Below are 144,179 nucleotides of genomic sequence, written 5' to 3' on the forward strand. Positions count from 1 at the left end.
GTTCAGTACTAAAAACTTTTTTAGAAAATTTGCAAATTAATTATACAGCTTTTTATTCTAATGCCTCTGCAAGGATGTAGAAGCAAGAAAGATGATTTCTGGGGAGAAGCATTAACTGAGCCTGACCTTTCCACCGAAATTGAAATGCCTTATTTTTTAACAGACAACTTTAAATTGACATCTTCCATAGTGTAGCAATGTACCAAAGATTGCATACACATAATTTTAGGTAGCCCACAAGTTTTTTCAGTAGTCAGGTATTTATTTAATGTGAAATTGCTGTTACTCAACCATTTTGTATCTGAAAAATACAAAGGTTGAAATTTCATATGATTTAAGCTATTATCTTATTTTAAAAAAATAAATGTGTTAGTTTCCTCAGGCTACCATAGCAAAATACCACAAATTAGCTGGCTTAAAATAACAAAATGTATTGTCTCACACTTCTGGACACTAGAAATTCGAAATGGTAACAGTAGGGCCGTGATCCCCCACAGGCCAATAGGAAGCCTTTGCTTCTTCCTACCTTCTGGTATTAGCTGGCAATCTTTAGCACCCTTGGTTTGCAGCTGCCCTTGACACCCCATGGTGTTCTCCTAGTCTCCCCATCTTCACATGGCCACCTTCTTCTAAGGGCAAAAGTCATACTGGATTAGTGGCCGACTCTACCCCAGTATCACCTCATCTTAGCTAATGGCATCCACAGTGGCGTTATTCCTAAATAACCCCATCTTCTAAGGGGCTGGGGGTTAGGACTGTAGTTCATGAATTTTGGAGAGACACAATTCAACCCATAACAATAACCAACATATTGCGATTTCAAGGATAAGATCGCATAGGAGGAGGCTAAAACAGGCATTTTGTTTAAACCAAGGTAAAGAAAATTAACAAGGATGGTAGGTGAACACTGCAAAGTTGAAAGCATTGTACAGCACGTGACTGACGTTGGAAGGGTGGTTGATTATAAAACTGGCCACAAATTCTTTCCCTCCCTGTTGCCATGTCCCTACAGAGTGCATCCTTGCAGCGATTCCCATCAAGAGGTAGAGTCTGCTTCTCTACCCCTTGGATCAGACTGGCATTGGGGTTTCCTTTGGCCAACTCAATGTTAGCCGGTATGCCCCAAGCAGAAGCTTGAGAAGTACATGTCCACAGGGGCTCACCCTCTTGCCCAGGCTGCTCTGCTGAAAGATGAGAGACCACAGGAAGTAGGATAAGACACCACTGATGGTCAGCCAGCCCCTAAGCTAATCAGCTGCTAACAGCAGGCACATGACTTGATCCCCAGTCAAGACCGGCCAATCCCCATGTTTTGATCAGCCAAGCCACCCCACTGAACCCAACTCAAATTGCCAACATACAGAATTGTGAGCTAGAAAAATAAATGGTTGCTGTTTGTAAGCTACCACTTAAATGTTGGTCTTCCCTGATGGCTCAGACAGTAAAGAATCTGCCTATATAGCACAGGGGACTTGAGTTCGATCCCTGAGTCAGGAAGATCCCCTGGAGAAGGGAATGGTTACCCACTCCAATATTCTTGCCTGGAGAATTCCACAGACAAAGAAGCCTGGCAGGTTACATGGGTCTCAAAGAGTCAGATACAACTGAGCAACTAACACTAAATATTTTTGTTAATTTTCTGCTTATTTTGACTGGTGATTACAATAGTTTCCCAAATTTTATGTTTTTTTTCCCCCCATCAGAGTTGTTCTTCATTGGTTCAGGGCTGAAACAAACACTGAGATAATTTGAAAGAGGGTAAGGGGGCTGGATGGGAAAGATAACACAGCATAGGTTGAAGTTCATTGACTTTCCTCCCCTTCTCTTACTGGCCTGTGCATTCAATTAAAAAGAACCTTAGCAGCAGAGAGAAAGAAGCCATACCTAACAAGAGCACAACAGATGAATCAGGTCCCCATCAATGGCCCCTGTCTTCCTGCAGGACACTTTCTGGTCAGCTGGCTTCGAAGAGTCAAAGAAGAGGTTTCCAGAAACTGTAACAAGCCACTTTTGGTGACCTAACTTGCAACTTTTTGATCACTCTTTGCAGAATCTTCTCTGGATGGAATGTTGTTTGAGAACAACTCTGAACAGAATTATGGAAAGAGAATTATGTTCTAAACCATGATTGCAGGGACTTTTTCCCCCAAGAAATCCACATCTGCCTGTACTTCTCCCCACTCTGTTTCCTCATTGCAATCAGGGTAATCATTCCAAAATACAAAGCTGACCCCTGTTTTAAAATCTTCCACTGCTTTTCACTACTCTTAGAGTAACAACCAGATTCCCTAATATGGCCTCTATGGCTATATTAGTCTGCTTGGGATGCCATAAGAAAATACTACCGACCGGGTGTAAACAAAAGAACTTTGTTTCCCACCATTCTGGAGGCTGGATGTCTAAGATCAAGGTGCCAACAAGGTCAGTTTCACCTTGGCTTGCAGATAGCTGACGTCTCCATGTGTCTTCACATGGCCTTTCTCTGTGAAAGCACATCCCTGGTGACTCTCTCTTCTTATAAGGGCACCAGTACTACTGGACCAGGGCCCCACCTCTATGGACTCATTTAACCTTAGTTATCTCCCTAAAGGCCCTGTCTCCCAGTACTGTCACACTGGGGGTTAGGGCTTCCAATATAAATTTGAGGGAACACAGTTTAGTCCATAACAATGGCCCAGCTTAGCCTGTTCTCTGCTTACCTCTCCAAACCCTTCACATGCCACTTACCTCCAGCCCCTCTGGTTTTCTCCCTTTTGGACTGCACCAGTCTCAGCAATTGTGATTTGATTTTTATCAAGGTGATGTCTTTCCCTCCTAAGGATGTAAGTGCCAAGAAAGCAGGGAAGAATTATGCCTAGTTCTGCTCAGTGCTTGGCAGAGAGTAGGCACCGGTAAGTTTGCAGAATGAATGGAAAATTTAGCAAAGGCCCTAAGATTTATGGTAACTACACAGGTCAATATAACTGATAGATATGGAAATAATTCCTAACTATTCATGTGTTCACACAATAAACATTTATTCAGAACCTACTGTGTGTTAGATTCTAAGAACACAAAGAATAAATAAGATAGGCAAGATAAGATAGATGATGTTAAACCAATCCATGCTCATGCAGAGTTTTCTAATTGAACCATATTCCCTGTTCCTATTATATTCAATCTTCAATCTACTTTGGCCCAAGTATGATCAGCCACTGAGATTTTTCCAACTATGTGATACTTACTTAGCATTGCTATTTACATTCATTGCACATACATTATTTGAAAATCGTAATGTTAGAAATAAAAATCATTCTACATCATTAAAAGTTTAAAAGGCGATTGTCATGGCTTCAGAGATGTATCCTGATTAGGGTCCCAGGGAAATGACTCTCAATAAATTCTTTATGGTTTTATGGGTAGCTAAAGAGAGAAATTTCAGGTAAGAATTTTAAGATATATAAATAATTGAACGATACATACTAATTTTAAAAATCATTCCCCAGGACTAATGTGACTATTAGATGAGTCACACATTTTTTCATAACATTGTAATACACACCGAATTAAGAGGAAGTAGAAGTGAAGCACATATATCATATCCATAATGCTTCTGAAAGTCCTAAAAACCTTATAAATTTAATAAGGGCAGGATTTAGGGCTTCCCTGGTGGCTCAGACAGTAAAGAATCCGCCTGTAATGCAAGAGACCCAGGTTCAGTTCCTGAGTCGGGAAGATCCCATGGAGCAGGGATTAGCTACCCACTCCAGTATTCTTGCCTGGAGAATTCCATGGACAGAGGAGCCTGGCAGGCCACAGTCTATGGGGTCGCAGAGAGTCAGACATGACTGAGCAACTAACACTTTTTAGGGGATTTTACTGGCCCCAAAACTTGACTTTGTAAATTCGTTTAAATGTGAAAGTCGTAGCAATCAGTCCATGTTTGCCCAAGATCTGCTCTCTGTTAGGTGCCTGACAAACCCTCCCATTATCACAAGGGCAGACATCATCAATACCTTTCCCAGAATGGAACACTTCAGAACAGGAAACTTAACACACAATTAATAAGCAGAAAAAGCTGAGGCTTAAACTCCAGTCAGCCTGAACTCAGAGTCCATTCCCTTTGCATTCTGCCTCAAAGCTATCAAGAATAGTTCTGGCTGACTCCCTTCGTGGAAAATCTGAGGTATAAGTAAGTAAATTAGATAAATTAAAGTAGGTTTTGGTTTCTATTTTGAGACTGGGAACATGATTCCTAAGTGCCTTCTGGAGCTCAAGAGAGAGAAAAGAAAAGTCCTAAGGCCTTTCATCCATCCTCATGAAGCAATCGAATTTCCCTTGTAAGAGCATTTTTAGCTTCGGCGGGAAGTGTTACAAATAGAGTCACACTCAAGACTAGACTTTTCCACCCAGGAGAGCTGGGACTGAGCCCTCTCTGATGTGCTGTTAGGAAGAGTGAGGAGACACTGCAGATCCTTCCCCAGCCTGCAGTCTCCACTAGACAAGAGCCATCCCTTGTGATCAAGCTGTTAACCCCAGGTATCCTCTTTTAAACTGCATAGGACCCTCTCTTGTAGGATAATTGGGTCATTAATATCTTGGCTTATTTGGTTTACTCAAAAGCTGGGAGGCAATCCCCTAGCATCCTTAAAGAAAGTAAACCAAGACAAGCCAGTTCAGGGACTCCTTCCCAGAGGAGGGAGCGGAAGAGTAACCAGCCTTCTCTCCCTTCTTTTAAAAAGTTGTCAGGGCCAAGCTCAGCTATGATATGAACCATCAGCCTCACTTAGCTCCCAGGAAGAACTTTGTGTCTTGATGTTCCCATCTGTAAAATGGGGTGAAGATAGCAACTACCTCATAGGGTGGCTTTGACGTGAAATGATTCAAGCAAGCACTAGACACTGTTTTGAGCACTAATCAGAGTACTGGAAACCGGCTGGGTCCACAAGGATGGTCTATGTGTGTAAGCCTTAGACCCTCTTCTGACCTCAGTGTTTTCATTTGTGAATGAAAAGTAAATTGCTCTACCCTGTATGTGCCTTGCTTTCCTTGATTCATCCACCAATCTTCACTGAGTGCCTACAATGTACCCATTTCTGATCTTCCCTGAGGTTAGGCTTTAAAGGAAGAGATAGACTTTATCAACAGTCAGAGGCAATCATCACACAAACATTTAACTATAACCATTACAAGTGCTTTTGAAGGGAAAGGACTGGACCGATGTGAGCTTAGAAAGGTCTTTCTGAGGAAGCGACATTCAAATTGACTTAAAGACAAGTGAGTTGGGCAGATGAGTTGGGTGAAGAGTGCTCCAGGCAGAGGGAACCCCATGGGTGAAGCAGATTCAAGATAAATCTCAGGACACCTACAGCTTTGCTGCTTCTGAGACCACACAGGTGTTGGCCTCTGCCTTGAACAGAGGCAACTGTGGCCAACTCATGGCGGGCAGACAGCCCTGGGTCACCCCTTAACCCCAGCCACACAACAAGAGGACACATGGATTATGGACTTAGCATTAGAGACCCTGTCCAACATCTTCAGGAACATCTGTTCTTGATGGCCTTAATCCAGCCTGCACAGTCTTAAAGGAGTGCTAGCACCCCAGGACAAATCCTCTCATCTTCCCTTCCCTTTTTCTACTCTGATCTGCTCTTTCCTACTCCTTCTTTGAGTTCTTCTGTTACCTTAGTAGATCAATGTGAATAGCAAATTTTAAGATTTGGAAGAAGTTTAAAAGACCAATAATATCAAATGCTGGAGGGGATTCCAGGAAAAGCAACATCACCAATCACTCAGGGAGTGTGTAACTTAGCGATACTTTTTTGAAAAACAATTTGGCGGCACCTGTAAACATTGTAAGTGCACATGCCTTTGAACTAAGCAATTCTACTTCCAGGAATCATGCTTTAAAAAAATATTTGCTCGCATGCACAAAAGGAGGATGTTAAAAGTTATGTACAGCTATTCATCAGGAATGACAAGGAAAACTGAAAACAAATGTCCATCGGTTGGGGAGCAATAAGTAAATTATGATAGATCCATAAAAGGGCTTCCCTCATAGCTCAGTCGGTAAAAGAATCTGTCCACAGTACAGGAGACCTGGGTTCAATTCCTGGGTCGGGAAGACCCCCTAGAGAAGGAAATGCCAGCCCACTCCAATATTCTTGCCTGGAGAATCCCAAAGACAGAGGAACCTGACAGGCTACAGTCCACAAGGTCACAAGAATCAAACACAACTTAGTGACTAAACCATCACCATATTGCAAAATAGGTTGAAGCCAGTAAAACAAAGAATTAAACCCTAATAATTTATAAGAAGTGTTGTTACATGAAGAGAGTAAGTTGCAGAACACTTAGAACACTGTGTACCCATGGTTATTTTTAAAGAAATGTGCATGTGGAGGTGTGTAGGCATGTAAATACAGAGAAAGGAAATAGAAGGAAGCATCACACCACTGGCAGAGGACATCTCTAGGGAGAGAAGTGGTGATTACGTGGAGGAGAGACAAGTGTTCACGCTCTCCTGGAAGAATCATGGTCAAGTTCATGGTTTCCTTCTATAGGGTCCCTGCTGCTGCTGCTGCTGCTGCTGCTAAGTCACTTCAGTTGTGTCCAACTCTGTGCGACCCCATAGATGGCAGCCCACCAGGCTCCACCATCCCTGGGATTCTCAAGGCAAGATAGGGTCCCTAGAAGAGTCAAATTCACAGAAACAGAAAGTAGATAATGCTTACTAAGGGCTGCAGAGAGGAGGGGAGGGGACTTTAATGGGCACAGGGTTTCTGTCTGGGTCAGCAAAGAAGTTCTAGAGATGGATGGTGGTGAGAGTTACAGAACAATGAGAGTACATACTGTCACAGAACTGTTTACTTAAAAATGGTTAAAACGATAAATTTTATATTATGTATATTTTGCCACAGACTTCCCTGGTAGCTCAGTGGTAAAGAATCTACCTGCAATGCAGGAGACATGGGTTCAGTCCCTGGGTTGGGAAGATCCCTTGTGGGAGGAAATGGCAACCATCTCCAGTGTTCTTGCCTGGAGAATTCCATGGACAGAGGAGCCATGGGGTCGCAGAATCAGACACAACTGAAGCTACTAAAGAGCAACATATTTTGCCATAATTTTTAAAAATTGAATAATACAATTGATGCCATCAGGATTCATTTCCAGTGTGCAACATCTGAAGACAAAAGAAGATTCTTGTTGGAGGAATAGCAGTTAATGCAGGAAGTCACCAAGGGAGGAACGTATCGACCTCCCACTCACCAGACTCTGTCACAGGAATTTTAACAAGGTATTTACAGGCCAAGCTTCAGTCCAAGCTCCCAACCTCAAGACCCTTTGAAATGGACTTCTTAAATGACCCAGCCTTGTAACCTCCCAACGCCAAATGGTGTGACTGAGGGACAGACTCATAACTGTCATTGAAGAAAAAAACAAAAAGAAAACAAAGCAAAGGAAAGAAAGGCCACAGTGGTTTAGCTCAGTTTTCAAATGTTCCTCCTCAGAACCTATAGCGAAATGAGCACTCTAGCCTTTTTTATAGTGTGTGTTCACATTTACGGCGGCTGCTTCCCTTTCTGGGCTGGCTTATTGGAGACAAAGCCCCCAGTGACATGAAGTCATGAGGTGCAAATAAGTCTAGGGTTAAACTACCTTGTGTCCAAACACGTCACATTTGGCATCTGCACATCATTACTGAAGCCCGCTGAGCAGAGCAGAAGGACCACGCTGATTACATCCAGCCAGACCACTTTGCGAAGGAACCAAATAAACACAAACAAACGCTCGTCTCGTAACGTTTCACTGCGCTTCTACAGACATCTGTCAGAATAAAAGAGAGGAGATGTTTATGCTGGTTCAGGAAGTCCAGGTCAAAGGTGGCGGGAGAAAGGCTCCAGTACTTAAGAAGAACCCAGGGCAGGAAGGCAAATGTCACTGATAGAAAGTCCTTCATGGCCACAGGTAACCAAATCTTCTCAGCCTTTGATTTTTACAGGCGGGTGATTTATGAATCACGACAAAACAGAAGGGACATACCTTGAGTTAAATGCCCGTTTAGATGAGGGGATAAAACCCTGGTGTTTACTCTCAGCGCTGTTAATATCTCAAATGAATACTAATCAGAGATGTTTACTGAAAACGAGAACGACGCCATTTTCCGCTGTATCTCGTGTCATCTGAGTGACCTTGCTTTGAGAATGGCAAGGCAGGAATGTATTCAGTCTCCAGGAAATTGTGAATGTCTAAATTAGCAGGCTGGAGCCACCCGAGTGCCTCTTGAAAAATATAGAACTAAGCACGGTGGAAGAAGCAAAAACTAACATTTGGCTGGAAAGGGGGGACGTGGGCTGAACTCTCTTAAAAGCCTAATATTGCTTTCCCAATACAAAAGAGCAGAGTGAAAACTGCATTTTCCAGTGAAAACACAGGTTGATGCAGACCAGGGGCTGAACTCCCCTCAGAACCAGTCAAAGGTGATGGCAGAATCACAGTGCTTAAAGTTGGAGGGGCCTTAGCGTGTCACCTCCCTGCTGCCCAGTCACCACAAGAATGCCGGCCAGCCCTGCTAGAGTTCCGGAGCTCACTTTCTCCAATTGAGGGCCTCCCGCCCCAATAGCCGAGATGAAATCGCTCTCCTTAGAGAGGCTGCCACTGCCCCCAGTCCTGCAGTGAACCAGGACCAAAATCTCCCCCACCCGCTGCCACCCAGGTCCTGCTACTCCTTTTTAAAACAGCTTTTAGTGTCCCTTCTCAAACTCTCCCCCAGGCAGAACATCATCCGGTCCTCGGGTGAAGTGATTTTTCTAAGCACTAGACCCCTGTGCCTCATATCCTGGTCAACACTTCCACCCTTCTTAGCCCAAGAGTTTCTTTGAAGCACAAACTTGAAAAAGCAAATGCCTCCCACATCCCCTTTAATACCACTCTAAGCTGTTAATGATCAATTACCCCTGGGATGTAGGAGAGCCGAGCCCCTACTGCAGACTTTGCAAAGAAAGGCTAAAGCAGAGAAGGAGAGAATAATAAGGTGTTGGGCCAGCAGGGAGAAGCAGTAAGAACAAACACAAATACAAGAAGAGGGAGGGATGGCGAGCACTGTCTGAACCTCCATCACAATTTCACCCAAGGTGAATATGGTTCACAGACACGTGCGCACGCATAAGCACACACACATCACACACTCATTAAGTAGCCCAGACAAGCAGACGAACAGCTCAGTGTACCACCTGGTGTCATCCCTCTGACCATTAATGGAGCCTGCATTTTCTCCATTTTAACAACTTAATCACTTACCCACCATCTCTCTATATGGATTTAGAGACAGTGTTTGAGTAAAGAACTTCAATCTCTTTACAAGCTGCCCAATAAAGATAAGTGGAAGTATCAAAATTCTCTGTGAACTAAGACCTCAGGCTGCAGAGATTCCTCACATATAATACTTTCTGATGGCGATCAGGAGCCAGATGGAATAACCTAATAAAAGTTAAAACCCGGGCTAGGTAGAGCTATAACGCATGTGGTCAAGTGAGCTGTTCTGATATGGAAATTTCTTTTGCAGAACTGAATGGATTCTCTAGGCATTTTCCAGACTTGAATTTCTCTAGCTGATTTTTCAAGCTTTCAACTCTCCATCATCACTCCACTCCCTAACCCCCAAAACCATTCTATAAACCTATAAAATCAGGTAATTTTTCAAGTCTTTTGTATTAAAGTTATTAGGAGAGAATAAAAGCCCTCTTTGGATCATAGATATCAAAACTCAATCATTTATTAAACTTTGTCTATTATAATTAAAATAATAACCATTTTTATTTGCATGCTGATTAGTCCTCTAAATATTAGACAATTTCAACCAGTTTTCTTTCTTTGCACTGAGGTGTACAATGCCCCTTCCTCAAGCAAGTAGAGATAAACAAAGTAAAAGAGGGGGCATTCAAAGGAGAGTAGAAGTAGGGGTATCATTACTTAGCCATCTCCTTTGCTAAGAAAAATGATGGACATGTCTCAGTTGCCTATTAGCTTTAGAAAGTGTGTTTACACAATGACCTTGTATAAAGGTCACACACACACACACTGCAGGGCAAGCAGGGAAGTGTCCATCATTCCCATTTTACACAGAAGAAGACTGAGGGTCAAAGGAGTCAAGGAATTTGTCCCATGTCCTGATGACTCACAGGCCCAAATGCATAGTCCAGCCTGTATTGGGTGCCACCTGTCACTCTTTTGAAGAGCTACTAGAAGACCTGGCTAGCTCCGGTTTTCTTGCAAAATTAGAGACTCTGACCAATTACCCCGGCCGTGTCCTTCTCCTGCCTTTGATCCCTTGCCTACCTAGTGTCAACCTCAACATCATCAATACCTATCAAGAGTATCTGATTATGCTCTCTCAACCCACCTCTTCAGCTAGCCTACGGATGAGCAAGTAACCTGATAAATCAGGTTCAGTGGAACCCAAGACCAAGTACTTTGCCAACATCCACAGTTAGTTAGTGGTGGTACCAGGACTTGAACCCCAAACAGGTATATTCCAGGTCTTATCATAGGCATGGTGAAGTAAACATTCCCAGAAATCCCTGATGACACCACTTGGGAAGTTACATTCCCTGTATACATCACACAAGAGTTGAGAATTATCAGCAGTAAGAAGATTCATGAACTTTACAACTGCTAAGCATGGCTGTCAGAAGGAAAGCTTTTAAAGTTCCCCAGACAGAAGCAGTTTCTCTCTTAGAACACCCTGTCCCAGGGCATGGGGACATCCTTTCCAATTGCTACCAGGTTCCACAGAGCCCTCCAGGTCCTGTCCTTGCCCAAAACAGATCTCAGAACCTCAGTGTGAAGCCAGTGACTGACCCCCTCTCTTCTCATACCTACTACCCTGCCTCCCAGATGATGGATTAAACCTGAAGCCTGTTCATTCCAGCAGGGACAGTTCCAGCATGCCCCTAGACGCTGTTTCTGTCCAAATCCTTCATAATACACGTCTAAGGGAAATCAAGGGCTTCCCTGGTGGCTCAGCAGTAAAGAATCTGCCTGCAATACAGGAGTTGCAGGAGATGAGGGTTCAGTCCCTCGGTCGGGAAGATCCCCTGGAGGAGGGCATGGCACCCCACTCCAGTATTCTTGCCTGGAGAATTCCATGGACAGAGAAGCCTGGCGGGCTACAGTCCATAGGGACACTAAGAGTCTGACACGACTGAAGTGACAGCATGCACAGATGAAAGGCAAATTAAACTTCATCTGATACTTATATCTACACTTTCAACAAAACAGAATATTCTGGATTACTCTATGAAAGCCTCTGATTTAGATTAATGTTTTATGTATACAGATACATGCCAAGCCCTGGTCCATGTCTGCAACTGACAATGATGACAATACCACTCACCACTTCCTGGGCTTTGAGTCTATGCCACACACTGTGGAAATCCCCTTATTAACATTATCTTATTTACTCCTCATTATCCAGATGTACATATATTATTATTCCCATATTAGGTGAGAAAACCAGGGCTTATGGTGATTAAGAAATTTGCCCATGGTTAAATACAGGTCCAGCCAGAATTCAACTCCTGTTTGTCTGATGAGAAGTTCAGGAACTTTTGTTGCAGTATTATTAAGACAGGCCTAGGCAATGAGAAAAGCTCAAAAGCTTAAGACTGGCTGGAAAGAAACACAAATATGTGAGCGCTTATTTCAAACTCCAGACCTACACAGTGATGCTGGATCCTGAACAGACACTACCCACAAGCTCCTTCTCAAAGTACTACTTTCTGTTCTGGGGCCAATTGTGAATACCATATAACCAGACTTTCTCTGTGTATTTTTGGAACTTTCTCAGGCATAACAGGAATGAAAACACTCATCTACCATAGGGGGAAATGGAGATGAAGTGAGGAAGAAACGCTTAGCAAGCAGTGCTGGTATGGACAAAAGAGCAAGGGGGAGCTGAGCCCCTCCTCTCCTGTCTAGGGTGGAGTGGGTCCCATCCCATCTGACTTGGCCATTATCCTGGGATCCTTCGCTAATATTTTTGCCAAAACTTTCATCCTTCTCTCTCTTCTTTCTCCTATCCTCTTTTCTCTCTGACCACCATAATTAATGGATTGGAACAAGATATACATAGATTGGTACCTAGAGTAGGGAGAATAAAATGCATAAAATGCACAGTATCAGGTTACACTGCCTCTTATTCCTTTGCTCCTCCAGTGAATGCCTCTGCTAATCAAATAAGGCTGTTGGGAGCAAACAGAAAATCCAGTGGCCTAGGAATTAGTAGCCCAGGATTCTAATCTTGACCAAGTAGGTGTGTGACCCTGAGCCTCTATTTCTTTGACTATAAAGTAGGAGACCACAGAACCATCTTTCAAGTTTCTTCTCATTTTTGAACCCTCAAATTGCTGTAGCTTGGAAATAGTATTACAAAATAATTAGTGTTGCAAAATAATAATTATATTACTATTATTAATATTGTTATTGTGTGTGTGTGTTCAGTCGCTCAGTTGTGTCCAACTCTTGGCGACCCCATGGACTACAGTCTACCAGGCTTCTCTGTCCATGGAATTTTTCAGGCAAGAAGATTAGAGTGGGCTGCCATTTCCTCCTCCAGGGGATCTTGCCAACCCAGAGATCGAACCTGAATCTCCTGCATCTCCTGCTTTGGCAGGCAGATCCTTTACCACTGTGCCACCTGGGAAGTCCAAAATTCCTACTGGACTTTTTACAATTGCAAAACAGTTATCGGCCTTTTACCAGTTACAAAATAATTGGTCCACTCTCTGATGCGGTAGCTCTTAGATGAGACCCAAAGACTCTTCACTACCCTCTTCCATCTAATTACTCATCCGGTTATAGTTTAATAAATGGTCATTGAAAAATCAGCAGAGATAATCTCGACCTTCCAAAGTGGGTATTTTTTTCCTCTCAATAGCACACTTATCAAACAAATCCAATAACTGCCTAACTTCTGCTTCAAGTAGGAGGGACACACCTCAAGATGATACTCGCTGATTTGAGAAGGGTTTCCAAGCAACAAATGTGAATAATCATTTCCCTTTCGTGTGCTTTGGCTTTACATTATTTCCACACTAATGTTGACTTTGTCAGAGTTCTCAGGCAAAGAGAAGTGAGAAGACAAGAATAAAGTTTAAACGTTAGACGTTTATTTTCTTTTCAATCCATCTTCAAGGTGAACCAGTCTCTTCACAGGAAAGACAGGTCTTCTGGATTTTAGGAGCTTATCACCACTCCTGGGGCAAAGTTACAATCTGTTAACAAAGGACTATTGTAATCAAAGGAATCTAACAGAAAGGTTTCTATTGCCCCTTGCCTGGGAAAGAAAGTTTTTCTTTCCCTAACTAGTTATTAAAGTACTTAGGTTTAAACCTGAGATATTTCAGTGACATCAGAATACAGACCAACCCTGAGCCTTTGTACAAACTGAAATTACTGCTTGAAAATGTTCTGTTAACTTTCAATTTACTTGTATTTTCCTTTATTTTTTTTCATACCTTGCTATATTCTCCTAGTGGCATGTCTCAGTTCAGTTAGCCAGACTTTTTTGGGTTTTTTTTTTTAAGGCACATACGAACAATGATATTCTTTGAACTTCATTGAAAGTAGCTATTTAGAATTTTCGAAATTAGATGGACTGAGCATTTCAGTTCTGTTGAGCGCACGCATCTGATAAGTCTTTGATGTATATCTCTATCGGCTTGTGGTAAGGGCAAAAATTAAAGGCAGGTGGGGGAAAAGCAAGCTGAGCGCCTAAGAAGCAAATCTAGAACATGTTATAACATTGTTATTATTGGCTGGGGTCAGGACTCTGCATCTCCCACCACCACCCCCGCATCAGGAGTTGGGATTTGTTTGGCGACACAGAGGGAGGCCCCTGATTGGATTCATACTGGGCTGACAGTTGGAGAAAAAAAGACTGCTGGAGCTGCTACAAGGCAGGGAAAGAGTGGATCCTGGTGGCCAGATAGGAAAGCTGCAAAGAGAGGGGGCGTGGCTCAGGGCTTCCGAAGGTGGTACTTTCTGGTTTATCCGACCTTAAGAACTTGTACCTTCGGCAAAAGTCGTCATTCTTGGTATTTAAATTAACATCCCATGTTGGGCTTCACCCGTGGCTCAGCGGTAAAGAATCTGCCTGCAATGCAAGAGACACTGCAGGCTCGATATCTGGGTCGGGAAGATCCCCTGGAAAAGGAAATAGCCACCTACCCCAGAATTCTTGCCTAGAAAAACCCCATGGACAGAGGAGCCTGGTGGGTACAGTCCATAGGATCGAAAAGAGTCAGAGACGACTTAATGACTACACAGAACAATAACTAGAAGCCAGAATAACCGTTTCCTTATTATTTAGGAGATGCTCATAAAATTGGATGCCAAGTCTGGAAGGTGACTTTAGAAATTCCAAATGGGATAAAAATCAGATACCAAAACATTAACTGCTTGCTCTGTTCTTGTGTTTGGGTGCTATTTCTTTATCCTTTCCTGAAACTGAGGGTTGGAGAAAAGGAAGGAAAAGATCCCGAGAAAGAGAGGGGAAGCAGGTCAAGACAGCCAACCTTCTTCCTCCTTGCCATCACCAACACCCCAAGAGGCATCAGCACCTGGACTGGCAACCTTGAACTTTCTATTCTCTGTGTATGAAATTCCCCTCATTTTACCCTTTAAATGTATCCACATTTCCTTGTCAGCAGATTTACAGCCCAAACAAAACCTTGTAAGAACTCAAACAGGTTCAGTCCAGGCTCTGAGACTCCAGACACATCTTGGGGGAAAAGGTTTGCATTCTCTGCCAAAGGTACTGTACTTTGGCATACTGGAAAATGATAAGGGCCAGGGGCAGAGGGGTGGGGGGTGGCGGGTGGCGGGGAGCATGTTTCACACATCTCATGCCTGTGCTATTTGCCCACAAACTTTTGGTAGGCACCTGAAAAATAAACCAGAGAGTGTGTGTCAATACCCCGAGCAAGTGCTCCATTCAGCTTTCCAGGGGAAAATGCCTCTTATTTGCTGAGTCTCTCCTATAAAACCATTTCTAGGAAGCATAAGCCAATGCCCCCAGAGCACTGGGGGCTCCCCAGGGGATGGTACGTTGCGAACAGTCCAGGGCACAGTCCTGGGAGATTGGGCTTAATGGGGTGCTTGGCTGTGAACTCCATGAGCTCCAATACCCTCTATTGCCCAGAAACTGGCCATGGAGTCCTCTCTGTGGTGTGAATGCCAAGCTGAGCGCCCCGTGTGGCACCTTGGAGACAGCTCGTGCTCTCTCCAGCTCTGGACTCTGCGCTTTGGACTCCATCTTCATGTTACACTTGGTGGTCACTGCCACTCAGGGAGACACAGAAGCTCACCCGGGTCAGGATGAGAGGTGACACATGCACATCCCTCACTAGAAGGAACTGCACCTTTCTCCTGGTGCTGGTCAGCCCTGGGGAGCCAACTCCTCTTTTGCACCTCCCATATCCTGCCCTTCTGCCCCTTTTCCTCTTCTTTTCTCCCAACGCCTACCATAATGATAACAGCTAACCTTCAATGAATGCTTACCTCGTGCCAGGGACTTTCTGTGGGTTAACTCAATTAACCCTGTTGTGATCCCCCCATTTTAATGAGGAGGAAATTGAGACTGGAGGGTTAACAACTTGCCCAAGATCACAAAGCTAGAAAGTAAGGATTTGAAGGCAGACTTTGAATTGCCTGAACTTATGCCCTGATACCATTAAATTATCCTTCCCCTGTTGTTGAGATATTGATCACATCACGGTTGCCCTTGATATTCATTTAAGGAAGGGCTGAGTAAAAAGGAGGGGGGTGGAGGGAAGTGTTGGTTCACACCATGATAGATTCCTACATACATGGCAACCTTTCCTTAACACCAGACTTCTGGCTGGGTGGTCTGCAGACCATCAGTGTCAAAATCATCTGGGAAGCTTGTTAAAGATTCTTGCTTCTGGGCACTAACCCACACCTGCTCTATCAGATTGCTGAGGCTGGGGCCCCAAAACCTGCAATTTCAGTACACTCTCTAAGTGCTTCTTACACTAATATTAAAGAACCACAAACTTAGAGAACCACAAAATTGCTCTCAAATGATCTGTGGGACAATATCTGTTGGCACTAATGGTGGGGAGGGGGAGTTGAGGGAGAATTGGAAGGATATTCTTCATGTTGGCCCAATGAAGTATAGATATAGTGGCAAAAACCACATTTGAAATAAGATTCATCATCTGTTCCCTGACAAGATATTCTTAGGAAAAGAAAAGAAACACACCCATCCCCCCAGAAATTGAAAGTAGAGGGAAATTCTGTTGTTAACTATGAGGTTACTTAATTTGCTTTCAATCGTCTTTTGTTTTGTTTTGTTTGTTTTGATTTGTTTTTTTCTTCTTGAAAGATTTTGATGTTTTAGCCTGCAGCACCCACATTCCTTACAATTGCCCTGCAATTTCCAAGGAGATCTGGAGCTGGTGGTCCCATAGAAATAATGTCAGGGTTCAAGCCAGGGAGCTGTCCACAAGCTCTCAGCACCCATCAGGACACAGAATGGTGCCATGACCACTGGAGAATCTCCAGGCATGATCTGTCTCCTGGGAAGAGACTGTGTTTAGAAATTACTGTCACAGAAACACAGAGTTTCAGACCTGGAAAGAACTTCAAAGATTATCCAGTGGAGCCCTCCACAGTTACAGACTAGAGACAGCAGGAGATTGGCCAGTACTAAGAACCCAGGCTTCCTCCTACCAGGCCAGGTTCTGGAAAGAACCCACCTGTGTTTCCTGAAGGTCATTGATTTGCATAATCCTTCACAATTGTATCCCCTTTCAGCTTCACCTTTCTAGCCAGGCTACTATTAACATTTTCTTTCAACCAACTCACGTTTTTACTCAAGGTTATTTAAGAAGCAAACTTGGAATCACTACTATAAATGGAAGATCCCAATCCTGCTTGTCTGAACTCACTGAAGCTGAGGGACCAGGGACCAGGACTAAGTGTCCATCCCTTAGATAAGAAGGGGTGTGCTTCTAAATTCTAGCTAGAGACCTTCCCGGGACTGTAAGCCTGGAGCCTGCTCTCTCTTTGTCAAAAGGAAAGATTGGCAAGGGTCAGAGGGCTGGTCAATGGAGAGGCAATCCGATTCAACCGAGGATTCAAAGGAGAACTAGAAGTGGGAAGGGATGGTAATTTGAAATATAACTTGAAATTCACCCTATCTACCACTGTCTCTGGAGGAGACCATGGCAACCCACACCAATATTCTTGCCTGAAGAGTCCCATTGACCGAGGAGCCTGGTGGGCTGCAGTCCACGGGGTCACAAAGTGTCAGACGTGACGGAAGCGACTGAGCAGACACGCAGTGCACCACTCTCTCCAGCCCACCAGGGGGGCCTGTTCTCTGATGAAGGCCATGCTCCACTGTTCTGCTGCCCCGGGCTCTGTTCTCTACTCTTGCCACTTTTCCCCCTTGACTGTTTCTGTCTGTGCTATGTAGAGACACTAGACCCTGTCACAATGGACTTGGCAATGGTCACCCCTTTCCAGCTAAAAGCATTAATGAAGGGGCAGTTTGCTCTTTTCCCTTCCTTGCCTGATGGTGGCTGTCAGGCTCCAAAGCAATGAAATATCCCAGGTGAGAGGTCTTAAATTATTCCTCTGCTAGAACATCTAACATGTCTCTCACCACCTATAAAACAAAGTACAAATCCCTTGATCCAGCACTTAGGGCCCTCTACTGCCTGATCCCAACATACTTTTCACAGAATCAAAGTCCTTGAGAGTTAGGAAGGATTTAGAGTCCTTCCATTTGGATGGACTCTCTAGCCAGCACTCCAGTAAAACCTCAGACTCAACCAGAGATCATGGTTCTCAGCCTAGCTGCTCATTAGATCAACATGGGAACTCTGAAAACTTCCAAAGCCTGCCCTCACCCCTCCAAACCCACTGAATCAGAATCTCTGTAGGTGGAACCAAGGCATCACTAGTTTTTAAAACTCAGACTCAGCTAAGAGAATCACTACTCCTGGGCCACAGCTGTATCCATGGAAACCAAGTTTGAGAATCAGAACTAGTTCAACTTCCATAGTCCAGCAATTAAGAAAGAGAAGCCCCAGGATTTCCCTGGTGGTCCAGTGGTTAGGGCTCCACGCTTCCAATGCAAAGGGCATGGATTTGACCCCTGGTCAGGGAACTAAGTGGAGAAGGCAATGGCACCCCACTCCAGTACTCTTGCCTGGAAAATCCCATGGATGGCGGAGCCTGGTGGGCTGCAGTTCATGGGGTCGCACAGAGTCGGACACGACTGAGTGACTTCACTTTCACTTTTCACTGTCATGCATTGGAGAAGGAAATGGCAACCCACTCCAGTGTTCTTGCCTGGAGAATCCCAGGGACAGGGGAGCCTGGTGGGCTGCCGTCTACGGGGTCGCACAGAGTCAGACACGACTGAAGTGACTTACCAGCAGTAGAAGCAGGGAACTAAGATCCCACATGTTGTGTGGCCAAAAAAAAGAGAGAAAGGAAAAGAGAGAAACAGAAGGCCCAAATTGTTGCATCACAGAACCAGCACCAATGACTAGTTAGTGGCAGAACAGGAAGCAGAATCCATGTCCAAGGCTTCTCCCATGATGCTCTACTGCTTTCTAAACTTTTCTCACCCCGACTTTCATTTACACCTTCTCCTCCAGCTAACCCTCTGTCTGCTGACCCCTAAAGTCATTCTGGTTTGTGTCATGTTGGTGTCGCTGACCCCACCTGGAATAGCTATGCCATTTCTTCCAATTTAACTAAGTCCTGGCTTGGCTTCTTTTTAGAATGTTTCCACTTTCCACTGGAAAGCATAAGCTTTCCAGCCTCTCTCTAGTACACACCGCCTCTCCTTCCTTTCCACCATCACAGTTTAGCATTGAGTTATTCTGTAGTAACATGGAATAGAAACTCCCAGAGGGCAGAGACTATGGTTTATGTTCTTCTCATATCCACACAGCTCACTCAGAGTAAGCACTTGACAAAGCTTCTTCCATTCCCAGAGAGCAAACCTCCAGATTCCTTCAAGTATATACCTTGTTGAAAATCACCTTTTGGGCCCCTTTCAAAAATCTGCTACAAGTGAAAGGAAAAGGGAGGGGGGCGGATTATTTTCTGTATTTCTCCCTTTTTTTCCTACTTCATTAAAAAAAAATAGTCTTGAGGTTTATGTCACTTACAATCAAGTGGCAGTGAACTTGATGCCCATGATACTCAACTTTTCAAGAGACCAGAGTGACATATACATAGACATTGAGCATGTCTTCTTTTGTCTGCTGTCTTTCAGTGAATGCCAATGGCTTTTCAGAATAATAGACAATCCTGGGCTATTGCAGCACCTGCACATATATTGCTAGAAATCACTCAGTCAAGCAGAAAATCCCCATAATACCTCAGGGAATAAAGGGAAATACAAATATGGCAGTTCTCATCATTTACCTCAATTGATGTCTTCAAATCAAAAAGCACCAAAGCTTCCAAACCCCAGAGTTCAGTTTTAAGACTTCTCATTAAGAAAATTCTCTGGTTTCTAATTGGTTTTGTTAGAGCTTTAGTAAATTGTATGGATACTTTTTGTGCAAATAAGTGACCAAGGTGTAAATTATGTTGTTAGTTGTTCCCACTGAAGATTTCAAGCTATAAATGGTACATCATTTTGGAAAATAGTCTAGCAGTTTTTCAAAAGGTCAACCATAGTTACCACATGACCCAGAAAGTCCCCTCAAAGGTATATCACATGCCAACACAGAAACTTGTACATATATGTTCACAGAAGCAGTATTCACAATAGCCAAAAAGTGGAAACAACAATCCACCAATTGATGAATCAATCAATAAAATATGGTATATCCATGCAAAGGAACATTATTCAGTCATGAAAAGGAATGGAGTGCTAACACATGCTACAGTGTGGATGGTCCCTGAAAACACTCTGCTAAGCGAAAGAAGCCAGTCACAAATGACTGCATGGTATATGATCCCATTTCTATGAAACAGGTAAATCTTTAAAGACAGAGACTAGATTAGAAGTTGCCTAGAGCTGAGGGAGAGAAAGAGGTTGAGAAGAAACTGGAAGTGATTGCTAAAGGGTATTAGGGTTTCTTTGTTGAGAGATGAAAATGTTCTAAAAATCAATTGCAATGACAGTTTCACATTGGAATAAACTCAAAACCAATGGACTGAACACTTTAAATGGGTGAATTACAAAGTATGTGAATTATATCTCAATAAAACTGCTGCCTTTTAAAAAGTTTAAAAAGAGAAAATCAAGTGTTCTGATCCCTCTGCATACTTCTTACTAGCTGTGTAGTCTTGAGCAGCTTAACCTCTCTAAGCCTCAGTTTCCTCATCTGTCAAACAGACCTGCATTATTGTAAGGATTAAATAAAATAATCCATATGGAGGATTTAAGCTCTCAATAAATGTTAGGTATATATATTGTCATCTCCTCACTCCTAGCGGAAGAGCATAAATTTGGGATCCTCCTGCCACAAATGCAACTGAATTTTGTGGAGTGGTAGACATAGCATCAGAAAAGGGATTCAGAAATGAGATAAACTCGTCTGGGGAAGATCTGTAGTCCAGCCAGACTCCACTCTCCTTGCCTTCAGTCCCCCACCAACAATGTGAAAAAGGGTTTAAAGGTATTTTTCATTAACAAAGTTAAAAGACAACCTATGGAGTTGGAAAAGATATTTTCAAACTATATATATATAATATATAGTTTGGACTTCCCTGGTGACTCAGACAGTAAAGAATATGCCTGCAATGCGGAAGACCCAAGTTTGATCCCTGGGTCAGGAATATCCCCTGGAGGAGAGCATGGCAACCCATTCCGTATTCTTGTCTGGAGAATCCTGAAGGACAGAGGAGCTTTGTGAGCTACAGTCCATGGGGTCGCAAAGAGTCGGACACAACTGAAGGACTTGGCACACAGCACATATATATGATAAGGGGCTAATATCTATAATATATGAAAAACTTATACAACTCAAGAGCAAAACAACAAGCAACCCAGTTTAAAAATGGGCAGCAGAACTGAATAGACGTTTCTCCAAAGATATATGAAAGGTCAACAAGTACATGAAAACATGCTCAATACCACCAATTACCAGAGAAATGCAAATTAAAACCACAATGAGGTATCATCTCATGACTGTTAGAATGGCTGTCATCAAAAAGACAAGAAATAAGAAATGCTGGCGTGGACGTGGAGAAGAGGGAGCCCTTGTAAACTGGTGCAGCCACTAAGGGAAAAACTGCAAGGAGGGTCCTCAAAAAATTAAAAATAGAACTACCATATACGCAGTAATCCCACTTCTGGAAATATAACCAAAGGAAAGGAAAGCATTAACTAAGAAATATCCCAGCACGTCCATGCTCATGGCAGCATTGTTTACAATAGCCAAGAGATGGAAGCAACCTAAGTGTCCTCAGATAGGTGAATGGACAAATGAATATTATTCAGCCATAAAAAGCAAGGAAATCCCACCATTTGCAAAAATACAGATGGACCTTCAAGGCATTATGTCAAATGAAATAGGCCAGAGAAAGTCAAATACTGTATGATCTCACTTATATGTGGAATCTAAAGTAACAAACAAACAAAAAAAACCCAAACTCACAGGAAAAGAGACAAGTCTTATGATTAGCAGAGGCAGAGGGAGGTGGGAAGGCTAATTGGAGCAAGGTGATAAAAATGTACAAATTTCCAGTTACAATATAAATAAATATTAGGGATGTAATATACAACACAATGAATACAGCTAACACTGCTGTATGATATACAAGAAAGTTGTTAAGAGAGTCCTAAGAAAGAGTTCTAAGGGCTTCCCTTGTGGCTCAGCTGGTAAAGAATCTGCCTGCAATGCAGGAGACCTGGGTTCGATCTCTGAGTAGGGAAGATCCCCTAGAGAAGGGAGAGGCTACCCATTCCAGTATTCTGGCCTGGAGAATTCCATGGACTGTATAGTTCATAGGGTTGCAAAGAATCAGACACGACTGAGTGACTCATGTTCACTTTTCAAGAGTTCTAATAACAAGGAAAACATATTTTCCTTTTTTGACTTTTCTTTTTACTGAAGAAGTGCAAATCTTTTCTTTTATTCATAAGGAGATGGATGTTAGCTGAACCTACTATGGTCATCATTTTACAATATATGTAAATCAAACCATCAGAGTGTCTGCTTTTAACTTATACAGTGATGTATGTTAATTATTTCTCAATAAAACTGGGAGTGGGGAGACATTTTTCCCTCTCTGCATAATTTCCATTTCAGCTGCTGCAAGTGATGATCCAGAACTTCTGGAGGATCCGAAGAGGTAACCAAGAGAACAGTATATTTAATTAAAGCAATGGGTGGAAGGGAAATGAAAGAATGCTTACCTGCCAGGCATACCTCACACATCCTCACAGACTCAGAAAATTCCATTCTGAAGGGCATTGAAGCTATTACTATCTAGAGCAGCCAGCCAGTGAGAAATTATGCTCTGGGTTTCAGCTCAGCCAGCTTTCATTACTGTTGTGAAATAGCACCATATAATTCAACCCAGCTCAAGTCTTACCTCCTCTCTCAAGACTTTCTTGACTATCCCAGTCCCCAGTGATTACTCCCCACCATTGAATTCCTGTAGGATTAATGTGATAACATATGAAATCACCCAGGACTGAGGCCAGCACATTAGCCACTGCTCAAAAACCATCTCCCAGCCATCTTGTAGTACTTATTATTGGCACTGGTCCTGTGGCTCCCAGAAATCTCCACCGTGTGTTATCATTTATCTTTTTATGTAGTCATTTTCCCTCTCCCCAACTCATCTGTAAGCCTAGGAAGGACAGGGATTCAATAGTATATTTCCACTTTTCCCGGCATCATGCATTCCTCTGTAATAAGGTGCTCAGGAAACACTTGTTTATGTGATAATTCCCATCCCATATTCTTTGCAGAATATATCTGTGAATATGTGGGGGAAAGTAATACTGTAATAGTATTCCATGTAAAGGTCTGTTTTGCCATTTAGACCTCCAATCAAAGCTGTATGAATAGATGGAAAAAATTGATTTTTAAAACAGCAGGAGTGGAACAAACTTGTGCTTAGGAGAGGGCAAAATGTACATAAGGAAAGTTTAACACTAACTTAGTAGATCCAACCCTTCCCAAACTCCATCAGGTTACCCTTACGAGTCCAAAGCTGAATCTCTATGGGGTCAGCATAGGAAGTATTATAGGACTATGGACTATAGGAGATAGGTTAGATGTGCTCAGTTGATTCAATTGGGTCCTACTCTTTGTGACCCTGTGGACTGTAGCCTGCCAAGTTTCTCTGTCCATGGGATTCTCCAGGCAAGAATACTGGAGTGGGTTGCCATGCCCTCCTCCAGGGGATCTCCCCCACCCAGGGATCACATCTCCTGCATTGCAGGCAGATTCTTTACTGCTGAGCCATGGGGGAAGCCCAGAGATAGGCTATGGAGTCTGAAAAAAAAGTCTGTTTCTGAGTCCTACCTTGCTCTAGTTAGACATGTTACAGAACAGCTTTGAGCCTCAATTACCTGGACTGGTGCTTGTGGGGTAAAAATCTACATCTTAGTATCATCGTGAAGGGAAAGGGCTCAACATGTGGTAACTATAATTACTACAGGGCTTTAAACAAGAATTTTTGGAGGTTCCAGGATACCCTGCATCCCCAAATTGTTTCTCAGCCACTGACTAGCTGAGTGATCAGGATAAGTTAAAACTTCTTCACCTGTAAAATGGGGAATAATTATTTCTTCCATTTAGAGCCTGTGACAAAGATTACCAGCCATTCATCAGATGTTCCATTTCCTCTGCTTCCTGGGTACTCGGCTAGGCTACATTTGCCAGCCAACCTTAATGTCAAGGATGTCCCTGAGACTCAGTCTTGGTCATTGAAATGGGTACAGGAATAATAAGGTGGAATTTCTAAGCCAGAATCATAACCCTCTTCTTCACACACACACATAACCCTCACACACTCTTCTTCACACTCTGTTTACTCCCTCCCCCCAGGGCTGGCAATGAAAGAAAACCTGGAAGCCCCACATTGTAGAAGGCAGAGCTTCCATTAGCCTGGGTCCTGAGTCTCTGCATGAAGCAGAGGTCCCACCCCCTTCACTCACCCTCAGTTTTTATACCATCGTCCTGGAACCAAACTGGACTATTCTTATAAAGGAAGGATAATCTATTTTAAGTCACTGACATTTGCATAGCAATTATTTGCTATGGCAATTTAATCTCGATACTAACACTTCTCCATGTACACAGGGTTTTGATAAAGACCTTGATGCTGGGAAAGACTGAGGGCAAGAGGAGAAGGGGGCAACAGAGAATGAAATGGTTAAATGGCATCACTGACTCAGTGGACATGAGTTTGAGCAAACTCCAAGAGATGGTGAAGGACAGGAAAGCCTAGCATGCTGCAGTCCATGGAGTCACAAAGAGTTGGACACAGCTGAGCGACCAAACGACAATACAACATAATACTTATAAAACTCCTAAGTCATAATAACTCAGTAATTGTTCATTTCTTTCCATTCATGGGTCTGATACACACCTATAAGAGTTTTCCAGGAATATTTAAGTGTACAGACCAGAGCTAACCCTTAAGTTTATAATCATGTAACATTTTGGGGAGGGTTCTGATCATTTGCATCTTTAAATCCATCTGACCTAGAATGTGATGCTTGCTTTGAAATCTAACTTGAAGCTGAGAAAGACAGAGGTCTGGAACAGAGACCTCACTCAGTGGATGGCAGGCCCTTTCCAGTGGCCCAAAGCAGGTCAAACTTACCTGAATTTAGTGGGAGTTCTATAATCACTCATATGCATCTTGCTTTTCTTACTGTGACCAATTTGAGACTATGTCTAAGCTGTTACAATGGAAATATTTGTTCATAGTTTATGTAAGATTCCATAGAGCTCAACAGCCAGAGAGATAAAAATTTACAATTACAACTCACCCTTTTACTCTAGCAGCTTCTTATCAAAATGTGGAAATAGTTCTTTTAAAATGTAACTCTGATTACAGTCTGCCAGCCAAGTTCCACTCCATGGCCGAGCTTATCCTCCACACGGGCGGGACATAGGTGAAGCAGTGCAGTAGGGTGTCTGGAAGAGGGAGAGGTTGTGAGGGTGGGGCTGAAGGATAGAAGGATGGAGTTAAGAAAAATGGGTGAGAGAGAAGCTAGGGACGAGACCAGCATCACGAACACAGAATGTGACCGTAGAAAGAAGAAAAAGATGGTCAGTGATTCTAGGCAGAAAAAATGAAACAGACTTGGAGAAAACAGCATATTAATCGTTATATTTAATGGGAAAATAATCTTAAATTATTAATATCTCAGAGGTGGGGGCTAGGGCCAAGAGTTTGTTTGGTGCATAACCAAGATGGGCTTCCCTGCCACGTCTCCTGCTCTGGAAACACTTGGGCTGCTGTGGCCTGTGACAGGCAGTGGTCAGAGAAGCACATGAACACATGAGTGGCTCTGGCCAGAGTGGCACCCAGTCATGTGAGCAACACCAGACAGCCTAACAGTCTGGTGTCACTTCAGGCTGATATTCTTTAAAGTCTTGTATCTATTTAGTGGAGTAGAGCAAACACTGGAAGATGTTTTATTCTCCAAGTTCCACTGGGGACGCTGTCTGCTTCTCTGGTCCCTTATAATGACCTGTTAACTGGGCCGCTATTTCTACTGTGTCTGGTGACGTCTTACCACCCTGAGCAATCGCCCAGTGGGCCTGTCCCCTCTTAGAGCTCTTCAGAGTGATATTCTCTTTGAGGTAATGCCAGGAAGCAAACACAAACCACGCACACCCCCTCATTTTAACTCAGCAGTCCTCTTTCCTACCTGGAAATGCTTCTCCTTTCAGGACGAAGAGCCCATCACATCACTTTCTGACTGATTCTTCCGCTCAACCAAGTGCGGACTCGCACCCCACAATTCTCATGACTCACTTGGAGAAAGGAGGAGTAATGATGCTGAGAGAAGGCAAATCTGCATGACTGGGGGAGAACTATTTCCAACCAAAGTGTCTATTCAATTAAAATTCAATCCCATGAGAACAGTGGAGCAATTCAATATTGAACTGAGGAAATGACAAGAAAACATCTCCCTGATGAGACAAGCTGTTTCTGGGAGCTTGCTTCAGCTCAACTGTTATTTTTATTCCATTTCTACTCTTCCGCCTTCCTGCTGAAATTTTCTCTCTCAGATATCATAGATGTGTATGTGTGTGCATACACACACGTGCACAGGAGAGAGTATTTGTAGTTTGCAAAACTGAACCTCCAAGAGGCTATTTCAAGATTTCATTTTCCTGGACTGTGCAAACCATGAATTCATATGACAGTGTTTCCAAATTATGCTAAGAGAAGGAGAAAACTATATACATAGTTTAGGTAATTACATCTGATCAGAAAAACTGAAATTGTACAAAATCATTGTAGAGAAAAGCATTTTTGAGACAGAACACAAAGACACAAAACATAGAAAGAAACAACTTGAATTTAGAAAACTCATCATGTCTGGGCCTCTTCTGCAATTTATAATAGTTTGAGTCACTCTGTGCAATTCTTCAGTATTGCAAAACTAAATGGGACTGAAAATATACATATAATTAATACAATTTAATTCTTTACCCTTCCTCTCCCTCAAAAAAATAAATAAATTACCTGATCTTCAAAACATGTCTGTGTCTAACTTCATTAAGGGTTGTATTTGTGTTTTCTTTGGGTGGAAGGCTGATGGTTTAGTCCAAGCTGTCACTTGAAATCTAAGGGTTAAAAGGTCTCCATTTATTTATCTTGGGTGCTCATATTAACCAGTTAAATGGTTGAATAGCAGTCAATGACTGAGAAAAACAGATATTTGAGAAGTAAAATATTTGGTACTTGAAAATTTACAGAAGTTCTTTGGTGGAGTTGATTATTCACTAATTATTGACTAAGCATATGAAGTTGTATATTTTCCTACCTTTGCAAATAATAAATCATTTGGAGTTCCACACATCACTCTAAATGATTGGTACAAATTGCTCTACAGAACCATCCAAAACAGACGACAAGGAGTTTTTCTTTTCTAAACACTGACATTTTAGAGACTCTGACACATGACCCAACTACACACACACACACACACACACACACACACACACATAAAACTGGCATTGATGGTGGTAAGTTGTGGCAATTCTACAGATGAGAGAGGAACTTCCTACAGTTGAATGAGACCAGAATCCACTCTTTAAAAGCAAATTCACCAACTGCCCTCCCAGCATGGTCACCATCCCAGGCCCCTCACAGCTGTCAGTCATACCACCCGTCTCTCAAGCAAGATATCAATCATCACCAGCCCCTCTCTGGCCTTCAGCCACTATACATGATCTGTGAAGAAGCCCCAACATCTCTACTCAGCCTCTCAATTCACCCTTTCTCCTCCACAGGGAAGAATTTTTTTGAAATCTCATGACCCCAATTGAGGCTGAGTGAGGTTAAGTTAATGCTGCTAGGACATCTCGCCCAGTAGCACCACCCTAACCCCAGCCTTCCCTCCCTCCAACAGGCTTCTCTTCTGCCCTTGAGGACACTTCTATGTCAACAGGATTTGCTCTGGGGATAAATGAGAGGGAACATGGCCTTTGCCGACACCTTGACTTTTTTACTTCTGGCTTCCAGAATTGAGAGAATAAATTCTGTTGTTCTAAGCCACTCCGTCTGTGGTAGTCAGTTACAGCAGCCAAAAGGAAGCTAATACAAGGGCAGAGAATTACCCAGATAATCAAAAGCTTGCCTAAAGCAAGTAACTGAGGCCATAATCAGCCTGAAAGCCTAAATTATCTCCATCTTTCTCTAGATTCTCTCCTTTTCTTTGGATCTCTATAGGGATATGTAATAGCCCCTCTGCAATTAATAACAGTGACAATCATTATTTTTATCTTTTTGTGTTGTTTTAGTCATTAAGTCATGTCCAACTCTTTGTGACCTATGGACTGTAGCCAGCCAAGCTCCGCTATTCATGGAATTTCCCAGGTAAGAATACCAGAGTGGGTTGCCGTTTCCTTCTCCAGGGGATCTTCCCAACCCAGGGACCAAGGCTGCATTTCCTGCGCTGGCAGACAGATTCTCTAACACTGAGCCACCAGGGTAGCCCTTTTACCATTTTATCCACTATTTATTAGGTGCCAAGCTCTGCCCACTTCCGTTGGTGGTCTCATTCTGTTTCCTACCATGCATACCAGTCTCCATCATTATCAATCCTATTTCTGAAGATATTCAAGTCAGTTCAGTCTCTCAGTTGTGTCCAACTCTTTGCGACCCCATGAACTGCAGCACGCCAGGCCTCCCTGTCCATCACCAACTCCCAGAGTCCACCCAAACCCATGTCCATTGAGTCGGTGATACCATCCTACCATCTCATCCTCTGTCGTCCCCTTCTCCTGCCCCCAGTCTTTCCCAGCATCAGGGTCTTTTCCAATGAGTCAGCTCTTTGCATCAGGTGGCCAAAGTATTGGAGTTTCAGCTTCAGCATCAGTCCTTCCAATGAACACCCAGGACTGATCTCCTTCAGGATGGACTGGTTGGATCTCCTTGCAGTCCAAGGGACTCTCAAGAGTCTTCTCCAACACCTCAGTTCAAAAGCATCAATTGTTCTGCACTCAGCTTTCTTTATAGTCCAACTCTCACATTCGTACATGAAGACATTAACTCATAACAAAGATCACCTGAAAATACGTTTCAGTTTATTCTTCTAGACATTTATACAACCCTTTCCACTGGCAGCATCCAACCAATACAAACCTACTTTTCTATTTATTTGTCACCTCAGTACAACTGAGGGCTCCTAAAGGTCTCTTAAGCTGCATCTTTCTATCGGAGTCTCTGCTCTTGCCTTTGGGACCCACGAAGGAAACAGGGGCCTCCCCTCCAAGGACAGCCCAGCCTCGGAAGCACTTGCTGTTTGGATTCCTGCAATCACCTCCTTTTCTACAACCTCTCTGCAAAAACTATCAGGGGAGGCATCTGATGAAGAAAGCCCCTTCCATCCCTGTTTCCTCTCTGGCCGTGTCTGCAGATGACACTGTTGTGACAGGAAATTTCAAACAGATACCCCTCGACCCTCGGTGCCCCCGAGGTAACTGAGCACAGGTCAGCACGTGGCTGCTTCCCGTGGGCAGAGCCAAAGGCCAGGCTTTTTCCTTGGTGGCTTCGGCTGCTACAGCTGCAATCAATTAGGGGCAAATTCTTTTCAAAGAAAGCTTTTGTTTTGTTATTCTTTTTGCTGCTCTTATCATGCCTGCAGACAGGCAGGAGGGAAATGCAAATTTTGTAAAGTGTCAGGTAAGCAAACAAAATACATATTATGATTAACTGACAAGAAGAGAATGCAGCGGTGGTATCTAGGAATGTCCAGGAGGAAGCTCAAGGTAGGAATCTCTACTCCACCACAAATACTTGCTGAGATCTCCAGAGCCTGACTTCAAAACAGAATTTCTCCCCAACTCTTCCTTCCCAACTTTTATTAAAAGAACTATCAGGCAGATCAAATACATCTCCAGACTTTGGCTAATGCCCTGGGGAGGGGGAAAAATCACTCCTAGCTGAGAACCACTGATCCGGTGAGTACAGTGAATGCCCAAGGTGACAATGCCATTTGGGGCCCCCGATTGAGGTTGAGTGTGAAGCCCTGTCACTGCTTTTCAGGTGGACTCTGAAGCCACTCTACCTTCTTTTTCCATTTTGGCTTCTCCTTGGGTGAAAGATACAACTGGATTGAGAACAAGACAAAGCTGTAATGAACCAGGCTTGGTTTATAACAAAATTTCAGAACTGGTACAATTGAAGGAGTCTGCTACCTTCCAAGTAATCATTTTGGGAGATGAAAGACCTCTTCCCTCGATGCCAGAACTTGATTCCAAATGTCTTGGCACTTCTCTTTGGAGAATACCTTCAGAGTCCACATGAAAAGCCGTGACAGTGCTTCATGCTCAACCTCAACTGGGGCCCCAAACGGCACTGTCACCTTGGCCATTCACTGTACTCACCAGATCAGTGGTTCTCAGCTGGGGGTGATTTTACCCCCTCCCCAGGGACACTAGCAAAAGTTTAGAGACATATTTGATTGTACTCTTGGGGTAGGAATATACCAAGGGAATATTTCATGCAAAGATGGGCAGAAAAAAAGGACAGAAAGGGTATGGACTTAACAGAAGCAGAAGATATTAAGAAGAGCTGGCAAGAACACACAGAAGAACTATACAAAAAAAAGATCTTCATGACCCAGATAACCACAATGGTGTGATCACCCACCTAGAGCCAGACATCCTGGAATGGGAAGTTGAGTGGGCTTGGGAAGCATCTATGAACAAAGCTAGTGGAGCTAATGGAATTCCAGTCAAGCTATTCCAAATCCTAAAAGATGATGCCATGAAAATGCTGCACTCACTATGTCAGCAAATTTGGAAAACTCAGCAGTGGCCACAGGACTGGAAAAGGTCAGTTTTCATTCCAATCCCAAAGAAAGGCAATGCCAAAGAATGTTAAAACTACTGCACAATTACACTCATCTCACTTGCTAGCAAAGTAATGCTCAAATTTCTTCTAGCCAGGTTTCAGCAGTACGTGCACCAAGAAATTTTAGGTGCTCAAGCTGAATTTAGAAAAGGCAGAGGAACCAGAGATCAAATTGCCAGCATCAGTTGGATCATCAAAAAAGCAAGAGAGTTCCAGAAAAACATCTACTTCTGCTTTATTGACTATGCCAAAGCCTTTGACTGTATAGATCACAACAAAATGTGGAAAATTCTTAAAGAGATGGGATACCAGATCACCTTACCTGCCTCCTGAGAAATCTGTATGCAGGTCAAGAAGCAACAGTTAGAATCAGACATGGAACAACTCTTTGCGACCCCAAATTTGTTCCAAATTGGGAAAGGAATATGTCAAGGCTGTATACTGTCACCCTGCTCTTTTAACTTATATGAAGAGTACATCATGCAAAATGCCAGGCTGGATGAAGCACAAGCTGGAATCAAGGTTGCCAGGAAAAATATCAGTAACCTCAGATACACAGATGACACCACCCTTATGGCAGAAAGTGAAGAAGAACTAAAGAGCCTCTTGATGAAGGTGAACGAGGATAGTGAAAAAGTTGGCTTAGAACTCAACATTCAGAAAACTAAGATCATGGCATCTGGTCCCGTCACTTCATGGCAAATAGATGGGGAAACAGTAGAAACAGTGAGAGACATTTTGCAGGGCTCCAAAATCACTGCAGATGGTCACTGCAGCCATGAAATTAAAAGATGCTTGCTCCTTGGAAGAAAAGCTATGACCAACCTAGACAGCATATTAAGAAGCAGAGACATTACTTTGCCAACAAAGGTTGGTCTAGTCAAGGCTGTGGTTTTTCCAGTAGTCATGTATGGATGTGAGAGTTGAACTATAAACTATAAACTATAAAGCTGAGCATCAAAGAATTGATGCTTTTGAACTGTGGTGTTGGAGAAGACTCTCGAGTGTCCCTTGGACAGCAAGGAGATCCAAACAGTCTATCCTGAAGGAAATCAGTCCTGAATATTCATTGGAACGACTGATGCTGAAGCTGAAACTCCAATACTTTGGCTACCTGATTTGAAGAACTAACACTGGAAAAGACCCTGATGCTGGGAAAGACTGAAGGCAGGAGGAGAAGGGGACGACAGAGGATGAGATGGTAGGAAGGCATCACCGACTCGATGGACATGAGTTTGAGCAAGCTTCAGGGTTGCCGGTGAACAGGGAAGCCTGGAGTACTGCAGTCCATGGGGTTGCAAAGAGTCAGACACCACTGAGCGACTGAACTGAACTGAACTTGGGGGAGGGAAGACGCTATTGCCATCCTGTGGCTAGGAGCCAGGGATGCTACTAAACATTGCACAATGCATAGGGTGGCCCCCCACAGCAAAAAATTATCCAGCCAAAAATGTCAACAGCACCACCGTTGAGAAGCCCACACCTGACTAAGCCCTGAGTGACTTCAGAATGCCAAAGGACCCCTTGGAAAATTGATTTATTATTTGAGAGAATATCCTGAGCCTTTTGATGGTAATTTTAACAGTTAACAGCATTTTTTAAATTGAAAAATTGATAGTTGATTATGGGCTTCCCTAGTGGCTCAGATGGTAAAGAATCTGCCTGCAGTGACAGAGACCTGGATTCTGTCGCTGGGTCAGGAAGTTCCCCTGGAGAAGGGAATGACAACCCATTCTCTTGACTGGAGAATTCCATGGACAGAGGAGCCTGGCAGGCTACAGTCCATGGGGTCACAAATAGCTGGACATGACTGAGAAACTAACATTAACACATAGTTGATTTGCAAAATCATGTTAATAGCACTGACTTACATTCCCACTACAGTGTAGGAGGGTTCCTTTTTCTTCACACCTTCTCCAGCATTTCTTATTTGTAGACTTTTTAATGGTGGGGCCATTCTGACTGGTGTGAGGTCATACCTCATTGTACTCTTGGTTTGCATTTCCCTTATAATTAGTGATGTTGAACATGTTTTCATGTGCCTATTGGTCATCTGTATGTCCTCTCTGGAGAAATGTCTATTTAGGTCTTCTGCTCATTTCTCAATTGGACTGTTTGTTTTTTGTTGGCATAAGCTGTTTGCACATTTTGGAAATTAGGCCCTTGTCAGTCACACCATTTGCAAATATTTCCTCCCATTCCATAGGTTGTCTTTTCACTTTGTTTATGGTTTCCTTTGCTGTGCCAGCATTTTGAAAGAAGCAACGTAATAAAAAAAAGATTCAGTTTCCTCAAAGGAGAATTTTGAAGGACCACTCATTTTCTCTCTCGATCACTCTCTTGGTTACCAAAAAAAGTCTCACCTACTCAAAGATATCCTCCCAAGATGCTTCAATTATTATCTCCCAGGCTGGAAGTTTGTATATTCCTTTCTTTTTCAAGCTGCTAAATCTTTTCTCAAAATGAAATTGTTGCTATGTGGAAACCAATTAAAAAAAAATTATAGAGCTTCTCTGCTTGCAGAAAGGGAAGAAAGGAGGGGTTGAAAATTTCCTTGTTCAGGGCTGGCCTTAACCAGGACCTCTTCTCCCTAACCTATCCACCCCCCTGAACTCTACATGTGTTATTTTGAAAACCACAGTCCAGTAGCTGAGCTGTGAAAAGTGCAGGACTACACGGACCAGGAGACCTTGCATGTTTGTATGCTCACTTCATGACAACATAATCTGATCCTTTGACCTCAAAATATATTCCCTTGGAAATGTTTCTGCCATGTCAATTTATCTACTAAGTTCTGAGAACAACAGCATTGATTGTCTTTTCTTAATGACTTCTAACTAATTAGAAACTCACTTATGTGAATAACACAGAAGTATAATATATAAGCAGTGGAAATAACCACAAAGCAGGTGATTTTATTTTTTAAATCTATCATGTCAGCATGCCTTAGGCACTCCTGTGCCCTCCTGACACCCGCCGTCAATGTGCTGAAAATAATGCCATGCTTATAAAGCAAAATTAGAAACTTTTATTCTAATTTGCCATTTGGAGCCTAGGAAATATGATGGCTTAAGGCCAAGACTGCATTCTACACTCTTAATTGTATGGGATGCTCATATTTCTTCCAAAGAGTCAAAAGCTACATCAGCTGAAATGATGTATCTAAAATGGTAAAAAGTGTTTGGATTAAAATCCCAAAACATCAATAAAGAAATGCATAGAGAAAATCATTCTCAAATAGACCAGAGGCCATCTGGACTGAGCCCCAGCCAGCTTGGAAGTTCTCAAAAATGCTATTTTCCATTACAGACAGAAAGTCCCAACCTCTTGTTATTCATGCTCTTCTGCTGTCCCCTCCCACATTTGACCAGGGCTTGATCTTTTTGACCAGCAGCATATGGCAGAAGTAATGATTTGTCAATTCTGAAGAAGCTAGCTGCTATGTTTTGAGCTGCCCGATGGAAAGGCCCACAAAGAAGGGGACTGAAGAAGCCTCCAGTCAACAGCCAGTGAGGAAGTGAGAGCCTCAGCCTAGGGACCTGCAAGAGCTGAGGCTTTCCAACAACCATGGGAATGACGTTGGGAATGAAGACCATCCTTCAGTCAAGTCTTCAGTTAAGGCTACAGCCCAGACAATAGCTTGAGAGCCCATGAGATACCCTGAACCAAAACCACACAAGCAAGCCACTTCTGAATGAATACCCTTCAGAAATAATAAATATTTACATTTACTATTATTGGTGTGAGATAAATATTTTTTTATTTTCAGTTGCTAAGTTTACAGTTAATTTGCTATGCAGCAATAGATTGCTTTAACCATATCCTCAGACCCAAGAGGGGTTGAATCATAAAAAATGGGGTTCATAAGATATCTGATGCTAAAGCTGCAATTCTTTGGTCACCTGATTCAAAGAGCCAGCTCATCAGAAAAGACCTTAATGATCAGAAAGATTGAAGGCAAAAGGAGAAGGGGGAGACAGAGGACGAAATGATTGGATGGCATCAACTCAATGGACATGAGTTTGAGCAAACTCCAGGAGATAGTGGAGGACAGGAGAGCCTGGTGTGCTGCAGTTCAGGGGTCACAAAGAGTCAGACACAACTTAGCAACTGAACAATAACAAGAAGAAGAAATCTGAAGATTAAATCAAAGGAATTAAAATGATTAGGGAACTCCAACTCTGAGCATAAATCAGAGGGCAGAAGTCTAGCTGAGATTCCAGTATCATCACAGAAAGGGATGAAGAAGGCAGGAAGAGAAAGTGACTGCAAAAACTTCCTAAGCTTCTAGAATCAGCTTGTTATTTTTATCATGTATTTCCATGAAGCAATCAACACATGAAACAAAAAGGGTCTGTGGACTTTTCACTGAGACAACATAACGGACGGAACTGAGAAAATGGACTTCTACATCTTAGCCAAGTTTTGAGGAGTGGAAGAACCCCAAGACCAGGGAGCAGACTGAGGTTCTGAGACCTCACGAGTGACTGAAACGGAGAAAGTACAGACAGGGTATGGGTGTGAAATGGAGGCTTAGAGCTTAACTCGCTAAACCATTCCTTTTAAAAAGCATTGAATGAGCATTAACATATTCTAGAGAGTGTGCTATGGATGGTAATAACTATAGCATGATACATTGGATGCCATGGGACCCTAGAAAGAGACATCATAAATCATAATGGAGGGGGAAGATCAGGAAAGACTCTCTGGAACAACTGGAATTTGATATGAGTTTTGATGAACTAGTTAACTACCAGAGCACTAGGAGAAAAGCATCCTTGGGAAACGTATCAGGTATAAGGCACAAAAATGCCCAACATTGTGATATCCTCAGAGACCTGCAGAGATTATAGTATACTTGGAGGGAAGAATATATCCAGAAGGGCTGTATAAGAGGAGGATAGATAACTAGGGCAAAAATCATGAAGGAATTCATGAATTAAAGTATTAAGCTTTAACCTGGAAACTAAAACATACGGCTAACCACTGAAAAGTTTTAAACATGTATACATTCTATTCAATCAATAAACATTAATAGAGCATCCATTCTAGACAAGGCATTGTGCTAGAACAGAGCTACAAGATATGTCACTGGACGAGACTAATGTACCTACTCTTGTTGCTTGCATTAATCAGAAGAGAAACGGGTGTTAAAGACTTAGTGTTTTAGGTAGATCCCTGCAGCAGTTGTGGGGGATGGAGAGTCATGGGAGGGGCAAGGAGGATGAAGAGCTTCCCAGATACCTCTGCAAAAATATTCTCATAGTCTGTCCTCCCCACTGGTCTCACCCTGCCTCCAATTGTCAAAAACACACTTATGAAAATTGCATTTGTAGGATAGCAGTTATGTATGCCCCAAGCAAGGATTTTCCAAACCTATCCTTTTAAGAGGCTTTTGAAGAAAAGGTGAGAAGGACTTACTAAATGTCAGAATTGAGAAAGACCCAGGAAATCATCTACTCCAAGCGATGATGCTATAAACATGGAAACTGAGGCCAGACAGGGAAAAGAACGGAGCCCTCTCTAAGATCTCAAGGCTGGCTGAGTCTCTCAGGTTCCATTCCAGCGCTTTTTCCACTGCATCTCACTAATGCCATCATCCTTTGACTGCTATGCTTCAGTAGCCTGCCAGATCAGCATGAAAAAAAAAAAAGCCCAGAGCATGACAGTGATTTTAGCCTCAGTGAAACAGCGATGGCTTCATTCGGCAGCTATCCAGGTCGCTGCTAAGGCTATTTTCCTCTACTCAATTAGACAGAGCACTGGGGGAAGATCAGCCTGAGAAATTCTCTGGGGTCCCATCTGTTAATTGAAGCCACTGTCAGATTTTCCATAGCATGACGAATGATCAAAGATTTCTTCTCCCTTTCTTTATCACCCTCTTATTTCAAGGCAACATTAGGCCAAATTACAAGTAAGAAATGGTACAATCTATTTTAAAATGGAAATAAAACAGTCAAAAGGGAACAAATAGGTCTAATCACTTAGATAGTTTCAAAGTTTGATGCCAAGGAGCATCCATTTTTCAAAGGGGAAGAGGATCTCATTTTGGATAATTCTATCAACTTGTGTGAGCTCCATGTTGGCCTCGTCCCTTTTAGCCATGTTTCAATCACCTGCTGTTTAATGGAGGTACAGTCGCTGAGGTCCTCTGAGCACTGGATGCATCAGTGACCAGTAAATTAACAGCCTGTGTCTATATTGACACTCGTGTTCTCAACTTAATGCTTAATTTATTTAATGAACAGCTTCTGTCTTCATTAAGAGGGTCAAAAGTGTATTGGATGGGGCAATATGATAAAGACTGAAGGCAGGAGGAGAAGAGATGACAGAGGATGAGATGGTTGGATGGCATCACCGACTCGATGGACATGAGTTTGAGCAAGCTCTGGGAGTTGGTGATGCACAGGGAAGCCTGGTGTGCTACAGTCTTTGGGGTCGCAAAGAGTTGGGCATGACTGAGCGACTGAACTGAGCTGAACTATGATAAATAGGTGGTGGGTTTTCTCCCCCTGTTCCTAGGGTCAGTTGTTTGCATTTCATTCATTTCACATACATTTATTTTTCAGTATGTGAGTGCCGGACTCCAGGATAGGTCTAAGGCTGCCAGCCGGAAGGCTTTCCCTCTACCCTAAAAAAGCTCAAGGTCAGTGGGTAAGTCAAAGAAATCAGTTCACAGTTACACAACAATGAGATGAGTGTCTTGAGACTCTGAGAGTTGAATGAAGACAGCTGAATAAAGTGGGGGCCATTAGGTCGAGGACAGAAACATCCACCCATGTATGTGTCTAAATATCTGCTGATGGTTGATAGGCATTAGTCAGCCCTATATAATGAGGCAGAAAAGAAAGTCTATCCAACAAGGAAAGAATCGAGAATTGCCCATTCCAAACAAGATGGGCAATGAAAATTCTATTTAACATAGAACTAACGGTCATTTCTGGTGAGATATTCCAAGCACTAAAATCAAACAGGTTACTTCCTCTTGGGCTTCCTCCTTTGTACTGATGGAGTATTCTCTTAGCCTCTCACAGCACTGTTGCTTTCTGCCCTTCACCATAGCTATCTGCAGATATGTCCATGTCCCCTACTTCATAGTAAGTTCTTGACAATTCTGGGTCCCTGGTGTCTAAATCACGGACTGGTTATGCTGATTTCTCAATTACTGATAGTTGAATGGAAATAAAATTCAAAAATGGGGGGGGGGTGTGTTTCTTGTTAGGGACTCCCCTTCTCCCTCACTGAAGACCACAAGTGTACAGAGAATTGGTTAACAGTGCAGATCCTGGAGCCTGGCCATCTTTGTTTGGATCCTGGCCGACACGTAACATATAACCTTGGGACAAGTTAATGCACGCTCTGCACCAGTTCTCATCTATAAAATGAGAACAGAAATAATACTTCCTAGCATTGTTGTGAGGTCTAAATGCATTCAGTATATAGAAAAGAATTTAGAAAAACAACTGAGAGTGAGGGAATTCTGCCAAATTTGTTCTTTTCAGGGGTAAAAATGTCCTAGGAAAACTGCTCCCTATTATACGTGGATTTACCATTTCCAGAATACTGCCCACTTTGGGGTCTAAGTCACATGGTAGCTGAGTCTGAGCCTCATGCTTCTAAAGTTTTTCCCTTAACTTTTCTGTATTAAAGGGAAATACTAGGAAAGACTAAGCACTTGTTATATGTCAGTGGTTCATATATTTAAAAAATAGAAATTAAAGGAAAACTGTAAGCCTCAATAATATTGTGAGTCTCTCATAAGACTACTCTTTACACGTTTTTAGAACAGAAGTATTGCATGGAGGACACTGTGGAAGTAGAAACCATATATTTTTATCTTTGACATCACATCACCTAATACAGTATCAGACACATAGCAGCTACTCAGTAAATGCTTCATCAATGAACAGCTCATTTTGTTTTGGCTCATATGTTTTATACTGTTCCTTGAAATAAATGAAGCTATGAATCATATCGATACATATACACACATGCATGTGTGTGTGCGTGTGTATGCATGTATGTGTGTGTAATTCCTTTCCATTTTATAGAAGTCCGTATGAAAATAAAGAAAAAGACTCAAAAGGGACCATAATTGAGGCTGTAGACAGAGCTGTAGGCCCAAATTCATCTAAAAAAGAAAGCAACTTTCCAGGGATGTTTTTGCCCCTGGGTAAGACAAAGGGTTGCATATTTTATTTTCTACCTTCCTGCAAGGATTTGAGAACCCAAACCTGTGAATTGTGTGCCTGACATTTATACTATTTCTAGCCCAACTGACATTGGAAATTCCAAATAAAATGCATCAAGAAGCAGATGTCCCAATCCCATGTACAATGGGGACATAATAGCCCCAGGACAAAGATCAAGTGACAGCCTTACACCAGACTTACCCTCCCTTATGACCAAAACAGTTTCTGTCTTCTTTACATCTTTGCTTGGAGACACAGAAGATTCCTCTCCCATTCTCTCCTGGAGCCCCTGTTGGTGGGGAAGCAGAAATTATCTGAGATCATTAAATTAGTCCAGATACTTTTCACTTTGGCTCAACTTCCCTTTTTCCTTCTAGGTGTTACATTTGGTAGTTCAGTTGAGTTCAGCTCAGTCGCTCAGTTGTGTCCGACTCTTTGCGACCCCATGAATCACAGCATGCCAGGCCTCCCTGTCCATCACCAACTCCCAGAGTTCACTCAAACTCACGTCCATCGAGTCAGTGATGCCATCCAGCCATCTCATCCTCTGTCATCCCCTTCTCCTCCTACCCCCAATCCCTCCCAGCATCAGAGTCTTTTCCAATAAGTCAACTCTTCGCATGAGGTGGCCAAAGGACTGGAGTTTCAGCTTTAGCATCATTCCTTCCAAAGAACACCCAGGACTGATCTCCTTTAGAATGGACTGGTTGGATCTCCCTGCAGTCCAAGGGACTCTCAAGAGTCTTCTCCAACACCACAGTTCAAAAGCATCAATTCTTCAGCGCTCAGCTTTCTTCACAGTCCAACTCTCACATCCATACATGACCACTGGAAAAACCATAGCCTTGACTAGACGGACCTTTGTTGGCAAAGTAATGTCTCTGCTTTTGAATATGCTATGTAACCCAGGTACTAAACAAGGCTATTAGGTTTTTTAAAGCTTGACTCCTAGGTGGCGCTAGTGGTAAAAATTCGCCTGTCACTGCAGGAGACATAAGAGACACGGGTACAATCCCTAGGTTGGGAAGCACCCCTAGGATAGGAAATAGCAACCCACTCCAGTATTCTCATCTGGAAAATTCCATAGACAGAGGAGCCTGGTGGACTACAGTCCATAGGGCCATGAAGAGTCAGACACAACTGAGTAAACACCCACATATGTATGCCTATTTGGTCAAGTAGGTTCCCAAGTTATGTTGACTTGGGAGGGAAATTTTTGGAAAGACTTCTAAGTGGTAGAATATTACGTGTAGTTTAACCCGTGATGAACACAAGATTTTAATATGCTTAAAGAACAATCATTTACAATTTCCTCACTCTTGCTAAATTTGTAGAAATAAGAAAGGATTTTAGCAAGAAGCTAAAGAGAAAAGTTTAATTTATGCTTTTTTAGTTGACCAGAAAGGCTAGCCTTTTGTCTAGATTATGATAGAGAGTACTACCTCTCTTGAAAAAGCAATAAAGAGAAAGGAGTGTTCATAATAGTGGTTCTATAAGAAATAGAAAATAGGAAATAAAGCCTTTTGCAAGTTTAATATCAAGACCATGTTTTAGCTTGGTTGTGCTAAAGAACACATGAAAAATGTATATGAGATCTCTGTTTTTATTTTCTGTGAAATAATTTTTCTTTACTTTGTATTGAATTTTTAAAATAACTAAATCATATTTTATCCAATGTTTTAGCTCAGAAACTCGTGCTTATGTCATCAGTGAAAGCCCTGTTACACAAGGCTGATCAGAACATATATAGCTCTACTGCCACCTGGTGCCAGCATATGGAAATTGCAGGAGCAGATCTTTCAACCCAAAATTCCTCTAAGACTTGAAATTTGCATAACAAAGACAGTTTTGTAATTTCACAAAGAATACAACTTTGGCACCAATGCAAATGAGTAAATGCAATTACTAACAGAATTAACAAAAGCATAAAGGGGACAACATTTTCCAGTCTTGATAAAATTACCAATAAAAAATTGCAATACAAGTTCACCTCATTGGTGTTTGATTAGCAGTTTGTAAAATTTTGTGCCTTTTTTTTTTTTTTTCTCCTTTGGCAGAACTATTCCAGAGATTTGAACAATTCCATAAATAGTGGTTCAGACAACTGCATACTTGTACAAATGCTCTAAGAAAAGACCCAAAATAAGAATGACTCATACAAAATAAAATGGTGGGAGGTTTCCAAGTCCTTAATTTTTTAGAGGAACAGGGGGTAGGGGTAATTATCTAGACAGACAAGGGCTGGCATGGCTGCTCCACATTATCAGGTTGTTGATGAGCCCCATGGTCCAGGGGAGTTGTCCTGCTATCATATCGTTATTCTCCCTTGCAACAGTATGTAAATAAGACAAAGTCATTCCCATTAAGGGCTTGATCTAGAAGTTGTACCCATTTCTTCTACTTGCTTCCTATTTTAGTCACAGGGTCACAACTAAAGATTGCCTGGGAAAGATAGTCTTTAAGTAGGTGAGCATGTATCCAACTAAAATTCTAAGACTGTAATTCCATTACAAAGATGAAAGGAAAATTGGCAGGCTCCACAATACTTTGATTCCCTCCTATAATCTACTCTAGATACTTTTAAATATGCATTGCTTTGAAGAAAGACTAGGATACCTTTCCAAAACAAAGAGAGCTAAGGGGACGTGACAACTAAAGGAATATTTGATTTGGGGGAGGGGTTATTCTGCCCTAAAAGACATTATTAGGACAACTGGCAAAATCTGAGTGAGGTTTATAGAACTGTGTTAATATTAACTTTCTGATTTTGATAACTGTTCTCTGGCTATGTAAAGGAATTTCCTCATTTTTATGAAACACACACTGAAGAGTTTATAGGCAAAGAGGTGTCATGTCTGCAACTTCATCTTAAATAGTCAAGAAGTGAGAGAGGCAGAGAGATATAAAAACAAAAACAGAAAATGTTAACATTGGGGGAATCTACATGAAAGACATTTGTACTAGTCTTGCAATTTTGCTATAGGTCTGAAATTATGCAAAAAAATTAAAAGTTAAAAACAGTATGACTTTAATTCTGGCTCAAATTAATTCATCAGATTCTTTTAAATGTGGTTTATTTACAGTTTAGCTATTAGGTAACCCCTTGGTCAAACTCAAGTTTCAGAAAATTTAGTACTCTTAATTTTCATATTTGGTTTAGTTCAAGCCTACTCCCCCTTACTGCGTGCGCGGGCACGCGCACACACACACACTTTAAAATAAACAAAGCTAAAATGGAGAAATTATTTGCAGCATTATTACAAATGGTGAGTAGAGGCCACATCCGTGCAGCTTCCCATCCTGTGTAACCAGGGATGCAGAGAAGCCAGCAGGGAGGCTTCTTGGCCCAGGAGCAGGTGCAAAGACTGCCCCAGCTTCTTTCTCTGCCAGAGCTGAGGGAGAACACAGATTCCCGCCCATTTGTGCTCAGGCTCACATCACCGTGACTCTACCATTCTGTGAATTTCCATTTGGAGAATGCCTCAAGTCCTCCGAGATCTTAAATCAAATGCACTGTCAGCCAAGGCTTTCTGCCTTATCCTTGTCAGAGCAGACAAAGCCATGTTGGTGCCCAGCTGTCCCTGAGCAAGACTCCAGGCTCCAGTGTTGCAGAAAGCCAATCTCTCCATGGAGACACTCTCCAAATAGTAGTAACTCCAAGACTTTAAGTTCCACAGTCCTCCTAGAGAAATGCTTCTTCCATCGGATCTATCACAAAGAGTTTACCCTGCAGAATCCTGCTCTTTCTCTAGTGGAGGGAGCTAGCCACCTCCAGGCTGGGGCACAGAACTTGATTCAAGTAGGATTGCATCTCATTCTGGAGTCCCAGCATCAGCAAGGACTGGTCCTCGTCCAGGGTCAGTTGTGCTTCCATTTCTTTTTAAGCAGGGAGATGCCACATAGCCCCCTTATGCACAGCACAAACCCTCACCATAGTGACTGTAACAGCTCTTATTAGCACTTCCCAAAGGTGACACTACAAAGGAAGACCCAGGGGCTATGCGTGGATGGAGACCCAGCCCCACCATGAGCTGCCATCCAGCTGTGTTATGTCCTTCTGCCTCACTGACCTGGAAGCAGCAGAGCAAAGCCCCTCCCCAGCAGCCCAATAGGTTTTAGCGGCAAGGAGCCCCTCCTTCACTGAAGTTACTTATAAATAGCACCCTGGGGGCAGCATACTCTCCTGCTGCGCGCCTAGCTATATTCAAAGGGGAAAGTAACCTTATTAAACATTTTTCATATTGACAGCTAATAACAATGCCCTGGATTTGCCAGATAATATTCACACCATCTACTCTCTTTGGATTTGGAAAACAAGCACAGCCAGCCCTCTATCCATAGGTTCCATATCCTGAGATTCAACCAACCTGGGATCAGAAATATTCAGGAAAAAAGAAATTCTAGAAAGTTCCAATAAACAAAGACTTGAATTTACTGGCTAGTATTTACATTGTATTTACAGCTACTTATATAGCATTTACATGGTATTCAGTATTATAAGTAATCTAGAGATTTTAAAGTATATGGGAAGATGTGCATAGTTTAATAATGTAGTTTAGCATTTGCATATCTGCAGATATTTGTATCCACTGGGTGCAGGGGGAGATCCTGGAGTATCACAGGGAATGTTTCACAAGGATAAATAAAAGAGTATTTCCTCCTCGGTTATCTCCTAAAAGAGCCAGGAAGCTAGACAATTTCAAAAAATACTCAACATCATCACAGACCTGTAATCTACAAAATGGTAAATTATCTTGGGAGAACAAAGGAAATCTTGCATGTCCTCACCCAGAAAGTAGATCATTTCTACTTATTTTAAATCCTATTGCTCTGCTTTAACTGAATTCATGATTCCTCTGATGACTTACAACAGCTACAGCAAAAGCAATGGTATAGATTCTATTTGACCTTCCTCAAGCCAGCACTCAGAAGCCAACACTTCAAGGCAGGTCCCTGTTTTAACTGAACAGACAATTTCAAGCTGCTCTGATTCTAAGCTCTTAACACACAGGAGGCTGTGGCTATTTCTTCCCCCCTATACTTGCCTCTGGACCTATCACTGGCCTTTTTCCTTGCATGACCACTAATCTGATGAGAAAAAAAAATTACCTTGGCAAAAAGCATGTGTTCCATTTCCTGACCTTGGCAGCTCTAAGCTCTGCAGGCCTCTCTCAGAGCCACCATTGAGCAAATCTCTTCCTTCCACTGTGAATCTGTTCAAAAGGAGAAAGAAAGTTGCAGAAACACTTGCAGGTAAACAGCCTCTGAAATCAATGAGGACAGAGAATTACTCCTGTTCCTAATCCCTTTTTCCTCCCTCACAGCAAGCTGCCAATAGCCCTGACCTGATTCTAACACCTATCATGACTGATTCTCCCTCTGCCCTTGAAAGGGCATGATACTGTATACCCCCAGAACCTAGCAGTGAAGGAGGGCTGGAAAATGCTACACCACACTTTTCCGCACACTTCCGTTGACACTGGCATATTCCAATTCAGGCAGAGAACCACTGACTGGTGAGGTGGTGGTTTGCACATCGTTCAGTTAAGTGGTCTTCACGGTCGCACAGGAAACTGACACCTTGCATATGGAATGGCCAGTCTGCACACAGTCATCCTCAGTGGCTGACTTTACACTTGAGCCCACAGTTTGCACCTCGAGTTACTGCCTGCCTAGCAAGCAGTGATGGCATTAGAGGACCCAGGCAATCAATCCTTTCTGGTATCACTATTTACTCAACATTGACTTGGGTAGGCTGGTTATTAGTCCCAAAGACTCTGCTTTGAATCCTCACTGCCACTTACTAGCTGTGTGATCATGAGCAAGATATGTCACCTCTTTGCACATCAATTTTCTCATCTGTAAAAGGGAACTATTTCATAGAGTTGTGAGAATTCAACATCTCAATACCTGCCCCCAGAGTATTTAGAACAGGGCTGGCACTCAATATGTGCTATTTATTATTAGAAACTAATTTCAATAACTATTAACTCAATAAATGTTAGTTTTGTCATTATAAGCTTATCTTCATACCTACTAGCCCTGTTTATTAATTCTGGCCATATCCACCAGGACCTGAGAAAACCTAAATGTAGTTTTGTTCACTTTGGCTGCTACCCTGCATCCTATGAAATGGAGCCAGAAATAGGTCAATTAAAGACCCGATGTGGCAGTGGTGGGTTAGTCGCTAAGTCATGTCCAACTCTTTATGACCTCATGGACTGTAGCCTATCAGACTTCTCTGTCCATGGGATTTCCTGGACAAGAATACTGGAGTGGGTTGCCATTTCCTTCTCCAGGGGATCTCCCTGACCCCGGAATCGAAGCCGCATCTCCTGCCTTGCAGGTGGATTCTTTACATTGAGCCACCAGGGAAGCCCAAAGACCTGGGGAAAGGAGCAATTTTAAATTCAAATTCTGAACCTCTGATACCTCCCGCCCCCATACTCCTTGAGCCCTTACAGCACTAACTGTGGTACTACACCCATCCCCACCTTGGGGGCCTCTTCAACCTCCGTGTCCTAGGTCACTTTCTCCATTCTTATTCTTCCAAATTCTTACGTTTATTTGCACTCTTCTTTTAATACCTCTACAGGCCTTGCATGCTTAGTCGCTCGGTTGTGTCTGACTCTTTGTGACCCCATGAGCCTGCCAGGCTCCTCTGTCGATGGGATTCTCCAGGCAAGAATACTAGAGTGGGTTGCCATTTTGTCCTCCAGGGAATCTTCCCAACCAGAAATCGAATCCACCTCTCCTGTGTCTCCTGCATTGGCAGGCAGATTCTTTACCACTGAGCCATCGGGGAAGCCAGGCCTTAGGGTTTCATTAGCAGCACTGACAGTACCACATGGCTGAGATTCCTGATCCATGAACAGTGCACAAAACAGTTCTTACAGAGTGGTACTGTTCACAGCCCAAGTGTTAGTCTGTTTCTTTCTGCTACTGCAGAGATCGCATAGGGTCAGGGTAAAATATGCCAAAGGGAAATTCTTGGATGAATTGATATGAATATGATGAATTGATATTTTGAAAAATTATTTACAAGGTAAATTTAAATCACCTTTAGAATTTTTTAAATAAATCCTAATCATTTCATCCCCTATTTTTCTATAGCATGAAGCAATGCAAGAGCAATAAGCCAGAAAGAACTGGAAAGACTGATTTCTAGTAGCCCTGCTAACTCTTACTTATCATGTGACATGAGGGTTTCTCATGTAGCTAAAATATAAACAAAGCTGCCTGAATCTTCTTTATTGGATGTTATAAGGAAGCACTGAAATGATATATTTGTTTTAAAAATTATAAAATGCTTTACCAATATAAAATGATATACAATCATGACATATCTTATAATGAGTCCTGGCAAGCTTAGAATATACAAAATATTTAACAAGCAGTCAAAGACTGAGGAGAAGGCAATGGCAACCCACTCCAGTACTCTTGCCTGGAAAATCCCATGGACAGAGGAGCCTGGTAGGCTGCAGTCCATGAGGTGGCTAAGAGTCGGACACGACTGCATTGGAGGAGGAAATGGCAACCTACTCCAGTATTCTTGCCTGGAGGATCCCAGGGACGGGGAGCCTGGTGGGCTGTTGTCTATGGGGTAGCACAGAGTCGGACACGACTGAAGCAACTTAGCAGCAGCAGCAAAGACTGGAGTTCCAGTTCCAAATCTGCTACAGCTCACCCCGTGCATGCTGCATGCTAAGTCACATCAGTTGTGTCTGACTCTTTGTGACCCCATGGACTGCAGCCCACCAGGCTCTGCTGTCTGTGGGATTTTCTGTAAGTTTAGACAAATATGTTCCCCTCTCTGGTCCTCAGTTTTGTCATCTATAAATGACACAGTTAAATTAGATGAGTTCTAGGGTCCCTCTCAAATCAACAGTCTATGAGTCCAAGCAAAACAAGGAGAATAATGGATAAAGTGAAAGTGAAGTCATTCAGTTGTGTCCGACTCTTTGCGACCCCATGGACACCAGGTTCCTCTGTCCATGGGATTTTCTAGGCAAGAGTACTGGAGTGGGATGCCATTTCCTTTTCCAGGGGATCTTCCCGACCCAGGAATCGAACCCAGGTCTCCCGCATTATAGACAGATGCTTTACCATCTGAGCCACCAGGGAAGTCCTAAAATAATGGATATGTGTCCAAAAAAAATTTTTAGACTAAATTTTAAAATAATATTAATAAAGAAAATGTAAAAAATCAGAAGTTACTGTAAAGGCATGGCCAAGGCAGACATGGTTTACTGATCATGACACTCCCTCCCAGAACTCAGACATGCCCTCATAGCCTGCGTAGCTGGTAACAACAACAAATAGGTTTTGCAACACACATGCAAATGTCTTAAGGAGATTTTTAAGACTATTCATTTACAGACAAAGGTTTCTCATTGCAAAGACTAATTATAGAATTTTGCCTCGTCTCATGTCTGCATGTGTCTGTGAGCAAGCATGCATACACACACCACACACATACACAAACACACACACACACACACACACTTCATCGATATTTAGGCCCACTCTAGGGAACAGCCTTCATTGCTTTGGTGTGTGGAAGTCAATGCCTCCATAAATATTCATTTACATAGAATTTTAACGCCTTTTTTTGACAGATGAGGAAATTGAGATACAAAGAGGGTAAAATGAACTGTCGAAAGTCAATGGCTATTTAGTGACCAAGAAGGCAAGTCTTCTGATGTGGTTATGGCTTTTGTTCTGTTGATACTTTTTTGACCTTGACATTAGAATCTACCTAAGGTCCCAATGTTTTATCCATTGATGGCCTTCCAAACTGGAGTAGTTTTCTCTCAGTTTTACTTTTCTTAAAAAAATACGTAAGATTGCTCTATGCAAAGTCTCTTTATGTCAAAATCTTTCTTGTTCCACATTTACTGATGAGGTTGATAGCTGTTAACTTTTGCATGTATAAACACATTCTTTGTCTCCTACAAACCAGTCACTTGCTCACAATTCTATGTTTAAATTTCTTTTCAATTGAACTATAGATATAAATTCATCCCTCAGCTTGTCATTTTAACAGTAATTGTAACAATTAACCTATAACTGTTTTCATCGCTAACATAATTATTAAATAATAACTTCTATGCTCATTAACATAATAAGTCTCATTAATTGCATGCCACCTCACAATGAAATTAACCTACAGAGATCAGGCAGAAAACATAGGATGTAAGCAGAATCAGAGAATCTCTCTGGAGCTGCCTGGGCAAATTTTCAAAAAATTAGCCTTCAGAAGGTGGGGGCAGAGACTTAGGGGCAAGGGAGTGGCAGGGTCATAACTGTAACAACATCCATTAGAGCAATGAATATACAAAAAGAGGTTCATGAAGGGCACTGAAAAATAAGAAATGTTAGAGAAATAATACAAAGTTTAGAAATGATCATAAAATCAAGGCTTTGATCTTCTGAACAAATAGAACGAATGAGAAACTGTCTCCCCTCCTAGCCAATTAGATTCCCAGAACCACAAAACATTGCTTTACTGGCAACTTCCTGAAGCTGATACTATGTGTCCTCAACTATTTTCCCTCCCACCTTCACCTTCAACAACGTTAACATTATTAACCTCCCTGTTCACCCTGCTACAATCCCCCTTTGCCTATAAAACTTCTCTACCCTCTTAGCCAATCGTGTTTCTCTTGGGGTTTTGCTCTTCCTTTCCCTGCCTCTCCATGGTCATGCTCATATACATCGATTTGTTGTTCCAGCGCTTTGGAGATAGGCTAGACTTACCAACTTACCAGGGCTTCCCTGATAGCTCAGTTGGTAAAGAATCCACCTGTAATGCAGGAGACCCTGGTTTGATTCCTGGGTTTGGAAGATCCACTGGAGAAGGGATAGGCTACCCACTCCAGTATTCTTGGGCTTCCCTTGTGGCTCAGCTGGTAAAGAATCCACCTGCAATGCGGGAGACCTGGGTTGGATTCCTGGGTTGGAAAGACCCCCTGGAGAAGGGAAAGGCTACCCACTCCAGTATTCTGGCCTGGAGAATTCCATGGACTGTATAGTGCTGCTGCTGCTGCTGCTGCTGTTGCTAAGTCACTTCAGTCATTTCCGACTCCGCGACCCCCTAGATAGCAGTCCACAAGGCTCCGCCATCCCTGGGATTCTCCAGGCAAGAACACTGGAGTGGGTTGCCATTTCCTTCTACAATGCATGAAAGTGAAGTCGTTTAGTCGTGTCCGACTCTTCGAAACCCCATGGACTGCAGCCTACCAGGCTCCTCCGTCCATGGGATTTTTCCAGGCAAGAGTACTGGAGTGGGTTGCCATTGCCTTCTCCAGTATAGTACATGGGGTCGCAAAGAGACACAACTAAGCGACGTTCACTTTCACCAACTTACCACTTGCCCCACATGGACCCTTATTTTCACTCTGAAACTTAGTTGCAATATTTAAGGTTTCTAAGTCTCTTAAGAAGGGGCTTATCTGCATGCTCTGAAAGATGGCAGGCTTGGGGTTAAATAGGATGGGACTCTGAATCCCCATATGACCACTGCCACCACTCCTGCTCAAAAAATATTGCCAGTTCCTCATGAGGCACAGAACAAGTTCCAAACTCTTTAGTCTATCTTTCAGATCTCTCTATAGTTCCTTCCAAACCTATCTTATCTCCACTCACACCACCCGTAGTGAAGGACAGGGAAGCCTGGCATGGTGCAGTAGTCCATGGGGTCACAGAGTTGGACACAACTTGGTGACTGAACGACCACCACCCATTTCGGGTGGTCAGTTATTCTCTTGAAAGGTGGGGCAGTGGATTAAATGGGCAGTATGTGCAAAAAAGCCAATCCTAAAGGAAATTAACCCTGAATATTCATTGGAAGGACTGGTGCTGAAGCTGAAACTCCAAAACTTGGACTACCTGATGCAAAGACCTGACTCATTGGAAAAGACCCTGATGCTGGGAAAGACTGAAGACAGGAGGAGCAGGGGATGACAGAGGATGAGATGGTTAAATGGCATCATTGACTCAGTGGATATGAGTTTGAGCAAATTCTAGGAGACAGTGAAGGACAGCAAAGACTGGCGGGCTACAATCCATGGGGTTGCAAAGAGTCCGATAAAACTTAGTGACTGAACAACAACCCACTATTTTAAGATTTGTTTTTTATTTCTAGATGTTCTACCTCATTCTCCTTCCAATCTGTTGATCATTTTGAACAGTCTCTTGCTTACTCATACTTTTGATTTAAACTTTTAATTCTTTAAACTGATCAAACATATGTACTCTACATTCTGTATCCAGTAGTTTCTTTATCTGAAGTTCTGGGACTGCTTCTGCTATTTGTTGTTTGTTCTGACTCTCACCCATGGTGCCTTCCTCTCTCATGTATTTTGTAATTGGTTTGTCTATTGTTGTGTGAATTTGTGTCTTTTGGAACTTTATATGTAGCAGTTATATGAGGCATATGTTACATGTTTCTTCTTCCAGAGAAAATATAGATTTGCTGCTGCCAGGCATCTGGGACACTACTAATTTGAAACTACTTGAAACTAAATTCTTGGAATCTTCATATCTTGCACAATGTGTGAATCCAGGCCCCAGGTCTGCATGGGAGTTAGATTTGTGTTATGAATCTTCAGGGCAGAACATTTTTTTCCTTACCCTGAACCAAAGACTGAACCAACAATTTTCTGTTGTCTTCCTTTGTGTACCTTGTTCTTCTAGGTCACTCTGTCAGTAACAATGTTGTCCTCAAGAGTTCCAGTGTTATGAGGCATAAGATGTGGCGGGGATGGGACAATTCAACTCTCTACTTTGCATTGGCCCAAGATTTTGTGTCCTATCCCTTCAGCAGTGACCACAAACCAGAAGATTCCCTCAGGGCAGCTGCCAGCTTCAGAGCTCTCTCAGCCACCTGGGTTTGTTTTTATTCTTCTTTTTCATTAAAAAAAATTTTTTTATTCAAGTATACTTGATTTACAATGTTGTGTTCATTTCTTCTGTACAGCAAAGTGACTCAGTTATACATATATATAGTTTGTTTTTCTTCTTTGTTTGATGCATCTGAAATTTACCCTTCCTTTCCTTCCAATAAAGCTATGCATTTAAAGACTGGTTTATCTATCTTCCACACAGCTGGTTATGTTGCAGCAGGATTTCAGGATGTAGAATTCACTTTATTGGCACAAATGGAAGAGCTACAATTTATAATCACTTTCAGCTCTGGTTTTGCCTTTAGAATCTTGATGTAACTATAGTAATCTTGCTTCTGAAATGGACAACTAAACATTCTGGGATAGCCCTTCAGTAATATGCTAAAACCAAGGATCTCTGAGTCTCAAAACTACCCTAGGCCAGGGGTCACAAACCTTTACTAGATGGTAAGTATTTTTGGCTTTGTGGGCCCTACAGTCTACTGTAACTGCTCGATCTTGCTGCTGTAGGGGGACAACAGTCATAGACAATACATATACCCATGAGCATGGGTGGATTCCAATAAAACTTCACTTTTAGACACTGGAGGCTGAATTTCAAATTATTTTCATATGTCATGAAATACTATTCTTAAAATTTTATTTTCAACCATTCAAAAATTTAAATGGTTGGTTCATGAGCCATATAAAAGTAAGCGGCAAGCTGGATTTGGTATGTGGTCCACAGTTTACTGATCCCAGCTCTAAACCATAGTTCTCAATTGGGGTACACATCAGAACCATCTGTGCAACATTTTTGAAACAAGGGTGTTCAAACATCTCTTAAAACCAACAGAATGAAAAATTCTGGGGGCAGAATCCAAGACTATAAATTTTAAGTTCCATAGATGATTCTGATCAGTCAGTTCAGGTCAGTCGCTCAGTTGTGTCCAACTCTTTGCAACCCCATGGACTGCAGCACACCAGGCTTCCCTGTCCATCACCAATGCCCAGAGCTTACTCAAACTCATGTCCATCAAGTCAGTGATGCCATCCAACTGTCTCATCCTCTGTCGTCCCCTTCTTCTTCTGCCTTTAATCTTTCCCAGCATCAGGATGTTTTCCAATGAGTCAGTTCTTCATATCAGGTGGCCAAAGTATTAGAGTTTCAGCTTCAATATCAGTCCTTCCAATGAACACCCAGGACCGATCTCCTTTAGGATGGACTGGTTGGACCTCCTTGCAGTCCAAGGGACTCTCAAGAGTCTTCTCCAACATCACAGTTCAAAAGCATCAATTCTTCTGCGCTCAGCTTTCTTTAGTCCAACTCTCACATCCATACATGACTACTGGAAAAACCATAGCCTTGACTAGACGGACCTTTGTTGGCAAAGTAATGTCTCTGCTTCTTAATACGCTGTCTAGGTTGATCATAACCTTCTTTCCTAGGAGCAACCGTCTTTTAATTTCACGGCTGCAGTCACCATCTGCAGTGATTCTAATGAGCACCCCTAATTTAGACAGTGTGCTCTAGATTTTGCTCTTTCTAGACTCTCCTGGTACTCCCTACATATGCCAGGCTATTGTTCACACTTACCCCATCCATTTTGCTCCAAAGCAAGTCATATAATCATCTAGTCATGATAACCTGCCCCAATGCAAACATAAATACACAAATAAAAGTCACTAATGACAAAGGCTTTGGGTATAGTTTTTTATGGAAAACATGCAATTTAAAAAATTTTATATATAATAAGACATCACAAATCAGAAAAGAAGAGGAATTCAATCAATAAAATAGATTCACAATTTGGAAACAAGAACAATTCATACCCATTTCTCACACCATACACCAAAACACACGGCAGGTGCACTAAAGCTGTAAAATGTAAATGGATAAAGAAACTGAAAAAATGGATATCTGTCAAACTTCTGGGAGGAAAAGAAATGTCTAAGCTTAAAAGCTTGGAAAAGCCGAAAAGAGAAACTACATAGATTAACTGTATACAAATTTCAAGCTTCTGTGTATAATAAGATAAAATAACTGAAATAAAGAGATTAAACTGAGAAACAAATTTGCATAATTAAGGAATTACAAATAGTTGACAAAATACGAAAAAAAAAGAGTCTGAGTAGTAATCGAAAGAAATACAAGTTAATCAAAAATCCCCTTTGTGATCTATCAAATTATCTAAGGGCTTCCATGGAGGCTCAGCTGGTAAAGAATCTGCCTGCAATGCAGGAGACCTGGGTTCAATCCCTGGAGAAGGGAAAGGCTACCCATTCCAGTATTCTGGCCTGGAGAATTCCATGGACTGTATAGTTCGTGGGGTCACAAAGAACCAGACACGACTGAGTGACTTTCACTTTTCAAATATGAAGCAAGACTCATGGTGGCCAGAGTGCATGAAACACACTCATATATTGCATATCTGCAGTCTGCAATGGCAGAAAAGCACAAATTTAGAGGACTTCGAGCCAGATTTCTCCTATGGCTAACTGTGTAACCTGTCCAAAACACTGGAAACAACCAAGAGGTCTTAAAGAGAACTGGCTCAGCAAACCATAATATATTCACTTAGTAATAGATTATGAGGTCATTAAACATTATGTTTACAAATACCATAAAATAACGTGGATAAAGGTTACAATATATTAGGTAAAAAGGGCAGGATATAAAATTGTGTAAATACTGTAGTTACAATGACATAAATCTTAAATAAACTGATTAATAACAGGGAAAAGGTTAAAAGAAATCCGCAAAGACAGGAACTATGTTTGTATGGGTGGTGTATGTTGGTGACTTTTTTCAGATTCTGTTTAATAAGACTGCATTACATTTACAGTGAGAAATAACCTTTTAAAAAGAGAAATTGTTGTTTGAAAACTGCAGCGTGGCAGACGGGTCAGCAGGAAATGGTCAAGTTCCAGAACCATATTCTGAAATTTTACTCTAAAAACCCCAATTCATGTGAATAGTTCATGTGGCACAATCCCAGAGCATAAAGCTGAGAATTAACTTTTAACTCTGCCCCGTGTTTTCTTTACACTTGTTACATCATTAAGACTACAAAGTAAATAGCTAGTGTTCTCACTGATAACTAAGTGAAGCCTAATTGTGTGGTTTTAGTCTCAATTAAAATTACTGAAGACCTGAAAGCCTTGTGCAACAGACTCACAGACAAATGACACTTTAAACATACAGCCTTCGATTGGGAATTCTTTAAGATTTCCTGAGCTTTCTAGAAATCTCTGTGCAGAGATCTTATGAGCTTTCGATACTTCTGTGACATTTAAATTTACCCTTCTGCTTTGACCTTGATACAATTTCCCTGTTTGTTAAAGGACATTTGAATTTCAAGACAATATGCAGTTCTTTAAATAACAATGACGTACAATTTAAGCATCCAACCCACATCTGCCAGGTGCCTTTTGTCTTCAGTCAAGTTCCAAAGAGTGTCTTCCAATTCAGAGTGATTTCTAGAAGGAAAGAGCAAATCACACACATGATGTCCCCCCAAAATGCTCCGGGGACCCCCATGTTCCCCCCCCTTATTTCCTTCAGTGCTTTTGTACCTGTTTGCTAGAATATAGGAGACACATTTGCCCATGAGTGAAAAACAGCATTTTTAATAGGAAGTTGCACAGTCTGCTTTCCTTATTTCTGCTGCCAATGCCAGAACACACCCTCATAATGCTTTCTTTTCTCCAGGAGGCCAAGATGGAAACTGCCTTCAGCACAGCCCGACAGAACACAGCGTGACAAATCTCATCTCAAGTCACAGCCAGCTCTTCCTGGAGACCCTGTTTTAGGGCTTTGCAAAGTGTAGGACCGTCCATTACAGCTGGGCATTTATGCTTTCAAAATGCTACTTTCTTCTTATGAGACAATAAAATACTTCCTGCAGCAGCAGCAGGTGAGCACAGAAAGCATCTTAAATATCTGACCTCAAGTGCTAAAGATGCTTAATAATCTTTAAAGTTACCAACAAGATTGTTTCCTCCCGTTACCAGGATGTTGTAAAATGTCCTAATTAGTCTTTATGATAATGCCAACACCTCCACAGCACATAAAAAGGACTTTTAATTTTTAAAAGGACAACTCTGGTTGGTTTGATTTTTATCTCTAATTGGTCTATAATGTCTATTCCTCTGGCACTCCAGACAGGCAAACATTAATTTAACAAGCAACTCATACACCATGGGAGACCAGAGAATCAAGTGTGAAAAAGAAGGTTCCAGCATTTTGGATGGGTAATTGGCTTCATTCTCTTTTACCTCCTAGAAGGTGCTAAGCAAGCGTGTCTCCTGAGGGGATGGGGCTCCCTCTAAGGCAGCTGTTCCCTGAGGGCTCTTCACCCTCAGCCAGGCCCTGCTGTGGCACAGTCAGGACTCAGCAAACCCCAAGGACAAGTCCAGAAAAAGTGGTGCAGTGAGCCAGTCAAGGAACCGAGACCAGGAGAGCCAAGGCCAGTCCCCAGTTCTGCATCCAAAGGCTCTGTGGCCTCAGACTGGTCATTCGTCTCTCTGGTCTGCTTCCCTGACTACGAGGTGAAATGAACAATCTCAAATAATCCCCAAAGTCCTTTCTAGCTTTCCTATCTCAAGATTTGCTAGTAGGCACAGCTCTGCCAATAGCATGGATGATGACTCCAGCCTCCCTGCCAGCTGGTAATGCTGAGACTGGCTCAGACCCCTGGGAGCCATCAGCTCTGTCTGTGAAGTCCAGTCTGATGCCAAACACTCAGTCCCAGCCCAGCTTCTGACTACATTGCCGAGGACGCTCCAGACTGGTGTGGAGCAGAAGCCAAGTGGAAGTTAAGTGTACTACAGCACTGAAATTGTTCCTCCCCAGCCAAATCAGGAAAGGAGTACATCAAGACTGTATATTGTCACCCTGCTTATTTAACTTATATACGAAGTGAAAGTGAAAGTGAAGTTGCTCAGTCGTGTCCGACTCTTTGCGACCCCATGGACTGTAGACTACCAGGCTCCTCCCTCCATGGGATTCTCCAGGCAAGAGTACTGGAGTGGGTTGCCATTGCCTTCTCCAGGGGATCTTCCCGACACAGGGATTGAACCCTGGTCTCCCGCATTCCAGGCAGACGCTTTAACCTCTGAACCACCAGGGAAGCCTATCATGCGAAATGCCGGGCTGCATGAAGCACAAGCAGGAATCAAGAGTGCTGGAAGAAATATCAATAGCCTCAGATATGCAGATGACACCACCCTTACAGCAGAAAGCGAAGAAGAACAAAAGAGCCTCTTGATGAAAGTAAAAGAGGAGAGTGAAAAAGTTGGCTTAAAACTCAACATTTAGAAAACTAAGATCAAGGCATCCTATCTCATCACTTCATGGCAAATAGATGGGGAAACAATGGAAACAATGACAGACGATTTTGGGGGCTCCAAAATCACTGCAGATGGTGAATGCAGCCATGAAATTAAAAGACGCTTACTCCTTGGAAGGAAAGTTATGACCAACCTAGACAGCATATTCAAAAGCAGAGACATTACTTTGCCAACAATGGTCCATCTAGTCAAGGCTATGGTTTTTCCAGTGGTCATGTATGGATGTGAGAGTTAGACTGTGAAGAAAGCTGAGCGCCGAAGAATTGATGCTTTTGAACTGTGGTGTTAGAGAAGACTCTTGAGAGTCCCTTGGACTGCAAGGAGATCCAACCGGACCATTCTGAAGGAGATCAGCCCTGGGATTTCTTTGGAAGGAATGATGCTAAAGCTCAAACTCCAGTACTTTGGCCACCTCATGCAAAGAATTGACTCATTAAAAAAGACTCTGATGCTGGGAGGGATTGGAGGCAGGAGAAAAAGGGGACGGAAGAGGATGAGATGGCTGGATGGCATCACCGACTCGATGGACGTGAGTTTGAGTGAACTCCGGGACTTGGTGATGGACAGGGAGGCCTGGTGTGCTGCAATTCATGGGGTCGCAAAGAGTCGGATGTAACTGAGAGACTGAATTGAACTGAACTGAATGAAGTATGGATATGAGAGTTGGACTATAAAGAAAGCTGAGCGCCGAAGAATCGATGCTTTTGAACTGTAGTGTTGGAGAAGACTCTTTAGAGTCCCTTGGACTGCAAGGAGAACCAACCAGTCGATCCTAAAGGAAATCAGTCCTGAATACTCACTGAAAGGAATGATGCTGAAGCTGAAACTCCAATACTTTGGCCACTTGATGCGAAAAACTGAGACACTGAAAAAGACCCTGATGCTGGGAAAGATTGAGGGCAGTAAGAAAAGGGGACACCAGAGGATGAGATGGTTGGATGGCATCACCGACACGATGGACATGAGATCGAGCAAGCCCTGGGAGTTGGTAAAGGACAGGGAAGCCTGGTGTGCTGCAGTCCATGAGGTCACAGAGTCAGATATGACTGAGTGACTGAACTTCCCAGCCAAGGCTTCAAGAAATAGAATTTTGATTTCAGGAGATTTAGCTGAGTGAGTCTGATGATCTCACTTCCAATATGGGAAGCTATACCCATGGGTCTTGCTGAACCAAAGACACATCATCTTTGCGCCAAAGGAGAGAAGAGGCTTTTTCTGTGCACTGACAGTTGGCTTTTCAAGGCCTTCCTCTGGATATGTCTGTGGGTTCGATGTACTTGGGGGGCCTCATCTGTCCCTGTTGCACTGGAGATATGGAAGGGCGTGGAGGGTGGATGCTGCGTATTGACCCCAGATGATTCCAGCTGCTGCCTCTGCTCGGAGCACCCTTGCCACCCCACTCCCTTGTTCAGGTCCCATTCTCCTCAACTGAGCTACTGCAAAGAAAGCGGGAGCTGAATTGAATAACATTGCTGTTGAAAAGCTTTTTTCTTCCAAAACCAAGAAAGCCATGACAGTCTTTTATTTATATTTCCAATACTTCAATTTAGAGTAATAGTTGTAATGGTGCTGCCGGTTCTCCAGCCACCCCCTCTGGCGATGGCGCCGTTGCCAGGCATCAGACACAGCTCATCAGCGGATCGGGGGAGGGGCAGGGGCAAGGCCACGGAAGTCGTGGTTTTGCTCACCCGCCGGCTACTAGACGTGGAACGCGCTCCTCCAGGTTGGCCTTTTGAGAGAGTGCTCTCCTGGTCCGCCTCACCGAGACTCTGTTAAATCAATCATGCTGCTAAATACATTAACACCACACACAGACCGATTTTTTAATTCCAGTACCATGAAGGCTGAAACAAAACACAAATAACGTAAAGAAACTATGAGCCAAATTTTCACTCAAACCTCAACCAGGCCTCCACTCTGTTGATCCCTGCCCCCTCATTCTCTTAGCCCAAACCCTAATTAACTACAGGGTGGGAGGAAGAGAGAAATCTGCCTGAGAGCAGCGGTCAAGACTGAAATTTTGGTTTGCACAAGGTTGGATGACACTCAAGTTTAACTTTCTCCTGTTGAAAGTTCCTTTTTTTTTTTTTTTTTCTTTTCAGGCCATATGGTACCCATCAATACTAACTCTAAATTCACTTCCTTTTGTTCTATACAGGGTCGGATCTAATCACAACTTTAAAATAGAATTTAGGATATGTTGATTTGCCTGCCTCTCTGCCACAAGATTGGAGAGAAATAATTTTTCTCAAACAGAAATGTTAATGTCTTAAAGTGATAGAATAGTCTTCCATGAAAATAAATCAAATTATTAGGTGGCAGTAGTGGTAAAGAACCCGCCTGCCAATGCAGGAGACATAAGAGTAAGAGACATAGGTTCGATCCCTGGGTTGGGAAGGTCCCCTGGAGAAGGATGGCAACCCACTCCAGTATTCTTACCTGGAGAATCTCATGGACAGGGGAACCTAGAGGGCTACCGTCCATAAAGTCACACAGAGTGGGACATGACTGAAGTGACTTAGCAGTCATGAGCCATTTATAAAGTTATGTGGGAATTCTTAAATTGTGAAGGACCAATTTACATAATCACCATCCACTATCCTTTAAGTCACCTTGGAGGAGGGTTACAAAGAATCAAAGCCGCATTTTTCCTCATGGTTTAGGAGGAATGGCAAGGTGCATTGGGTACACTGGGGCTTTGGAGAATCACAAACGAGTTCCTGCCCCCCTTCCACCATTCACTGAGTGACCTTAGTCAAGTCTTTAAGCCTCAATTTCCTCACTCATTAAATGGGAAGTATAATATCTTGTAGGATTTCTGTATGGATTAAAAATATACAGGCATGTATAAAGTACACTTCACCTAACATAGAAGAAAATCAATTAGTGATACTATTGCTGCTATTATCAGAAATAAAAGAAGACTCAGCTAAGAGAGTAATGATATTCAAAACTTATAGAAGATCTGGGTTGTGGTACAAATAATCTCCATAAGAAAATCTCACATTAAACTGATATGAAATCTGTAGAATTACTGAGAATAAAAAAATGAACTAATGTACAAATCCCTATATCATCATTAGGAGACAGACAAAAAATGTGCAGCCTCCATCAGTATGCCTCTCTAAAGACCTCTAGAGACTCTGTCTAAATACCCACGACAAGACACAGCCCTGCTGGTCGTTACCAGCAAAGCTTACATTCAGCCACGTTCTCCTTCAATGCCACCTTATTAAAACTCATCTGACTCCTCCACTCCCTTGTGTGTGGCATCAAATGGCTGGCCCAAGGCTCATTATGGATCCCCACAACCGTGTCTTGAACTTTGACCCTCTCCCTAGCACTGTCCACTCCATAGCCTGTAGCACTGTTAAGGCAGTTTATTCTAACCAATGGTTGGTTAGAAATAGGACTCAGTGTCTTAGAACACAAGCAGGCGTATCTAAAATTTTCACAGAGACCCTTCTTAGGGACTGCTAGCATTTATCTGAAGTGTTCAAATCTGAGAATCACCTGATAGTTCTGGGGGCACAAAGTCCTCTGGGGACCCTCAGAACACACTGTATAATGGCTCCCTCCTCTGCCAGCCCACGGCCGAATATGAGTGGCTCATTTGTTTTCTTGAGAAGTTTAATGAGGAAGGCCTGATGACAAGGTGTGACCAGACTAGTTCAAAACAACAGGTCCTGAAAAGAAATCTGTCTTATAGACAGAAACAAAATGAGTTTAAGTGGGAAAAGGACCTTGCCTAGAATGACATATCCTCATAGAGGGATTCCCAGAGTCTTTCTCAATAAGTTAACAAATGGCCAGTTTATGGAGTAACGGTGCTTGGAGTTAAAGAGGTCCTTTAAATTTCCATGGACATCATTGTCAGTGAAGCAGATTAGCCAAAAGCAGACAGAAATCAAGCCAAGGAGTATTGGTGGGGAGGTAACCCTTCTTAAGATCACCTGTGCTGCAGAAGTATCAGAGACCCAAATCAAGAGATAGGAACCCCAACAGGAACTGAGAAGCCTATGGTATCACCCTACCCCTGTGAAGCCTGCCTCACTTCCCAACTGTAGAATTACTGTACCAATACCAGACAGAAGGGTTTCTATCTCTCAGATGCTACTGCAATTGGGATCCTTTTACCAAAGTGTTTTTTTGAAAAGTATAACATTAATTTTCTACCTAAACAATAGAAATCAATAAAGTCAGTAATTTTTATGAATCAAGCTTTTATGGAAGCCACATTTAAGTCCATATCAAAAGAGTAAATAACATTTCATCAATTATAACTTTTTAAAACTTTAGCCTTATTCTTGGAATTTGTTTAGAGTTCTTTTCCAAATCACCCAGATTTACAATTATTCCGAGTCACAGCCTCCTTGGGATTGATTTGAACTTAAAGCCAACTTAGAATCAAAACCTTATACTGCTTTCCCCAACTGTTAGCTGTGGTTATTTCAGCCTCAGAAATTGGGATTTACCTCTTACAATTTAATTTTGAAATAACCTCTCACAACTTGCAACCAGATTTTCTCAGAGCTCTACTTTTCTTCTGTATAGCTTAATTGAAAAGGAATCAAGAAAGTTATGTCATAACTCTCTACCAAGCTTTCTACTCCTCTTACTGTTTCTACCATATCTGCAATTACTTCCGCCACTGAATTCCTGAAGCCCTCAAAGTCATCCAAGTGTGGGAATCAATTTCCTCCAAATTCCTGATGATGCTGGTGTTTTTACTTTTCGCTATGAATTGCAAACATTCTTAACGGCATCTAGAATGGTGAATCCTTTCCAGAAGATTTTCAATTGGTTCTGCCCAGATACATCACAGGAATCATACTATATATAGCCTTATAAAATGTATTTCTTATATAATAATACTTGAAAGCCAAAATTACTTCTTGATCCATAAGCTACAGAATGCATGTTGTGTTAGCAGGCATGAAAACAACATGAATCTCATTGTACATCTCTTCAAAGCTCTTGGGTGACCAGGTGCATTGTCAACAAACAGTAATATTTTGAAAGGAATCTTTTTCTCTGAGCAGTAGCTCTCAACGTTGGACTTAAGATATTCAGTAAACCATGTTGTAAACAGATGTGCTGTCATTTGGACTTTGTTTTTCCCACTGATGGAGCACAGGCAGAGTAGATTTAGCATAATTCTTAAGGCCCTAGGACTTGAGGGATGGTTAAAGCACACTGGATTCAACTTAAAAGTCACAAGCTGCACTAGCCCCTAACAAGAGAGTCAGCCTGTCCTTGGAAGTTTTGAAGCCAGACATTGACTTCTCCTCTCTAGCTATGAAAGATATACATGGCTTCTTCTTCCAACATAAGGCTAATATACTGAAATTCTATTTGTTTCAGTTCAGTTCAGTTCAGCCGCTCAGTCGTGTCCGACTCTTTGCGACCCCATGAATTGCAGCATGCCAGGCCTCCCTGTCCATCACCAACTCCTGGAGTTCACTCAGACTCATGTCCAACGAGTCAGTGATGCCATCCAGCCATCTCATCCTCTGTCGTCCCCTTCTCCTCCTGCCCCCAATCCCTCCCAGCATCAGAGTCTTTTCCAATGAGTCAATTCTTCGCAGGAGGTGGCCAAAGTACTGGAGTTTCAGCTTTAGCATCATTCCTTCCAAAGAAATCCCAGGGCTGATCTCCTTCAGAATGGACTGGTTGGATCTCCTTGCAGTCCAAGGGACCCTCAAGAGTCTTCTCCAACACCACAGTTCAAAAGCATCAATTCTTCAGTGCTCAGTTTTCTTCACAGTCCAACTCTCACATCCATACATGACCACTGGAAAAATCATAGCCTTGACTAGACAGACCTTAGTTGTTTATTTATTTACAACTTACAAAAAATTGTCTATTTGTTTAATGTTCATTAATTATCTTAGCTATATCTTCTGGATAATTTGCTGTAGCTTCTAGATCAACACTTTCTGTTTCACCCTGCACTATTTTGTTATGGAGATGACTTCTTTCCTTAAAGCCCATGAATCAACTTCTCCTAGCTTTAGACTTTTCTTCTGCAGCTTCCTCACCTCTCAGCCTTCACAGAACTGAAGAGTTAGCCCTTGCTCTGGATTAGGCTTTGGTTCTAGGGGATGCTGTGGCTGGTTTGATTTGACCACTAAAATTCTCTCCATATCAGCAACAAGGCTGTTTTGTTTTCTTATCATTCATTTGTTCACTAGAATAACACTTTTAATTTCTTTCAAGAACTCATCCTTTGCATTCACAACTTAGCTAACTGTTTTGTACAACAGAACTAACTTTCAGCCTAACTTGGTTTTCAACATGCTTTCCTCACTAAGCTTCATCATTTCTAGCTCTTGATTCAAGAGCTAATTCCTTTCACTTGAATACTTAGGACCATTGTAGGGTTATTAATTGGTCTAATTTCAATATTTTTGTGTCTCAAGAAATAGAGGCTCGAAAGACAAAGGTGGGAGAACATCTTGTCAGTGGAAAAGTCAGAGCACACACAACTTATTGATTAAGCTCACTGTCTTATATGGGTGCAGTTCACAGAACCCCAAAACAACTACAATAGCAACACCAAAGGTCACTTACCACAGATCACCAAAGCAAATGTAATAATGATGAAAAAGTTTGAAACATTGTGAATATTACCAAAATGTGACACAGAGATACAAAGTGAGCAAATTTGTTGATTGCAGAGTGCCACAAACCTTTAGTGTGTAAAAAAATGCAGTATCTGTGAAATGCAATAAAGCAAAGTACAATAAAACAAGGTATGCCTGTATATTCAACGTTTGGTGTCTTTGGTGGAGTATTCTATGTAACTGGCCTGCTGTAGAATTAGAGGTGAATCTTGCCATTTTTTCTTTTTAGCAAAAAATTGGCATGGCTTGAAGTCCCAGAGGCTAAAAAAGTCCTAAGAGATCAACCTAGAAGCTACAGTAATGATTTCCAAGGGAAGTAGACCATGGAATAGAAGTCTTTCTTGTTCAATGCCAGCAGGTTAGAGGTGAATAACTACATAACAATTATAGAATGTGGGGAAAAGAGAATGTCATTTTGTTGGGGTCTAGGACTCATGGAAAAACACTCATTGAAATGAGGAATTGGATTCAATGACAGCCTTGTTTTCTAGAGTTATAAAAGTGTGAGTCACTCAGTCGTGTCTGACGCTTTGAGACTCTGTGAACCGTAGCCCACCAGACTCCTCTGGCCGGTGATTTCTCTGGGCAAGAACACTGGAGTAGGTTGCCACTTTCTTCTCCAGGGGATCTTCCCACCCCAGGGACTGAACCCTGGTCTCCTGCATTGCACACAGATTCTTTACCATCTGAGCTGCCAGAGAAGCCCCTTTTCTAGAGTTATATGTATTTCTATTTGTGACTCATAGCTGATGCTTTCCCCAAAGCCACCTGAATCCTACTAAGCTGATGCACCACCTCCATACACATTCCCACTAATAAGAACTAGCATCCATGTGGATTGTATGGTTTCTCTAAAACATTATTCTCTAAACACATAATGTCTCACGATCCTCCCCATATCCCTATAAGGTTAAAAATTATTACTCTAATTTTATTAACAAGTAAACAGAAAAGTTAAGTAAGTTGCCCAAGGTCATACAGCTTGTAATGGAAAAGCTGAGACTGAAGTTCTTCTAACTTCAAGTTCAAATTTTCCATTTCACGCTGGCCTGCCCCTCCTCCCCATCCCTGTAGGCTGTAACAAATTTGAAGTTACGCTACTGATCAGCAGCAATTGGTTTGAAATAAGAAATCTTTGTATTTAAATATAAACATGAATATTTGAAAATTGCTAATTTGGGCCAAATGTTGGGCTTAAAATGATTGCCAGCCTCTTTTGTATGCTCCAACTCCCTTAAACCATTTGTTCTCATATAACATTTAGCTTAAGATGTAATACACAATACACATATAGTGTTTCCCATGTACAATGTTTTCCAGCTTCTAATTCACTTTAGGCCATCAAAAGAGAACATAAAATGACTCCAGAGCTCTAGACTTTTGCAATTACCTTGTGGACAGGGAAAGGGAAGAGCGGGAAGAGTTTTTACAACTGAGAAAATCCAGATTTCTTATTAGTCATGGTCTAAAAATGATAACCCCCTGCCTACCCAGCGGGCCTCCCTGCACCCCACTCCCCCCAACCCACAAGCTACAGTTGGCAGACCCCGCTACAGACCACATTTTTCTGCCTGGCAATCCATCTACAGATCTGAGCAGGAGAACCCATTCTTGCGCAATATGGCATGGTCCGCATGGCCTTAGGGGCCGAGTACCACCCAGGAGGGCTGAAATGAAGCTCATGTGAGGACCCAGCTGCAGCTCCAGCCCCAGGCCATGACATCTGACCACTCATAGCCTCTCAAGAAATGGAGCCAACACTGAGGCCCCACCTCACACACAAGCCTACTTCCCCTACCAAGAGCTCACAGACGAGTTCATTAAGATTTCCCTGAATACTCTCTTATGCTCCCCACCCCCGGAGGCCTCTGTTTATCTAACGTGACCATAGTCAGAGAGTCTTGTGAGTGAGGTGAGAAGGGTGGCCCTGCTATCAGATCTGGTAGAGAGTGGAGTAACCACCCTTATAGCTCAGAAGGAAGAGTGTGATTCATAAATCTCAGGAAGCAGTCCTGCCCCAGGTATATTTCTCCTACAACCACTCAGCTACCTGAATACATAGGTGAAACCCTTTGTTAAAGATAAGACCTAACATAAAGGCAGGACAGGATTTTTTTGACAGGGAACTCCTTTTCCTCTTTCTCCTTGTCTTTCATGCTGATTCCCTTACATTATGGCTCCCATGTTACAAACTGCACATGCTCCCCTTTAGAAGAAGGCTCAGTTCAAGTTCTCCCTCCATTCCCCAGCTCTGTCTCCCCTGTTCCCCAAACCATCACATTTTCCCTTAGGCATATAATTATGATTGCTCTCGAATTTAAACCCCCAACAGAGGCCTGTGCTCCAGATGCAAATAGCTCAGAGCAAAATGGTTAAAAACTTTTTATACCCTTTTCCCAGGGGGCCAGCTACATTCCATCCAATCATGGTTCTAGGCCTTGGCCACATGTACAAGCTTCAAAGAACTGGTTTGGGTTTATGTTTCCACTCGGATGGTGTCTGAAACTGAGATCTTTGGAAACAGACTCTGAGATGGAAAGTTGCCTGCTGACGGTTTACTGGTGGTGGGGCGGGGGCGGGGGGGGGGGGGGGCGGTGCTCTCAGGATCCAAGGAAGAGAGGACCTCAGGACAGGGCAGACAGAGAAACCAGCCAACAGAGTGGTGGCAACACAGACTCAGGCGATCTGCTGGGGAGCTCTAAAACTGGGTGGGCCTGTAGGAGTTGTCCCAAATTGAGAGACAAGGCCAGGCCTTTTAATCCCTTATCAGCCAGCTACATACCTTGGATAAGGCAGTTCTTCGTGGTCAAGAGCAATTCCCACTAAGTGACCATGCTGGGAGCCAGGAGCAGCCAGTATCCCCAGCAGCTAGGGATGCATCAGTTCTCAAGAGGAATCTAGATGGAACATTATGGGTCATGATAGACCACCTCTTATGCACTTGTTTTTACAGTATGTCTACCCATGAAAGGAACAGTTTTTCCATGATTATGGTTGACTTTTTTCTGGGATAAACTTACAAGACAAAGACTTGTACAAAGAATAATCTGGCTTCTACACTTGATCTCAAGGCTGAAACTTGATAGTATTATTTGGCTCTTCTGCCACAGGTCTTCTAGATTCCCTGCACTCTTGACTATAACCTCTGCTGATCTAAATGGCGTATCTGGTAGGATGATCCAGACTTTCATTTCTGAGGGTTCTGAGCTACTGGTTCCGATGTCAGTTTCAGGCAGAAGCTGTTGTACTTTCCTATTTTCAATTAAAAGTGGGTAAGGTGTCCTAGTGCATCACCTAAAAGTCAAACTCTTCCCATTCTTTGTGTAGCAGCAGCCCTTGCATGCTAAGCCGCTTCAGTCCTGACTTTTTGTGACCCTATGAACTGTAGCCTGCCAGTCTCCTCTGTCCAGGAGGAGAATACTGGAGCAGATTCCCATTTCCTACTGCAGGAGATCTTCCCCTCCCAAAGATCGAATCTGTGTCTCTTATGCCTCCTGCGCTGGCAGGCGGCTTCTTTACCAATAGTGCTACCACGCCTGCCTAATAATGAGGGTGAATTACTCATAACAATATGTAACTTAACTGCTGGTCTCTGGAGATAAGAAATTCAAAGTAACTCAGGGGCAACCACAGTTCAATAGGACACTTACTGTGTCCCCTTGGGGAAGCACTCTTCCTCTGGGACCAGGATCTTTAGATTCACAGAACTCAGAGCTATGGGGAAAGGAAGTAGCAATTCTCCAAGTAGGTCACTGGAAAAAATGGTAAGGGGTCATTCCTACTTCTTTACCTCTTTGGTTTCCAGACCTATGTATTCCACCTATTAAAGAATACTACAGAATGGTCATTGATTTAAGGCATATACCTAAAATGGATGATGATGTGTCCCATCTTTGCAATATATCATCTTCAAGCTGGCATTAGAGCAGGTTCTTTAATAGACCATTCCACCACCCAATCATTTGTGGTTTCTGGGTAGTATAGTAAATAATAAAGACCAAAGGATCCTATGTCTGTGTGCCCATTGCCACATGTCCTTCTGCCGTACAGTGGATCCCTTGGCTCAAAGCAATGCTATACAGAGTCTCATGTGAGTAGATTAAATGTTCTGTAGGTTTTGAGGTTCTGGCACTTGCTAAGGATGTGCGAGCAATAGGCAAACTCATAAATGAAGTATGGGTCAACACCAGTCAAGATGAACTGATGCCTGTTTCAAGGTAAAAGGTATCCAGTATAGTCAACTTGCTACCAACAGGCTGGTTGGTTACCTTAATGGATGGTGCCATAGTAAAGGCTCAGCACTGGTCTCTGTTGCTGGCCAGTTGGACATTTGGCAGTGGATATAATTAGATCAGCCTTAGTGAATTGCCCTGATCCTGACACCATGGCTATTCTTTCCTTTTACTCAGTGTGCCACCACTGAGATGGTCCATGCCAGCTAGGCTGATGTCACCTGACTGAGTCACTTTACAACTTTGCTTTGGGCCTCATAATCTCTTGTCGATCATTTCATGCCATACAAAATTCATGCCCATTCCCACAGGTCCATCTTGACCTCTTTGCCTCTGATCTTCTAATCTTTCTCTTTCTAAGCCTCCAACCAAGCAGCAAGGCCATGAGTCTGAATATATTCCTACACAGGACCACTTCACTTTCCACATGAACTGGATGACCCACTGTACGACATGGAACTCCACCCACACTGCAGGACTTCCCACTGCCTGGTGTCTCTCAGAGACACTGAAGTGGGTCTAGAGTTCAGCTACTCTCTGACTTTGGCTTGTATCCACCAATCCACGAGCCTGACTAAGGCATCTTCCTTCTTTGTCAGCTGGTTGGTTATGAGGGTTAATTGACCATAGATATAAGTGCAGGCCCAGGGCTGGTACAACAATGATGGGTGTTATGGACTCTGAAGCATCTGCTCCTACAGCTTACTTATAGCCTCTGGTCCTGTGGGAGCCTTATCATGAGGGTTCTTCTCCCATCTTACAATGGAGAGCTGGAGAGTCCACTGTGCCTGAGGACACCGCTTGCTCAGAATGGCCTCATCTGGCTGCATGGCCACTTGATGTCCCATAATCAGATGCTCAGCCTTTACCAGGGTCCAGAGGTGTGCCAGAAGCTTTGTTTTTAATGATGTATACTTCTCTGCTGTAGATGGAATGGTCTAGTTCTAGAACCCTAGGAGTCCGTGATGAGATTTTCCTATCACTGCCTCCTGTAAACATTACACAGTGCTTTTTTCTACCACCAATGCCTTAAGAACCACAGAGGTTGCAAGGCCATGTGACCCAAAACAGCAGAGCTGCTTCCATAATAGCCTGGGCCTGCTGCAGAGCCTTCTCCTTCTTTGGGCCTGTTTCAAAGCAGCCTACCATGACGCCCTTTAATGGGCAGGAACAGCACTCCAAAGTACAATATGCTTCCTCCAGAACCTGACACATAGTGCCTCTTTCTCGGTAATGGGAAATGAAAGTCGTGATGTTTTCCTTTACTTATAGATCTCCCAGCATGGTTCAGGCCATTGGACTCTAATATACTTCATTAATGTAACAGGGCCCCGAATCTTCACTGGGTTTATTTCCTACCATCTGGAGCATGTGTACCTTACCAAGACCTCCAACATAGCTGCCATTTCTTGCTAATCTAATCTGATGAGCACAGCATCATCAATACAGTGGACTATTGTAATGGTCTAAGGACCGTCCAAATGGCCCTTGTCCCTTTAGTCTAGGATATGATACAGGGCAGGGACAGAGTTAGTGTGGCCATGGAACAAAGTAAACAATGGTTACTTTTTTCTGTTACATTGAAAGCAAATTGTTTCTGACCATCCTTTCTAATAAAGGTGGAAAAGAACAGATTTGCAAGATTAACGACCAGATAGTATAGCCCAAGGCTGAGCTCATTTGCTCCAGCAAAGAAACTCACCTCTGGCTCAGAGCTACAATTGGGATGGCTACTTGGTAAAGTCTGTAGTCTTCCACTACCATCAGCCACAATCCACCTGGTTTTTACAGGTTATACTGAAGAATGAGAATGGGAATATGAAAGGGACAACAATCTCTGCCTTTTGTAAGTCTTGGATGTCTGGCAGGCAGTCATGGTTTTGATTTACTATCTGGGTTAGGACTGAGGAAGACCCAGTACCAGAGGCTTCTACTTGACATCCCCACAAAGACAATTGTTGCCCTTCAGGTAAGGAAAATTCTGACAAGTCCCAAGTAAGTTTGTTCCAATTATGTTTGGGACTAGAATGACCATCAGGTAGGTCTGGATCCACAGGGCCCACTGTGATCAAGGCCTGTACCAGGCTTTCCTTGTTACCAGACACCCACACAACTTTACTTGAAAAGTGGGGCTATGGTGATAATTTGGATCCCTGGTTGATCACTATCAATACAGACTATGTCTTTCAGAGTCTGTGGCATCTGCTCCTACTGCTTACTTGTAGCCTCTGGTCCTGCAGGAATCTTCTCATGAGTGTTCTCCCATCTTACAACGGTGCACTGGAAAGAGCTTGGTATTTTCCTTTTCCCCAACGCATGGATAAAAGTCCTTTGGGAGAAGAACTGAGGGAATTACTACTGAATATATTGCTGCTATGCTGTAGAGTCCTTCTTCATAGCATCCTGAGCACCCTACATAACATAGGCTTGCTCTCACACCATTATTCTTTGTACGGCACCTTGTACAATGCCTACCTAGCACTTACTATGGAGCTGCCCTTGGCTCAGATGGTAAAGACTCTGCCTACAGTGCAGAATACCCGAGTTTGATCTGAGAAGATCCCCTGGAGGAGGAAATGGCAACCCACTCCAGGGTTCTTGCCTGAGAAATCCCATGGACAGAGAAGCCTGGCAGGCTACATATAGTCCATGGGGTCACAAAGTTGGACACAACCAAGGGAATAACAAACAAAGCACTTATTATAATCTGTAAACTTTGGTATGTTTATTTGTGTACTTATTGCCTGTGTCTCCCTCCAAAGCATAAGCTCCATGAGGCCAGGAACCACGTCTGTCTATTCATTACACTTTTTCCAGTTTTTGGAACCCAGTAAGTAGGAGGTCAATAAAAGTTTGTTGAATGAATGGACTGGAGGAGAGAAATGACAGGTTCAATTGACAAAGAAAAATTAGTCATTGATACTAATGAAAAACGGGGTTAAATCAAGCAATTGCCAGATTGCTGAAACTCCCTTGGATGTGGGTTGGACTGTCTAAAGGGAACACAGTATGAAAGGCAGAGTTTGATTCTACTGCCTTTGCTTCCTTCCTATGCATCATTTACAGCCCTACGTGGCCAAGGGTCTTAGTGGCTAAACTTGAGTCCCAGCCTGCTTCTGTCTCTGCTGGGGGAAGAATGAGCCCCAGACATAGAGATCCTAATGTTACTGGGATTTTATTTGTACCCACTGGCTGGTGAGACCTGGGCAAATCCAGGGTACTCTGGCATAAATCTGAGCCAATACTTTTCCCAAGGGTAATTTTATTTTCTGTCTAATGTCTGATTAAGAACAAAAGGAGTTTCTTCTTTATTAAGACAAGTTTCTTCTTTATAAAGTATTCAGATGCCTGGATGGACATAAGAGAAATAACCTCTCAATCACAGAACAAGGCCCATTGGATCATATCCTTACAAATTTTGATCAAAACCCACAGAAAAGCATCAGGAGGCCTGCTGGTCACCATCAGCCATTAACTAGCTATTTGACCTTCTTGGTAAGTCATTTAACCACTTCAGGGTTCAGTTTCTTCATATGTAAAAAGAAAGTTAACGTGGATGTGGCAAAAGGGGTCCTAGACTGGGACTGAGCATGACCCTGGCTCTGCCAAATTCCTGTGCAACCTTACACAGGTAATTCACCACTCTGGGAGTTTACAATCTATTAATAAAAGATTAGATATGATAGCCTCTCAGGTTTCTTCCTGTTCAAATAAGCAATATTCTTTGTGTGAAGTGAAGTTGAAAGTCACTTAGTCATGTCTGACTCTTTGTGATCCTTTGCGATTCTATACAGTCCATAGAATTCTCTAGGCCAGAATACTGGAGTGGGTAGCCTTTCCCTTCTCCAGGGGATCTTCCCAACCAAGGGATCACACCCAGGTCTCCCACATAGCAGGTGGATTCTTTACCCTCTGAGCCATAAGGGAAGCCCAAGAACACTTAGTCATGTCTGACTCTTTGTGACCCTTTGCGACTCTATACAGTCCATAGAATTCTCTAGGCCAGAATACTAGAGTGGGTAGCCTTTCCCTTCTCCAGCAGGTCTTCCCAACCCAGGAACTGAACCAGGGTCTTCTGCAGGCAGATTCTTTACCAACTGAGCTATTAGGGAAACCCTTTGTGTGTATGTCCCCAACCCTAAAGCAGATGGGCTCCACCCTTCCTAAAGATGGGATCAATTTTTTTGCTGACTTTCTTATGAAAAGTTTCAGGTATAAAGAGAATCAGCTTGTAAAACAGATGACTGAACATTTTTCAAAATAAACATTTGCCAAAGCTAAGTTAGATAGGGAATTGCCTGGAGTTATGAGCTTCAAATGCAGCATTAGAACTCTTAATAGACTTGGAGATTCATTTGGAGATTTAGTATTTATTAATATCCCTACTGATTCTATTTTCCATTCTAAATTCAATGCAAATGCTATTTTTACCAGCATCTTTATTACATTCATTGAATGGCATGAAGGCATCCTGTAGAATTACACACAGAAATGTTCTGAAGTTGCTTTTAGAAATTGCTATTTTTATTCTGTAGAGTTAATTGAACCTGCTGCTATATATCTAATTTATGTAAAGTACAAAGACAGCAAGTTGTTAAACAAAAGTGTATCTGGTGCATAATATTAGGAATCACTCCCTTTAATGTTATGGAATATAGGCTATCAAAATGATCTTTCTCTCCTAAATGTATCAGCTGAATTTTATTTATGGTTGCATAGTATACATACTAAGATCTATGTAATCCAATAAATATGGTGGAATGCAACAATTTTCTCAACTAGTATTGGCAGATAGAGTCAATATTTTGGTAATTTAAGCACTGATAACCAGCTCTTGAATACATTAATGATGAACCATTTCACTACACATCATGATCCAGATCAATTTGTCTATCCCCTCTTTATACAGATCTAACTGGCTCAACTTCCATTCACTGATGTAAAGTAGCATTAGTACACATTACTTTTAATACTGCTTCCCTCAAATATTGATTTTTAATTTTTTTTGTCAAACAGAACATATGCTCTCATTTTATACTGTCAGGGTATACACACACACACACACACACACACACACATGCATGCACGCCCTAGCTGAGAGTCATCACATGTGTGCATGTTCAGTTGTGCCCAACTCTTTATGACCCCAAGGACTGTTGCCCGCCAGGCTCCTCTGTCCGTGATATTTCCCAGGCAAGAATACTGGAGTGGGTTGCCATTTCCTCCTCCAGAAGATCTTCCAGATTCAGAGATCAAACCCAAGTCTCCTGTGTTTCCTGCTGGTCAGGCAGATTCTTTACCACTGAGCCACCTGGGAAGCCTATTGAATTGTACCTCAAGTTAACCAGATTAATTTAGAAGTAGCTTTAAGAGTCATAACACTTTATTTAATTTCCTAATAATGTAGGAGCCATAATGCATGAACATCAATATTTTTTAATTTATTCTTGTTTCAAGGCTTAAATATAGGAGGATAGAAATGACGTTTGTAGAGAAGATCCCATGTTATCACTTAGAATCAAAAGAAGAACTAAATAACATGACTGAGAAAGCAAAGGAGCCCAGGGCATCTCCTGGCCTCAGCAGGAGATAAGAAACTGATACATGTTGAATATTTGCTATATGTCTGGCACTGTTCTATATATTTTAAAGATATTTTCTCATACAGTCCTCAAAACACTATCACCAAGTAGGTGATTTCAAAGACAAAGAAGATAGGTAAAGAGAAGTACCTTGCACAAAGTCACAGAGATACTAAGTAGCAGAGTTGACTCCACACTGCTCCCACGTGCTACCTTCTTCCTAGAGAATGGTCACCAGGTGACCCAGCACCATCAATTACCACTCTCCATGTGTGACTATTTCAGATTCCACATTCATAGGAGAGACATTCCTACCCACTATCCTGGTCAGAGAGACAGGGCCATGCTATACAACCATGGTCTACAAGGACAATACCCAAATATCCCAAGCTAGCCCCAGAGAAAGAGGAATTCTGGCAGCCTGGAAACCCAACCAAAGAGCATCTGTTATGTTACTGCAGTGAGAACACTCTGAACCTGGTGTCTCAGAAAACCTAGTTCTAGTTCCTGCTCTGGAGCTAATTATATAATACTGGAGTGGGTTGCCATTTCCTTCTCCAGGGGATCTTCCCGACCCAGGGATTGAACCCAGGTCTCCTGCATTGCAGGCAGATGCTTTAACCTCTGAGCCACCAGGGAAGCCCTATATATAAACTTGGTAATGCTTAATCAATTGGGAACTCAGTTACTTCATTTATAAAATTAAGCAAATATTAATAGATTACACTTACCCTATTTTTTCCACCTTTAAGATTCCTTTTTATTTAATTAAAAAACACACACACACACAGGTTATCCTCTTAGGCAGCACCTCTTTCTGCTGCTAGGTGCTTGAAAAGTTTATGTTACACAGCTCCTCTTCTCCAAAGTAAACCTCCAAATATTATTATTAAATCAGTCACAAGAGTCTGTCACCTTTGGGGACATTCCCATGCCTTCTTCACTCAGACAGCATTGAGGTCAGAAGAGTGGTACCCGGATTCTGTAGTTCTCAGGGCTCCTCTTAGAAAGCCACCGTGTATCTGTTACCTCCAATGTGTCACTTGGCCTTCTCCCCAAAGGCTGAACTAGCCAAGCAGGATTCCATCCTGACATCAATGAAATACACATTTTATTATCTCTTTGTCTATCTGGTTGCTCCAAGTAGCTATCTTGAAATTAATTTCTCAGTGTCCCTTTTCCTCTATCCTTTCAGAAAGGGAATGTCAAAGTTCAAGGGGGCAGAGATTTGAAGGTAGCTGGGGGTGGAGGAGATATTGAGCTGTGCAGGTGCTATGGACTGAATATTTGTGTCCCTTAAAATTTCGCAATGAAGTTCTAATCCCCAATGCAATGGTTTTACGAGGCGAGGCCTTTGAGAGGTAATTGAGTGTAGATGAGGTCATGAGGTATGTTCCCCCATGATGAAATTAGTGCCTTTATAAGAAGGGGAAGGGGCTTCCCAGGTGGATCAGTGGTAAAGAATCTGCCTGCAATGCAGGAGATACAGGAGTTAATTACTGCTTCAGGAAGATCTCCTGGAAGAAATGGCAACCCACTCCAGAACTCTTACCTGGAAAATCTCATGGACAAAGGAGCCTGGAGGACTACAGTCCATGAGGTTGCAAAGAGTCAAGCACAACATAGCGACTGAGAATGCAAGAAGAGAAAGGGATCAGAGCTCGCTCTCTCTCCTCCCCTCACCACCCACCAGGTAAGGACACAACAAAAGGTGGCTGTCCACAAGCCAGCAAGAGGGCTCTTACCAGGAATCAAATCGGTTGGCATTTTGATCTTGGACTTTCCAGCCTCCAGAATTGTGAAAAATTAATTTCTGCTGTTGAAGCTACCCAGTCCATGGGTAGCAGCCTGAGCTAACTAAGACAGCAGGTTCCTGACTCCGACTCTGACTTAGCAGAACTTAGCAGGAGTGAATTTCAGACTTTAACACCTAAGTGCAAGTGTTAGCCCTAATTCCCAGCCTTTCTAGTCCCACACAACCAATTAAATTACAATTGAAGTCACTCCAAATATACAGTAATCCACTATTTTTCCAAAAAGATTTTTTTTTAATTCTTATTCAACATGAGTATATATATTTGCAGGAACTGTGATTGTAGCAGGCAGAATAGTAGCCACCAAAGACACCAAGTCCTAATCCCTAAAAACTGGGAATATTACATTACATGGTGAAGATTTCACAGATATGATTAAGTTAAGGATCTCAAGATGAGGGTGATTATCTGGATTATGTAGGTGGGCCTTAAATACCCTCAGGAGTGTTCATATAAGAGAGAAGCTGAGGGGTGTTTGATGCAGAGCAGGAGGCAAAATGATGGAGTAGAGAGAGATTTGAAGATGCTGGCCTTGAAGACTGCAATGATGTGGCCACAAGCCAAGGAATGCTGGCAAGCCACCAGCAGGTGGAAGAGTTAAGATTCTCCACTAGAGCCTCTGGAGGTAGCACAGCCCTATTACCACCCATAAGTGATCCTGATTCTGAACTTCTGGCCTCTGTATCTGTGACAGTATAAATTTCTGTGGTTTTAAGCCACCAAGTTTATGGTCATTTAAGAGAACAACCACGGGAAATGAATTCAGCATCTGTTCATTTCCTCCCTTTCACTTCGGTGAGAAGGGAAGATGTGACAGCCCATTGACGCAGGGCTTGGCCATGAGACTGTCTGGTACCTCTTAGGCAAATGGAAAGTACATTTCTGCCCCTTCGCTTTGGACTCAATCACGTGACTTGCTTTGGCCAATGGCATATTAGTAGATACAATGCAAGCAGAAGCTTGAGATGTGCTTGCAAGGTTGGACTTGTCCTTCTGTCATTGCCAGGGAAGAACTTGCCCTGGGCAGCCCACTGGTCTCAGAAGAATAAGCCCCAGGCACCAACTTGAACAGAGTGTAGAGCCTGGAGCGCAGCCCAGAGAGCTGGGAGCAGCTCAGCTCAATCCCAGGCAGCCTGAACAACATGCTGGGGTGATAAGTACATGCTCGTTGTTTATCCCACTGAGATTTTATGGCTGCTTGTTATATGGACAGATGGTTGAAATCATTAGCTCTAGTTATAATATTTAATTTATTAATGTAGTTATGAACATGTACTTAAGAGACTTACATAAAATAATACATGAACACATTGTTTTTCCATTCTCACACTTCCCAAGAACATCATATTAAATGTTCCATAACTTGGACAGCAGCTTCTTAGGGCTGTACAGTTCTCCAGCATACAGCATCTTCATTTATATCTAACTTATATGAGGACTTGCCTGTCCAATTTTGCACTGAAAATTTCATCCCAATAAAAAAAGTACCCAGACTCGTAACAGTAGAACAGGTTTTTTGGGTTTTGTTTTAGTTTTGTTCATTCATGGCAATTCCAATAATGTCATACCTATTGTATTTTTTTGGTACACATAAAAATTTTATGGTATGCATATTTTTCCAAAAAAAAATACATGAACCTAATGACAAATTCATGAACCAATTAGCAATGTCTTACAAGCATGGCATTTCAAAACATAAAGAAAAATTATTCCAAATATGTTTCCTCCTTTGTAAAATGATTAGTAATTTCTCAAAGGCTTCCAAAACAGGTATTAATCATTAAGTGACCCACTCTTTAAGGATTATAAATACAGACTCTGAATCCTCCCCATACACATTAGCTATGTGAAGCCTGGACAATCTGTTTCAAATAATCTTTAAAAAGGCTGGCTTAAAGTGACATGCAACATTTGTAATTACAAGGCCAAAAACTCAGAATTAATTACTAAATGGTATTCAATATTTTGCCTCTTTTTAAAGGTTTACCTGTTGAGTCAGATGATTAGCTAGCATTAATGAAGATCAATTCAAGATAATGTATCTTGGGACTTCCCTAGTGGTGCGGTGGACACAGCTTCAATCCCTGATCTGGGAAGATCCCACGTTCCACAGAGCAGCTAAGCTCGTGAGCCACAACTACTGAGCCCATGTGCTGCAACTACCAAAGCCCAGTTTCTAGAACCCACACACCACAACTGCTGAGACCCACACGCCTCGGGCCTATGCTCCACAGCAAGAGAAGCCACTGCAACAAGAAGACCACTCGCCACACGGAAGAGCAGTTCCCCCTCCCCGCAGCTAGAGAAAGCTGCAAAGCAGCAAAGACCCAGTGAAGGCAAAATTAAATAAATAAATAAAACTATTATGTTTTTAATAATAATAATGTGTCTTTGTCTGTTCTCTACCACACAGCGACCTGATCTTTCTCCAATTACCTGGTGACTTGAGAAGTCCAAGCAATGTTTCATATGGTCAACCATTTGGGGAAAATGTGCAAAAGTAAGACAGTTTAACTGCAATGTGTTAAGACCACCGTGCCTTTTTGTTCTAATTTCCTCTCCATCAAGCTTTCCGCTTGACCAAGGTGTTTCAGAGAGTCATAGCATTCAAGAGATCCGGCTGAGGGCAGGTTGAGCTGGAGTGTATTCGATTTGAGTTCAGTGAGAGGCATTTCGATGGCTCACAGTCACTTCTGTGGCTAGTGAAGTCATTGTTAGCCGTCCCAGGGTAGGACCACTCTTAGGAACACTCTTCTTGCCTACTGTGCCAACTCATCTGGCACCAGCACCAAGGCCAGAGGTCATTCGGAGATATTCACAGCTCCTGGGGACCCAGCATGGAAGCCTGTGGGTACTGGATGAGAAATGTAATTTGAAATGTGTGGAACAGAAGCCAGCCTGAGGAAAATTCTTCCAATCACCAGAGGTTTAAAACTGTAAGTAGAAGATTTGGTTCTCATTAATGCCTAATAAGAACAGAAGTTCTTTCTTATTGAGGAAGTATACTCCATAACGCAGCATATACAATTATAATTGCACTATGGGTTTTTTTCTCCTTTTGATGGAAAACATGTGAAGTAAATTTATCAGAATTCCTGGATCTATTGGGGGAAAACCCAGAGCAGTACCACAAACTGAGTGCCTCATCTGTAACAGCTCAATTACAAATGAAACTCACCAGAGGTTTTCTCAAAACTGACAGTCAACCTGAATGTAAGTGACATTACCAAGAACAAATTACAAAGTTCAAAGGAACTCTTCTAAACTATTTACATATTTTTTAAATGCCAACAAACTGAATTATTTTTATATTTTTATTACGGAAAGTGATTTTATAAAATCATTGTCATATGAAGACATACAAGATTTTTTTTCTGCATTTTGCCATACTTGCGATATTTATCAGCTTTTTAAAAATAGATGACTTCTCTTATTCTAAGTAATTCTTCAGCTTAGAGCAAATTTTGTATTCTCTTTCTTAAAATGAGTCCCTGGAAATTGATTTCTGAAAGATTTATTAAATGCAGAGTGATAATCATAATGGGGTTTGAGTCTGATTTAGTGACTGGAGCTATGGGTACCAACCAACCCCTGATGTTCTTGGCAGGACCACACAGTGCTGCCTGAATCACAGACAAATCCACCCTCAGCTCTACATTCTTTTTTTTTGTTGTTACTCATAAGCATCACAGACCTAGTAGCCTTACCGTGGAAATGTTTAAAGCTGAAAGGTAAAAGGAAAGAAAGAAGGCAGAATTTAGTAAGCTGCTACTGCCAGGGTTCAAGTCCTGGCTCCTCAATTTTCTAGCTGTGTCATCTTGGGTGACTTACTTAACCTCTGAGAATAATTATAACACCACTCTCATGAAGCCACTGTATTAAATGCGTTAATTCATACAGAATGTCTAGATCAATACCTAGTACAGAGTGATAAACTCTCTGTAAAGGTTAGCTCTTATTATATTCTTGTAGCTGTTTTGCCTACCTGCCAAGCTGTGTTGATTGCTAGCTCCTCACTGAATTCTCATAACCAGCCTTACCATTATCATGTTGCAAAAGGACAAAATAGGTTTAATAGAGCTTCAAAATTTACTCAAAATCTTATCACATAGCTAGTATGAATGATCGAAGGAAAATTCAAATCCAGGAATATCTGACCCCATTCTACTTCTTGTCATTATACCATGAACCTCAAAAATTGATTTTGTTCTCACTTCACACAAATGAAAAAGATGGATTATATTGGTGTTTTTAAAAAAAAAAAAAAAACTGCCATGAGTAAAATAATAATTGATACTTGGGTTTGGAAAAGTTAGTTTATTTGTTTGTTTATATGTTTAAGGGAACAGAATCAAAATTGTTGAATAAAATTTAAATATATGCAATACTTGTTATTTAATACCCTTTACAAATCTAGAATCATTTGATTTAGAAGCATAAAAGCACATTTTATATGAGTTGGTTTGCTCTTGAAATTAGTCTGCTAAATTAAAAGCATTTTTATTTACACAATCCTGATGAATTTTCCAATTGTGCTACTTTTGAGTTGTTTTTCACTTTGGTTGCAAATGGAGGTACAAGCTGCTTAACTTTAAGGAATCCAGCATTGCTTCTTTTTTTTTTTTTTTTTTTTTTGGCCAATTTATAAAGAGGCAAACTGTTGAGAACAGAAGTACACAACTACACTATAATAAAACAGAGCTATTATGTTGTCTGGAGTTGGTTTTCTTTACACTGAGGAGTAGAGACAAAAAGCACTCATTTTCAGAAAAGAAATTAAAAGGAAGCAAGGAAAAGCCCTCATTTTTTCTCCCAGACTCCCCAATGGATTGAACACAATGTCTACCATGTAGAACACAATCATTTGGTAAGTTTCTAGGAATCTGTGATTTTTTGAAGAATTTTTTATCATACACACAAAATTCTAAAATCCTTCCTCTTTAAATCCTTACTATTACTTAATCTTGACTATAGTATCATCATCACAGTCATACATTCCTCCCCTCTGGTACGAGCTTTGTCAGCATACAAGCCTGGACCAGAGGCTGTCCCATAGGCAGCATCCTGTACCCACATGAATTTTCTTCTATCCACACAGGGTATTAAATTTTTCCTGAATATGCTATCAATATAAAAACTGAGAGATGTGACACTAAGGTGTGAAATTCTGGCTTTTCTTTGAAAACCAGAACCTCTGGCGATTCTGGACTTGCTTTTCCCTCATAGCAACAATCAGTAGGTGCTGAGGAACTACAGCCCCGCTAAACAGAGCAGGCGTTCTGCAGCTGCCACAGGTTCCACCCTCCCAACAGCAAAGCCAAGCCTTTGCTGCCCTTATCACTGTTCTTAAGCTCCTATATGTCTTATAATAGAGTAGAGATTCTCAAATATTTGTCTTGGGATCCTCCTACAGTCTAAAACAATCATTAAGCCCTCAAAGACTTTCTGTTTTTGTGTAAATCTACAAATGGGTTTTGTGTAGATCTATAAATATTTACTATATTAGAAATTAAAACTGAAAAAATATAAAATATAAAGGTATTTCCTATTAACATCATAACATATTTTTATGAAAAGTTATTTTTCCAAAACAAAAAAAGATCACAAGAAGAATGGCTTTGTTTTTATATTTTTGAAAATCTCTTTAATGTCTGGTTCAATAGAATCAACTGGATTCTCTTAACAGTTTATGCATTTAGGCTACTGTGCTATGTTATTTTGGCAAAAGCAAATGAAGAAAACCAGCCTCACACAATTGGAAAATGGAAACATGCTTTCATAGCTTTTTCATATAGTTGTGAACATGATTCTTTGATACTACGCTAAAACTCAGCTAGTGGTATATTCTTAAATGTTAGTTATAATGTGGAATCTGCAACCATACCAACAAACTCATACTCTGCTACATTAAAATCCATTGGTCTTACATTTTGAAAGTATCTTCTACCCATGCAAGATTTTACAATACAATGTATTAGTCATTTGGAAAATATTGGTTTAATAAGTTGTGCAGATCTTCCAAATGTTGATACATTCCATTCTATAGCATCAAAAAAGTAACATTTGTTTTTAATGTTATCTTGTTGGAAAAAGTCTTTAAAGTATTAGCATGGTATCAAGCTCACACTTACAGACACAGGTTTTCCCAAATATTAATATTACTTGAAAGCTCCAACTTCACCACTGGCAACAAATTTTGACAGTTGTTTCCCTTGAAGTGACAAGCTGATTTCGTTCATTTTTGAATGAATGCCAGATACCCATGTCTGATTATCCATAGTTTGAAAAATGGTGTTCCATGAAGAAAAAAAAAGAATGGCTAGTTCAGCTTGTAACTCAAACAATTGCACAAATGTTTTTCTGGAGACAGATCTAATAAAATTAATAATGCTTACTATTTCACCAAGGACATTTATAAGTGAAGTTGGCATTTCTTTTTTAAATTTGAGTGCATGACCATGGAGAATACTATAACTACTGGAATGGTCTGGTGTCACTGCCTTTATTCCTGCTGAATCACAATTGCTTTTGCACCATCACAGCAAATACCAATACACGGAAAAAGGCAAGTAATGCTTTGTATTTTATAAAATTAGTTAGGACATCATGGACCATCTGAAATTATCTCAGGCACCCCAGAGTTCCACAGATCACATCGGAGAACAGTGAGAGAAATATTTCTCTATTTTTATTTCTAAGTCAAAAGAGAAAAACAAAAGATGACCTCACAGTCTGATGAGTTTTAAGAAACTGGACATGTACATCCAGGCTGCATCACTAGTTTGAGTTTCCTCTGTGGTCCCTGTAGCCATCTATGTTTGCAATAATGGCCTAAACACATGTTACAATGACTACCACCACCCCATCCACCCTACTTCCCCATCCCAGAGTGACCACACTTCAAGCTGTCAACAGCCCTTCACACCTGGTGTGGATGAACAATGGGAGTTACACTCTGAGGACCCCAAGGAGACATAGTTTGGAAGATGGGAGAGAGTTTCCAAGGGGCACCAAACAGACTTAGCCTAGTTTGTATATTTTGCTTAGAAGAGAATGAAGTGGTATGATTACTGATTTTTATTAAGCCTCTATCTATCTGTTTATTTGTTGGCACTACTATGTACTTAATCCTCCCAATGGCCCTGTAAGTTGATTTCTATTAACTCCACTCCACTTAGTCTATAAGAATTTACACAAAGGAAGCTAAAGACAGGAGGAGGCATTTAAGCTCAGGGCTCAGTGATTTCCCAAATCCTCAGCTTCACACAGTCTGAATATCCTGAGCTTTACAACTGAGATTCAAAATGGCAATGCATTGTTTTTAATGATGTATATAACTTGTTGGTAATACAAAAAGGGAGAGATTGAAGACAGTAGTAAATGGTGGTGATGATAGAGATTAATATGAGTTGTCTAGATAGCATCACTGACTCAATGGACATGAATTTGAGCAAACTCTGGGAGATAGCGGATGACAGAGGAGCCTGGCTTACTGCAGTATCCATGGGGTCACAAAGAGTCAGACATGACTTAGCAACTGAACAACAACATCTCAGGTACCATATGTGTCATGATAAAAATCATAATGATGATATTGATTTTCATTTATTTTTTCAACAGTATTTATATATCAAACTTAATCCTAGCTTTCTCCATTTGCCAATCCAAGTCTAAGGCGTTTGTTTTTCTTTTTCTACACATTTCCTATAGTTCATTTCAACAACCCTTCGAGGTAGGTATTGCTGCTGCTAAGTCAATTCAGTCGTGTCCGACTCTGTGCTAGCCCATAGATGGCAGCCCACCAGGCTCCCCCATCCCTGGGATTCTCCAGGCAAGAACACTGGAGTGGGTTGCCATTTCCTTCTCCAATGCATGAAAGTGAAAAGTGAAAGTGAAGTCACTGAGTTGTGTCCAACTCCTAGTGACCCCATGGACTGCAGCCTACCAGGCTCCCCCGCCCATGGGATTCACCAGGCAGGAGTACTGGAGTGGGGTGCCATTGCCTTCTCCTCAAGGTAGGTATTATCTTCCCTTTAATTATTATGAAAGAATGAAAGCTGAGAGAAGTTCGCTCTTTTGCCCAAGATCATACCACTTTTTAGGACAGGAATCAGTTCAACCACAGGTGTGTCCACCTCCAAAAGTGCCTAGTTAAGTCAATCTAAGCTCTTTTTCAACTAAACACCAAAATTATGTTCTCTGAGTCTCTGTGGTACAAAACTCCCTGCACTGCCGGAGAGAGTGAGTGAGTACTGTTAAACTTGTCCAGGCTCAAAGAAAATCTGAGTCCTTGTTTCGCCACTTGAAGAACTAATTGCAGTGGAGGTGAGCAGGTAGTGATCAAAGGTGAAGAAATAACTTCTCCAAAGTAAGGCTATTAAGGGAGTATGGAGGGATTCCCCTGACTGTCCATGCTTCTGCTGCAGAGTGCACAAGTTCAACCTCTGGTTGGGGAACTAAGATCCTTCATGCTGCTCAGCATGACCAAAGGAAAAAACTTTTAAAGGGAAAATAGAGAAAGAGCCTTGGCTTCAGAATCTTCTCTCTGGAGTGCCAGTTCAGCTGGTAAGTTCTTGTTTCTAACATAAATTCCCCTTAGGCCTTAATTCTCTTTTTTGTGAATATCAAACCCCAAGCAATGACTAGCTCAGGTATCTGCACCAAAGAAATGCAAGTGTTCTGGTTAAGGCAAGAGAAAAGAGAGGAAAGAAAACGATGGCAATACTGGGTGTTTTCATAGCCTATCTTACTTAAACTTCTCGACACTCAGTGAGGCAGATTTCATCAGCCCTCTTTTACAGATGAGGACACTGATGGTGCCTGGAAAGGGGAATGGCAACCCACTCCAGTATTCTTTCTTAGAGAATTCTATGGGCAGAGGAGCCTGGTGAGCTACAGTCCATGGGGTGACAAAGAGTCAGACACGACTGAGTGACTAACACACACACACACACACTGATGATGAGAGAGAATAAGTAAGTGACCCACACACACACACAAGTCTATGAATTACAAAGTCCATCATCCTCTCTCTTCTAGATCAGGGGTTTGCAAACTACAAGGTCACACCTTACCCCCTGGCTGCTTTTGTAAATAAAGTATTATTAGAACACAGCCACACTCGGACCCTTCTTTATCTTCTGTGGCCGCTTTTAAGCTGTAACAGCCTACTTGAGTAATTGCAAGAGAGACCATGGAGTCTGCAAAGCCCAAAATATGTAATATCTGGCCCTTTGCAGAAAAAGTTTGCCCAACTGCTCCAGAGCAGTTTTCTCAGCAGTTGTGCTGTTTTCTCAAATTAAATCTTACCAGGATCCCCAACATACATACAAAACAGATAAAAAGCCAAATGCTGTTAGAACTACATTTTAGAAATTCAAACTTACATAACATTTGCTTACTGGAAATTCAATCAATATGATTTCTGAGAGTTAGTTTTGAGTAACACAAAATTTTAAAGTAAGAAGTTTTTAGAGCTTAGTTGTAGTCTCATTGGCTTTCCTGCTGGCTCAGACGGTAAAGTGTCTGCCTGCAATGCAGGAGACCCGGGTTTGATCCCTGGGTTGGGAAGATACCCTGGAGAAAGAAATGGCAACCCACTCCAGTACCCTTGCCTGTAAAATCCCATGGACAGAGGAGCCTGGTAGGTTACAGTCCATGAGGTCGCTCAGACATGACTGAGCAGCTTCACGTGGCCATGTAGTCTCATTCCACCACTAGTACACAATTTACACTTTGACTTATCTTTTTTCCATGTCTTAATCTGACCCAGAAGTTCAAAAAGGAGCACTACAGAAACACTTCCTTTCCAAATGAAATCTCCAACAATATGATCATTTCTACTCACCACCAGAAAATTCAGACACACAGACAGTGAACAAGTAATAAGTATTAAACAAACAGATGAAAGAATTTTTCACAATGTGACAGAGACACATTTTCACAATACAATTATAATTCAATAAGCATCACTGCTTAGTTCACAATGTACTTGGTGCTGGCCGGGCCCTGTGTGTACCATGTGAATAAGATTCACACACCCCTGTCTTCAGAGAGTTTACAGTCTAGTGTTCGATCCCTGAGTTGGGAAGATCCCCTGAAGAAGGGAAAGGCTACCCACCCCAGTATTCTGGCCTGGAGAATTCCATGGACTGTATAGTCCATGGGGTCACAAAGAGCTGGACATGACTGAGCAACTTGCACTTGCACTTTCAAGAGATGAGAAATGGACCCTGTGGGATCCTCCCAGGTACAAATCCTTTCTGTGTCCCCTATTTCTTATCTGTAGGAAATAGGCTTCATTCAGCCTCTGTGACCTTCCCTGAGCTCCACAGGCCAGATTCAAACAGTTGCTCATCAGGGAAAAGAGGGAATACAGAAACAAAGGAAGAGCAGTCAAGAACTAATGCACGTGTGCTGTGTCACTTCAGTCATGTCTGTCTCTTTGTGGCCTCATGGGCTGTAGCCCGCCAGGCTCCTCTGTCCATGGGATTCCCCAGGCAAGAACACTGGGGTGTGTTGCCACTTCCTCTTCCAGGGGATCTTCCCCACCCAGGGATCGAACCCCTGTCTCCTTCACCTCCTGCATTGGCAGGAGGATTCTTTACCACTGAGCCATCTGGAAAACCCTCCTCAAGGAATATAGATTAACAATACAGATAACAATACCTTTGAGTTCTTCTGTAGGAATTAAAGTCCCCACCCAGATGAAGGATGGTAACTTCAGGTTGAAAACAAGACTCCTGGAACACCATCCTGTTACTACACCTCTAACCAATTAGAAGGAAGTCTGCTCAGTGGAAGATAACAAAGACTCTGACGCCCTCCCGTAAATGACACTCCCTTTAAAAACTTTCATGGTTGAGCAGAAACTTCGGAGTTGGTTTTTGGACACGAGTCCACCTTCTCCCCTGATTGCCAGCCTCCTGAATAAAGCCATCTACCAGCACTTGTCTCTTAAGGATTGGCTTCCAAGCAGCAAGCAGCCAAACCTGAGTTCAGTAACAGATGCAGATACACCTGACACTTGCCTGGATCTAACTGAGCAAGAGCACACGTGCTACAATCATGTACTTGCTTCTGCAACTTTATAGGAACAAAAATGTAAACTTGGCTGCTCACAGAATGGAAGCAAGGATGTCAGAGATAGAGAAATGATGAATAAAAGGACACCAAAGATAAGAAAGAAGAGAGATGGGAAGACACCAAAGACACATAATTTCCACTTTGCTTTTTCCCCTGTTTTGGCCTGAAGAGAAATGGAAAGGATACCAACAGTAAATGCCAACTCTGTAGCACACTCTTCTAAGTTATTCTTGTGCAATATCTCATTTAATCCTCATAACAACCCTTTGAAGCAGGAAGTACTTTCACGACTTGATTAATGAAAAACTGAAACTCAGCTCACTAATAAATCGAGGGGCCAGAATTCAAAGCACTTTTTTTCCCCTAAACAACCTAGGTTTTCTCCATTAGCGCATATGGTATGATTAATTCCTAGGGCTCTGGATGCATGACCTTAAGTTAGTAACAGAAGCAGTCTGCAAAGTTACACATCTCAACCTGAACTAATTTAGACAAGTCACATGGAAAAATTAATCCAATAACACCCAGCTCAGTCCTGACTTGTCAGTAAACCAGGTTTAACTTATTCCTCCCTGCCCTATAGGGAAATAAAGGAGAAAAAAAGGACAAAGAAGAAACTTTTTTTTTTTTTTTTGCATTTGCCCAGATGGAACTGGCACATGTCATTGTGGTAATACTTGAAAATTTTAATGAGCTTTTCTTCTTTACCTCTCTTCGTGCGCTACCTTTGTCCTGCTCTACCTTTGCTACCATCTGTGAGGAGGCTGAGAATAGAATTCGCCCATGAAAGGATGCAAAGACACATGAAAAATAACTTACAATTTCTTTCAAGGAAACATAATATTAATCAGCAAACTAACGTCTTCAATGATACCCTTGCATCTGCCTCTAACATAGCGGGTTAATTCAGGAGAACTCAACTCACTGAGTTCTCTCACAGTACAGACTCATCAATTTTGGTTTTGTATGTGTTCACTGCATACAGGTGACACATCTGATTGGGTAACCTTCACATAACAGATCTCATAACTTCATTTATCCAGTATAATACATCTGATGTTAGCAATCAAGTGTCTTGTTACAGCATAGTCATAATATGTAAACTTTCTGACAGACGAGAAATAAAGTATCTTGACAGAGGACCACCTTTTTCTAATTTTCACAGTGGTACTGTATGGACTAGTAGCAACCCAATGTAAAGAACATTCCCTTTCTTTCTACGTTTCTTGAGCTTTGTATTAGTTAGGCGTAGTTGCAAATATGCTAGGTAACGAACAATTCCAAAAGTTTCAGTGACTAACAACAGTAGGACTACAAATGTCAATTATAGCGGAGAAGCAGGAGAAAGAAACATTTATTTATGTTTCATAGGTCTGCAGGGTTTGCTGGACTCTGCTGGACTCAGCTGTATTTGGACCAGCTCACCAACAAGACTGCAGGTTTAGTTCTGCTCTGTGTGTCACTCACTCTGAGACACAGGCAAAATCACCTACAGCTATCTGGAGCATGTTTTTCTCATGGCAGAGAGCATTGGCTTGAGAAGTTGAGCCAAACCACACAAGCGCGTTTAAAACCTCTGACCATGAAAGACAAGGCACTTCCCATATACCAGTGGTTTCTACACACTTGGGTTTTTCCCACTGCTTTAAAAGAGATCATTTCTGCTTATCTCTTACCTTTTTTGTAGATTACTATAATAGATCATGGGCAAGTAAATCAAACACTGTCTATAGAGGATCTGAGAGTAAATCTTTTTCAGTTTTGTAGGCTATACATTGTCTACTGCAACTACTCAACTCTGCCAAAGCAGACATAGGCAAATATTTAGCAAATACACAGAGCTATGTTCCAAAAAAATTTCATTTACAAAAATGGACAGTGGGCCAGATTTGGTCCAGGGATCATAATCTGATAACTTCCCCAATAAGTAAGACTATGAAGGAAGTGGGAACTACCCCATATCCAAGGTAAGGAGCAGCAGCTGTGCTTTGCTGGAGCAGCCGTGAAAAGATACCTCACGTCCAAGGTAAGAGAAAACCAGGTAAAATGGTAGGCACTGAGAGAGAGCATCAGAAGGCAGACAGACTGAAACCACAATCACAGACAACTAGCCAATCTGATCACATGGACCACAGCTTGTCTAACTCAATGAAACTAAGCCAGGCCGTGTGGGGCCACCCAAGACGGGAGCAGGTCATGGTGGAGAGGTCTGACAGAATGTGGTCCACTGGAGAAGGGAATGGCAAACCACTTCAGTATTCTTGCCTTGAGAACCCCATGAACAATATGAAAAGGCAGAAAGAGAGGACACTGAAAGATGAACTCCCCAGGTCGGTAGGTGCCCAATATGGTACTGGAGATCAATGGAAAAATAACTCCAGAAAAAAGGAAAGGATGGAGCCAAAGCAAAAACAACACTGAGTTGTGGATGGGACTGGTGATAGAAGCAAGGTTTGATCCTGTAAAGAGCAATATTGCATAGGAACCTGGAATGTTAGGTCCATGAATCAATGCAAATTGTAAGTGGTCAAACAGGAGATGACAAGAGTGAACATCGACATTCTAGGAATCAGCAAACTAAGATGGACTGGAATGGGTGAATTTAACTCAGATGACTACTGAGTTACTACTACTGTGGGCAGGAATCCCTTAGAAGAAATGGAGTAGCCATCATAGTCAACAAGAGTCTGAAATGCAGTAATTGGATGCAATCTCAAAAACAACAGAATGATCTCTATTTCCAAGGCAAACTGCTCAATATCATGGTAATCCAAGTCTATGCCCTGACCAGTAACACTTAGGAAGCTGCAGTTGAACAGTTCTATGAAGACCTACAAGATCTTCTAGAACTAACACCCCCAAAAGATGTCCTTTTCATTATAGGGGACTGGAATGCAAAAGTAGGAAGTCAAGAAACACCTGGAGTAACAGGCAAATTTGGCCTTGGAGTACAGAATGAAGCAGGGCAAAGGCTAACAGAGTTCTGCCAAGAGAACTCACTGGTCATAGCAAACACCCTCTTCCAACAACACAAGACAAGACTCTACACATGGACATCACCAGATGGTCAACACCAAAAGCAGATTGATTATATTCTTTGCAGCCAAAGATGGAGAAGCTCTATACAGTCAGCAAAAACAAGACCAGGAGCTGACTGTGGCTCAGATCATGAACTCCTTATTGCCAAATTCAGACTGAAATTGAAGTGGAGAAAACCACTAAACCATTCAGGTATGACCTAAATCAATCCCTTATGACTATACAGTGAAAGTGAGAAATAGATTTAAGGGAATAGATCTGATAGACAAAGTGCCTGATGAACTATAGATGGAGGTTCATGACACTGTACAGGAGACAGAAATCAAGACCATCCCCAAGAAAAAGAAATGCAAAAAAGCAAAATGGCTGTCACAGGAGGCCTGACAAACAGCTGTGAAAAAAGGGAAGCAAAAAGCAAAGGGGAAAAGGAAAGATATACCCATTTGAATGCAGAGTTCCAAAGAATAGCAAGGAGAGATAAGAAAGCCTTCCTCAGTGACCAATACAAAGAAATAGAGGAAAACAATAGAATGGGAAAGACTAGAGATCTCTTCAAGAAAATTAGAGATACCAAGGGAACATTTCATGCAAAGATGGGCTCGATAAAGGACAGAAATGGTAGGGACCTAACAGAAGCAGAAGATATTAAGAAGAGGTGGTAAGAATACATAGAACTGTACAAAAAAGATCATGATCCAGATAATCATGATGGTGTGATCACTCACCTCTAGGTGACAGACATCCTGGAATGTGAAGTCAAGTGGGCCTTAGGAAGCATCACTACGAACAAAGCTAGTGGAGGTGATGGAATTCCAGTTGAGCTATTTCAAATCCTGAAAGATGATGCTGTGAAAATGCTGCACTCAACATGTCAGCAAATTTGGAAAACTCAGCAGTGGCTACAGAACTGGAAAAGGTCAGTTTTCATTCCAATCCCAAAGAAAGGCAATGTCAAAGAATGCTCAAACTACTGCACAATTGCACTCATCTCACACGCTAGTAATGCTCAAAATTCTCCAAGTCAGGCTTAGGCAATACGTTAACCATGAACTTGCAGATGTTCAAGCTGATTTTAGAAAGGGCAGAAGAACCAGAGATCAAATTGCCAACATCTGCTGGATCATGGAAAAAGCAAGAGAGTTCCAGAAAAACATCTACTTCTGCTTATTGACTATGCCAAAGCCTTTGACTGTGTGGATCACAATAAACTGTGGAAAATTCTGAAAGAGATGGGAATACCAGACCACCTGACCTGCCTCTTGAGAAACCTGTATGCAGGTCAGGAAGCAATAGTTAGAACTGGACATGGAACAACAGATTGGTTTCCAAATAGGAAAAGGAGTACATCAAGGCTGTATATTGTCACCCTGTTCATTTAACTTGGCGAAGGCAATGGCACCCCACTCCATTATTCTTGCCTGGAAAATCCCATGGACGGAGAAGCCTGGTAGGCTGCAGTCCATGGGGTCGCTAAGAGTCGGGCACGACTGAGCGACTTGACTAACTTATTTAACTTATATGCAGAGTGCATCATGAGAAGCGCTGGGCTGGAAGAAGCACAAGCTGGAATCAAGATTGCCGGGAGAAATATCAATAACCTCAGATATGCAGATGACACCACCCTTATGGCAGAAAGTGAAGAGGAACTAAAGAGCCTCTTGATGAAAGTGAAAGAGGAGAGTGAAAAAGTTGGCTTAAAGCTCAACATTCAGAAAACGAAGATCATGGCATCAGGGCCCATTACTTCATGGCAAATAGATGGGGAAACAGTGGGAACAGTGGCTGATTTTATTTTTCTGGGCTCCAAAATCACTGCAGATGGTGATTGCAGCCATGAAATTAAAAGACGCTTACTCCTTGGAAGGAAAGTTATGACCTACCTAGACAGCATATTAAAAAGCAAAGACATTACTTTGCCAACAAAGGTCCATCTAGTCAAGGCAATGGTTTTTCCAGTGGTCATGTATGGATGTGAGAGTTGGACTGTAAAGAAAGTTGAGCGCCGAAGAATTGATGCTTTTGAACTGTGGTGTTGGAGAAAACTCTTGAGAGTCCCTTGGACTATAAGAAGATCCAACCAGTCCATCCTAAAGGAGATCAATCCTGGGTATTCATTGGAAGAACTGATGTTGAAGCTGAAACTCCAATACTTTGGCTACCTGATGCAAAGAGCTGACTCATTGGAAAATGCCCTGATGCTGGGAAAGATTGAGAGCCAGAGGAGAAGGGGACAACAGAGGATGAGATGGTTGGATGGCATCACTGACTCAATAGACATGAGTTTGGGTAAACTCCATCAGTTGGTGATGGACAGGGAGGCCTGGCGTGCTGCGGTTCACGGGGTTGCAAAGAGTCGGACACGACTGAGCGACTGAACTGAACTGAACTGATGAAGGATATGTTTCTTGTTTTGATTACCTATGGCTGCACAACACACCACTTCAAATCTTAGTGGCTTAAAACAGCAATTAATTTATTATCTCTAAAGATTCTGCACATTGCTTGGACTCAGATGGGTGATTCTTCTGCTTTATGTGATACTGCCTGCATCTGGCAATATCAACTGGGCTGGAATATTCAAGATGGCTCACTCACCTATCTGGGACTTTGTCAGGGTTGATCAGGAAGCTGGGCTCAGCTGGATCTCACAAAAGTCTAAATCCCAGCTACTTTGCTTCTCCTATTACCTGGCAATTCAGGACTCCCCAGAGTACAAGGGGAAATGAATGTGCCTTTTAAAGCTTAGGCCCAGCACTGTCATTTATGTCCCATTCTACTAGTAAGACACCTCATCCCTCATCTACCATCTATGACCATGTCATTTGTACCCCATGTTGGCCAGTGTCAGAACGTCAATTTTTTTTTTATTTCTGGACCTTCAGATGATATGAAATTATTTTTAATGCTTCAGATTCAAACCACTAAGCAGATTTCTCAATCTACAAGACAACAGTAAAACATCCTGCTCCAAGAACTTCTGTGCCCTGAAATTAGTCCAGTCACTGGTAGAATTAGGATCATTTAGTGTGAAAGGCAGAAATTGCTTATGCCCAATCATGGCTGGTATGGCTTGACACAGTCTTGGCATCATAGACTAAATAGACTGAATGTAAGTGGGTCTCTTCTACCAAAAGACCTAGCTCTACGCAAATGTCTTGCTTCCCAAGCCTTGTGGGAAGCCTGGACTCACCCTAAGTCATGCAAGCGGTCATGCTGATTTTTGCCCCAGGGCTCGGAATAGGCAAGGGGCTGGAGGAGTGAGCAGAAGTAGAGAGTTCTCTGAGGTCCACGCATAATGTGGAATCTAGCACAATTCTTCCCAGTATAACACTCCCAAGGGATAGCTCCTTCACTCTCAGTCCTGAAAACTCCTTGAAAAATCATAATTTTAGGTCTATAATGGAGCTACCAAAAGGAGAAGGGGGTGACAAAGGATAAGATGGTTAGTTAGCATCACCAACGCAATGGACATGAATCTGAGCAAACTCCAGGAGATAATGAAGGACAGGGGAGCCTGGTGTGCTGCAGTCCATGGGGTCACAAAGAGTCCGACATGACTTAGAGACTGAAGAGCAACAATAAGGCCACAGTGTGCTTCTGACAATAATAGGAAAACTCACCAAAATTTTAAATTTCTACACTGGACCTCTGGTTGCTTCTGTCAGTCCACCCATCTTCTACATCTCTGTCTTTACCATATGCCCCTTCCCCAAATTCACAGGCACTTCTGAGACTCACCCTAAATCATGCAAGTCACCATGTTGATCTTTGCCCCAAGCTATCCCATCTCTGCACATTCATCTTATTGGCCTCTGCTAGCCTGACCTGTCCACACCTGGGCTTTCCCTGCACTTCCTCATCCTGACCCCCAGCCCAAGACAGGAAGCCAGAGAAGGCAATTAAAGAAACATAAGGTTACCACAGACACCTTTTCCAGCTTCAACACCTAGAATCATGCAAAGGAGATGACTCAGAGAAGTTAATCAGGCCTTTCATGTGAACATCCCAGAACATCCCTCTGCTCTCTGACTGAGTGCAGTGGAGGTTGCCCTCTTCCAAACCATATTGCATGGAAGGCCTGAGTGATGGTGGATGGTGGATAGACCCCATCCAGAGCCTGTGCCTTTAATCCAGCAGAAACACCCATGTGCTGTGTACCTCCGGGACCATCAATCTGAGCTGTCAACACCCCCACACTGAGCTTATGGCAGTCATCCTGGAACGGACTCACCCTAATCCCCTTTTAATCTGCTGTTTGTCTGGTTACTGACTCTTGGTTCTATCTCCCATTTACAGGCCTTTTGTCTTGACAGATGCGTGTACTCTGCTGGTCTCTCAACTCCCCATCAAAGGCACTGGCCTGGCCTTACTTACCAGCTCTTACATCTTGTATTTTCAGTATGAAATCCCCCAAAGTGCCTGTGAGGGCCCCACCCAGCTCTGTCACTGGGGGCTTTAGGGCCTGGAGGCAGGAATTCAATAGGTCAGGCTTTTGTATCCTCAGTGCCTGGCCCATATCAGAGACTTGAGGATGACTGTTGAACAACTGAGTGATGCATACAGACCCTGACCTCATAAGCAACAGCCCCATCAAACCCAGACAACTGGCCCACAATGAGCCATTTCTGAATGAATCTGTGTAAAGTGCTGGTGAAAAGTGATACCCAGTGGAAGACTAGCCAGACTGAACTACTTAAGGAAACAAAGCATCTTTGAGAAATGAAATTAATTAACTGCTTCCAAAGGGAGCATAAAGTAGGAGATTGGGAGGGATGGGAAATTTTATATAAATTTCCAAAGGTCAAGGGACTTGAAAGTAAATGAAGGGAATTTCAAGTTCTAAATTTTAAAAATATCTTCCAACATCGTGGTTTAGGGGTATGCAATGGGCACTCAAAATTGGGATTTGGTTATGTACAAAGGAAAGCTCTGAAAGAGAAAAACAATAAATTAAATGCATAAATCGAGAGGATTTGGGCTTTTTAGAAGTTACTGCACAATATTCTCTGAGGGTGATTTTAGACTAGACCTTGACAGGGTGAGATTGTGAATATAAAAGTGAGCTTTTGTCAATCAGAATGCACTTCTGCAGAAATAGGTTTCCAGAGAATAACCGGAGGGAATTTCAAAGATCTAGTTTACATTCTCTGTGTCTTCAGGCCCATTTCCTTGGGATTTAAGAAACCATAAGGATTTTGAGATCTTGAAACAGCCATAAAAAAACACTGCTTAGAATGAGTTTTGCGGTATTCGGTGCCCCCAGTCACAGACATTTTATTTTATTTCAGTCTGTTCTCCTACCAGATTTCATTGCCCACCAGCCCCCATTCCACCAGTCTTTACAAGGATTGCCACCTTACTAAAGAGGAGCAAATAATAGCTTTATTTTGTGCCCACCATGCATCTCAAGAGTGTAATAGAGAGGAGTGGGAAATGTGTCAGTGGATGAGGAGGAGGCTCTGAACCAGCTTGCTCCCAACCCTGGAAGGAAAAAACCTCTAAAGTCACCTGAAAGTGGTCCTCCAACCAGGAAAGGGGTTTCTGCTGCAAGTATCTGGGCTAAGATCCTATTACAATTAATAACTTCTATTTATCAAACACTCTGTGAAGAACTTTATATACCTGATCTCAATTCTGCCATTTTAATCATGAGGTTCAGCCCCACTGTTTGATCCTAATGGTATTCTGAGCCTGCTATTCCCTAAAATCTGGCAGTCAACGCACCCAAACAGCTGCCGCCTCTGTGGTTGTAGGGTATGTGTATGAGTTTCTTGTCTACGATTCTCTTGCTCTGTGATTGTGCATGCCTGTGTGTGCACACACGTGCATATCTGAACATTTGTCCTATGTAGCTCTCTCTCTCCTTGTCTTTCTGTGCTTCTCTGTCTCCCTTTCTCTTTGTGTGACAACCTCTGTAAATCCCCCAATTTTTCTAAGTCTGCATCTTTGGATTTTCCTTTGTGTCTTTGTGTAAATGTGCTTGTGTATGTATTCCTCTGTGTTTCTCTGCTTCCTCTCTCTCTGCCTTCTATGCTGCCTCCCTTTCTTGATCCCTTTTTCAACCTTCCCTCTTTTCTCTGTTTCTCTTTGAATCAGATCCAAATGAAAATAATCTTATTAAAAATAGAAAAATATCCAAAATTATTTCCTGTGCGAGCTAGAATATTAATCAAGATTGAAACTGAATTAATGGGAGTCCCTAAGAAAAAAATACATTTCCAAAATAAAACAATCAATATTGGCACAATTCTATTAAAAGTCTGATATTCACAATGTCCTTGGAACAAAACGGTAAGGTCAACATATCCCGAATCTCTAAACCATGAGGTCACAGACACCTGCAGCCTGCTGGGTCCATTCCAGCAGCTCCTTGGTCTGTGAGTGGCTCCAGGTGTGGTGAAAGAAGACCTTCTTGGAAGACGAAGGGTCACTGCAGCATTCAAAGCATCAAGAGTTGACCCCACTGTGCCCCTTTCTGACTGGCCTCAGGAGACTACCAGCCCCAAAACTTGTAGTTCCACTGAAAGCAAAGCTCAGAGCTCTTCATGGCACCACCTGGGCAAGGATAGCAACCCGACAGGCAGTTGGCTGCTTCTCCGTCCCTTCTTGTGTTGAAAGCAAACACAAAATGAGAATCAGTCTTGAAGACACTTGAATCCCACTTAGCTCCTTCTAGAATCCCCGCCACCTTCCTCTTGCTCTGCTCCCTGCTTCTTCAAGTTCCCTTCTCCCAGAAGCCCAATTCCATACTTGCTCTTACTCATGTACACACACACACACACACTCACACTTACACACACACTCACCAGACTGGGTTTCTTCCCACCTTTCCATCTTTCTTATGGTGGATAATAATTGTGAACATTTGTTAAAATCTAACAATGTGCCGAGCATTATTTAGAACACCTTCCATGGTATACTCCATTTACCCCTCAAAATATCTTATGGGAAACCTAATGGGAAATCAACCCTAAATATTCATTGGAAGGACTGATGCTGAAGCTGAAATTCCAATATTTGGCCATTTGATGTAAAGAATCAACTCACTGGAAAACATCCTGATGCTGGGAAGGATTGAAGGCAAAAGAAGAAGGAGACAGCAGAGGATGAGATGGTTAGGCAGCATCACCGACTCAATGGACGTGAATCTGAGCAGACTCCGGGAAATAGTGTAGGACAGGGGAGCCTGGCATACTGCAGTCCATGGGGTCGCAAAGAGTCGGACACAACTTAGCAACTGAACGTCAACAACAATATTATATCTAATGCCCCAGATGAGGAAAGTGAGGTACTGGCAAGTTACCAGTCTGACAAGTAAAAAAGCTGAGGTTTAAACTCCAGAGCCTACGGCAGAAACCACTACACCACATTGCCTGAACCTGAGTGTTGATCATGAACAGATACTAGTCAAGAAAAAGATCTGTCCTCTGTATTCTCTAATGAGTTCCCAGGACCCAATATGTAACAAGCTTCTCTTAAAGATCAAACAGTTTTAGTATGCTGAGCAGCACAGAAAATGTGGGGTCATTTTGAAGGGGGACTAATTTCTTTGAGGGCTGGAGAAAAAAAATCACATTTCCCCTGACTTTTTACTTAGAGAATAATCAAGAAAAGGTTTCCCCTTTCTCTCCCACTGAATACAATTTATCTTTATCAAACCAGAAAAGAATGTAGCTCCAGCTGGAAGTTTCTCACAAAGCCTTGGGAGATGAAAGGTACAGTAATAGATACACAAAGCACTTGCTTTTTATCTGCGAAGAGCTGGTTTCATATGATCCTTTCATAAAAGTGAAAAATAAGACATTGTGTTTATGTGGAGCATACATTTATTTGCGTCACAAAAAAAAAAAAAAAAAAAGGAGGAGGCTGATCGTCTATTGGGACAGCCTCAATCCACACTGTTTGCATTTGGTCTGGCCCAGGTATTCCATAATAGTAGAAAACCTGCCTTTTAAAGCACCTGAAGTATAGACCAAGTGGCCAATTTTGGCTCAAAGCAGCTGCATTTGTTATCTGTCCTAAACAGGAGCCCAATCCATACTTTTTACTCAGCTAAAGAAAGGGAACACTGGAAATTTAGTAAACAGGACAATTGATGGTACCTGGCTTTGTGTCAAGCAAAAGCCAGCCTCTGTATTGAAGAGTCCCGACCTTGAAAAGCTGGTTAAAATGGATGCTGCGTGGGCTGCTGGCTGGAGAGGCAGCCGGGAAGTAGGTCAGCGAAGTTAGAGGCTGGCTTCTGTCACTCCCAGCCAGAGCCTGTGCAAGTTAGAAGGAAAAAAAATTGTTCTCAGACAGAATCAGACACTGTGTGTGGTTCCAGGCAGTATGTTGTATTGACAAAACTGTCACCCCGAAATGAAATCATGGAGGGGAAGATGTCAGCCCCTGCCACATCCAGGAGGCTAATTTCTGCTCATTTAACTAATTAGGAGTTGTACTGTTTTGGGTGGTGGTGTTTTCTGCAAACACAGAAACCAACTTTGTTGTCTGCTCTTCCCGGGACCTCACTTCACTGTCACCTCTTATAGGCTGCCCACCTGGGAGCACTTAATGGTGCTGGATGGGCTGTTAGATAAGAGTGGCTAATGAGAAAGACTGGATCTCAGGACAACAAGCAGGAAGCTCCCTGTAATGGAAAGCAAGCTGAAAGCCTTTCCCCTCACCCACCCGACTGCTTGAAGAGGTGCTATAATGCATTGCTCGAGGGCACACTGCCTGGTTTTTTAATCCTCTGGGCTCACTGATTGGCTGTGTGACCTTGGATGCATATCCTAACCTTTCTGTTTCTCCATTTCCTCATCTGCAGGATGGTATAATAACTGTACATACCTTACTGATGTGCCTACACCCATTAGAACTCCAGGAGGAGACAGTACCCTCAGATTGGGATAATACAAGGAGGGTTTAATAAAAGACCAATTTACACAGGAGTGTGAAAAAATGTAGCAAAACTGCGACAGAGGGTACGGTGCCCCAGGCCAGCACCAGTGGGTGTCATCATCACGCCTAGGTCTGAAGGGGCACAATGACAAACGCGGGACCAATACCCAGAGAAAGCAAGATCTCTGTGAAGAGGGTGCCTGATATGAGTTATGACCTTCAAGGCAGGGATGCAACCAGATGGTAGCAACCCCGCAGTGAAGGAGCCACATGAATAAATGTATTGACCTCACTCTCCTCCCTCCATTCCTTCCATTGCTGAAACCAAAAGAAATCAGAGGGCAGAGGAGCCCCGTAATGTATTCCACATGGGGCACCGAGCAGGGTGGGGAAGAGCAGAGAGCGAACACGCAGGGACAAATGGAAATTACTGAGCACTAAGAACTCAGTGAGGCAGCATAGCATAGCACTTGGAGCACACGTTCCGTATATACTGTATTAACTGCTTGCTTCGTGTTACTAGTAATTTGTTCTGGACACAACATGAATTGCACACACTGTGGACAAACGGTACAAATCATGGCTGCTCTGTAAATAAGGTTCGACGCCTGGTGAAGCCATCTGCTCCTTTCTCATCATCTCCCAGGGATTCTCCCAGGTTCCTACTGGTCATACCCATTTTGTCCCCAAGGCAGGGAAGTTGGCCTGAGCTCCTGCAGTGCTCCAGAGCCTTTGGTAACCCCATCCCCTCTCAGCAGCCACCCAAACAGTTTCAAGCACTTTTTTTTGCCAAAAGATTACTTTTAATAACATTTTGCACATACATCCAGCATATAACATAGTTAAGACTGGGCAGTTCTAGGCAGAGTAGGGTCAGACTACTGGACTGGCCTCTGAGGCTGTACATCGTACAGGACCAGGAGCCCCTCTGCCAGAAGCCAACAGCTCTGGAGATCACTGTTTGAAGACCCCTGACCTGCAGCATCCCTCAGATATACCTCATGATGTTCTCCATCTCTCTCCTGGGTCCCCCCTTCCTGTGCGCTGAATTAGTGGTCCTCATTTAGTCAATTACTATCTACAGGAGATTTTGGAACTTCAGTAATAATGGACCCTTACCATTGTAGAGTGCTTAACTGATTATGAAGCCCTTTCATACATGGTACACACATTATTCCATCCCCAGAACAAGCTTGTGCTTCTCCAAATATCCACCAAAGTGAGCAGCACAGCCAGGCCTGGAACTCCTTTGTTTTACTCCAAAACCAAGATCCTGACACCACCAACTACACAGAGACCACAAGCTAGAGGCCAGCAGATTTAGTGGGCTTGTCCTAAATGACTTTTAAATAATTTTTTTTATTAGTTTCCAACCTCTTTTCTTCAGTTCTGTTCAGTCATCCAGTTGTGTCCAACTCTGCAACCCCATGGACTGCAGCACGCCAAGCCTCCCTGTCCATCACCAACTCCCAGAGTTTACTCAAATTCATGTCCATTGAGTCGGTGATGCCATCCAACCCATCTCATCCTCTGTCATCCCCTTCTCCTGCCTTCAATCTTTCCCAGCATCAGGGTCTTTTCAAATGAGTCAATCCTTCAAATCAGGTGGCCAAAGTATTGGAGTTTCAGCTTCAACATCAGTCCTGCCAGTGAATATTCAGGACTGATTTCCTTTAGGATGGACTGGTTGGATCTCCTTTTCTTGCTGCTGCTGCTGCTAAGTCACTTCAGTCATGTCCAACTCTGTGCACCCCAGAGACAGCAGCCCACCAGGCTCCCCCGTCCCTGGGATTCTCCAGGCAAGAACACTGGAGTGGGTTGCCATTTCCTTCTCCAATGCATGAAAGTGAAAAGTGAAAGTGAAGTCATTCAGTCGTGCCTGCCTCTTAGCGACCCCATGGACTGCAGCCTACCAGGCTCCTCCGTCCATGAGATTTTCCAGGCAAGAGTACTGGAGTGGGTTGCCATTGCCTTCTCCGATTTGCTTGTGCAGAGCCCGCCTTTTCCCCAAGAAAGCTAACCCAGCTCCCCAAGAGGAAAACAGGTTTCAGCCTCCTGCATGGCTACATCCCCATGCCAGCCCATCATCTGATGCTCAAAACGCACACATACCTATTTATTGAATGAAAGAATGAATCTCTCAGTCCATCCTTTTAGATTCTCTACCCTAACCAGGTTTCGAGGCTCCCGATAGTAAAAATAACCAAGTTTTGACTCAGCAGCTGGCAAATGTCCAGGTTTACTCTTCGCATCTAAGGTTAAGGAGGAAAAGTGAGCCAGACTCAGACGGCCAAACTGCCTACAGTGCATCCCTGCTCACAGACGTGATAGTCTCACCTGTAACCAATATTGACAAAGGTTGGCTCCACTGACTCTTCATTTTCCCAGGAGTCCCAGGCCTTAACAGTCTATGGTTTCTAGATTTTATGATTTTCTCCCATGAGACTGTGGGCTCTTAAAGAACAAGGTCTCTGCCTTACTCATCTTTGTTTTCCTAGGAATTAAAATTGCTCCTGGATCAGGCAAGATCCCAAATAATGGTCTGAGGATTATTCATGATTGACTAACAATGAGCACTGAGGATGGAAACACAGAATTTTACAACCAGGAGGGATTTCAGCAACCACCTAAAATTGCTCCATCCAATACATTAGCCACTAGCTATGTGTGGCAATTTAAATTAGCCAAAATTAAATAAAATTACAATGTGTGTTCCTCAGGCGCACTAGCATCATTTCCAGGGCTTCACAGCACATGTGTCTTACAGCTACTCTCGGGATGGTGCGGATATAGAACATTTCCATTATCACAGAAAGTCCTGTTGGGCGGCGCTGAAAAGGGTCTTGTTTTATAGCAAGAGAGAACTGAGTCTCAGAGGAAGAAAGTAATTTCCCCCAAGTCCCTCAGTAAGCGAGAAACAGAAACGGAACCAAGAACTCACGTCCCCTGGCTTCTGCTCTGTGTTTCAGCCATTACGCTGGATTCACACACACTGTACAAGAGCCATAAAGTGTCCTCTTTCAAGTCAGCATGGCTTTGGTAAGAAATTCTAGATGCACTGGCAGAGAATAAACGCTAGACCCAGCAAGCAAACAATGCGAAACCATAGCTTCCCTCAGAAAGCTGGAGGCCAAGACATCTGAAGGATGCCCCAGTGTGGGTTGCCTTTTGTTTTAAAGCTTTTCAAAATTGTTTTCATTTCAATGTTGGAGGTTAATACCCAAGATGGACACTCTTTTTGAAGGGTTTCTTTTGATTTTAATTTCTTAAAGTCCTCATTTGAACTCTGCTTTTTGTTTATATTATACCCATCCCACAATTTTTCTTTCTTTCCATGTAACTTGATCCTTGAAAAATGTACAGAATCCATCCATGCCCACTGCTTTTAATTAAACATCAGTTCGTACTTTCAACCAGGTCTTTAAGGATTTCACATTGCCTTTTCTAAATGGATCCTTTTGGGGGGCCTAATATTACATCAAATTAAGTTCCCAAAAATGTACTTCTTAATCTTTAAATAGCTAGGAACAAACTTTGGCAAAATCTCAAGAAAAGCTATCAAAGGGAAGAAGTCAGCTCTGTACCCATTCCTCTCCCAACTCAGAGCAGGGCACACTCTTAGTGGCAGAACCTGCACACACCGACTGACCTCAGGGCATTTATCACTCAGCTGAGGCCCACAAACCCCAGGGTGGGTGCAGTTTCTACATCTACAAGAAATCTATACATCTTGTCACAGAAAGAACGCACTTGCACCTTTGTTTTTATTAAAGCAACACTGTGAGAGAGGCAGGAGGCAAAGCAACAGACATTTGCTATGAAAAGCCTGGGCTTCTGGTGGAAACATTTGCCACAGGCAGACACAGCCACCCATGATGTCAACTCGGGCCCCGGGGACAAGGTGCTCAACCGTGGGCCTGGATACTGCAGGGGGAGTAGGGGCAAGGGGACTAGAAAGAAGAGGAGGGAGCTCAAAACTCGCAAGGTCTCAAGTTTCCAAAGATCCCTAAGTTAGGATGTAGAAAACATCAGAATTCTCAGGGGAGACCCCTCCTGATGGGCACATGGAGTAGGGAGAGTATTTAGGAAAATTCCACTGGCGAATCATACTTTTTTCTGGTATGTCTCCTAGGGTTTCTGAAGATTTCATTATCCTCATAAGTGAAATTCTTAAAATTACAGAATGAAGGTGCTTATTGAAACCTATAGCTCTCCATTCCTTGGCAGGCTTTGATTTGAAACATTCAAAACACATCCAACAACCTCTTCTTCCCTGAAGACAGCGGCTTTAATGTCTTTAAAAAAAAAAAGAAAAGAAAAAACAGGTTCCTTTACACCCGTCAGCTCCCTCCTCTTAAAGAAACATGTTACCTAAAAATTAAGGTATTGGAGCCAAAAAAAAATAGTAGCAACCTTTAAAGTCTGAGTTCCTGCTCTTTGTTCCTAATGAACAAAGAAACACAATTCCCATAACCGGGAGCCACGTGTGCACACCATTTCAGAACAAGGACTGCAGCTGTAATCTAGGCCAACCTCTTTATACTACAAATGAGGAAACTGAGGCCCAGAGAGGTTAAAGAATTTTAACAGCCAGCAGGTGGGCTGAGCCAACACTCGGGCCAGATGTTCAGAGTCCCCATCTTTTCTGCACAAAAGGAAAAAAAAAATCATTCTATTATTTAGAGTAGGAAGAGGACCGTTTAAAGGTGGGCAAATAATACCAACACCCGCCTCTGAGCCTATAACACCAGCCCCTGACCCCGCACCGCCACCCAGTTAAGCGGTAGATATGTACAGTCAGGGTCAGCTTCAGACAAAAATACAAACTAATTAGAGAAGCAGCACACAGAAGTATGTCAGAGAGAGCACCAACCCTTTATATTATGTGACTGATGGAAATCAAAGCCCCAGCCAACCTTGCAGAGCATGAAAATACAGCCCTGCGCATGAAAGCCCTGAAACCGTATGTTGTTGTAAAAACAGAAGCGATCATGATCCACATGGATTTCGCACGAGGATTAGGAGCCAGCAGCCTCTCCCAAGAAGATCCCTTTGTGTCTTTGCAACAGTGGCATCTAGAGGCAGTGCCCCCGCCCTTCTAACCATCTTCAGCCATTAGGGACAATTAGGCTGGGGGTCAGGATGGGACTGACCATAAGAAACTCAACCACCTTCCTTCTGCCTCACCCCTTCCAGGAGTTAGGAAGGATTAAAGACCACTCTGCTGCTCATCACAAAGCCTTTCTCATTGGTTTTGTCTTTTTGATTTACCTCAGCTTCCCTGGTGACTCAGATGGTAAAGAATCTGCCTTCAATTCAGGAGACCCAGGTTGGATCCCTGGGTCAGGAAGATCTCCTGGAGAAGGGAATGGCAACCCACTCCTGTATTCTTGCCTGGAGAATTCTATGGACAGAGGAGCCTGGTGGGCTACAGTGCATGGGGTCATAGAGATTTGGATACACCTGAGTGACTAACACAGAAGTAGAGAGTGCTTGTGTTTTACTGTTTCTGCGTGCCCCTGTTTGGATGCATCACTCACCCACCCCGAGGCCCATGTTCAGAGGACCACCCTCGGGCCACTGGAGCACCCCTGCATGCAGATGGCCAGGAGTGTTTAGGAACCTCCCTCTCCCAGAGGCCCTTAACCAACAAAGGGGGAGAAAGTGGACAACTCCCGGAGAAACTGATGCTCCAGAACACCCCTACCAATCAGAGTGAAGCCAATTCTGGGGGCCTTCTGCCTGAGACTGCACCTTTACTTGCTTTTATCCCTTTCTGTAACCTGGGAGCACTTCCTTAATAAGTCTCTTACAGGCAAATCCTTCTTTCAGCATATGCCTCAAAGACCCTAGAACTTTGCATCTCTCTTATCTGCAGCTGGTGTGGTAAGAGGAGCCTAGGGTGGCCTTTTGTTTGGGAGGAGGTGCTGCCCTGGCTAGGACTTAAAAGGGCAGCTCCTCTCCAGAAACTTGAGCACACACTTTGTCTCTTGTGCTTTTCCATCCAGGCTCGTTAAAAAAGTGCTATAATTGATTATTAATGTCTGCCACGGAGTAGGAATGATCGGGAGGAGGATGCATTGGCCCATACATAAATGATTTGTGTCTCCTCCTGTCCCAGAGGAGAGGGCCCAAGGAGGGTGGGGTCTGTTTTTGTTCTAAGCCCTTAGCTGGCCACTAGCTCAGGCCAAAGAAGTCTGGATGGGTCTACACAGACCTGCTCACTGGGACTACCCAGGGTTTATTACATAGTTTGGAAGACAGTACATGTGACCTGGGGTGTTCTCTCTGCGGATGCCTCTTAGAAATTCTGGCAGCAGTAGGTAGCTAATGGAAGGCATGGTGTGGAGAGTTCCCATCTCACCCTGACTACTGAGTGTGGGATTAGGACACTAGGGCATCGGGGAAGGCAGGCCACAGAAGAGCTATCTTGCTGCAGGCAAACTCTGACACCATGCACTCAATTTGAAGTTGGACAAACCTGAGAGTGTGCATATACTGTACAAACACAGAGGCTGGTGGCAGGCCTGGGGCGTGTTTGAACATAAAGGCTTTAGGCAGGTGGTAAAGCTGGTATCAGGAAATGCTGAAGAGGGCAATCCACAAAGCAAACTGAGATCAAGAGTCTAGAATAGAGGCCAAGTCCTGGAAGTCAGAGACCTAGGACATTGTCTGAAACGTCCCTGAAGGCTTTCTCTCCTGCGTCTTTTTTGCCTCTGAGGTTTCACTGAGGTATAATAGATACACAGTGAAGTGCACAAACCTTAAGGGAGTGAATCAATTTTCACACAGTGTTACCTGTCTTCTCCATGCCCTTCCCTAATCTACTTCCCTTCCCCAAAAGTAACCATAATTCTGACTTCTATCACCAACAGCTAGCTTTGTGGTTTTCGAACTTTGTGTAAATGGAATCCTACAGCGTGGACTCTTGTGTCTGTTTTCTTCGGCTGCACATTGCATGGGTGAGACTCATCCATGTTATTGCATATAAGTAGTCTAGTCTTTCTGGCTGCTCTTCCACTCTATGAGCATATCCAACTTACTTATCCATCTGAGTAGTTTGCAGGATTTTGCTGTTAAGAATGAAGCTGCTAGGAGCATTTCTGTATGTGTGTTTTGGTGGATGTACGACTCATTTCTCTTGGTGAACGGTCTGGGAATGCAATGGTTTGGTCACAGGAGAAACAGGTTTACCTCTAGAAGGTCTGTCAAGTGATGCTTTAATGTGATTGTACCGGTTTACTCTCCTAGAAGTTCTACCTTAGAGCTCTACTTGACCCACACCCTTGTCAACTCTTAGGATCATCAGGTTTGTCAATTTAGCCATCCTAATGGGTGGGTAGTGGTATCTCACTGTGGTTTTAACATGCATTTCTCACCTAGGACTAATTCCCATCTAGGACTGATCTAGGTACCCAAAAGGTGGTCATTCCTCCATGGCACCTAGAAGGTGCCACTTTGCCTCACTTGGCCTAGAAGAAGCCTCAATGCTAGACTCTTGATACCAGAGTGCTTTGTGGATTATCCTCTTCAGCATTCCCTGACTCAGAGAGTTATTATGATCACATGGGCCACCCTCTGGGCATTTACATACAGATGGCCCTAGATATAAGAGACAGATAAGGACTGCAATTAACAGATCTTTACAGTAGAACCTTGGGGAACTGATGACCAAAAACCCACATCACTGACTCAGCAGACACTTTCTTCCCCAGAGCCTCTCATGATGAGATGGAACTTCCAGATGTTTCACTAGATCAAATTAGTCAAGTGCTCATATCACCCAGCAGAGCTGAGGAAGCCAAAATACCAACTGAGCTTGGAGAAGGGAGGCTGTGAAGATGGAATGAAACAGAAAACCATGCCCAGAGCATACAGCATGCAGATCTATGTAAATCAAATATAAAAACCGGAATGCAAACCTTCAAGTCATAATGTTCTCCAGCTGTCATATATGACTGTCTCCATCCTGAAGACCACTGGGGCTCTGGGGAACTGGCAGGCAGCCTAGTTCGGCATGTAGGGGACGGTTTTCCTCCTTCCTTTAATCTGGAAGCATGAGTTTATGAGTCCCTAGGGATCCAAAAAAACAGCAGCAGCAGGGATCCAAAAAATATGGAAGTCTGTGGTTTTTTAACTGGTTGTCCATTATTATTCACATAAATGAGGCACAGCTTCTTCTGGTCGATGTTTAACTTCAGAATCAGAGGGCAAGAAGAAATATCAGTCCGTGGCGTTTACTGCAAACATTGACGAAGATGGGAAGGGCAGAGTGGCTGTCCTGAGACTCTGTCTGGGTGGTCAGATGTTAGAAAGTGTTAGTCGTTCAGTCGTGTCTGACTCTTTGTGACCACCAGGTTCCTCTGTCTATGAAATTCTCCTGTCAAGCATAGTGGAGTGGGTTGCCATTTGCTTCTCCAGGGAATCTTCCCAACCCAGGTATCAAACCCAGGTTTCCCACACTGCCAGCAGATTCTTTACTGCCTGAGCCACCAACAGAAGCCCCTGGGGTGGTAAAGTGTGTATTTGACTCAGAATCAGTAACTTGAAACCTCAATTGCTACTTATCTTATGGCCTTGGCCAAGTAACTTCCTCTCCATGAGCCTCGATTTTCCCATCTGTAAAGTGAGCAGACTGGACTAAGATCACTTCTAAGGTCCATAGTGTTCTCTGAGCCTGTGTTTCTATGGAAGGCTCCATCGATCTAAACGTCAGTCAGAGTGAGTCACTCTTCCAAGACACAAACGAATCCATCCGCATGTAGAGCAATTAGAGCTAGGCCATTGCTGCCCCACGTCCAAGATGATAGAAAGCCCGACCCAGATTCTGCGCTGTATAACTGAGCATTAAGACACAACAAGGGCTCCGCTGTGGCATAATAATGCACGCCTGGCTGATTTATTAAGCATCCGACTCAGAAGTGCATTGTTCCGTAATGCCTCGAAGTTTAGGCAGCGCTCCATGAAAAATACTTGTGGTGCAAGCCGTTGTGTTCAGATCCTGTTACATCCCACAGCTTTCAACCTCCCTATCCCTCCTCGGCAGCCTTCACCTCCCCCGTCCCCTCCTGTGCAGAAGCTTGGCTGCCCCTGTCTCCATCACACTTCGTTGCACAGCCAGTTCTGCACAGTCTGGGGCGCCCCCTATTGGCTCCAGGATTATGTCAGACAAGCCAGCTCGGCTACAGGCTCTAAGCGGAGCAAAGGGAGTGAATGTCACCGCAGCTGTAACTTGGGAAACCTTAGCGGTGATACCTGGCAGCAAACAGTGAGAGAGGAGCAGAGAGGCAGCCCCCACAACTTGTCCCCTGGCCCTGTCTCATTTCCTCCATGGTGCTTATCTCCACCTGCCACATTTATACTTATTTTCACTACTTTTATTGTCTGTCTTTCCCAGCTAGACCTCAAGTCCAGTGATAGTAAGGCCTTTGTTTTGTTCTTGATGGAATCCTGGCACCTGCCTGGCATTAAGGAGGCACTCAGTAAAAATTGCTGAAGAAATCATTAAATCATTCAATAAATAAATAAATATTCTAGCTGATGGCAAGGGCTATCGAGGAAAATAAAGCGGCAAATGGGTTTAGAATATGAGAAGGGTATTTCAGACTGAGTGGTCAGGGAGGGCTCCCTGATCATTACATTTATGCAGAAACCTGGAAGAAGTAAAAAAAAAAAAAAAAGAGCCACTCGTATATATCAGGGAAGAATGTTCTGGATAGAACAGACACTGCAAGGGCTCAGGCAAAGGCTTGGAGTGTTTGTAGAGCTCACTGGAGCTGAAGCAGAGGGCAAGAGCAGAAAGCAATTAGGACCAAGGGGTACCAGAAGCCAAATCAGCAGGAGCAGAGCTCAGCAGACTGGAGTCCATGGTCCATATCCAACCTATTGCCTGTTTTTGTAAATAAAGTCTAGCTAGGATGCCCACACCCATTTATTTGCATATTGCCCATGTTGCTCTCCTGCTACATCAGAGTTTCATTACCGCACAGAGAAGGTGACGCACAAAAGCCAAAAATATTACTATCTGACCCTTTACAGAAAAAGCGTGCTGGCACCTGCCCTCAATCACAGAGGCCACTATGATCAAGAAGTTGGCTTTTCTCAGAGGAACACGAGAAGCCATTAGGGGACTTGGAGCAGAGGAGTGACATGACCAGACTCACAATTTAGAAGGATCAGGGCAGCTGCTGAGTAAAGAATAAATTGTAGGAGTAGAAGCAGGGAAATCAATTAGGAGGTGAGAAATGAAGATGGTTTGGACTGGAAATGTAATCAGATTAGAAGATGTGCAGAGTCGTGTGGTGCTCATAGCACAGTGAGCTGGTTGCTTCACCCTGTCCCTGAGCATTTGGGTTTATGCAGGAGAAATGGGGAGTAGTGAGGGAAAAAATGGGTAGTTTTTCCCAGGGCAGGAGCAAAACCACAGTTCCTAAAGGTTGCCATGAGCTAATACCCTCTCCAAGTGATCTCCTATTGTTGTGTGTTCTGGGCTTGGGCTGGAGTCCAGGCAAGACTCTGAATCACTTCTGGTACCGGAAGCCACGTGTGCTGTTGTTATTGTTTTATTGCGTGTGCCTGGCTTCCTTGCTAAGACGAATGCAAACTCCAAATGGCTTGAGGTTGGGGGCATAGGTCAGAGGGGCTCAGCCAGAGGAAAGACAGTCCTTAGAGTGATGGCTGTTGACCAGAGACTCAGAAAGTCAAAGGCTAGAAAAGGAGGTGGCTCCAAGAGGAGATGCTCAAAAAGAAGGTGTGAGGGTCTTCCAGTCGGGCCACCAACCACCACCAACAGGATGAGCTTTTTCCTCTCGCCATCTGTCTCCCTCCAAACACCACACACACAGGTGCCCCCTTTAAATGAGACCTGTTTTCTCCATCACCTCTTTCTCAATGTTATTTTAATTAGTCTCTACCACACATGGGTGTGGGAGAAGGCTCAGCAAGATCATGGGGAAGACCATTAGGTCTTTCTCAGCAAGAAGAAAATAAAAAAGAGTATGGGAATCTAGGATCCTCGGGCTTGAACCTCCTAACTGTAACTTACTCACTGTGTGAACTAGAGCAAGTTACTTAACTTCTCTGTGCCTCGATTCTCTCACCTGGCAGATAGGGGATGAGAAAGCAGTCAATTATACAATTGATGAGAAAGCAATTGTTATGAGGATTGCAAATCAACATATAAGAAGCCCCTGACCCTTATCAGCAGCCGTTACCAAGACTAGAATTATGTGATGGAAAGAGGACGTTTTGTTTACCAACTGTGTAATCCTGAGAAAGACAAATAACCTTTCTGAGCTTCATAGTTTCCTTGCCTATAAAATGAAGAGAGTACAACCTCTATCACAGAAGGGGGGATTAAATTCACCCAAAACAAACAGCAGATGTAAAGCATTTAATAAAGAATTGGCATAGAGGGCGCAGTGCAGTGATACCTTTATTATTTGCAAAAATAAAGTTCTGAAGTCACGACCTTCAACAAGAGGGTAGGAGGGAGACTGACAAAGCAACCAAAAGATTTCAGGCCCATAGCAGGCTAAAGCCAAAGATGACCAAAGGCCAAGTAAAGGTGCCCACCCAGAGCAGAGTTGCCACGCCTGTTGATTCCAGCTCAACCTCAGTCAGGATTGGTTCCAATGGGCTTAGGTCCTGGACTGGACCTTCCTTCCCCTACAACTTCCAGTGGTGAGAAGTTGTAATAGATGATCAGGATTCCCTGGGAGAGAGAAAGAAGACTCCCATTCCTGTCTGCCCCTCTACCTCAGGCCTCTTCCCAAGACCACTGACGAAGGAGCGCAGACAAGCTTGGGGCACTGCAAGGACCAACACACAGTGAGTGTTTGTGAATTGAAATCCATCGTGGAATCTGAAGACGAGAAAGGATCTGCGGGGTCAGTAGGGATTCTAGCAGAACTGGACAGGCCACTGACTCACTTACCCTGAGCCTATTTCTTCATCTGTAAAAGGGAATAAATTGTTGTGAGCTCTAACTAAGGCTTGAGAATAGGAAATTAATTAATCAAGACTCTCTCCATCCAATGTACCACAAGTCCCATCTCAGAGCCAGAAAAATGGAAATGAAATGGGAAGGAATGCAGTTAGATAGCCTCCCAAGCTCCCAGTTGGTCCCAGAGTCAGTACAGCAACCCACACTCCTGACTCCCAACTGTAGGCCTCAGACCTTGCTGCCCACTCTGTCCCGGTGCTTATTAGAGTGACAGGCTATGTGCATCTCAAAGCAAGTCACTGTGTGATCCTGGGGAATAGGACTTGTCTGGACCTCTCTGGGGACCCTGGACTGAACCAGCATCTCCTGAAGAAGTGGTTTCATTGGACCTGATGTACACTCTAAGGAGATATGGGAGAAGATTGCATATGGTGCTTAGAGATACAGAATAAAGAGTGACACAGGACTGATGAGCAAGCTCAGGCTGCATGACTCTGGTCCTCATCCCCAACTCCCTGCCAAACTCTGAACCCTAGATGGACTCTGGAGCTACCCAGAGTCTATTGAGCTCTTGTCTCCTTACAGGATGTATCTAAGGCACTCTCCACAAAGTTTACAGAGCAAATATGGGGGCTCCATAAATTTCAACTTGTTAAATGAGTGAAGAAATGAATGAAGAAATAAATACTGAAGTTCCAAAAAATAAATAAATACTAAAGTTCTAAATCTTGATGGCTGATTCCTATATACCTTGACTAATGCCCATCTCACGAAAATGACACTTTGCTATCCAATTGCTAGTCTAAAGGCCGAGGGCCTTTGGGTTCAACCCAACCTGTGCCCTTCTCCACAAAATGACAGTGGCAATGGCTTCTCAGTTTATTCCACAAGATAACTGAGAGAATCAAGTCAGAATGGACATGAACATGCTTTACATGGAGTAGGATACACAATAGTAAGCGAATATCACAAAGATTTCAAAATATCCCATTTATCTCAAAATACCTCAATTTATCTCAAAATGTCTCAATGATCTTGAATATCACAAAAATCTTCAGAAGCTTCCTCAGGCCCCTTTGAGGTCAAATGGGAGGACACCGCATGCTGGAGAGGAGGAAATAGTGCTTTGATTCTCATGCCAGCAAGGTCTCCAACAGTGCACAGCCTATTCTGTGCTCTCCTTGAGAGTCTACATATCTCTCCACACTGACGACAGGAGTGTAGTAGTAACAAGACATTGCGGTAACAACAGCAGCAGTAGAAAGAGCCACTACTGTTTAATCAGTGCTTACTATGTGCATGGCTCCAGGCCAAATGCCTCTCACCATCATCTCTCTAAGTTTCCAAACATCTGTTTAAGCTGGAAGAGGTAACTAGAATGTGTGTGTGGGTGCTAAGTCACTTCAGTTGTCTCTGACTCTTTGTGACCCTATGGACCATATCCCACCAGGCTTTCTGTCCATGGGATTCTCCAAGCAAGAATATTGGAGTGGGTTGCCATGCCCTCCTCCAGGGGATCTTCCTGACTCAGGGATCGAACCCAAGTGTCTTATGTCTCCTGCATCGGCTGGCAGGTTCTTTACCACTAGTGTCACCTGGGAGGCCCTGGTAATTAGAATATTGTTCAGTAAATATTCATTTCCCACCTCCCTTTATTCAGTTCAGTCACTCAGTCATGTCTGACTCTTTGCAACCCCATGGACTGCAGCACACCAGGCCTCCCTGTCCATCACAAACTCCTGGAATTTATTCAAACTCATGTCTATTGAGTCAGTGATGCCATCCAACCATCTCATCCTCTGCCGTCCCCTTCTCTTCCTGCCTTCAATCTTTCTCAGCATCTGGGTTAATTCAAATGAGTCAGTTTCTCGCATCAGGTGGCCAAAGTATTGGAGTTTGAGCTTCAGCATCAGTCCTTCCAATGAATATTCAGGACTGATTTCCTTTAGGAAGGACTAGTTGGATTTCCTTGCAGTCCAAGGGACTCTCAAGAGTCTTCTCCAACACCACAGTTCAAAAGCATCAATTCTTCTGTGTTCAGCCTTCTTTATAGTCCAACTCTCACATCCATACATGACTACTGGAAAAAGCATAGCTTTGACTACACAGACTTTTGTTGGCAAAGTAATGTCTCTGCTCTTTAATATGCTGCCTAGGTTGGTCATAACTTTCCTTCCAAGAAGTAAGCATCTTTTAATTTCATGGCTGCAGTCACCATCTGCAGTGATTTTGGAGCCCAAAAAAATAAAGTCTGTCACTGTTTCCCCATCTATTTGCCATGAAGTGATGGGACCAGTTGCCAAGATCTTAGTTTTCTGAATGCTGAATTTTAAGCCAACTGTTTTCATTCTCCTCTTTCACTTTCATCAAGAGGCTTTTTAGTTCTTCTTCACTTTCTGCCATAAGTGTGGTATCATCTGCATATGTGAGGTTATTGATGTTTCTCCCAGCAATCTTGATTCCAGCTTGTGCTTCATCCAGTCCAGCGTTTCTCATGATGCACTATGCATATAAGTTAAATAAGCAGGGTGACAATATACAGCCTTGATGTACTCCTTTCCCGATTTGGAACCAGTTTGATGTATTTCCTATTCCAGAGATGTGGGGCTTGGCCATGTAACTGACTTTGGCCAATGGAACAACAGGAGAACTGAAAGTGCCTGAGCCGTAAGCCTAAGCAGGATCACAGGTTCCTACCCATCACTGAGGGAGCTTTGAGACTCCACCATGGGAAGAACATGCTTCTAGTAGCCCCTGTCCTCTGCCTGGGCCCCAGAATAACCCACACAGAGTAATCTGGATCTGAGGCTCACTCTTCAGCAATCTGAAGAAGCACTGCCTCAGCTAACGAGCCATATGTGAGGAAGAAATAAATGCTTATTGTCATCTGCCACTGAGACTGTGTTTATTATGCATCAATAGTAGATGCCATGAATAATTAATTGTATAGATGGGGAAACCAAGGCTCAGAGAGGCTAAGTAACTTACCTGAGGGTCAGCCTGCAAATAAATGGCAAAAATAGGGCAGAACTCAGATCTTTCAGACCAGGTTCTCAATTGTTATACTGTCCAACTTTCTGTTCACTAAGGAGGTGAATTTTGTGTCAATTTGTGTGAAGAGAATAGCCAAAAACTGGAAGTAAATAAGAAGTCCCTGAGTGTAGCCAGAGAGATGCTAGGAACAAATTCAAAGAGGGGTCCCCTGCTCTCCTCACGAGGAAGCTGGTCCCTCTGCACCCCAGAGGTCCCGTCCATACGAGCTGTCTCTCTCACCATCTGGACCCAAGGCCATAAAAGGATTCCACAGAGGGCTACCACAAAGCCAAGAGCAAGCATAAAGCTCCCCAGCTTGTAGTAGCACAAGTAGCCCATTCATTGACACTCTGACCCCCTCATCTAGGCAGGACTATTTCAAGAGACCACAGTAGACTTCCAGTCTTCAGAGTGCAGTGGGAAATAATAACTTGAACATTCTGAAACAATTTTTTTTAACTACATCAGGAAAAGATATCATCCCGTCCAGCCACTTTTCTAGGTTTTGTGAATGTATCTGTCTTTACTTGGAATGACTTCTTGTGCACAAAATGACATTTTCAATTCACAAAAATGTATCCTTCCTCCTCCCCAACTTACTTAGAAGTACACAGTTTTCTCCTAACCAGCACTAGGATATCATTATCTCAGTCAGAGCTTCCTTTTTCTCTCAAGAAATGGAAAATTAGAGAGGAAATGAACAAAGCAGAAGTTCATTAAATGCAATTCCCCAAAAGGGCACGGAAGCCCAGAGAATCCTTCTGACAAGTTATCCAGAACACCAATAAAGAGCTAAGCCATGGGAGAATATGAGAAGAGGCCCAGTCTGACACATACACAGGAATGACAGGGCTCTCTGCTGTGCTAGTCTTCCCTCCCTGCCCTGGCTCATATTTCCTTCCAGCTCCAAATAACTCTTGAGCCCAAAATGCAGCAGCACACTATATCACCCAGGGATCAAGTTGGCTGCACATAAGCAGCCCACTTAACAGTGATGTGGATAAGTGGAAATTATTTTTCCTCATGAAAGAAGTCCAGAGATAGACGGTTCCTGGCATTGGTTTGGTCACTAAGCGTATCAGAGAAAAGTTTTTGCAATTCTCTTATTCTTTATATTATTGTCACAAGATGGATACTCCAGTTCCAGACATTTTATAGACATTCCAGACAAGAGGGAGGGAAATGGGTCTAGAAGAAAGGAAGAACAGCACCTATATTAAGAAAGCAAAGATTTTCCCAGAAATCCCCAGCAGATTGCCACTCACATGCCATTGGCCAGAACTGTGCCACATGGCCACCTCGCTGCAGGGAAGCTGGGAAACATGGTTTTGTAGATGAGCACATTGGTAGCCCTAATAAATTAGCACTTGAGGAAGGAGGAGTGAAATGTTATTCCGAGGGGTTGAGGGGTGGTGGGCAGTCACCGACAAATTCACCAAAAATTTTCAAGGCTGGCATCATGTTTAGTGTGCCATCCAGACACAGTCTAAGGAACAGCTTCTAATTCATCCAATCCCCAAAGTTATTCATGATCTCTTCTTCTTATTTGGTCTGAGCCAATATTTCCCAAATACTGAAGAGGTACGGGTGGAGAGAAGACAATAAATGCAAAGCAGCAGTTTTGATTTGAACATCCAGACTGCTGCTGCTGCTGCAGAGATCAGAAGGAAAGGCAGCCTTGGGATTTTCCTTTTGAGATGACATTTGTTTTTAATAGCAAACGACTTTCATGTCCAGAGTAAGTCACTCACAGAATTAACCAAAGGAAAGCAACAAAAATAAAAGTCTGAGGATATGACCCTAGCATCTGTTGCAAAAAGGTGATCAGACAAATTGGGGTCCCCATAGTGACAGATTTGGGGGGCTTGTCTGGAGGAAGTTTTCAGAAGCCAAGCAAATTGTCTTGGTGGATCTGCCCCGCAGCCCTCATTAATACTTTGATGCAACAGGATAAGGATTTCAAAATGCAAATGACTGTAAATGGATAATGACTGCAACCAAGAAAAGGAAATGTTGCTCTGACTGCTGAAAGGGCAGACGGTAGAAATTCACTGAAAGTCAACGTAACTCCTGTGTAGGAAAACCAGCACCAGGATCACAGTATAATAAGGAGGAAGAAGAGAGGGAATTCCAACTCTGGGTGTATCTCTCTGCAGTCTAAGAAGATGGTTTCACTGACAGGAGATAGAAATGTTCATCACGCCCCAAATAAAGTGAACTTACAAAGAGCACTTTGGTGAGCGCTAACTACCCATGCAGACTGAACGTCTACAAGTTTTATGAACTCTGGGAAAGATCCTGCCTGAGAGACCTGCTCTGCTGCACCACGGTCTGTGGTCTAAGTCAACTTTTGTTGACTAAAAAACCACCCCAACATGTTTTGGTAGCACAACAATGATTTATCAGTGCTCTCACATCTATGGGTCTACTGGTCCTGCTGACCTGGACCAGGCTCAGCTGATCTTGACTAAGCTCACTGTGCAATTAGCGCCAGATCGACTAGGGTTAGTCTGTCACATGTCTGGTCATTGGTCGGCCGTTGGCTGAGGGGTGAGGTGACTGGGACATGTGATTCTCATCATCCAACAGGCTAGCCTAGGCTTGTTCATGTGCCGGTCAAAATTTCCAAGAACAGCAACACACGGAAAGCTCCAGTGTAAGCACTTTTCAAGTCACAACTAGCAATGACTTAGTTCAATGGCCAAAGCAAACCATGGCCAGAACCAGAGTCACTGTGGGAATGACAACCCAAGGGTGTAGACACAAACAGGCATAAAGGAATTCAGGCGCAATAATCCATCATAGGCTTCATGTCTTTAACATCTATCCAGCACTTGCTAATCTCCTTGTTAGCAAACAAAAACTAGAACTCAGGCTCAAAGAATCCGTATTTAAATTTAATAACATTTTTTATGTTCCTCATATTTATTTTATGGCTTTCTTATATTCATGTCATATGGCTGTTCATTCCTAGTAGTAATGGAGGGTCTCCTTTTAAAATAACATTATTGGTCTTCCCTGGCAGTCCAGTGGTTAAGACTTTGCCTTTCAATGGAGGTGGTACAGTTTCAATCCCCAGTCAGGGATCTAAGATCCCACATGCCTCATGGCCAAAAACCAAAACATAAAACAGAAGCAATATTGTAACAAATTCAACAAAGTCTTTAAAAGTGTTCCATAATTTTGATCAAAAAAATAAAAAAACTAAAATAAATTTATGATTTTTTTCAAGTGATTTATATTTAAGAAAGTAAGTAAATAACCAGGAAGCAACAGTTAGAACTGGACATGGAACAACAGACTGGTTCCAAATAGGAAAAGGAGTGTGTCAAGGCTGTATATTGTCACCCTGCTTATTTAACTTATATGCAGAATACATTATGAGAAACGCTGGGCTGGAAGAAGCACAAGCTGGAATCAAGATTGCTGGGAGAAATATCAATAACCTCAGATATGCAGATGACACCACCCTTATGGTAGAAAGTGAAGAGGAACTAAAAAGCCTCTTGATGAAAGTGAAAGAGGAGAGTGAAAAAGTTGGCTTAAAGCTCAACATTCAGAAGACGAAGATCATGGCATCTGGTCCCATCACTTCATGGCAAATAGATGGGGAAACAGTGGAAACGGTGTCAGACTTTTTATTTTGGGGGCTCCAAAGTCACTGCAGATGGTGACTGCAGCCATGAAATTAAAAGATGCTTACTCCTTGGAAGGAAAGTTATGACCAACCTAGATAGCATATTCAAAAGCAGAGACATTACTTTGCCAACAAAGGTCAGTCTAGTCAAGGCTATGTTTTTTCCAGTAGTCATGTATGGATGTGAGAGTTGAACTGTGAAGAAAGCTGAGCGCTGAAGAATTGATGCTTTTGAACTGTGATGTTGAAGAAGACTCTTGAGAGTCCCTTGGACTGCAAGGAGATCCAACCAGTCCATTCTAAAGGAGATCAGTCCTGGGTGTTCTTTGGAAGGACTGATGCTAAAGCTGAAACTCCAGTACTTTGGCCACCTCATGCGAAGAGTTGACTCATTGGAAAAGACTCTGATGCTGGGAGGGATTGGGGGCAGGAGGAGAAGGGGACGACAGAGGATGAGATGGCTGGATGGCATCACTGAGTCGATGGACGTGAGTTTGAGTGAACTCAGGGAGTTGGTGATGGACAGGGAGGCCTGGCATGCTGCAATTCACGGGGTCGCAAAGAGTTGGACACGACTGAGCGACTGAACTGAACTGAACTGAAGTAAATAATAACACAGTTGGCTCATATATATTGCAAAATCATGATGTATGAAAACCAAAATTTGAGAAACACTTAGCCAAGTGATGTCCAAGATCCCTGTACCTGCTGTATTATCATAAAAGTGGAAAATAAAGAACAAGGCAGAATTCTGAGACCAACTTGTCACCAGTCATTAAAATTGTCTCATTGGTATTAAAGGACCTGGCTTTTCACAGAGCTTTCAGCAGTGAATTAAATAATAAAGCTCGGCTGCTTGGAACCAATTCTAATCAGGTGTGCAGTTGGCCCTGAAGCACATACTCATGCAGTATCCCACACAGAGTCATGCTGGTATTGACATGCCAGATGGTTCAGCCATGGAGCTAAATGTAAGAGGATGGGAGAAGAAAGCACAAAGGTTGATCACTACTGGACCTCAGACTCTGAACACACCCCATAAAAGAAGTTGCAGGAAAGTCTGAGTCATAATACTGGCAATAATTTGAGAATAATATATAGATATCCCAAGGTGATAATTTGAAGAGGATGGCATTCATTTGGATCATTTCGAAAGTTCACTTAAAACAAATCCAGCTCATCGCTGTGTCCATTCACAAATATATGCAATAAATCTGATCTACAGATCCACCCATACGTACACCCACATATATATTCTACCTCAAAAGTAGAGGTTTTTTACTTCCCAAAAATTCTGGTAGAAATCCATCTAAGTGCTAAGGCACTAGACCCCAACTCAAGGAAAAAAAGCAAAACCTGGGGGCTGAATTTTAATTCTCAGAGCATGAAGTACCACCTGTCATGTGGTCCAGATACATGTGTGCACCCTAGTAGCAACCACACAGCACAGGTAACCACGCATGAAGCATTTTAAAGATAACTTGTAAAGTACACATCCTACATGTGCAATCAGTTCATAAATCCCACATACAAACTCAGTCCCAATTTTCAGTTTCCTTCATAATCATGAGTTTCTCCCTTCCATGTATAATCGAAAGTTTCACTCGGAGAATATAATGTTAATTCAATAGTTATTTCAATAGTACTAAGAATTTTGCCTTTCTAACTATAAAAGGAAACAACAATAAAAATCTAAGCCAATCACCAGCTGCTGTAGCTGAGATCCATGACAATAAAATAAGAAGTACTATTTTAGCATGCAGTCCTAAGCAAATAAAAGATGGGACAACAAAGTAGGAGACGCCTTTTATATAAAGTTAACAATGTACCCAGATAAAGCAAAGTCCACAGGTATAGATCCAACAAATCAAATTGAAATAACTATCTAGTCTAGGATTTGATTTTTACCTTATATACAAGCTAATAAGTTAGCAGGTTGCTGTTTCGTGGGTATTGGTGGAAGATATGGGACTTCTGGATTAGAGACAGAAGACCTTTTTACTCATGGCCCAGCAAGGAATTTGAACATCAGCATGTGTCAGTTCCCCTGGCCCTCAAGTCCCATTGGAGTAAAGTTAGGGGCCCAGATCAATGCTGTGCACACAGTAGATTTGCAACACAGATGAGGAACAATGAGCTTAGGGATCTTGATGTTTGCTGGTAAGCAGTAAGCAAGAGACATTATCATGTCCCTCAAGTATATTCACAGTCAACACAACCCTGAGAAATGGTCCAGGTAAAAAATAGTCAGAGATTTGCATATCCAGCAAAAACTACAGGGACATTCAAAGCCTATGACAGATTGTAACTCCCAACAATAAGTAGTTCTTGACAGCCAAGTGAGCTATTTGCAGTAGGAACAAGCCTGTAGAAGGTAGAGTCACTTTGAGACATAAGGTGCCATCTACCTACTTTAACAAAGGATCTACACCCAGTAGAGTGTGTGCGTGTGTATTCATACTTTTCTCAGATGCATTTCTGAAAACACATGGGTAAAACATATTTGTAAATCAAGTTATAGTTTAAATATTCTGGAAGAGAATCCCATAAGTATATACTTTTACAATGGAAATACCCATCCCCTAATTCATCTGTTTATAAATCTGTGGGGTTATAAATATTTAATTTTCTTAAAGAAAGCTATACCACTACTCGTGCAATTCTGCCACTTGTAATAAGTTGTGGTGAATTATAAAAAGCATGTCTGATTTGACCACACCCATATAAACAGTCATTGGCAAAATAAATCTCATCCCAATTTCAAAACTACATCCACTTTCTTCTTTAAAGCTTCTCATAACTATTTTTATATGCCTCAGTTCCTGGGTCAAGCCTGACACCACTGCTTTGGGAGGATAATCTGATGTGCTGGGATTCAAAGCTGGGTCACTATGACAGTCCCCTACATACAGTCTTTCTAATACCCCACTCGAGCACAAATTAGCAGGGTTGTAATGAAAGGCCTTCAGAACTGGGATTCTATGTTCTGTCTCTTGTGTTTTATATTTTTGGCCAATATTCCCTCCCTCTAGCCCCCTCCTCCCACCAGGAATAAGTTGTTCTCTCACTGATAGGAGTTTGGAAATTCTACCGCTGTTGCTCAGAGCAGTGTGACAAACCTACAAGACTTTCCGGGAAGAAAAATGTCAGGTTTTGCTTTTACTAGATTACATTTCATAAATGTATGAACCACAGTCGGCAGCAGTGAAGTAGGGTCCAAGTGACATAAAATATGATTTCTCTGCCATACAAGGAAAACAAAAACACTAATAATAAGAAAAAGAATTTGTAGTGCCTGCCAATGCTTCTTAATAGTCCTCTAGGAATCCATGAAACAGAACTAAGAACATAGAAAGCACAAAATAAATTTTGTTGAAAATCAGAATACATCTTTTTGGTGTAATCTAATCCCAAGTCTTACACTGGTGAAAACGTTTTCTGACATACAAAATACTTCACCTGTACACTCTCACTGGGCTTCCCAGTGAACCCACTTGCCAATGCAGGAGACATAGGTTCAAAGCCTGGGTCAGGAAGATCCCCTGAAGGAGGGCATGACAACCCACTCTGGTATTCTTGCCTGAAGAATCCCATAGACAGAGAAGTCTGGCAGGCTATAGTTCATGGGGTCACAAAAAGTTAGACACGACTAAAGCAAATTAGCATGCACACTTTCATTAGATGATCACCACAATCCTATGAGGAAGGGTAAGACCCAAGAAGCACTTGGGTCAAAAATAAGTCAAAAAACTGATTTTCTTCATGGCACCCGAATGACCCTTAGTCCTTTGTCCTTCCTGGTTCCATACTTGGGCATAAGAAGGTGGCCAACATTTGATGTTACCACGTATGAATGGTGGTGATGGTGATTTACTCACTCAGTCATGTCTGACTCTTTACAACCCCACGGACAGCATCCCGCCAGGCTCCTCTCCATGGAGATTCTCCAGGCAAGCATACTTGAGTAGATTGCCATGCCCTTCTCCAGGGGATCTTCCCAACCCAGGGATTGAACCCAGCTCTCCCACACTGCAGATGGATTTTTTATCATCTGAGCCTGGAGAGAAATTAAAACAACCAACATATAGTTTTCTGCCCTTTCTACACTAGACACACAGATGGTCACTCAAGGGTCTAATACCAAAGGAAATCTAAGAAGAAAGTCAAAATTGTAAGCACAATCCTGCCTTACAGGACTCAAGGCACATGAGCAAAAATGAATCTACTCCTCCACCGCCCACTGTGCCTGAAGTTTTACATTTTACTCTAATACCTGCTCTCAACTTCCTAATTTGTTGACTCTTAAGATTTTTTGATAACAAAACTCTGAGGGGTCTTTCCAAATTCAGCAAGGTGCTTGGAAACTGTGAATCCCATAAACAGGTACAGATTTTGAGCAATGGAGAGAAGAAGTCACAATAGCTTTCAGCTGATGGGAGTAGGTGGGAGGAATGGGAGCAGGACCAGGTTACTCTGGGATCCCCCTATGATATTACAAAAAGAGACTGGGTTTAGACATTAAATAGAAATGCTTAACCCACTACGGGTAGTTATTTAGCATCTCTGAGCCTCACTTTGTCGTCTGGAAAACTGATCTAGTAATGTTTACCTTACATGACTTTTGGGAGTGTTAACAGCTATCAAACGCATTTGATACACAATCGGGTTTCTTGCTGTTGATTGTGATGTGTGGGTGTACAGTCTTTGAGGGAATAAATCACATTTTAGTCACCTTTGTATGCCCAAAATGTATCACAGAGTACGGAACATGGTTAAGCCCTCAACGTGGCAAGCAGGCCTCATAGAGGAGGCCAGAGTCTGAGTCAGAGAAACACTATGTGAAGTGGAGGATTTGACCAAGTGAACCCAGTGGGCAGGAGAGGGGAGGGTAAATTCAGTCTCATGAAAGACACAGAAAAACATTAGAACCCCAGGTTTAAAGCTGATTGCCTGACTCTAGTACAGAGATCAGCAACTCTTTTCTGAAAAAGGCCAGATAATACATATTTTCACTTTTACAGGCTCTCCGATCTCTGTTACACTCAGCTCTGCCAATGCAGAGTGAACGTGCCCGTGGACAATATGTACGTGAATGAGTGCAGCTGTGTTCACTTATAGACACTGAATTTTGAATTTAATATTTTCACATCACAAAAAGATGATATACTTTTTTTCAATCATTAAAAATGTATAAGAAATTCTTAGCTCAGGGCTGCACAAAAACAAGTAGCAGGCTGGATTTGACCCACGGGCCATAGTTCTTTCCAACTCCTGAGCTAGTGAACTGACCCAAGGACACGGTGTCTGCTAACTCACCCTCCATTCAGGTGAATCTTCAAAAAACCCCATCCTTGCTCCCTGTAAGAGCTTCCTATGCTGCTGTAATAAATCACCACAAACAGACGGTGGTTTAAACAACACAAATGTACCCTCTTATGGTTCCAGAGGTCAGAAGTGGAACCTGACTCTAACTGGGCTAAAACCAAGGTGTTTGCAGGTACGGCTCTATCTGAAAACTCCAGGGAAAACCCTTTCCTTGTTTCTTCTGACTTCCAGAGGCAGCAGCATCTGTGGCCACATTGCTACAATTTCTCTTCCATGACCACATCTCCTACTCTGATTCTAAAGAGTCCTCCAGCTTCTTAAGACCTTTATAACTACATTGGGCCCCACTGGATAATCCAAAGTAATCTCTCCATCCCAAAAGCCATTATTTAATCACATCTGCAAAGTCCCTTTTGCCATGTAAAGGAACATATCCACAGGTTCTTGGGATCTGAATGTAGACATCTTGGAGGTCAGTTATGTTCAGCCGCTCAGTTATGTCCAAATCTTTGTGACCCCATGGACTGCAGCACACCAGGCTTCCCTGTCCATCACCAACCCCTAGAGCTTGCTCAAATTCATGTCCATCGAGTCAGTGATACCACCCAACCATCTCATCCTCTGTCATCCCCTTGTCCTCCTGCCTTCAATCTTTCCCAGAATCAGGGTCTTTTCCAGTGAGTCAGTTCTTCATATCAGGTGGCCAAGTATTGGCATTTCATCTTCAACATCAGTCCTTCCAATGAATATTCAGGACTGGCTTCCTTTAGGATTGACCAGTTTGATCTCCTTGCAGTCCAAGGGACTCTCAAGAGTCTTCTTCAATGCCACAGTTCAAAAGCATCAATTCTTCGGTGCTCAGGGGGGACACTTTTATTCAGCCAACCACACTATCAGGCTTTCACAGAGTCAGTGCCTCCAAGCGAAGGGGCCACCACTCAGCTCGTGGACCTGTGTCCACACAAAGGGTCACTTGCCTTCCTTTCCTCCCCCCGCAGACTGAGGAGAACGCTGAGGTCAATGTTTTCCGAACCTCACCTCTCTAACCTTTTCCTATGAACCATGATCAGCAAATTAGACATTTCTCTGAGAAAGTCATGCAAATGAAAATAACTCCTCTACCTTAGAAAACCCTTTCAATATTGGCCTTGTTTTCCCCTGGGTTATTTTTAAAGTTACACAAATTTTACTCAAAGGCATACCAGAAATTTGCCTTCAGCTTATCTATGTTCCACACAGACAATTGCATTATACCTAAGAGAATTAATGTGATTTAATTGTATTATATTTGGTGGTAGTTTAATATCAGACTTCTTTTGTATAAGAAATGATTTCTTGGTGAAGTTAAGCTCACTTATTATGCTCATTCTTTATTCATTAAACTCATTAAGAACAGTGGGAATTGCTTATAAATAACGATACTATTGATTTGAAATATTGCAGATAAGTGAGGATATTCTCAGATTGTAAGAGCATAATGCTTCTTAGTAATTTTCTTGGGAATTCATATATTGGAAATCTTTGTACAGCATACTTTCCCAAGAATGGATGACATACCTTTTAAAAATCCTGTCTTCTCTTGTGAAGAGAAGCTGGACCATAAAAGGATTACTGTCTTTCTCAGAATCTGCTGAAAGGAGCTAAAGCCAAGGCTACCACATATGGTTGTACAGGTTATTCACTGCATAAAGGCAACCACCAAAATGAACTGAGGCTGAATATGGCCTGTGTTCTGCTACCAAACCATACATCCTAGCATAGGACTATCAAAACAATCAGGGATCTTTTCTTAATTCACAGAAAGTGACTGTGTGTGCATGCTAAGTCACTTCAGCCATATCTGACACTTTGTGACCCTACAGACTGTAGCCCACCAGCCTTCTCTGTCCATGGAATTCTCCAGGCAAGAATACTGGAGTGGGTTGCCATATCCTTCTCCAGGGGATCTTCCAGACTTGGGGATTAAACCTGAATCTCTTATGTCTCCTGCGTTGGCAGGCATGTTCTTTACTACTGATCCTGCTGCTGCTGCTAAGTTGCTTCAGTCGTGTCCGACTCTGTGCTACCCCATAGACGGCAGCCCACCAGGCTCCCCCGTCCCTGGGATTCTCCAGGCAAAAACACTGGAGTGGGTTTCCATTGCCTTCTCCAATGCATGAAAGTGAAAAGTGAGTGAAGTCGCTCAGTCGTGTCCGACTCCTAGCGACCCCATGGACTGCAGCCCACCAGGCCCCTCCATCCATGGGATTTTCCAGTACTAGCACCACCTAAAGAGACTGAATGCTCATAGAACCCATACAATCCCACTGAAGAGGAGATATCTTTTTCTACTTTGCAAAGGCACCCCATGGACCAGCAGATGTCTTGGCTGAAGTCCGTTTGGCCTAGCTTAAGCAAAGAAAATCCCATGGACAGAGGAGCCTGGCGGGCTACAGTCCATAGAGTTGCAAGAGTCAGACACAACTTAGCGACTAAACTAAGCAAAGAATGGAAATTTATTGCAAGGTTGCAAGTTTATTTCTTAGGACTCAAGAGCAAGATGTACAGTAGAGATCATGTGGAATTACAAATATATATATATATTAGGTTGACCAAAAAGTTCATTTGTGTTTTTCCATAACATCTCTTAGAAAAATTTGAACTAACTTTTCGACCAACCCAATAGAAAGCTGTCAAGAGGGAAAGGTAATAACTAAATATATCAATATTTACCTGCACATGCAGTCCCCATAACCTCCTTGCTATATCATAATAATTCATCTTATTCTGTAGACACAGTGTCTTGCCAAATGTCACTCAGCTGGCCACTGAGAGAACTTTCGAATCTAGGCCCGCGTCTGCAATGTCCTTGTGCTGTTCACTGCTCTACACAGCCTCTCTCATCCTCAGCATGCAGCTAGTATTCTCAGAGCTACTTACTGACATTGCCTATTATCCTCCTTGCAGACACACGGGAGAAATGTATTTCTCCTTGAAGTTGAACACACATGCATGATTTACTTTGGTCAGTGAAATAGAAGACATGTCATTTCCAGTCAGAAGCCTGTAAAAGCCAGTGTGTGATTTGCTCTCCCTCCTCCCTTCCAAGGTGACCAGAGACATTCTAGGTGGTGGTGGTTCTGTCGGCCTGCATCCCTGAAAAAGGGCAATTCAGAATAGAGATGTCAGTCCATATACAAGTCCCTTGACTTGTAACTCAAGGGAAGAGTAAGCTTTGACTAATTAAGCCACCAAGAATTGGGCATGTTTACTATTGCAGCATAAACCCAGTCTATCCTGGCCTGCATAGCCATCAAGGGCCCTTCTACCTTTAGCAGCTGGTAAGTCTCACCCAATGAGTCACACGACTTCCTCCCTTTTCTGACTTGCCCCAAACCTTGACATCTTTCACAGCTCAGCTAAAATTCCACACACCCAAAATGTTTTCGTTAACTTCCCCAGCCTGGCCTTAATTCTTACTCTTTGTAATCAGAGTCATGATGACTATCATCATCATATAAATTAGAGCCCAATCATATTGCATGTAACACATCTCATTGTATGCTGTTTTAACTTGTTTCTTTCTTTAAGATAAGAAAGAATGATTGGTCTTTTCAGTGCAGAAATCATATTGTGCATTTCTGCAGACCTCCTGCAGCATGGCCGGAATATTGGAGTAGAGACCTAATAAACAGTTATGATATAAAGAAGAGCACATAAAGAAGGGAGAAGATGGACAAGACAAAAGGAACAGTAGGTCTGATCATCCCTCCCCCCGTGCACCTTGACAGATTTGAATAATGAAACATTGCTCCATACGGAGGAAGGAAAGAGTTAAATTTTCGTAGGCTATATTCTGAGACAGATAACATCATTGGAGGTTATATTTCTCATTAATATAAAAGAGTTAATTGTACATCTTGGAAATTCTATTCTCTCCAAATCTTCTTTTAGAGTTAAGTCATGCATGATCCATTTATATTCAGGCATTCACCCTGACAGTGTCTGGTTCCGCAGGGCCATCTTATGCACCTGCCCTAAGGATCCACTGGGGCTCTAGAAGCTGTTCTTGTAGTGGAACATTTTTCTGAGAAGATGACCTACACTGCAAAATACTTCTATAACCAAAGGCAGGGCATAAATATTTGATAGCATGAAGTCCATGAAAACACATCTTCATTTCGGTAATGTGCTATCTCAGAACATATCACTGGGGGAGCAGGGCTTGCCTGAAAGATTCAGCAGCTCCAATTTGCCGGAGCTCATTAGCATGCCCCAGAGAACAAGCACAGCAAATAATTCTAGATCCCTGCCGCTCATGGGCTAGTTAACATGGACTGACCACACAACGGCAAGCCTTTCCACCTCATGGAAAAGCCACCTTGTGTGTTCCAAGTGCACTTTACAAGGAATCAGACAATGTCAGCTGGAAGGAGCCTTTGTTGTTGTTCAGTCACTCAGTCATATCTGACTCTTTACGACCCCATGAACCGCAGCACACCAGGCTTCCCTGTCCTTCACCATCTCCTGGAGCTTGCTCAAACTCATGTCCATTGAGTCAGTGATGCCATCCAACCATCTCATCCTCTGTCGTCCCCTTCTCCTCCTGCCTTCAATCTTTCCCAGCATCAGGGTTTTTTCTAATGAGTCGGTTCTTCTCACCAGGTGGTTAAAGTATTGGACCTTCAGCTTCAGCATCTTCCAGTGAATATTCAGGACTGATTTCCTTTACGATTGACTGGTTTGATCTCCTTGAAGTCCAAGGGGCTCTCAAGAATCTTCTTCAATACCACTGTTCAAAAGCAACAGTTCTTCAAGGCTTAGCCTTCTAAGGAAGGAGCCTTGCAGGTATCCTTTGTCTACAGATGAGGAGAAAAGGCTCAGAGAGATGACGTGAGCTGGATTGAGACTCAAACTTAATCCCTCACTTATTTCTTTCACAACCACAGAATAAAAACCCATGGGTGAAATAAAAACAGAACAGTCCAGTGATTAAACCTATGTCACCAACTTTGAAGTAAAGTATCATGGCACCATCCAGGCTTTTTAGTAAGCAGTGCTCTGTGTACATATCTATGAATAACTTTACATTTCTCATTAATGGTATATGTTTTCATAACGATCAAGCCTCACTGGCACCCCTCTCTTGGCATTTGCATGTTAACATTAATTCTCAATAAGAAATTCTTTCCTAGTAAGTGTTATATAATGATGAAATAAAGGCTGCAGCTTAAATTCAGCCCTCACATCATTCTTTTTCTCCTTTGCTGATCTCCCACTTTGGTCAAAACTGGATATACCCATCCAGGTCTCCTGAGTCAAGATGTCACCGCGCTATGTAATTAAATTCTAAAATAAATAGCAAGACCTCAATGCAAAATTGACCTTTTTGATTCAGAAAGCCCTTCAAAACTTCAGCAGGACAGATAGAAAATTCTTCATTTTGAGTTGCCTGTGATCCAACAATAGCTTCGTGATCCCTTTGTCAAGCCAAAGCATACAAGGAAAGGATTCACTTTTTTACTTGCTATCAGAGGTTCCTTTCATGTTTTCTCACCAAGGACTGTAGATTTGACACATCCACTATAGAATCCTGTTTTTAAATGTTCTTTTCAAATGTGGTTTGAACTGTTGAGAGAGAAAAGAAAGGGGTGGCCCCTTTCATGGCAAGCATTGGCAGTACCCCATTAAATGGAAAGCTGAAATCGTGAAGTGTCCCAGCACTAATATTGCAGGTGTTGGAAGGAGGAGCGATCAAGTGATAAACAAGTAGCTGCCTTAGCAATCCTAATTTAGAAAAAATCAACATTCAGCTGAAAATACTATTGAGCTAGTAATCACCACAGAGTGCAGCCTCCACTAACTTCCAATTTAAAAAACTATAATGGCCCTGGGAAACATCAAAGTGTCCAACAGCAAAAACCAATGTGGAGGCCAATCTAGTTCCAGAATCTAAAAAGAAGTTCCACTATGTATTAAACGAAACTAAACTAGATACCCAAATTTCACTGTATATTATCTTAGCATCTACCTCTATGAAATGAGAAACTTGAGAGATTGCCAAGAAAGATATAGGACTATACTTTGTACATCTCCCCTGACCCTAGATCTGGAAATTAAGGATACATATCAACTATATGTACAGTATTCTTATTTCAAGCCCAGGATGTCCAGGTGTGGTGTGTGTTTAGTAGAGTCTACCTCTTTGCAACCCCATGGACTCTAGCCCCCCAGGCTCCTTTGTCCATGGAATTTTCCAGGCAAGAATATTGGAGTGTATTGCCATTTCCTACTCCAGGGGATTTTCCCAACCTAGGGATGGAACTCATGTCTCCCATGTCTTCTGCATTAGCAAATGGATTCTCTACCACTGAGTCACCTAGGAAGCCCAAAGCAATCGTAAAAGTAGCAGTAACCTATAGTACTGTACTTTTCAAGGCATTGTAAGATTAAAAATGTTTTCTTTTCTTTTTGTGTTTGTTTTTTTAACGTATTATTTGTGCAAATAGTATTATAAACCTATGGCAATACAGTACTATGTAGCCAATTATATTAGTTGGGTACCTAGGCTAAGTTTATTGAACTTATGAACAAACCGTACTTAAGAATGTGCTCTCAGAATGAAACTTATTAGTATGTATAAGGGAACTTACTATACTTTTTTTTGTTTTTCTCTGTAGTTTTTCAAACAAATGGTATGTGTCAAGGGCATGTCACATAGACACATGTCTGGATGCTGGGCAACTACTGTCCAATCGAAGTTTCTGTGATACCAGAAGCGTTCTCTCTCTGTGCCACCTCACAGAGGAGCCACTAGCTACATGTTGTGTTGAGTACTTGAAATGGCACTGGTGAAACTGAAGAACTCAATTCTTAAATTTTGTTTTGAGTTAATTTGGGAGACCTGGGTTCGATCCCTGGGTCCAGAATGTTCCCTGGAGAAGGAAATGGCGACTCACTCCAGTATTCTTGCCAGAAGAATCCCATGGACAGAGGAGCCTGGTGGGCTACAGTCCACGGGGTCGCAAAGATTTGGACACGACTGAGCGACTGAACTGAACTGAACTGAAACTTAAATAGCCACGTGGGAACTGTACCTGCTACTGTCTATGCTTTCCATCATCCACACCCAGGAAGAGTAGACCACTCATTTGATCACAGTAATTTCCTGCCAGAAAATAGAATCTCAGATTCATTGCTTCTCAGTTCTTATCAGATCTTCCTTGAAAGGATGAGCATCATAAGGACTGCCTGAAGGACACTGACTTATCTGCGGACTTACTCATATACCCAAAAGGATGCATTCAGCTCCGCTATGCAGACACTATGTCAGGCTCCAGGGAAACAGTGGTGAGCAAAACAGACAAGGTCCCAACCCCCATGTTTTATTCTACAGATGATTTAAAGAAGCTGAAATATGCATAACAATATAAAAGAATAAAAATAAGAGATCCAAATATATACCACTTATGGGGGAAACGAATGTAAGAGTAGTAAGAGGTTGAAAGTAAAGGAAGGAAAACAAACCCAGTAAATAATTTAGGTCACAGTGGGGTCTGTGGAACTGAAGGGTGCTGCCTGGCAAGGGCTAGTCAAAATCAGGTACATGTGTTTAACCCTCTGTAGGCCAAGCAAAACCTATCTGTAGGCAAGAGCCAGCCCACCAGCGGCTACAGAGTAGTTAGAGTAACCACCTAACTGTCACCTTATTTAGAACCCAGAGGACACATTACTATCCTGAAAAGCTGAGTTTCAACAGATTGAGATATATGTTTTTTTTTTATCTTATGAAAACTGTGAAGCTTTTCTTACATATATATAATTTACATCATACTAAAGATTAAGGATAAAATAATGCAAAGATTTAAAGGGTGGTTTGATGAGTTTTATAGATGGATTTACCCATATAAACACCACACCAAATGGGATTTAGAACCAGAGCTGGAAAACTGCAGCCAGTTGACCAGATCTGCCCTTCTCCCTGTCTTTGCAGAGCCAACAAGCTAACAATGGTTTTTATATTTTCACAAGGTTGAAGAAAAAATTTTAAGAATATTTTGTCACATGTGAAATACGTATGAAATTCAAATTTCAATGTCCACATATAAAATTTTATTGAAATACTGCAATATTCATTCATTTACATATTATCTATGGCTGCTTTGAGGGGCTTCCATGGTGGCTCAGACAGTAAAGAACTCGCTTGCAATTCGGGAGACCTGCGTTCAATCCCTGGGTTGGGAAGATCCCTTGGAGGAGGGCATGGCAACCCACTCCAGTATTCTTGCCTGGAGAATCCCCATGGACAGAGGAGCCTTGTGGGCTACAGTCCATGGGGTCGCAAAGAGTTGGACATGACTGAGCTACTAAGCACATAGACACACACAGTTGGCACTAATGGTAAAGAACCTACCTGCCAAGCCAGGAGACATAAGAGAGGTGGGTTCAATCCCTGGGTCAGGAAGACACCCTGGAGGAAGAAGTGGCAGCCCACTCCAGTATTCCTGCCTAGAGAATCCCATGGACAGAGGAGCCTCGTGGGCTACAGTCCACAGCATTGCTCAAAGAGTCAAATACAACTGAAGTGACTTAGCACGCATGTGTGCCTGGCTGTTTTGGTGCTACAACAGCCAAGCAGAGAAGTTGCAACCCAGCCCATATGATAGGAAAAGCCTACAGCATTTACTAGCTGATATTTAGCAGAAAAAGTTTGCCAAGCTCTGGTTGAGAACATGACCATCACACCAGAACATTCTCTTATGCCCCTCTATAAGGGTAAATTCTCCACAGTCTACACTCATTCCAGGGACCCACTGATCTGATTTCTATCATTATAGATTAAATTTACCTGTTCTAGAATTTCACATAAATTAAATCATATTTTATATTTGTGATGTCCTATATATACATATATATGACTTTGTTGTTGTTCTTTAGTTTCTCAGTGATGCAGTACTTGGATGCAATCTCAAAAACGACAGAATGATCTCTGTTCGTCTCCAAGGCAAACCATTCAATATCACAGTAATCCAAGTCTATGCCCCAACCAGTAATGCTGAAGAAGCTGAAGTTGAACGGTTCTGTGAAGACCTACAAGACCTTTTAGAACTAACACCCAAAAAAGATGTCCTTTTCATTATAGGGGACTGGAATGCAAAAGTAGGAAGTCAAGAAACACCTGGAGTAACAGGCAAATTTGGAATACAGAATGAAGCAGGGCAAAGACTGATAGAGTTTTGCCAAGAAAATGCACTGGTCATAACAAACACCCTCTTCCAACAACACAAGAGAAGACTCTATACATGGACATCACCAGATGGTCAACACCGAAATCAGATTGATTATATTCTTTGCAGCCAAAGATGGAGAAGCTCTATACAGTCAGCAAAAACAAGACCAGGAGCGGACTGTGGCTCAGACCATGAACTCCTTATTGCCAAATTAAGATTTAAATTGAAGAAAGTGGGGAAAACCACTAGACTATTCAGGTATAACCTAAATCAAATCCCTTATGATTATACAGTGGAAGTGAGAAATAGATTTAAGGGCCTAGATCTGATGGATAAAGTGCCTGATGAACTATGGAATGAGGTTCGTGACATTGTACAGGAGACAGGGATCAAGACCATTCCCATAGAAAAGAAATGCAAAAAAGCAAAATGGCTATCTGGGGAGGCCTTACAAATAGCTGTGAAAAAAGAGAAGTGAAAAGCAAAGGAGAAAAGGAAAGATATGAACATCTGAATGCAGAGTTCCAAAGAATAGCAAGTGCACTGAGACGACCCAGAGGGATGGTATGGGGAGGGAGGAGGGAGGAGGGTTCAGGATGGGGAACACATGTATACCTGTGGTGGATTCATTTTGATATTTGGCAAAACTAATACAATTACGTAAAGTTTTAAAATAAAATTAAATTAAAAAAAAAAAAGAAGAGATAAGAAAGCCTTCTTCAGCGATCAACACAAAGAAATAGAGGAAAACAACAGAATGGGAAAGACTAGGGATCTCTTCAAGAAAATCAGAGATACCAAAGAAATATTTCATGCAAAGATGAGCTCGATAAAGGACAGAAATGGTATGGACCTAACAGAAGCAGAAGATATTAAGAAGAGGTGGCAAGAATACACAGAAGAACTGTACAAAAAAGATCTTCATGACCGAGATAATCACGATGATGTGATCACTGACCTAAAGCCATACATCCTGGAATGTGAAGTCAAGTGGGCCTTAGAAAGCATCACTGCGAACAAAGGTAGTGGAGGTGATGGAATTCCAGCTGAGCTATTCCAAATCCTGAAAGATGATGCTGTGAAAGTGCTGCACTCAATATGCCAGCAAATTTGGAAAACTCAGCAGTGGCCACAGGACTGGAAAAGGTCAGTTTTCATTCCAATCCCAAGGAAAGGTAATGCCAAAGAATGCTCAAACTACCGCACAATTGCACTCATCTCACACGCTAGTAAAGTAATGCTCAAAATTCTCCAAGCCAGGCTTCAGCAATATGTGAACCGTGAACTTCCTGATGTTCAAGCTGGTTTTAGAAAAGGCAGAGGAACCAGAGATCAAATTGCCAACATCTGCTGAATCATGGAAAAAGCAACAGAGTTCCAGAAAAACATCTATTTCTGCTTTATTGACTATGCCAAAGCCTTTGACTGTGTGGATCACAATAAACTGTGGAAAATTCTGAAAGAGATGGGAATACCAGACCACCTGATCTGCCTCTTGAGAAATTTGTATGCAGGTCAGGAAGCAACAGTTAGAACTGGACATGGAACAACAGACTGGTTCCAAATGGGAAAAGGAGTTCGTCAAGGCTGTATATTGTCACCCTGCTTATTCAACTTATATGCAGAGTACATCATGAGAAACGCTGGACTGGAAGAAACACAAACCGGAATCAAGATTGCCGGGAGAAATATCAATAACCTCAGATATGCAGATGACACCACCCTTATGGCAGAAAGTGAAGAGGAACTAAAGAGCCTCTTGATGAAAGTGAAAGTGGAGAGTGAAAAAGTTGGTTTAAAGCTCAACATTCAGAAAACGAAGATCATGGCATCCGGTCCCACCACTTCATGGGAAATAGATGGGGAAACAGTGTCAGACTTTCTTTTTCTGGGCTCCAAAATCACTACAGATGGTGACTGCAGCTATGAAATTAAAAGACGCTTACTCCTTGGAAGGAAAGTTATGACCAACCTAGATAGCATGTTCAAAAGCAGAGACATTACTTTGCCAACAAAGGTTCGTCTAGTCAAGGCTATGGTTTTTCCTGTGGTCATGTATGGATGTGAGAGTTGGACTGTGAAGAAGGCTGAGCGCCAAACAATTGATGCTTTTGAACTGTGGTGTTGGAGAAGACTCTTGAGAGTCCCTTGGACTGCAAGGAGATCCAACCAGTCCATTCTAAAGGAGATCAGCCCTGGGATTTCTTTGGAAGGAATGATGCAAAAGCTGAAACTCCAGTACTTTGGCTACCTCATGCGAAGAGTTGACTCATTGGAAAAGACTCTGATGCTGGGAGGGATTGGGGGCAAGAGGAGAAGGGGACGACAGAGGATGAGATGGCTGGATGGCATCACTGACTCGATGGATGGGAGTCTGAGTGAACTCCGAGAGTTGGTGATGGACAGGGAGGCCTGGCGTGCTGTGATTCATGGGGTCGCAAAGAGTCGGACACGACTGAGCAACTGATCTGATCTGATCTGATGTCTAATTCTTTGTGACCCCGTGGGCTGTAGCCCTCCAGGCTCCTCTGTCCATAGGATTCCCCAGGCAAGAATACTGGAGTAGGTTGCCATTTCCTTTTCCAGGGGATCTTCCCGACCCAGGGATCGAACCCATGTCTCCTACATTGGTAGGAAGATTCTTTACCGCTGAGCGACCAGGGAAGCCCATATATATGATGACATATGATTATGTATAGATATTGTATATGCTATCCATATATATACATATATACCAAAAGATAGAAAGAGAGATCTATATCCTTTTTGTCTGGCTTGAATCTCTCAACATAATGTCCCTGAAACACATCCAGGTTATGGCTGACATCAGCAATTTGTTCACTTTTATTACTTAGTAGTAGTTCTCTGCATGAAGGTACCACAATTTGTTAATCCATTCACCCGTTAACAAACCATTAAGTTGTTTGCAGTTCTTAGCTACTATAAACAAGGTTGGTGCTACCATTCATGTATAAGTCTTTTGTGTACAAGTCAGGTACAAGTCTCTGAGCCAAATACTTGGTAAAATTGCTGGATCATAAGGTGGTGAATGCTTAACTTCATAAGAAACTGCCAGAATTTCCGACTGTGAATACTAGAATTCCAGTTTTTCACATCATTGCTAGAACTTGCTACCGTCATTCTTTTTAGCTTTAAATCAGTCTAGTAGGGTGGTGAGAACAGGAGGGATAAATTAGAAGTTTGGGATTAGCAGATACAAAGTACTATGTATAAAATAGATAAACAACAAGGTATACTGTATAATAAACTATAATGGAAAAGAATATGAAAATTATATGTGTATAACTGAATCACATTGCTGTACACCAGAAACTAACACAACATCGTAAAGCAACTCTGCTTCAATTAAAAACTAAAGCAATCTAATGGGTAGGATGTGACATCTATTGTCGTCTGGATTTGCATTCCCCTGATGACTAACGATGTTGAGCATCTTTCAGTGTGCTTATCAGCCATTCATACATTTTCTTTTCTTTTGTGAACTATCTAAAACTGTGAACATTCATAACAATTCTTATTTTCCCGTTTGCTTCGGCTACTTGGAAACTTACAGCTCAATAGAACAACTTAGCTTAGAGAGTGAAATATAACAACTAGGACCTCCTGGCCCTTGAGGGTTCCAACCTAAGTCTTGGTTTCATCATCTGTCTTCCCCTTATTCTTTTCCCTCCCAATTTATTCAACTACTAAATCTTTATCCTGTGTCCTCAATTTCTTTCACATGACTCAAATCCTATTTTGGAATGAGGCAGGTGACAACCAAAGGGAAAAGGGATGAAACTGGCTCGCTGGCTTCTTATGAGACAAGAACTGTGCTGGGCACTGGGAATACAGAGATGAAAATGCCCCTGTCCTCTAGGGACTCATAGGGAGGAGCAGCCAGCAACTAGAAGACCAGTCAACAAGTGCAGTGAGGGAAGTTCCCTGAAGGACAGTGAGGAAGAGGGGAGATGAAGGAGCAGGGAACTTCCTGCAAAAGATGATTCTTGACTGTTGACTGACGAATAACTCAGTCTTGCCCAGGAAAAGAAGGAACCCTAGGGCTGTGGTGGGATGTGTATGTCACAGAGACTATTTTAGAACCAGGGACTATTTAATGCTACAGTGCATGATGCATTCTGGGAACTCAGAATTAGCATAGCTGGAACTCGAGATGGGGAAAGTCAGGGAAGTGGAGTGCAGTCATGTTGACCTTCTGACACCTCAGTGACCAAAGCAAGTCACATGGCCACACTCAAAGTTAAAGGCAGGGAAACAGCACTCCTCTGTAGTGGCAGGAACTGCCAAGTCACATTGTAAAGGATGTGGCCATTGGGAGGGTGAAGAATTGGGACCATTCATGCAATTTACCACAGCAGCATTCCATGAAAGGAGAAATCGCCTAAAGCATAAGAATTTCTGAACTATTAATACATGTGGCAGCCTGAGTGCTGTGGTTTCATAACTCTGAGGTAGTTCAGGGAAATATGAGAACAGCACAGAATATTTTGACTGCAGAGAAATCCATCTCTAAATGGCTACAACTCAGGTACTACCCACCATGGTGCCTGGAACCTCATCTAACAAACTGAAATCCACCAAATGATGGCAGACATCACACTGTTCTCTAGACTGGATTTTTGAGTTTAGAACTAAAACTGAGATTCTGCCTCAAAAATCCATGTCAGCAGTGATTCCACTGCCCAATTATCATTAAGTGTGTGATTACAACCATCAGATAATTAAACTATAACTGGCACTAATGCAATTGTTAAGTTGTTAAAAAATATTCTTTAGCAACACACTTATCCCAGGACTAGTTAACTGTTATGCTAATGTCTGGGCACATGTGACTAATAATGAAATGAGTTATAACTATGTGTTTGGATCATATTACATTGCTTCAAGTGTATCATAATATTTTATAGCTTAATGGAGAATCTGGCTTATAGCAGTACAGGAAAAATAAATCTTAGCCAGTCATCATCCATTTAAGAAAAAAGTCTACATTCAGCAGCCGACAAGATTTTAACCATCAATAACAATTACCCTGAAACCTTTCTGACACAATAGGTAGATATTTAATATCAATAACATAAAATACACCCTCCTTAATGGAGATATATTAAGATATTGATTAGTTATGCAAGAAAGTTTATGCTTGTTCCATTCCCACTAGTAATTATGAGCAGGCTATTGACTACTCCTTGAACCACATCTCTTAGTCCATTTCCCTTTCTCCACCCAAGAGTACACTTGGCTGGCAGATAATCAGAACAAACAGACATTCCTGGAAAATGCAAACCATATGTGCAACTCCGTGCAGCGCACATTTACTGAATGCCTACTAGGTACACTTGACTGTGTCTGCGGGTGCCAAGACCACGTAGCTAAAAAGCACAGCCACTTTGCTCAAGATGCTTACAATCTAATGGGGGAGACAGACAGGACCACAGAACACCTCATGGGGAGGGATGGGGTTGGGGGCATGCTGCAAGGCAGCTGAGCCAGAGGGTGGGGAATTGGACAAGCAACTAATGACTGTAACATAAGTCAGAGGAAGCAGAAGCAGGACTGGGAGGAAGCAGGGGAGCTGGAGCATTGCCTCCAAGAGTGATGCCTTTTCAACATTTTTCTGAGGTTAATATGTAGACCTGACAGTTGCTAGGACTCTACGGGGAGAAAACGATGTACAGGGAGTAATGGGAAAACAAGACCTGGAGATGTGTACAAAGACACACATCCCATCAGGTTCACTAACCTGACCGGAGGGTGTCCTGTGCCATAGCCCAGCTCCCTACAAGGATCCTAGGGCCTGGCTACTCCTCTCAAGGTGGAGATCAGTCCCACAAGGGAAGCATCAGTGTTTTAGGACTTGGAACATGAAAGTTCTTCCAAGACAGCAGCAGCGGTAATAAGAGGCTCAGTAGAGTGGCACTTGGGAACTAAATAACTTCAAAATGACGCAAGAAAGAAAATGTATTTCTTGGTTATTTCAATAGCTATTTCATTTGCTATGTTGTTGCTGTTTAGTTGCTAAGAAATGTTGGACTCTTTTGCGACCCATGGACTGTAGCCTGCCAGTCTCCTCTGTCCATGGGGTTTCACAGGCAAGAATACTGGACTGGGTTGTCATTCCCTTCTCCAGGGGATCTTCCCAATCCAAGGATCAAACCTGAGGCTCCTGCATTGGTAGGCAGATTCTTTACCACTGAGCTACCAGGGAAGCCCTTCAATTGCTGTATTTGTTGCTGTTGTTCAGTCTCTTAGTCATGTCCCACTCTTTGTGGGCCTACACACTACAGCATGCCAGGCTCCTCTGTCCTCCACTATCTCTCAGAGTTTGCTCAAATTCATGTCCATTGAGTTGGTGATGCTATCTAGCCATCTCATCCTAGGTTGCCCTCTTCTCCTGCCCTCAATCTTTTCCCAGCATCAGGGTCTTTTCCAATGAGTTGGCTCTTCACATCAGGTGGCCAAATATTGGAGCTTCAGTGCAGTCCTTCCAATGATTGATGATTTCAAATTATTTTGTCTCTCCCTCTGGTGGAAACTTGCCAGCCTCTTCATTTCCACGCTTATACCTAACGGGGTTAGTCTATGTCCCTATATTAGTCCCAGTCCCAGTTTCCAATAAGCGTGGTGAACACAGTGGTCTTGAGGGGTAGCCAGACCAACCAGTGTGATCCCTTGCTAGCCCCAGGCATCCCATCAAGCTGCTTTTCTGGACTCTATGAATTACCATATCCCTTTGGGTGGCAGGAAATCAATGGTGAAGGTGCCACCGTGCTCTGCTAGGTCTTCCAAGAATGAAGCTCATTTGCAATGCAAAGCAACATGAAGAGAACATTCTTTTAGCATTGAAGACATGTGCCAATTCCCCCAGGCAATGGGAAATGGCAAAGACTGATGTTTTGATGTTTTTTTCTGAAGGCGTTTTTTTAAAATAGAAGAGTCCCATGTTTTTTCACATTCCCTTGAATGGTACAGAGGTAAATGGAGTGAAAAGAAAGAAGACCCTTTTTAAATATGATCTGTTTTCCTGTGTGCATGCTGTTTAGAATGCCAATGCCTGCAGGCTATTGGGGAATTCGGGTGAGAGAATGTCTTTCTTTCCAAATTAAAAAACAAGAAAACGAGACCTCAAGGCCATTTCTGCCTTGAAACTCTTCCTCGAACATGGTGTTTCACAATTAAAATACAACGATTAACAAAGAATGATTTTCCTTCAGCTAGGAGTAGAAATGAAGCACAGACACCCTACTGGTCACTCTTAGTGGCAAAATTGCTGCAAAGTGAATACAAAGCACCAGGAGCTGACTCTGGTGATCCTATCAGCACCAGCCAACGAGAAATTTATATATAACAGTTTATACAAAACCATATTTTCCACACTGATGCCCTTGGGCAGCAAGAGGTAGTGGCTCTGCCTCACTATAGGGATTCAAAGAGCATTGCCTACACACAGAAGGTGGTGCCAATTAGAAACAGGTACCCAAACCCCTGAAAGTGCACAAGAGGCCCATAAATGCCCTCACCTAAAATTGTTGTAAAGTAAAAGTAAAGTGAAAGCCACTCAGTCATGTCTGACTCTTTGCAACCTCCATGGAATTCCCCAGGCCAGAATACTGGAGTGGGTAACCTTTCCCTTCCCCAAGGGGTCTTCCCAACCCAGGGATCGAACACAGGTCTCCCGAATTGCAGTGGATTCTTGACCAGCTGAGCCACATGGAAGCCCAAGAATACTGGAGTGGGTAGCCTATCCCTTCTCCAGCGGATCTTCCCTACCCAGGAATCAAACCTGGGTCTTCTGCATTGCAGGTGGATTCTTTACTAACTGAGCTACCAGAAGTCCAAATTTGTTGTAACTCAAGGCAAATGTTAATGTGCCCCTGAGTTGCTGGTCTCCCGATGCTCCCATCTAAAAGTTCATGGAGTCCTTCTAACTCATATCCACAGCCTTAGGGTATCTGTCCTCTTCAACTAGCTGATGAACTCGTAAGAGCTGGGCATGTCCCATTCATCTTTTTATTCTCACCTCCTAAGACTGAACTTACCAACTAATAGGCAATTAATATGTGCTTATTAAATAACTGATGTTGAATTTGACACCCAGGAAGTTTATCACTTGTCCAAGATTGCACAGCTAATTAGTAACAGAATCAATTCAAGTCTTCCAGTTCTCAGCCCCCTGTATTTCTCTTTCAATGCCTGGAAAGGAGTTCAAGATGATTAATAATGGCTTCCACTGATTGAGGACTTGTTCCGTGGCATGTCCCCTGGCCCAGCACCATGCATACATTGTTAATTTAATTTTATTGCAATCTTAGAAGATAAGTAGTCCCCGTTTTGTAAGTGCTGAACCAAAGGCCCCATCTGATCAAAGTCAGGGAACAAGGAGCTGTCCAGTGGACTTCCACCAGCCTGGCCCACATCCCACACTTTCAGTCCCCCACCACAAAAATCACCTCCCCCTGATCAACAGAAACCAAATACATTTCCTGACATGGATCTTCCATGTCATAAGACCCTGAGATGACTAATAAGTTGTTAATGCATTTTTGGGGAAGGTCTTAAAACCTGTTTCCTTCTAGTGAGAATTTTAAGAAAAAACCAGAATCAAGCAAAAAGTAGGAAGTGAGAGAAAACTGGGAGTCTGGAGGTGCTGTATACCTGTTTAAATAATAATAAGGCACAAGCTGAAGTCCTTGAGGGACACAAAGAGGAAGAGGGGAATGCTGTCCTGAGTAGGCAGGACCCAGAGGATTGTGGGAGCAGCTGTCCTCTCTGTGCCTCAGTCCTGCAAGATTAGTCATTTAAGAGGCTCATAAAAATAAGTAAACAAACTTTCAAAAGGCCAGACCTACATCTTCTAAAAGCCAACAGGGAGCTCCTGCTAAGAAATTGTCACAAACATACAAAGACTCATGTTACTACCACAGGAGTCTTTTACCTACAGCTCGGAAATGTGATCTTTTTTGTTCAAATGTGGTTGAAATTTGCTGGGACTGGAAAATAGATTATTCTTTCCTTAAAAGGGCAAACCGACTGCTTTGTGGCTAGCACAAACAGGTTTTTTATCTCGACTGATTTAGATTCTACTTGTGTCGGGTTGGACCCAAACAAGTGTCTGCTCTGATTCCCTCTGTCTTATCTAGACCGCCAGATCATGTGGGCTTCTGTGATGTGAGTACCGGGACGCAGAATGCTGGCCTCAGGTTCAAGATCTACAAGCAAGAAAAAGAACCACAATCAAATTGGAATCATACTGTCTCCCAACATCACAGACTGTTCCAGCACAACAGAACCAGGGATGATGCAGTCCAGTGTTCTCACTTTGGAGATTCGGAGACTGAGGCCCAGGGAGGAATGACTTGTGGCCTCATGAACCGTGCAAGAAAAGGGGCTGCATTATACCAGAGTCTTCAGCCCACAAGGTGCCAAACCAGCAGTTCTACATCTGTTTGTATTGTTGTTTCAAGTAGGAACTGTTTATAAACATTTTAAAAATAGGAGATTTATGATGGCAGCTCCTAAACACGGAATTACCATGCATGCATGCTGAGTTGCTTCAGTCTTGTCTGACTCTTTGTGACCCTATGGACTGTAGCTTGCCAGGCTCCTTTGCCATGCCTTCCTCCAGGGGATCTTCCCTACCCAGGGACTGAACCCATGTCTCATATCTCCTGCACTGGCAGGCAGGTGCTTTACCACTAGCACTACCTAGGAAGCCCCAGAATTACCATATGGCCCAACAATTCCACTTCTGGGCATATGCCTGTGAAATAGAAATATGTGTGTGTGTGTGTCTGGCCCTGGCCCCTGGCACAGAGCTCCTAAAATGCTTGTGATTTCCTAGGTGATAAGAACACTAAGCACATCTTTTGTTCTAATATTTGGTTGTTGGTCCCAGTTCCTGACATGGAGCTCTTAAATCCCTTGGGATTTCTTAGGTGATAGCTGTGTCTTTTGTACCAATCTTTGTGGGATTCTCCAAAGCTTCAGGAAGTGGGAGCTGGTCACCAGAAAGACTGAGCCATGTTAATTAAGAAACTTGGAAATTTCTCTCCTATCCTCTGAGAAGAACTAAGTTAACAGCTGTTCATGACTAAATGGGAAAGTCTCCAAAAGTCCCAAAAGTATGGGATTTTGAGAGCTTCTGCATCTGTAAACACATCCATGTGCCAGGACAGTGGTACTCCCAACTCCATGGGAACAGAAGGTCTTCTGCTTGGGACCCTTCTAGACCTTGCCCTGTATGCCTCTTTATCTACCTGTTCATCAGTGTCCTTTTTCATATTTAAAAAAAAACAGTCAATGTAAGTGAGTGTTTCCCTGAGTTCTGTGAGCTGTTCAAGCAAACAAGCAAACCCAAGGAGGCATTGCTATGACCTTCTGATTTATACTGAGTCAATCAAAAGTACAGGTGAGTATGTGGGATTCATGACTGTCTAAGGAGGGCGGGGGAAGAGAAGACAGTCTTTCGGGACTGAGCCCTTAACTGTGGGGTCTGCACTAACTGAAGTCAGTGACAACGTGAACTGAATCATAGGGCCCCGACGGGTGTCACAAAGAATTGCTTGATTGTAGGAGGGAAAAGGCCCACACAACTGACAGAAGTGAAGTGAAGAGACTCCCCGGAGGTCCAGCAGTTGAGACTTTGCCTCCAATGCAGGGGGGTTCAGGTTCGCTGCCTGTTGGAGGAATTAAGATCCCACATGCCTCATGGCCAAAAAACCAAAGCATGAAACAAAAACAGTATTATAACAAATTTAATAAATACATTTAAAAAATTAGTTTGATTATTGTAGGTCTTATTTTAAAAAGTGAAGCAGTTTGTGTGTGATTACAGCATGAGAGTAAAGGAAAGAAGTGGAGCAATTCCCCCCACCCCCCACCCCCGCCCAAAGAACTGAAGACAGGTGTTTGCACACCCATCTTCACAGGACTGTTATTCACAATAGCCAAAAGGTAAAAGCCACCCAAGCGTCCCGCAACAGATGAATGAAGAAACAAAACGTGCGCTGTACATGGTACACTCTTCGATCTTAAAAAGGGAAGTTCTGACACATGCTGCAACATGGATAGAACTTGAAGACATTATACTGAGTGACATAAGCCAGTCAGAAGAGGACCAATATTGTATGATTCCACTTATATGAGGTCCCTAAAGTAGTCAGATTCACAGAGACAGAAAATAGAGTGTTGAGAAGTGAGCACGCCCTGAGGGGAGAGGGGAGTGGCGAGTTAGTGCTTACTACGCACAATTCCCATTTGGGAAGACGGAAGAAGCTCTGTGGTGCATGATAGTGCTGGTTGCATAGAAATGTGAGTGTACTTAATACCAAGTGGTTACCTAAAAAGTGGTTAAAGTGATAAATTTTGTTGTGTATATTTTACCACAGTAAAAAAATAAACAGAAGTGTCCACATAAACATCCAGACTTCCAGTGTCTTTTGGAAAATACCAGAAGATCTGGTAATCCAGGGCCCACGTTCCTACAAGGATTCTCAGGCCAGCTGGCCCCTTACGACAGGGCAGACATGTTAGGGCTTTGTGTGGCTGCCTCCTTCCCCACTCCACCCACCTACCTTATCAGCTGGTTCCCAAACTGGGCTGCACTTTGAAACCAATGGCAGAACTCAAAAAATACCCCACACCCAGGCTTCCCCCTAGATAACTGAGTAAGAATCTCTGAGGGGTAGGGTCCAGGCATTGGTCACATTTAAGAGCTCCCAGGTGACCCTAATGTACATCTGGAACTGAGGTCCCCTACCCAGAGGTTTGGTTCTAAGGCTTGGCTGCACATCAAAATCACTTGGTTGGGGGTGGGGAGTTGTCATTAACATTGTTGATGTCTCTTCCTGTAGGTTCTGACTGAATTAGTATGGGCTGTGGCTGAATATCAGGATATTTTCATGTTCACTGGGTGATTAAATATCTATCAAAGATTAAGAACCATTACTGAGATGGAGACATATATGTAGAGAACAAATATATAGATACCAAGAAGGGAAAGGGGATTGGGATTGCCATATATACACTATTGATACTTTGTATAAAACAGATAACTAATGAGGACCTACTGTACAGCACAGGGAACTCTATTCAGTGTTCTGTGGTGACCTAAACAGGAAGGAAATCCAAAAAAAAGGGGGATTTACATATACATGTAGCTGATGCACTTCATTGTACAGTAGACAGTAACACAACATTGTAAAGCAACCACACTTCAATAAAATTTTTTTTAAAAGAAAGAATCGCTGCCAAAGGCATTTGAGTTACATCCCTAACTACAGAAACACAACACTTGTTTATCTTTATCCCTCCACCCTGCCAAATTAAGTACATGAATAGTATACACATTATTATCATGTTATCTATATTACATGTATGTGCATACATACATTATATATATGTGTGTGTGTGTATATATATATATATATATGAGTTCTGTGAGATTAGTAATTTGAGGGACTCATGAATATAAATAAACAAATCACCACACATGCACACGCACACACACACACGCACACACACTCCTTCAGCCATCTTACTCCACAATTAACTCCAAATTCACTTCCATTCCAGTATTCTTGCCTGGAGAATCCCATGGACAGAGGAACCTGGCAGGCTGCAGTCCATGGGGTTGCAAGAGTCAGACATGACTTAGCAACTACTCCACTGAATTATTTGTAACTTCTGGAATTTTTCTTAAAATCAGCCATAATCTTTTACAATCACACCTTGCATGTTCCCAAAATGCTCTGTTAAATAGGATTTTGTAGTGTGATTCTCATTTTCAAGGAACTCAGGGAGTTTGGTATCTTTAGGGAACACTGCAGAGAAGCTTTTTGTAAAACAAATAACTCTTTAGCACTGTGAACACTAAGCTATGAATGTAGCTGCTTTGTAAGTTAGGCATGGCAGTTGCAGAGTGGGTTTCCTTACAGTGCACTGAATCTATTTCCAATGCATATCCCAAACAGTGTGTATGTCCAAGAAGATTTAAGAAAATAAGTATTCTGAGTAGAAGTCACAAGCTTCTAACATAATAATAACAATGATAAAGAAGTTTTATGTTTTTCTTCTCCCAATTTTCCAGTTGCAAACTTTGAGATACTCTTCCCTCTGAAAAGGAGGTCTGAAACTTAACAAAAATGTAAGACCACATCTCTGCATTCTACCTAAATGGCCTTTCTATAATCAATTTTCCATCACTGTGGCAAATAGGATAACTGTCTGCTGAGAGGTTGAGGTGATTTGGCTGCCTAAAATAACACCGTGGACCATCCCAAACTCACCTGATTATTCTGTGCTCCACTGTAACACAAGAAAAACCTTACTGAGCTGAAAATGGTCCAGCTGGTTTAACTGTAGATGAAAAAATAGAGGCACAGAACTTTAGAACAGACTGTTACTTCAAAAAGAAGACTAAAAGTAATTTATTCTACAAGTTAGCAACCAACTACAGCTGTTATAACTTCAGAGCCTAACAGAGGTAACCTCTCAGGAGCAACTGGTAAAAGAAGGGGATGGAATACAAAATAAATTCCAATCACGAGGCTAAAACTTGAGAGAAATTGCATTTTAAAGTATGGGCAGTCTTCATCAGAGACTGACTACTAAATATTCAAAACTCACAATCTCACAGGTGGTAGTCACATTCCCTGGACAGCCTACAAGCACTTATTTAATCCTAAATGCCCTTGAAGAGAGGGCTTCCCTGGTGGCTCAGATGGTAAAGAATTCACCTGCAATACAAGAGATCCAGGTTCGATCCCTGGGTTGGGAAGTT

The sequence above is a fragment of the Bos grunniens genome, chromosome 2 (assembly GCF_055505025.1).
Source record: "Bos grunniens cultivar Pamir isolate PY7600 chromosome 2, Bosgru_T2T1.0, whole genome shotgun sequence".
In the NCBI taxonomy this organism is placed as follows: domain Eukaryota; kingdom Metazoa; phylum Chordata; class Mammalia; order Artiodactyla; family Bovidae; genus Bos; species Bos grunniens.